Source organism: Perissodus microlepis, chromosome 7, assembly GCF_051167445.1.
Source record: "Perissodus microlepis isolate ML-2025 ecotype Zambia chromosome 7, ASM5116744v1, whole genome shotgun sequence".
Lineage (NCBI taxonomy): Eukaryota > Metazoa > Chordata > Actinopteri > Cichliformes > Cichlidae > Perissodus > Perissodus microlepis.
This window is the reverse complement of record NC_140467.1, coordinates 20,261,190-20,405,368: the sequence shown is the minus strand read 5'-3', so window position 1 is coordinate 20,405,368 and position 144,179 is coordinate 20,261,190. Positions and strand designations below refer to the sequence as shown.

The 144,179-nt window shown below is 40.1% G+C and overlaps 3 protein-coding genes across 3 annotated transcripts in view; 1 reads left to right on the top strand and 2 right to left on the bottom strand.

Annotated features, from left to right (window-relative positions):
* The window catches only part of snupn (snurportin 1), an 11,165-nt gene extending 8,053 nt beyond the window's left edge, over positions 1–3,112 (bottom strand). Inside the window, exons 1-4 of the mRNA XM_084934034.1 lie at positions 3,006–3,112; positions 1,340–1,504; positions 422–605; positions 1–33 (exon numbers count right to left, since the gene is read on the bottom strand). The exon at positions 1–33 is cut by the window's left edge and continues 72 nt beyond it. Coding sequence (XP_084790160.1) covers positions 1–33; positions 422–605; positions 1,340–1,497 — 375 coding nt within the window. The 5' untranslated portion in view covers positions 1,498–1,504; positions 3,006–3,112. The remainder of the gene's footprint in view (positions 34–421; positions 606–1,339; positions 1,505–3,005) is intronic.
* Positions 3,113–3,868: 756 nt separating this feature from the next.
* snx33 (sorting nexin 33) lies at positions 3,869–29,160 on the top strand. Its single transcript, XM_084934032.1, has 2 exons — positions 3,869–6,212; positions 26,169–29,160. The coding sequence occupies exons 1-2, from the start codon at positions 4,793–4,795 to the stop codon at positions 26,420–26,422; spliced, it is 1,674 nt and encodes a 557-aa protein (XP_084790158.1). The 5' UTR covers positions 3,869–4,792; the 3' UTR covers positions 26,423–29,160.
* Positions 29,161–52,477: 23,317 nt separating this feature from the next.
* Positions 52,478–126,957, bottom strand: cspg4 (chondroitin sulfate proteoglycan 4). Its single transcript, XM_084934031.1, has 11 exons — positions 126,796–126,957; positions 82,310–82,473; positions 76,503–80,039; positions 74,947–75,135; positions 74,472–74,747; positions 70,089–70,265; positions 62,810–63,008; positions 62,188–62,319; positions 60,748–60,908; positions 58,191–58,368; positions 52,478–57,183 (listed from the first exon to the last, which is right to left on the bottom strand). The coding sequence occupies exons 1-11, from the start codon at positions 126,869–126,871 to the stop codon at positions 55,358–55,360; spliced, it is 6,915 nt and encodes a 2,304-aa protein (XP_084790157.1). The 5' UTR covers positions 126,872–126,957; the 3' UTR covers positions 52,478–55,357.
* Positions 126,958–144,179: the final 17,222 nt, after the last annotated feature.

The window sequence follows — 144,179 nt, the reverse complement described above, 5'->3', positions numbered from 1 at the left end:
TGGTATATCCACTAGCCACTCTGATAGCATGAGCTGAGGAGGAAAAGGGACATGTCACCTTCATCAAAACTTTATTTAAGCCTACAAGAATGACAATGACAATGAACACAACAGTGTGAGTTATTACAGAGTTTCATGTTTGGTGACCAGGAGCCCCACTTTATAACAGACTGTCATGCCACATTTTAGCTAGCTTTAGTATTCAGAAGTTAGTACACCAAAAAAGACACTTTTCTTTCAGACTCGGAAATAAAAACTTTCCCACACAAACAAACTCTTTGTTCCATGCTTTGTTTGTTGGGATCTGGCTGCTCTATTCTCCAGACCGGAGTTGTAACTTTAGGACTCAAGCGCCCTCTGCTGGAAAAGACAGGAATACAACAAAACTTCACACAGCAATGTCCATGCATCAAACACTGACCTGGTTTGCATAATGTTTTGGCAGCTTCCTCCTCTCGATCTCCATCTCCTCCTCTTCTGTGTTGCCATCTTGTGCTCGTTCTCCCTCCTCCTGTTTCTCCATATCTTCCTCCCCATCACTGTCTGCCCCCGTCCAATCCCCATCAGCCAGACGCCGTGCATGGTTGACATAGTTTAACCTTTTACTAAAATAAGAAATGGAAAACGAGTCACTGAGATGCTTTTGCATGGCGCAGTGTAAACATATAGTGTTATACACCTGTTTTAGCTTATCTCCACTGGTTGCCAGTGAGGATTTGAATGGAGTTCAAGAAAAGCCGTTCATGGTTTGGCTCTTTCCTACATCTCTGACTTCTTACGAACCGATTCAGCTCCCAGGTCCCTCTGGTGAGCTGATCAGATGCTTCGAAGTGTCCCACACTTCACATTTACCAAAACAAGCTTTATGAATAAATCTGAGTTGAGTTGGGGCTGTGATGGTATGGGGGATATTTGTTGACACGCTCCTTCCCCCTTAGTGCCAACTGATGCATGTAAAACGCCACAGCTTGCCCGAGTGTTCTTGATGAATATGTTCATCCCTTTATGGCCACAGTTTACTCATTTTCTGATGACACAGTGCAAGGTAACACATCATGTCATAAAGAATCATCTCAAACTGGTTTCTTGAGCATGACGAGTTCACTGTACTCAAATGACCTTCACAGTGGTGAAGAGGATTTGTCTCCTGGACAAAGCCAACACATCTGGAGCAACTGTGTGACACAATCATGTTAGTGTAGAGCAAAATCTCTGAGGACTGTTTGCAGTACCGTGTTGAATCTGTGCCATGAGGAATTAAAGAGGGTCCAGGAAATATGTACCTAATAAACTGTCAGGTAAGACTATGTAGATGTTAAATAATGAGCTGGATGATTACCTTTTTTGCCAATCAAGAAAACGCTGCCGTCGCTCACTCTGCTCCAGCACACTGTACTTGCTTTTGTACTGGGCCAGCCGAGGGTGGGGGCAGGCTGTACTGTTGGGCTCCTTGGACACAGCAAAGCTGGCCGAGAGGGCTTGGGTCAGGTCATCCATGAGGGCACTGAAAATCAACACCCCAGTACTTATTTTATATTACAAGGAAGAGTGGTTAATAGGTCTGAGAATTAAGACTACAGGCAACCCAGTGGCTTATCTGTTTCTGTGTGCTAGAGCTCTTGTACAGGTTAGCTTGTAAGATTAACAATATGTACTTCAACGTAGTCATTATATTCTAATGCTCAGTGTTTGTTGAGATGCACCAGTGTTTATGTGCTTTAAATTTACTGCAGATATCTTCTGACAGTTTGGTTGCGCATTTAAATTTAAGCCATATTGAATGATTCAGGCCTATCAGCATGTGTTCAAAGATAGTGTGATAAAGAGCGGAAAGAGTTTCGATGTCTCGATTTCCCTTGAAATAGGGACACATCTACCTATCTCTGAATGTTCATTTAAATTACAATGTTGGATTGTAGCAACTTATTAAAACTATATGAAATAATATGACTAGTGTCCCACTTTCGATTTATGGTCACGGTTGTTTTGCCTTTTGGCACATTATTTGGCCTCAACATAAAAGTAAAGTTAAAGTAAATTAAAACATTTTTCTACAGCACCTTTCAAGGCAAATATCAAAAAGTGCTTCATAACAAAATGCCAAAAATATAACAAGATAAAGTTACCCATAAGCAAGTTTGTAAAGACGAATTTGTAGCTGCTTTTTAAAAATATTACCAGACCACAGATCTCAGTCCAACTCCCCACCACACAGTGGCAGATTTAGTTGACTTCACACATAACACTATATTTTTAACGTATTTATAATTAAACTTTGAAGATTTCGTTTCCAAATTAAACTCTTATTTTTCCAAAGCCCATGAGTAATCGTTTTACATATTCACGATGTTAATAATGACGTGACTACTTATGAATACTTCTTCATAATCTGTACATCCTTAATAATTCATCAGCTAATTTCTACAAATTAAGTATGTCATGGCCGATTATTTGACCTTCATAAACCAGCTTTAGTAGCATCTAGTCCAATTTGCCCCCCACGATCACCGAGAGCTTAGGATCATCCTTTTATGTACTCTAAATCAAATATAGTCTATAGAAAGTGCGGGTACAAGTGTGTAAATGATTGCTTGTACATCATTTACACACTTAACTAGGACAAACATGTGCTGATTGACGGGATTTTTTTTATTTTATTTTAAGCGTAATATTGCACAGGTAATACCAATATAATCAAGCACCAAACGCCCTGGTCTAGTGGGGTATCTGTCTAGATTGTACTTCGCGGGAAAAGGCCAGAAAAGCCTCCTATTACGGACTACTACAACTGGACAGTCACATAGCTTAGCTGCTAGCATTGCATCGCGCTAAACCTGCTAGCACGCTGTGGTTGCTAACTATGCAAGCAGTTAGGAACTTTGACCCTAGCGCGTTTTGCAACAAAAACGTGCTTTCGTACAAACTATACACAAATACTGGACTCAAACGCTATGCAGTAAACTTTATGAGATGTTAGTTTTCACAAAGCTAGCGTAAACAGATACCTTGGACATTCAGGGAGGATGCTGCCGAAACGTCACGCTGTCATCATTTTTGCCGGGTGGCGTTTTTCAGTTGGCCGACAAAAAAGCCCAATCTAACCCGGAGTTTGTTTTTTCACACGATAGAAATGATATCGGTCACTTATGTGGAACTATTACAAAAAACAAAACACTCTCAAAGTTATCCTAGCAAATTTGACGGTGCTAAACGTGTTAAATAAATAAAGTAGGGTAAAAACAACAACGTTTAAATGTAGGGGAGTTAAAAAGTATAAAGGAGGCCACATAAACATGTACTGTATATAAATTCAGTTTAAACGCAGCACTTAAATGAGACTATTACGGCTACATTGTTGCTCGGTTGGATAGTCTAACACCTTATGTCTAAGAATTTGTTGAAGCTTTGAAATATATATCATATCAGCGTTATTGTGGTAGCCAATAGGAAGTAAGTTTCCTAAATTATAAAGACTATATTTAATAGTAGTAAGCATCACTGCAATAACAATAATACACTAAATCGTAATTATCGCCAACATTAAGCTTAACTATAGTGTAAAGTATAATTTATTATTCTTTTTTATACTTTTTAAAATTTAAGTTGGCTTTCTGAGTTAATAGTTTTTTCATTATTTTCAGAAACCTGGTATTTATTTTCATTATTCAAGACAAAATATACAAGAATAAACAAAACAAAAAACCCCAAAACGAACAAACAAACTAAACTCGAAAATACAAAACTATAATATGCCTGGTAACCCACGACATAAATTGTGCTTGGATGTTGTAATCTTCAGTGTATGTAATGCTCCTTCCCTCCTGGAGGGGGCGGCATTGAGCCTGTTCCGCCTCTTCCAAACAATATAAAGGAGCTGATGAAAAAAAAGGCGAAGTTGCCTTCAATTGTCTGACCGCACGTCATGGAAAGAGTTACTTTGTTGCCGCTCGCAAAGGAATAAACTCCAAGAAATAGCAGCGGCTCGTGGCGTGTGCTAATACTTCGTGGGCGCGGATTGTTTTTGGCCGTTTTCTGCTTTGTTGCTTTTGCTGAATCCAAAAAGGATCGACTGAAGATGCGCAGGAACCTGTTTACAAGGAACACGCAGCAAGTTTCAGTGTGAGAGAATGCGGCGTTTAAAAATGCACAGGGATACCATTACTCATCCATCTGTTTTTCCTTCACACCGGGCCACTTTGTCCTGGAAGTAGTCCCATCACGGATGGTTTTAAAGCTCGGTAATGAGACACAATTGTACAATAAGTTAAAAGCGAGGCTTTTAAAACGACCGTCGGCGCTTTTGGAGGAGCTCTTCGGTGAAAACACTTTTGGTTTTGAACCTGTAGTGTCTGTGATGAGAAAGGAGGCACGGGGTCTTTCTGTATTGAGAGGCCTATTGTGTTACAGATCTTTTGTAGGTTAAAGTTCTTGTTAGACCTGCTAGTATAATGCAATAATAGATCAACAGCCTCAATGGGCTGAGTATACTAATTGTTACCCTAGGCCTGTTTCAGACTTTTTATTTTTGGCAGATAGAAGTAATAGTTTTATGTAACTTTTGACAAGCTCTGTGTTTATTTAGTGTCAGATCATTAAATTTACATAGGTCATATTGTGCTGTGGCACACACGCTGGAACAGCTGCGATGCCATTTGATATGAGTTTAAATATTACAGTGAGCTAGTGTCAAATGTTTCCAATGTGGCATGCACCGAGACAGCAGTATCGATATAATCTAAGCACTATGTGCATGTAGAATTCTCTGGTTTCGCAGCCACGGGAGTAATCAAAGATGTCAGTGAAAGCCAAAGCCCTCTATACTTTTTTAAGCGAAAACAATGGGGAGATTAGCATCCAGGAGAATGAGGAACTGGTTATCTTTGACGAGAACTCAGTGGACGGCTGGTTTCAGGGGGAGAACAGCCGAGGAGAGAGGGGTATCTTCCCTGCATCTTATGTGGAAATTATACGCAGTCGCTCCAACTCTAATGTGACCGACTGCTCCATAAGCCCAGCGGGCTCTTTAGGAAAGGACTTCTCTACTCCAAACACCTCGCTCCATTATCCACAGAATGATTATGATGATGACGATTATGACGACTGGGATGACTGGGATGACAGGTCCACTGTTGTGGATGATGCTGATCACACCAGGAATCCTGGAGCCAATGGACATGCCCCTGAGAACCCAATGACCAACAATCCCAATGTGCACTATCGACCCAAGCCGGCATCCAGACAAGATAGCATCACCAGTTCTAGGAAGGGCAGTATGGTGGGCAGGAACTTGAACAGATTTTCCAGCTTTGTCCGCTCAGGGGTAGAGGCATTTGTGTTGGGTGATGTCCCCATGATGGCAAAGATAGCTGAGACTTACTCCATTGACATGGGTCCACTGGGGCCCCGGTGGAAGGAGAATCCAAAGCCTTTCTCCTGCTCCATTGAGGATCCCACCAAACAGACAAAGTTCAAGGGCATCAAGACCTACATTTCGTACCGGGTGACACCAAGTCACACAGGGCGTCCCGTCTACAGACGTTACAAACACTTTGACTGGCTGTACAACCGCCTGCTTCACAAGTTCACTGTGATCTCTGTGCCTCACCTGCCCGAGAAGCAGGCCACGGGGCGATTCGAGGAAGACTTCATTGAGAAGCGCAAGAGGCGACTGATACTGTGGATGAACCACATGACCAGTCACCCAGTCCTTTCCCAATATGAAGGCTTTGAGCACTTTCTCATGTGTGCTGATGACAAGCAGTGGAAATTGGGCAAGAGAAGGGCGGAGAAGGACGAGATGGTGGGCGCGCATTTCATGCTAACCCTTCAAATCCCCAAAGAGCACCAGGACCTTCAGGACGTCGAGGAACGGGTCGACAACTTCAAGGCCTTTGCCAGGAAGATGGACGACAGCGTGATGCAGCTGACACACGTCGCCTCGGAGCTGGTGCGCAAACACCTGGGTGGATTCAGGAAAGAGTTCCAGCGTCTTGGAAATGCCTTCCAGTCTATCAGCCACGCATTCACGTTGGACCCTCCCTATAGGTCAGATGGACTCAACAATGCCATCTCCCATACTGGCCGCACCTATGAGAACATTGGAGAGATGTTTGCAGAGCAACCTAAGTATGACCTCTTCCACATGCTGGATAAGTTGTCGCTCTATCAAGGCCTGCTCGCCAACTTCCCCGACATCATTCATCTACAGAAAGGTGAGCCTGAGAAATTTTAACGTGTCAGAGAATTTTCTGATGAATCTGTGCACGAAAAAAAAGCAAAACAAATGCCACAGGAGTCAAAAATCGTAACGATAATTGCATCCATATGCTGGATGCAATTATTAATACGGTTGTTCAAACAAACAAAGCCACACACTGGGCCACATAATCAGCTTTTCTGACATGTCATTTACAATTTGAATTCATCAGAAAGCTGTGCTGAAGGGTAAAGGATTAATTGGTTCAAGATGTCATTTTGTTAACCTAAATTTTGTGACTTATCCATCAGTAATCAGAGAGCCAGCATCAGCTGCAACAAGAAAGCGTTTCATTTTGCTAACTGTTAGGAATAATAAACAAAGTGTCTGCTAATAGGAACATGGTGAGCTGATAGCTCACAATCATGTTTTGTTGCTCAAGCCGTGCAGTTTATTTTGTTATGGATGGCAGACGACGGCAGGCCTTCCATAGCTCCCCTCCCCTCATGACAGACACAGACACGCAGATACACAATACCTGAGCCCAAGATTAAATCATAGTGTTAGCCTGTTATATTTTTCACTTTTTTGACGGATGCAATAATAAGAATCGTTTTAGTAATTTTATGTGGAAAAATGCCAGATATTCTTCAGTTTGAGTTTCTTAATTGAGATGATTTACTGCTTTTTTTTTTTTTTTTTTTTTTTTTTTCATCAGTGAAAAAATAAAAACAACAGATTAGTGTAATACTTTAATGGTACAACAGTCAGCCATGTTTACTTGGTTGTCATTGACAAGAAGTGGTCTTTGTAGTCACTATAAGAGGCATGTTATCTGGTAGCTTGTCAAGCTAGTATTACAGTATTTTGGTTCGTTCTCCAGGTTTTAACTAACAAATTAGTGCTGACACACACACACACACACACACACACACACACACACACACACACACACACACACACACACACACACACACACACACACACACACACACTTTTTTATCTCTTAGTTAGGACATTGAATTGATATAACGCTTTCCCTAGCCTACCCTAACCCTAACCATCAAAAATGAATGCCTAACCCTCAACCTTCGTTGTAATTTACCAGTCTTCAGGAATAGTTCTCCAGACTTCTTGAAGCATATTCAAAACAGTTCTTTGCATGTTGCCTACCTTTTGCTCTCAAACTACTTCAGTATGGCTGAGGTGTGTTTAGTGTGTTTGGGATTGTTGACATGCTGAAAAATGAATTAATTGCTAATTAGATGCTTTTAAATGGCGACTCAAACTCTAATGGTCCTTTGGTGTGTTTGCATTTCCTTTGGTTTTGACAAGATACCTAACACCACTGGCTAAAACACGGCTACAAACCATTACAGAGCCTCTGCCGTGTTTTACAGATGGCTCTCTGTTATGTCTCTCTCTTTAATCAGAGATTTCAAATCTGGTTTCATCCCTCCATAAAACCTGTTCCCACGGACTTTCAGTTCAGTTCTAATTTGGCATACCTTTGCTTTTTCTCTGTGTTCCTTCCAATGGTTGGTGCACATACTATTTTTTCACAGTACTGTATGCACTAGTATATAGTTTTTAGTATATTATTGCTTCTGTTGAAAATGTGAAATACACATTACCCTTTGCACAAGTTTTCAAAAACGATGCAGTTGGATATTAGCATAGAAGTGTGCAACGAGTACATTTATTGACCTGAAATCATGAAACGCACCATTGTTTTGTAACTGTGCTGCTCCTTATTTGCATATGAAATCTTCTGTTTGTGATGCCTAATTTTCTTAATGCTACATGGAGTTCTGCTAAACTTGGAGCTTGTAAAGTTTTACGCCCAAGCAGAGCACAGATAAATCAGCATTCTGTGTCAGCTCTCAAATAAACAACACATCAACCGATTGGAGTTTGTTCAGGAGGAAGGAAGGGGCTGCTGCCAGTGAGGAAGGAGGAACGCTGTTGGTAAATGTTATTATCTCCCTTCAAACAGCTGGTGCGTATTATCGCAGAGGTCATTCGTGTTACAATACAGCTAGTTACACGAAAGTACTCCACCCAGGAACAAAAGAGAAAATGTGAGCCATCTGAATGAAATTAAAGGGCCAGTCCACCAAGACCCCCCCAAAAAACAAACAAACAAACAAACAAAAAAACCACGGGGAATCTTTCAACCTCAGAGTATCAGGTCATGCAGATGGTTTCAGTGTTATGTATCGAGATTGGTCGGCCTCTGATATTGAAATGTATAATCCATTCACCTCCACTATATGACATTATAGTAAACAGAATAAATAGAAGATAACCGTGTTTACCCCAAAGAATCAAAGTTGTTAGGCCTGGCGTTCATTTGCTCTTTTGATACTATAAGTTCATGTGGAATACCTGAATGGGGGTGATTGACCATTTCAGGTAAGATGTTTTTGTTTAGCACTCAATATTAAGCCTGGATTATTTAAACCACACTGTTTCCAACAGATTCAGATTTTATTTGTGTTTGTGGTATCCGTGCATACCCATGTGTGTTCATCTACGTATGTACAGCTCCTGCAGGGTGAAGGCTTGCCTAAGTTTTTAAATAATACCTTTTGAAAAGGCAAATAATATCACAAAACGCTACATGACAATAATGAAACAATATAATGCTGCTTCTTTAGTGAGACTCTTGCGGAACAAATGCCAGTGTTACCATCCTGTTCTACAGCTGTAGATGCAGTAGTAAGTAGTACAGTAGTTCCTCTACTCTTTTGCAGGATCATTGAGCTCGTGTAGCAGCACATGTGCCAGTTCCCTAATGGGTAAAGTTCCTCTCCAGCTTTCAGCACACCTTCGACTACCAGACATCTGAGTATGCACACTCAGGGGATAGGATCCTCTCTGTAGAAGAAGCTAATTTATAACATGACCACTACAACAGAAACCTGGCAACCAGCTTGCCTGTAGGCTGAGGCTAGCTGGTCAGCAGCGACTAACCTTTCAAAATAAAAGCGAGGAGCCTGTCGACTCGCAAATGGATTGTGGGTAGGTGTTGCTGACAAACAAAATTATATGTTAAAATTATTTGCCTTGTATCCTTGGGCTGCTGCTGCTGATATAACTGGGCTGCCCACCCCAGTAAAGTCTGCGTGTGAGGAAACACTGATGTAATAAAAGCATGATGTTGGAATCTACATAAAAAGTTTGATTTGGCAGCAGTGTCTACAAATAGTTCTCACCCCTAGCCAGGAGGTGATAAATACTGTAGGAAACTGTATTTTGTTCAGGCAGAGACCCTTTCCCCTCTGCTGAGTCTTCCCTGTCGGTCCACATAACTCCTCTTGATATGACTTGTGTTCTGCTGAACCAGATACAGCTGTGGCAACAGTCGGAACACAGAGATCTGAGGTCGACCTTTTCCGGTACACTCCTCCTTCATCCCTTATGGCTTTTTCTTTATTCCCTGCCTGCCTTCGCTGAGGTCTACAGGAGCTGATTTTTAACTGTGATCCATGTCAGGATGTGAACTCCAGGAATTTTAACTGGTGGTGGGCAAGCGAGCCACGCAGGTTGTGTGAGGTTTTGGGCAGTGTCAGGAAAATCTGAGGGTGTGCTCCATTTGTGTTTTCATCCAAATTGAACAGACATTCACTTTTGGTTTCTGCCTTGAAATCAGTCTGCAGCCAAAGCTGCTGCACATGCTTCAACTATGTTTCACTATTCTCTTCACATCTTTTTCCCCTTGTCCCACATCTGCCCATATCAGAACTCTTTGACTGGGAAGTTTCCTTGGCTTAGATACAAGAGAAGGTAAATCTATCCTGGTTTCAAATGCTTGATCTCCTAACGGTGCATACCGCTGTGCTTTGAACATCTGCCAAAACAAATCCCTTAGTTAGACCTTGATCTCATTTGAATACAATTGAAAGTCTTGATGTGAAGAGTAAATAACATTGCATTGTTGGACAATAATTACCTTCTGAGGGGTTTGTGTGAGGCGGATCTAAGCACTCCCAGCTACAGTTGGGATGCCTTTTACAATCACTTGTTTGTTAGTCATCCTGGCCTCTGAAATTCACTTCGCTCCTTCACTTTGAATGATTGGAGTCATTGCGCTCCCTCAGCGTTCATCAGGTCTTAAATATTACATGTGTGGATTTTTTTTTTTTTTTTTTTTTTTTTTGTCCAGTGTCTGTGAGAATTTGGGTAGAGATCATGTTCTGTAGATTCTGTACCTGGCGACAATCACCGCACTGATCTTACACAAAAGCCAGCTCTTCAGGGGTTGAATACGTATAAAAAGAAAACACAATAGAGTGAAACCAACGCGCTCCACAGCGAGGGTATCGGACCAGATGATCTGGTCACATGTTGTGTAAGATGAGATCAGGGGTGTTGGCTCTGCATGAAATCGGGATCTGCATCACCCGAGAATGACATGTAGAGCAAATTAAGGCCACGATCACTGTTCAGTTGTAAAACTGAGCTGTTCAGTTTGTATTTTTAGTTTAGTTTTTTTTTTTTTTTTTTTTTAAGGAGTGGACTTTTTGTCTTTTTGCTACTTTAGCAGCTGCTTGTAGTTGGATAAAACCTGGTGTGATCCACACCACATCATTATGCAGTTTGAGAATGAACTAGCTACCCTGGGACACCTTTAGCAGGCCAGACTTTTAATATGGACAAGAGGTTAATTGTCCTCCATATGGCAACGCATAACAAAACCACATGCAGGCTCTTGCATGCGCATTTTTGAATGAAAAGATATTTTGCTTTCCAGCTCCGGGGAAGTCTGTGTGCCAAATGCCCTGTTGATTTGAGCAGATAACACACAGCCATCTAACTTTTAGTTCTAGTACTTATAAGACAACCACACAGCTCCTTGGTTAATTTCCAAAGACTTGAAGAGGAACGCGTATGGTGTTAATATGATCTGACAAATCTGTCGAGGATTAACATTCCATATGTTGGTGAAAGCCCAAAACCAAAGGCAGCGTTTTCTGCAGGTGCACAAACAGCAGTCTGTGCAATTAGCCTTGCATTTCGTTAGCATAGAGTGGACAAGTTGTGGCAGTTGTAATTTGGCCGATTATAGTTCCCTTTTCTGACTGTAGTGACTCTGGAGAGCAAAGGTGTTTTGCTGCTGTTGGCTCACTCATAAATCTTGACAAAGGCTAGCGCCTTGGCTTCACACACAGCTTATCCACATGCTTCTGCATTCCTGTCTGTGCTGGCCCAGTGCAATGTTGTTTCACACTAAAGGAGATCACAGATGTCTCAGAGTCCTCAGTTTTTACCAGTGCCGCCTCCTTTCTTCTCCCAGGGAAGCACAAATTCTGCAGCCTTAGTCTAAAAAAAGGCACGAGTTACAAGTAAAATTAGCTTATATGGAAAAAATTGGCACAGTGTTTAACAGCACACAGCGTGACCGCTAACCACGAGCGTAATGGCAATAAAGTTTGAGACCTCTCTGTCAAAAAGTGATAATTATGCTTTAAAGATATTCCATAATTCAGAATATCAAAGAGGGTGTGCTAGCGAGGCTGGCTTCGCAAGTTTAAACTTGGCGTGTTAGTGTGTAGCTACAAAGGCTGAGTCTTCTGCTTCGGCACATTGATCAGCATAAGTTTACTGCAAATGTGCCATAATCAAGTTTCAACTTGGCAGGCAGACACTGGTGTTAGAGTTATAAATTTTGAGTAAATGTTACTTACGACTGATCTAGAAATTGCACCAGTCGAATATCCCAGTAAGACTGGCCAGTTTCCCAGCGTGCACTCTACCAAGACACTGAAAAGCTCACCTAGATGCAACCATTTTATTGGCATCTGTACTTTTCCTGCTGTGGCACATGGAAAACGACACAACTGGTCACACTGTCAAGCATGGGTAAGAGCCGATTGAATTGTAGAGCTATAACATATGTGCAGTGTTTTCTGTTTTAATTAATTATTTTTTTTTAAAGTCTGGTAAACTATTGATGGTGCTGGGCAAGTTGCACGGGAACTGTAACAATACTTTCCCCCCCCTCCTTAGTCGTAAGTTATAATATTTGCTAATTGCTCTGTTTATGACCAGTTCCACTTCACTGGAGTAATAATTTACCCCACAAGCGGAGTCAACTTTTAGTCAAACTTCCACCCTTTAGACCTGACAGGCAGAAAAACTTCCTCATATCTACTTCACTTAATTTTAGTTAAGTGAATTTAGTTCCCGTTGCTTAGCCAGAGTGCGCAAATTGGTGGTAGCCTCACTATTAGATCCTGTGTTGTTTATAACTTACTGCTGCTCTGCCATATCAGAGAGAGATAAATGATTTTTAAATGTTTTATTATTGCAACAGCTTAAACTTGAAAATAGGATGACAGTGTTCTTTATAGGGTTTCAACCTGGAAACAAGGGGTGGCCCACTGTTATGTTGGCTAGTGTGAAATTGGCTTACTGTTCCTATTTACTATTTTTGATAAAGTAAGAACAAGACGAAGGTTTTTGTTTAATACTGGGGCTTTTCCATAGCATATTGTCAAGGATAACTGGTATACATTTTACTGTGATGTCACTGTATAGCTTTTTTTTTTTTTATTAAAAAAATACAAAAAATTATGCCAGCCCAGAAATGTTTGACATTGAGAGCTGTGTGTCATCCTCCAATGATGATTTAGTAAAACTGGAACTACTTCAACAATCTCCAGCACATCGCAATGCTTTCCAAAATATGCAAGAAAACTGTCCCTGCTAAAGGTGGAAATACCAAACATGTTTAACCACTTGAGTCATAAACATATTGTAGAGTACAATGAGGCTTTGATGGAAGAGTTGCTAGCAGTTAAGATGTATGACCCAAAAGCACACAAGTAACTCAACCGACATTGGCTGAAAGACTAGCTAGAGTACTAGCTACAGCACTAGCTAGTACTGTTGCTAGCAGCTAATGATATATGACCCAAAAGCACACAAATAACAACCAAGCTTGGCTGAAAGACTAGCTAGAGTACTAGCTAGTTGCTCTCCAAATGGAAGAGCAAATGGTGTATTGTGTGTAATACTGTGTAATATTGGATGTCAGAAATATCATTATCACACATTTCTGTGATATTTTTTTTTAGGCTTCTACCCGGTGCTGTTTTTACCTGTTCATCTGATATCACCTATGTCCGTAAATCTAATTAGGCTGAGTCATTGTTTGCACTGCTTTATCTGAAGCAGGCTAAACATGATTCGGTGCTCCCAGTCCCACTGGCAAATATAACCAATACTTTCTCTTCATGCTGGAAGTGCCCAATGACTCTCTGTGTCTCCTTCCTCTCCCTTTCTTTTTGCAGAGTTACCCATTTATGAATTTATCAAGCACTGCTATTCTGTTTGTACCACTGCCAGTAGTACAAACAGTGATTACATTACAGAGGAGAGAGCACGCTACAACTCGAGTGGAACATGCAACTGTACAAAAATCTAAATTATACTATATCTTTTTCCAAATTGCAACTTTTTTCCAAAAACTCCTGAAAATTAGAGCTACTTGGTAGCAACGATCCTTTAATCAAAGCCTTGAGTGCTCACTACTCTAAGCGAGCACTTAAGGCACTTTTTAATAAAAGTCATTCTCCCAGTCACACACACATTCATTGGGTGCTTCATTCTTTGACTTTGTGAACTTCCTAACTATTATGGACACATTCCACTATGATGGATGTCTCAGAGGCATTTTAGGGTTCAGTATCTTGCCCAAGGTCACTTTGACATGGAGACCTTAGGAGCTGGGGATTGAAATGCGGATTAGATGGCCTGCTCTGCCTCTGCCTGCCTGTCCTGGCTGCTTGGGTGGCTCACCTTGCCCTCTAAGAGCTCTGGTCTGTCTGTGTCTCTATCGCGGTATGTAAAATTAATCTGAAATAATAAATGTGATGTTTTTGGGTCTCTATGTGTTCGCAACAAACTCTTACTCAGTGTAGGTTGCATTCTGCTTTCTTGCCTAAAACTAAAAGCCATTGCCATCTGTATTTGTTCATAGTTTGGCTGTTCTTGGAATAAGATACACCAGTTAGCTGGGAGAATGGTGTTTTTGCCCCGTCTATAAAGCTGCATTACAATATCTACATCCAATCCAGCTAAAGTACAGCTGACGTGCCACTAACTAACATGTAATCCTCTTTTTCTTCTTTATCTTTCTGTCTTTTATACAAGTTTTTAGTTCAAAGGTGTCATTCTTCATATAAATCTCTTAATTTTCTTCTCCGCTAATAGAGATCGGAAATTCCGTCAGCCCAAGTTAACTCGTCTAGATCTAGGTATTGGTTTGCCAATGTATTTTATTAGCCTACTGTTACTGTTTCAGTATACTCCACTTGGGAGGAAAAACAAAATGAAAAATGATTGACAAATGTAATAGCTTTATACTGTTTTACCTGATATCCTTCTACTTATGTGCACTAATTATGGATGACAGTAGGCTTCATTCTTTGATGATTTGGTCATTCTCTTACAGGCTGTCAAGTGGGAGATAAACTCCCTTTGTCTATTTCTCTGTTGTGACTCGTTGTGTTTGCAGAGACACACCTAGGCCAACGCACATCTATGGCGCTAACACGTCTTGAGTGCACCGTCTTGCTGTGCGTTACATTTCACAACAGACAACTTTGGGAAATGCTCTGACCTCATTCTCCAAATATCAGCCAAAGTTCATGTGTGAAATCTACTACTGCATGTATGACAACAAAAGTATACAATCTGTGGCTTATTATATTGATTTCTTTTTCACATTCTGCAACTGATTACAACTTCGGGTGCTGGGGTGGCTGCAGCTCAGGAGGTAGAGCAGGTTGGTGGTTCAGGCTACATCCACACTAATGCGTTTTTGTTTGAAAACACGTCGTTTTCTCTCCGTTTTGGCCTCCCATCCACACTGAGATGGCGTTTTTCCCAAGGGAAAACGCAGTGTTTTGAAAACACTCTCGAAAATGCATACATTTCAAAACAGAGCTTTCCCGTCGCAGTGTGGACACTCGAAAACGATGACGCATTTTAGTCATGTGATGCAGTCATGTGACCAATTAAAGATAGCGGGGGGGCATTATACAGCAGTTGTTTTGTTTGCTCTCAATTTTGACAGCCCTATTAAAGATTAATATCAGTTTGTACATGCTCCAGATAGCTTTTCTTCAAATTATTTAATTCTCACTTGCTTTTGCAACTTTGTACTTTTGTGTTGCTCGCAGCAACAACTCCACCTCATTGTTAGTCCATTTAAAAAACTTGGTGCTTTTCTTTGACCTTTTGCCGCCACGTTTCAATGAGTAAAGTAAATAAACAGCAGACAGAAATGAGACAGGCCGAATCTCCTTGCGCTTCACGCATGCGCAGTAGTGGAACGTAAACGTTTTCGGCCGATTCAATGTGGACGCACAACTCTGTGAAAACGACTGAAAACGCTAGTGTGGACACAGAGGGTTTTCAGACTAAAATGCCGTTTTCAAATCTATCCAGGCTAGTGTAGACGTAGTCACAGTCACTGGCTCTCTGATACATCATACATCTATCGGAGTGTGAACATGCGTGAATGTTTGCCATAAATAGGGCTGCCACGATTAGTTGACTAGTCACGATTACGTCGACTATCAAAATCTTTTGAAGCTTTGTAAGATCCCAAAACACGCAGGAATAAGTAGTAGGATTTAAGAGTGTAATAATGGACTGAAACAGAAGATGGCAGCACTGCATGTACAAGGATGCCAGCTGCCGTTAAACCTCGAAGAAGAAGGAGGAGCAGCAGTGTCCGGTATCGTAGCTGTGTCCAAATTCAGGAACCGCATCCTCCTGTGCCCGCATTTGAAGACTCCCACAAATGCGGCCCACAAATGCATCCTTCATTTCCCCAGATTTGAAGGATGGGTCGGGTGTATACTTCGTGGTCCAACCTATCCCAGAATTCATAGCGCGGCCCTGCTCTGTTTCCAACAATGGCGGCAGCTAGTTAGTTTTAATATTACTCTTATTATTCTTTCTGGGTCACAAAATAAACGTTTAACATATTTTCAGGCGAGAATGTAGCTGTGTAAACCTCAAATATCTGCTTGATAGCTAGCCGGGGTTCAAGGCTCACTAGAGCCGTGAGAACACCGGACTCCCGGCAAATCGTTTTCAAACCCTCCGCCGTCTTTCGCTACTCAGGTTAAACATGATTTATAAGTCACTTACATAACTTAAAAATGTTATTGTTTGGCTTTTTTCAGTATTTTATTTGTTCCTGAGTAAATCGGCTTGGCTGAGATTAAAGTTATAGTTTTTACACAGCTGAATAAACGTCAAGCAGACAACTGGATTATCAGAAGTGTGAGATGCTCGAGAATTTACTCCAGTGTCCTGTTATATTTTAGATAGCAAGGAGCAGACGGCTGAGTTTATTAAACTCCACCGAAACAATCTGCAAATTTCATTAAAATTTAATAATATATCATCTTTATTTTTAGTTAGCACATACCTTAAACACTTAAAGCTGTAAGCTAATGATAGTTATATAAGAGCAGATGCATGCTGGTGCAGTAAGCTGTACGTTTTACGTCCAATGGATGCATGATCTGATTAGTCGACTAATCGCAAAAATAATCGGTGACTAGTCGACTATCAAAATAATCGTTTGTGGCAGCCCTAGCCGGAAACACAGAAAACGTAAGCATAGAAAAAAGTGCTTGTATGACTGGGTGAATGAGGAATGGTGTAAAGCGCAGACAGATTGTCAGTCTGAATGAGTCTGTATCAATGTCGAGCAAAACCTGAGGGGGCTTGACTCAACTTGACCAGTATGCTGGTTATAACTCTATAGAGCTGGGGGGTTGATGAGCAGAAATGTGATAATTAAGTATGAATTTATGTTTAAGAGCAACGGATATGTGATTTTTGACCATTTATCACAGTTAATTGCTCAATTATAAGAAACAGATGGCAGATTGCAGACTGACTCCATCTGATCTCATTTTGCAGGAGAATAAATAAATAACTGAAGTAAGATAACTTTGTCTTATTGGATAAAAGGACTGAACAGCTGTTGACAGCTTTTAACTTTGAGCACATAATTTGCTTTTGAGGTGATAAAATGCAGTATATGATTTATATGATATTACAATACTCAACATGTCACCAAATGTGAAATTAACAAAAAGTATTGCAATATCATTGTATCGTGGGCTGTCTGATGATTCTCACCCAATAACTACCATAATCTGCTAGTTGATATTTTACTTAGTGTGACCTAAAACTATCAACTGAGCCCCTGAAGTCATCAAGAAAGTGTTCACTAAGGTCCCAAAGATGCCAAAGTTTGAGGGCCATTTGAAGCCTGAGGAGCTGACCCCTACTATCCTTTAAAAATAATTTAGTTTTAAGACATTTCCAAAGTTAACAATGGACTGTGGTGGTTTCCAGGTTTTTGTTTTGTTACTATGTCTAAGCTTTAATTGGTGCTGACTAAGGTAGGCAGTCCACAAAGCAGGGATGAATTTATTTTGACCACGGGAACAACATTAAAGTCATACTGGCCAGACATTCTTCATCAGAACTGCATGTCTTACTTTTTCTTTCTTTCTTTCTTGTAAATTTCAGCTGCCTCTGCCATTGCAACACTTCCAATTAGACAAAAGTAAACACTCCATTTATTCCACAGAAGAAGAGCTGACACTATTATATATGAATTTGATGTCACAACCAGAAACACAACAGAATGCCTTAAAACCCTGAGGGATTTCAAGGCAACCCGACTCTTGTCTCACAAATCTTAGTAATAAATAGTTATACAAAGGAGCCGTGATGTCACAGTTAATGCTAACTGCTCATTAGTTTTGCTTGATATGCGATGACAGCACTGATGCTGTTGTTGTCTGAACTTTTGTGAGGTAGTTTGAACAGCTAAGTTGTAACAAGGCCAGACATTTTGCTCCAGTTGGCAACTGGAAATGCCAAATATTTTCATCCTCGTCCAGTCCAACTTTTGATTTCATGTTGACATACAGATGTCGGAAACCCGACTTGAAAAGAATTGAAATAAATCCCTTTGAAGGGGAGCGTTGTGACTTAACACCCCACCCCCACCCAGCGAGAAGCATAAGTGTACATATCTATCTTAATAAACGAGTACATCATGCTAGCATAAATGTTTGGCACGAGGGTGAATTTATAACTCTGTCTGTGTAAATATGAAATATATAGTCGTTTAAGATTAGAGTCTCTCTAAACATTAAAAAGAAGAACAGCTGTTGAACACATCAGGGCATGGCTTCAATTAAGAGATTCAGTTTGTGCTTTGGAGCTGTTGGAAGTCTTTTGTTGTAGTTCTGCGAGTGTAAGTGTTGTTGTCATGGTTGAAAACTTATTATCCAGGGTGCAGAGGAATTTTGGACTATTACTCATTCTGTTTTATTTTAAAATTGTTCCTCATCCTCAAAGTACTGAAAAATTTGAGACGTTTGCTTTTTGTGTCTGTGTCCATGCATTGCATTGACTTTAAAGATAACATTTCTGAGATGGATAAAAGTTGGTTGTGAGCGCATTCCAGCTCAGGTCATTAACTCCAGCTCCGTTTTATCTGTGTATCTGATTGGCTGCTGTAAACACTATTACATTTCCTGCTAACTCAGCAGAGGTTTTTTCTTCATGTTTGTCTATCCTCGAGGCTTTTAAGGCCAACTTTAAACGCCGGCAGATATCGCAGAGTCCTTTTGACCTCGTCAGACATTCTTGAAGAAATGTCTCTTCTCTTTTTCTTCTCTATTTTCAGCTTTTCTGCACATGATGTTCCCTTCCCTTCCTTTCCTGTTTTTTTTCCCTCCCCCTCTGTTCCTGTACTCTCCTCCATTAAGACTAAATGTCAGTGTTTATCTTTGTCTTCAGATTTCTGTGCTTTATTACCTTGTTTGAATAAAAATCATAAGTGCTTCTACAGGCATGTTCTGGACTGAATCAGCTTAAAGGCTTTTAATAGCAACAGACTTGGAGCTGAATAGATAATAGTTGTTTTTTGTGATGTAATTGAAATATAGAGTTATGGTAAAACACGTGAGCATAAGTATTAGTAGTAATTTGAGTCTCTATCCAGTTTTCTGTAATGCATCCATGATGAAACAAAATACAGCCCTGATAACAAAGTATTAAGGGGGAAAAGGAAATGGCACAGTATACAGGAAGTGGCCCTAGCATATTGAAGACTTGCTAGCGCACTAGGTTTTAGGTTGCTGAGCAGTTAACCAACTAGACACTTTCAGGTGTAACTATAGATGGTATAAAACATGGACATAGCTTCCTGGTTAGAAAAAAAAGCTAATGTGAAAGTGCCTTTTGACCTCCAGATGGCGATGTGGTGACAAAAAGGCTTCCACATATATAGAAGTCTATGGGAAAATAGCTTTCTGTTTTGAACTTCGTAAACACTTAATGGGTTAAGTTTTATTTTATAAACTTTGGTCATATATTTCAAAATGGAGGATTACCTGTGGTATGCTGATTGGTGAAGGCATTTGTTAGCCAATGAATATGTGATTTCACAGTACAGCATTATATTGCGTTTTTGTTGTTTTTTTTAAAACAAGATGGCGACTGTAAAAATGCTAATCTCTCAAGGCTGCACTATCAATGGGCTAACGACTAACTAACAAACAATGCTAACAAAGAGAGCAACTGTATTGATAGAGATGGTGGAGGCTAGCATAGCTCGCAGCAACTAGTAGAACACATAAACATTAAAGAAACTAAAACATAGTACACAGTACTACTGGTATATTTTCTTTTTTTCCAGGCAGTATGAAGACGGACATGTGTAGCTTCCAGTTCTGAAAAGTGAGATCAGTGAGGGAACGTCTTAACGTCTGCATTCTAGTTAATGGCCACCAGAGGGCTGATCTTTGCGCTTGTAAAGAGACTTCTGGTGTCCTCGGCTCCTGATGACTTTATTGATTTATTGAGTATATTTTTAAAAAAGTCCAAGAGTCACTTGTCACATGTGGTTTCAAAACCCATGGGTGGTAACCACAACGCAACTTTACAAATGAAAGGTGGCATGATTATATAAAAGAAAGGCCCCATCCTTCTATTCTAACATCTGTGGCCGTTCCTCGTCACAAGCATGTGATGACACCGTTTGTGTAATTACACAAGTTCCACAGTGCACTTTGTTTTTTCTTTTTTTGCCGTTTACATTCTCAAAGCTGAGAGGCCAACAAAGAACAAATATGTCATGAGTTCACTGCGGTGCTTGACACAGACGTCAGCCCTTTCTCTCTCTCTCACACACACACACACACACACACACACACACACACACACACAGCCCATTACTAATGGTCAGTGTTTTGTGGCGACAAGCCTCACTTGTCCTCAGTTTAGAAATATTTCTGTTTACCTCTGTCCAGTATGAATAACACAGACTAATCTTATTCAGGCACGTTAGTCCTTCCGGTGTTTGAAATCTTTGAAACAGTATTTCCAGATTTGTTTGTTTTACTGTTCACCGAAGATTCATTTTGATTACGCAGACTCAGAATGGCTTTCTTGTTGGTATTTAAACTTTTAAGGCTTATAGACAACTACTCTAGTACCACATACAGTGTTATACAAGTCCGTCAGTTCAGCGACTGCAGCACATTTTTATGGATTTTAAAATGTCATGTCGTCACCTGCAAGATATTTTTCCTTTTGCTTTTCAGAGAGAGAGAGAGTAATTTGCCAATTCTGAGTCCTAAAGGGAAAGTGGGGGTATTGTGTGTTTTGTGGTTTTCATTGCAGTAGTGATGTCATTACATACTGGAGACATTTCACATATTAGCCCAGTACAGTTTAACTAACACACACGCACACGCACACATGCACACAGCTCTAGAGAACTGCAAAGAATTTCTTTAAAAAGGCGAGGTCAAATTAAACCTTACTTTTAATAGTTCTTGAGGAAGTGTTGATTTTGTAATAACAGGGTCATTTTTGTTCAGCTCACTGCCACTCAACTTAGTGCTGGTAGGGTGGGGGAAAAAAAGCTAATTATTGTTTTAGAAAAGTGTTCACAACTCCATCAACTGTAAAAGCTGGCTATTCCACTGGTTTTCACACCCCACCTCTTATTCCTCTCCAGTGACTGCATAGTTACTTGGTGACTATTCAAGTGTTTGAAAATCATGGTCATCCAACATGGGTTAGGGCTGTTCGATATAACGATATAACTCTTGACGGCAATATTTTTTCATCGTTTTGATGGTCACTGTAGTGGCTATATTAATTTCTTAAAGTTCTCTCTTTCTCTTATATTTAATATAACCACACTACGGACGGACAAGCGCCTGTTTTTATGCATTGTGGTTAGCAACAACGACGGTAAAACCATCGCGTGTCTGCTTGTTTATGTTCCACATAAACCTTTCACAATAAAGCTCAAGATCCTGTTGAGACTTTTCAAAATAAACGGAATCACGTGAAAGAGCAGATTGTTTACGGATGAGAAGTAAAAAAGAGCCGCCAGGTGCTAAAAAAATAAACCTTAGACTCAAATGTTAGAACAGGCTTTTCCCCGCAGCACGCCGTGTAATAAATACTCACAAAGACAACGGCGGCCGTTACAACTTATGTCTAAAAATGTATAGTTTCATACATCGGTTAAAACACTCGACTCCAGCTACATGACGCGCAGCTGGAAACACTTCACGCAAGTCGAGATTCACAGAATTTACAGAAAATGTTACATTTTTGTGATTTATATCGTTATCGGGACGATAGAATTCTTATATTGGGATGTGAGATTTTGGTCATATCGCACAGCCCTAACATGGGTCACACGTTAGTGCACTGCTTAGTATTGGCGACAGGCCAAGTGTCACCTCTGTGTCACTCTGGATTCCTCTCACAGTCCAAAGACATGCATGTCAGGTTACCCAGGTATAGGTTTGAATATAAATGTGAATGGCTGCTTATCTCTATGTGTTATCCCTGTGATATAGCAACGTGTCCAGGGTGCACCCTGCCTTTTGCTCTGTGACATAGGGATGGGCCCCTTTCATCACTATTGTACAGTCAAATGTTAATAATATAAAGCTTTCTATACTATTCCAAGAGTCACATACCTTTTATATAAAGCTTTTCTACTCAACTCGAGCACTCAAAGCGCTTTATACAACAAGCCTCATTCACCCATTCATGCACACGTTCACACAAACACTTTTTCCTGGTCAAAGTTCTTTCTGTCTGATATTTACATGCATTGACACTCTGGTGAATGCGTCGGGAGCAACTTGGGATTCAGTATGTAGTTCAAGAATAGTTTGGTATGGAGACTGGAGCAGCTAGTGATCAAAACACCAGCCTTTCAATTGCTACATGACTTGAGGTACTGAGCTACACCATAAAGATAACGAATTCTCAGGTCTAGTGTCGGTCCTGTGAAGTGTGTTTGTGGCAGTAGTGAGAATGACTTCATTCCTAACTAGGGATACACCAACTCAGCTATTTCCACTTCCAATCCAACACCATTACCCTGGCTGTGGGTAAGTATCTCCCAGTACTGAGGTTGTTGCTGTGGTGTGGCTAAGTAAACACAGAGCAGCATAGAACTGAACTGAATGAATCAGCTTATTGTCACCGATTGCATCGCTTATTGTGTCCGATCCAACATTTTGGGTCAGTATTGGAACGATATCTGATCCATTATCAGACTGATGCATCCCTACTTGTATTTTATCCCAAACCAGAATCTCTTCCCAAATCAAAACAAGTTGTTTTGATGCGTAAACCTAACCCTAACCAAAGAGGGTGTAAGTAGCTGGTTTCTCATGATTTCTTTAAAATGTGTTTAATGCGTCTGTTAGAATTTTATAAAAGCCATTCACATAGTATTTAGAGATCACAGTTACGATTCATGTGCAACAATTTACATAGTATAGTTCTACATTTCTCGCTACCCAGACAAGCTGATTCATTCTATATATGACCAACACGTAGTGCAGCTGTGCAGCAAACCAATAAACTTTGTCTTTAGATTTATACACACTATCCATATCTAAAGAGGCTCCACTTCAGTTTAAAGATGACTACACTTCAGGATTTAACAGTAGGGCTGATTTAAATCTAATGTGACCGGAATCCAGATGACACAGAGTTAAAATTAGACACACTTGCCTAAAAAGTGCTGCGTTATAATGTCTGGATCATAAAGAAATCTGCAGTCTCTGGAGAAAAATACCAATGACAGTGCTTAATAAGGACACAGTAATAGTGAAGTATACAATCAAAACATGCTGTAAACACGGACTTTCCGCTCTCAGTGAAGACGTGCGTTTCCCGAATTTGCCCTGCAGTGACCCCAGGCTAAGCGAGAGGCTGTGGGAATGAGGAATGTAGCAATGTCTATTATCTCAACTGTCTTCACTCATTTCCTCTTCATTTTAAACCTCAAATGTATAATTGCATTTATCAAAAACTGTGCGACCTGACCGCACAGGCATTCACGCTATAAAATATGTTTCAAGACAATAGAAGTAGCGTGATGGCAGCAGCAGTGGATCACAGCAGGAGGTTGCATAATCCTTTTTACTTGTGGCGATTCAGTCAAAGCTGCTGGAAGTGCTGCTACAATATGGACGACAAGCATTTAATTGCTTACATGAACGCAAACAAACCAACCATCTTCAGCTAGTTATTCTATTCACCCAACTCCTTTTGCTAAGGAAGAATGATTTTATGCTGCTGAATTTAAGTTTTCTTGTTGTCAGCTGCCTCTCGTTTTTGTTTCCACCTCCTTTCTTTCAGTCACTCTGTATCCAAAGCCTTCTCCAACCCCTTGTGGAGCTCTAATATCTCTCCAACACACGCCCATTAATCTGTCACATGTGAAACACTGTGGTAGCTGGTCTGGTTAGGCAAGATAAACAAATCTAGCAACTTTCCAGACCACTGATTGTGTATCAGTGAGCATATGTAAAACAGGGAAACAGTACGACACTTGGAAACTAATTCAGTTTTACTTCTAGCCTGATGCACTTCTTTTTTATTTTGTTCGTGGATTTCGTGGCTTTAAATATTCTTGTGTTTAGCTGTAAGCAAGATCCTCTTTGTGGCGAGATTGTGCATCAGCTGTGCCAAGAATTTCAAGAGAGGAATTGTTTTTTGTTGCTTTGGAAAGCTAAGCAGCAGAATTTTAGTATATAGCTTTGCATGAAGTCAGAGAGGACGTTTAGCTGCATGGAAGAGCACGTCAAGCTGTTGTGGGATTCTTTATGATTTCAGTCTCACTCACACACACGCGCACACACACACAGAGCTATGAGTGCCTTTCCTTTATGTCCCGCAGACATGCTTTCTTGTGCTGCACATTTTCCTCTCATGTGGAAAACAGAATACATAAATGTAGGTCAGAGCTACAGACTGCAGTCCACATGCCTCTTCTGCTGGAACCGGCTCCAGCTGCTATTCATGCTTTCCCACACTTCTGCCAGGAGTTTCGAATGAAATGCCGTGTAGCATGACCTCAGATTTACAGTTAATGGATGAGTGTCAGGCAAGTACTTACAAAGCAGAACACCTAGCTTGTCCAGACTAGTCCTGCTTCCTGATTTTGAGCTCAGGCTTTTTGAGGCTGACGGTCTGATGGGAAATGCAGCAATGGCGACGTGCCATCCGACTGCCATGTTCGGCAATTGGAAAGTTACTTCATAGCAGTCTGGGTGAATGTGGTCCCGACTAGCAGTAGGCACACTGAAAGTAGACGTTTGGTATGCAGTGAAACAAGAAGTGATTGTGTGGTTTCCTCGGTGCGCTACCCTGTAAAGTGTATAGCTTACAGTAGTTAATGTCTGGGGAGAAGGTTCCAATGTTTATCTTGAGATATTAAAATCAGCATAGCAATATAGCATGTTGTACTATAATGGCGAGTAATAAAAGTCTGTGACTGTTTCTGTGCTGTATTTATCTTTTATTACAGCATATGGGGTTTTTTTTGGTTTAAAAAAAAAGACCACAGACAATTTAATTGGGAGGTGAAAGGGGTTGGCATTTAAGGGTTAGATTTAGCAAATTAGACAAAAACATGGTGTTTAGCATGCAGTAGTGTTCTTTTATTTGCTTGGTTTATCATTTTAGATTTCTGCATCCACCCAAAAACAATAGAGGTACTGGGAAATATGTTGCTTGTTTTAAGTCACTCTGTATAATTCTACTAGCACTTTCACGTTTCACCCAGAGCTATAAAGTGATTCCTAAGAAACTATTGAGCTGTTTTCTGCAGACTCTCCAGAGCAACCAGAGCTTAATTGTCTTACTATAATGATTTTAGTGTATATGTGTGTATATATGTCTGCATGTTGTGCACCAAAAACGGTAATTCTTCACCCTCAATATACATAAAGCAATCATTTTGAGTAGAACGCAACTAAAATAAAAAACAAAACAAAACCCAAACGGTTTATTTTATCCAACTCCTCTGCTTATCCAACTCAGGGTATCATTTTACATTGTACTTGTGCAACAAAATTACAAATTTACATGTAACTAATTCAGTTAAAGTCAGTATTATTTTTTTTTTTTTTGAGACATCGTCACACATACAGCAATTATTAATATCTGTGTGTGTTTGTGTGGTGGGTTTTTTTCCATTTAAAATAAGATTTATTATAAATCCCCATTTTGATTGATCAGCCATATTGATCATCGCTCTAAATTGAATGTCAAGTTCAGCGTAATGAAAGCTTGTTATGTGGCGGTCACCAAAATTTCTCTCTTTAATGGAGTTTTGTTGGAGACACTATTAAATACAGAGTAAAACATTTGAAAAAGTGTTGCAAGCCTGGCAAAAAAAATGCCCACAGGGCATCATCTTTGAGGTTTTTGTGTCATTCGCTGAATAAAATAAAATAAAATTCGTCTGAATAAAAAATGCAGTTCTCAGAAGCTCGGAGAGTAAAATCAAAACAAACGTGCATTGGCCCACACACCACAGAGTTAATGAGAACCTATTGGCATTTTTTTTTTCTTGACACAGGTGCCTTTGCCAAGGTGAAGGAGAGCCAGCGGATGAGTGACGAAGGGAAAATGGACCAGGACGAGGCTGACGGCATTAGGAAACGCTGCCGGACTGTGGGCTTTGCCCTCCAAGCGGAAATGAGCCACTTCCATCAGCGACGAGAGGTGGACTTCAAAGACATGATGCAGGCCTACCTCAGGGAGCAGATAGCCTTTTACCAGCGTGTTGTCCAGCAACTGGAGCGCACCCTGCGCATGTACGACTGTCTGTAAAGACACCGGACTGCTGCTGCTGGGTCAGGATGTCAAGAGAGAAAAGGGAATGCACACACACAGAGGGGAAAAAGGAAAGGGAGATTCAAGTCTTGACTCTTTCATCAATGGTTCAGTTTAAATAAACAAAACAAAACATTTGCAGATGAATGAAGCGTGGGTTTACTGGAAAGACATGCAAAGCCAGTCACTCTTTCACTTTGATAGATTCAAAGTTTATATTTTATTATTATTATTTTGTGTGTGTGTGTTTTTTCTTTTTAAGACCTACTGTATCTTTTATTTCTGAAATACACAGCACACAGCATATTGTTTATTTGACATAATTTAAGGTGTTGGTTACATTAAAGTAAGAGTATAGGTTTCATATTCATAGTGGATCTATAGTAGAAACGGGTTCTGTTTTTAAAGTCGTCCCTTTTCTCTTGAGTGTTGTGTAGCGTGGCCTCCACCGGTGATTGATTGAAGTCACATCCAGTGTAAAATGTTTCAACTTTTAACTGAACTTTCAACAACTTTCATTAAACTATCCAGAATGTCCTCATCAGTACTTCCTGGCCAAAGAAGTGCACTGTACGCTCAAGAGGAATTAGCCCTGTCGATTGCTCGCGTGGCTCAGGCGTTTCATACTTCACGTTAGTTACTTTAAAGAAAAAGACAAATGGCTGTCTAAACTTTGCACCATGTGAATAATGTACTGATAACGTGTAATTTTGTGAGTCCTTTTTTTGTTTTCTCCGTGACGTTTGTGCCTTTAAGGGGGACCGTTGTCTGTCGTCTGCAGTGTGGCTTGTGTTTTACGGGGCGAATTGTTGGAATGAGCTCAGTTACGAGACAAGTTTGCACATGTTCCTTTTTTTTAATTATACTGTTAGGTCATCCTGGGTGTGTATGTGTTGTGTGGGTTAAGGAATGTAACGCTGTGCAGATCAATTCCCTTGTCCTTGATGGACAAAACAATGTTTCTTTATATGTAGCAGCAGGTGTATCTGTAAGTTTCATATGAAAAGTGTTCAGGTAGTTTAAGTGGAGCAACTTGTAATCATATAGTTAAAACGAGACCACATTCCTCCCATTGTATTACCAGAGTTTTGTGTTCATATTAAGCATTTTACAACACTGAATGCTCACAAAATAATACTTAGTCTCTTTCCTAAAGCCATAGCAAAGAAATGCATTAATTCACTTCCTTGGCATTAGTTGGATGAGGAGATTATTAGAACACTGGGCCTTACTGCACTCCCTCAGTTAAGAAATATGCAGTTTTAGCTTCTAAGCAAACTTCCAGCTGATTGGCTGTCCCTAATAAACAAGATTTTACCAGCAGGTGGGCGGGGCTTCTACACTCATAGACAATTAGTAGTGTGATACTTTTTTGGTGTCAATCTGATAGAAGAAAATACAGGGCCAATATATTTCCGATACCAAATACCTTTAACCTATAAAGGCATGAATTTGCAAATTTTGAATACATTTTAATTACCACTACCACTACTCTGATTACTGTGATTGTAACTACTTTCCACAGTAATTACTTGATACAACAAAACACATCCCTCATCCTTTCATGTATTTTGAAACTTTTTTTTGAGACCTGAAATGTTAATGTTCCTGTCTCTAAAGCACTTTTGGGTCAACATCTGTTGTTTAAATGTGCTTTAGGCTATAAATAAAATAATCGGGAACCTGGTAGCCTGGTTCTGTCCCATTGATGATTAAAATGAATGTCTACATTCCCATAAATTAAAACTGTTGAAAAACTGATGTGGAAACACTCTAGTTTCTGATTTTATTAGTTGTTTTGTTGTTACCTCTTGAACAGGTAGCCCATCAAATTGCCTCCTGTAAAACCAACTTGTCCTTAACCCTTGTTTTTGTACTTATTAAGCCAGATGCAATGTGCTGAATATAGATTATTGCAGTGCTGGCAGATTTTCTTTTCTTTAGTCATAGCTAGGCTAGCTGTTTTCCTTCTTTTCCAGTCTTTGTGCTAAGCTAAACCAGGTGCCAGCTGGAGCTTCTCACGTAACTGACTTGACCAGAGAGTGGAACTGATCCTCTCATTCGACTTACAAATCAAATACGTGTTTCTTATTTTCCCAACGTAAAACCGTTACTTTAACAGCAAGTGGCTGTGAGGGCTAGAGGTCCACTTACTCATCTGGTTTAACAAGAGAACATTTTCATGGCAACTTGCGGTTTAGACGAGACTATCTTTAGCATTACCTCGAGGGAATGTTTTCTGACTCTGCTTTGGGATTGAACAGGGGTTGATCTAGTGGTGGTGTGTTTGGGTGACAAGTGGAATGAATTCATTTTTCGTGAAAATCTGCTGCAAATTTCAGTCTTTTAGAATCTTATTATGAGTGTCCTGTAACAAAAACAAAAAAACATGCTGACTCGGCATGCAGGTTTCCCGGCAAACGAATGCTCTGGTGTGTGTGTGTGTGTGTGACTCAGATACCGGTACTTTTCAGTCCACAACTGCAGCCTTCGACTGCCTGTTGTTGTCTAATTTTGAACAAATTTTTGCGTTTCATACGTAAATTGTATTTTCTTTTCTTTATTTTTTTTTTTTTTTAATTTCTGTCAGAATCTACACTCATGACAGACCAAAGATGCGTTAGATTTTTCTACTGGGGCACTCGGTTTTGTTGTGAAATGATAAATGCTCTCTGGTTTTCTTATTCAGTCTGTTTCAAATATTTGGAAAGACCAAAAAAAAAAAAAAAAACAAAGCAAAAGAGAAACATTCCACAAAGAAATGATCATGGACACCAAAAGGTTGGTGCAGGATTTGGGGAATACAAAGACATGCAAGGCAAAAAAAAGAAGACCTCTTTATGTTCCAAAGCTGCACGATAAGTTAAATGAAAGACATTTCGCACAGATGACTGTTTCTTAATACGGATGTTTGACTTTGTGAGTTGTAGGAGCTCTGTGCTTTAGCTTCTTCCTCTGAAATACAAGATGGTGATTTTTCAGTAAGGAATGTGTCACTTGATTAAGGGGAAGAGAACGTATAAATCTTAATAAAAAGTCATGATGATAATTGCTGTCTTGTTTTTGTCGTCCATTCAGAAGTCACGCCCTGCACTAACATTATTCCGCACGTATTTCATCTCCACTATTTAGCTGTTGCGTTTCTATTTATTCACAATGACCTCCTTTTTAAAGAAGCTGATAACTAAAGCCTGCATTGCTTGTCCTGTCTTCCTCCTCTCAGCCCCCAACCGGATGGCCGCCCCTCCCTGAGCCTGGTTCTGCTGGAGGTTTCTTCCTGTTAAAAGGGTGTTTTTCTTTCCCACTGTTGCCAAGTGCTTGCTCATAGGGTGTGTTTTGATTGTTCGGATTTTTTCCATATTTTTATAGGCTCTTTTTTTTTTATTGTGTCCACTCTGTGCGTCAGGACATTGGTGATAACAGGATGTGATAACACATGCAAACAGTTTTCTCCCAAAAGTAACCAAAACAAGCACTGCCGGGAGCTGTTATCCCAATTTTCCAGTTTGCGTAAACATACGTAGACAGTGAGATGATAACAAAATAAATAAGACTCAAAGAAATGTATGAACATGCTGGCTAACCATGTGAAAAACTGGGGTTAGGGAATCTTTTGATTCAACAGCTGCTGAAGGTCTACTTACGGTGGGGATCCCCTTAACCTTTTGCATTTACACACATTCTGATGAACGTTTTATGGAAAGTTTTCTTTAAAGAATGAGGCTGTCCCGTGGAGTTGATTCTCTGAGACATAGTAAATGCCAAACTATCGCCTAAAGAAGTATTACAATATGTCCAAGTGAACCCAAGCTTTTCTCTTTAATGTGTTCCAGATGTTTCGGAAGCGAGCATTTCATTTGGACAGCTCAAATCAACATGTTGGGTTGTTAAAGTGAAGGAGTTGTTGGCATTAATCTTAACAATTGTAAGCTCCCTCTTCTGTTTTAACCCCAACAGCAGGTGTCTTAATGACACTACTTTGTTAACCTTTAAGTTCCTCCGTGATGACGTCCTGCAGAGTGATGCTAACAGATTGCAGATACACCTCTGGCTGTCAAAAGCAGAAAAAAAAATCCAGATGTTAAACCCAGCGCATGGCTTGGAGGCTAGTGTTTCAGGCTTGTGGGATGATGTCACCGTCATGATACGTACCAGGAATAGACATCACCCAGGTTCACTGAGAAACCTAAGACTGACAGAAGGATGAAAACCTAAGCGCGAGGCATTAATCACTGCTCTATAATTCAAGTCGTGAAAGTAAAAGCATCTTCAGAACAGTTAAGTGCGTCTTCCACACTCCTGATGGTTACCGCAACGCATTAGCGAAGCAAAAAGGCCTCAATGGCAGTAAAATGACACCGTGGAAAAAGTTCCAAACCCTATTGCCAGAGTAGCGCTAACAGTGCACTTCTCCAACGTGACTCAGTTTATGTGAGTTAGGAAGTGGGGTGAAGGGGAGAGGAGGGGGTGAAAACAAATTCAACTTTGCTTTCTTTGAGGTTTTTTCCGTCAGACGCAGCTGAAGCCTGGATGAAGCCTGGATGAGCTAACCACCTCTTTCCGAGGAGAAGGAAACAGTCGAAGTAGATCCAGCTTTTTTTTTTTATCATAAAAATTTTAAAATGGTTGCAAACATAGCAGTGTTTCATTTTTCACATACCTGTTTCTACAGGTACATGCTTTTGGAATCATCAAGTCACCTTTACATTACGGCTCATACGTTGTTGTTTTTTTTCTTCTTTCTCTTAAAAATCCCAAAGCAGCTCGCTTGGCTCATCATTGGGAAAAGATTGGACCTCTTTAAGGTCCAGAGTGGTGCTGCAGGGGCACATGGTAAAAACGTTATGGCTTAAAGTGCCAGCAGATGTCTATTAAAAAAAGGAAAAAAGAAAAAAAAAAAGGGGGGGGGATGCTGAGTGAAGGAAAGGTTTCAGCGTGCAGAGTCTGGGGAAGAAAACTTCTCCTCCAGCCCCACAGACAGCATACCTCAGAGGACACTGCATGCCCAGAGTTCTCATTTGTTTCCCTTAATGAAAAAATCAGTCAGAGCTGCAGAGCACAGAAGCTAATGTGTTTTATGTCCCAGCAACAGCACAACCAAACGTATATCACACGTTTAATAAAAAATAATAAAAAATCTGAGGTCTCACAGTGAGCCGGGAGCGAGCTTCCCTGGAGCTTGCAATCGTGTGCGCAGCGCATTTCAAAGGGATACACTGAGGATGCTGCTGCTTTTGTGAATGAGCTGTTTGGCTTCTGCAGCCACTGCGATGACATGGACTTGACCTCTATGGTGCACAAGGATTGCAGCGTTCTCCTCCTCCTCGAGCATCTGAAGGAAACAAAGGCAACAGATGGTCGAATCAAAACACATGGTGGGTCTGGTAATCCCTCTTCCGGCTCCTCCCGCTTGCTGCTGGGGCCAACGTCACAACTGGGCCAAGAAAAAAACAGAAGAAGCCAACTTTAAAGGCAGATTTGTGGCTCCATGTATTTTCGTTTTGGGAGGCAAATCCTGGATTACAGATTTAACTTTATAGCCAGATAAGTTTGCTCACATTCAATTCTGGAATTCAAATATAGAGACTTTTTTTCTGCTCAGACTGATTGATGTTAATGCAAAAATCTTTTTTTAAAAATTAAATATTGACAGTTAAATTGATACCTTGGGATCTCTTTAGGGTTGTCCCAAACCCCTACACTAGGACCCAGCAGCTTAGCACTGCTGAGGATTTCAGTGTGTTTAACACAGCCACCTAAAATGCGGAATCACATCTTTAACAAGGTGGTTCGAAACGGCTCCAGAAACTATATTTGTAAACTGACACATGCGTGTGGGAGCCACGCTTCTCAGCAAATGATGACTTATGTATCGCGAGACTAAACAGTGTACAGATGTAGTCAGCAAAACTCGCCGTTTAAAGTCCTCCAGTGTTTGACGCGTCAGCTAATAGTTTCATTAAGAGATGACGGTGAGATGTGTGCAGAGGCAGGTGTGGGTTGAGGCTGATGAAAAAATGGCCACTGTAGTGTTTCTGAAACATATGGGAATTATTTTTGAAGTACTTGTCTTCTGGGGAATTCTGAGGATGAGTCATGATAAAAGAAAAGGAAAACAAAAAAGGACCTTAAAGGGTCACTCCACTGATTTTACACAATCATTTCTGCTACTGTGGAACATAAGAGGGAACTTTATTTGTTCATTAGTGAGCATAAAAGTATCAATTCATCAATTAATGTAACAAAATGTTAATTACCTGCACTTACATATACTCACCGGACACTTTATTAGGTATACCTGTTCAACTGCACATTAACGCTAATATCTAATCAGCCAATCATATGGCAGCAACTGCATTTAAGCATGTAGACAGGGTGGAGATGACCTGCTGAACTGTTCAAAGACAGCATCAAATTGGGGCAGAAAAGTGATCTGACTAATGTGGTTATTGCTGGTGCCAGACTGGCTGGTCTGACTGTTTCAGAAACTGCTGAGATGGAATTTTGAGACGGGATCTGCTGGGAGTTTCTCACACAATCCCATCTCTAGGGTCTGAAAAAGAAAAAAAATATCCAGTGAGTGACAGTTTTCTGGTTGAAAATGCCTTGTTGATGTCAGAGGTCAGAGGAGAATGCAGAGACTGCTTTAAACTAATAGGAAGGCGACAGTAACTCAAATACATATAATACATGAAAAAAACTACTTTGTATCAAACATTCAGGCCGCTGGTGGTGGTGGATGGTTACAGCCTACCTGAGAAGTGTTGCTGACCATGTCCGCCCCTCTATGACCACAGGGTACTTATCATCTGATGCCTGCTTCCAGCAGGACAACACACTGTGTCACAATATTAAAATCATCTCAAACTGGTTTCTTGAACACCAGAGGTGGAAAGAGTACTAAAATATTTTACTCAAGTAAAAGTACTATTACTTTACTGAAATTTTACTCAAGTACAAGTAAAATTACCTGTCTAAAAATTTACTCAAGTAAAAGTAAAAAGTAGCTCATTTAAAATGTACTCAGAGTAAAAGTTACATAGTTACTTTTATGTCAGCAGGAGGACAGCCGCTTCTGAGTAGTGCAAAAAAAGACAGTGGGATATAAATCTCAAAGTAGTTCTTTTTTAGTGAAAAGAAAAACTTTACAAATTAAAGTGCAGTGGCAGTTAAACTGCAAGTATATACATGAAAATGGATAATGGTCACCAAACCAATCAACCAAACTGTCAGGTATCACAGTGTTTTCAATACAAAACTGTCAAATAAGAGAACAAGTACTGAACTGAACGGCAGCTGCTTTAAAAATGTTTTTTAATTTTTTAAACTTGGCCCTGCCCTACTGTACCTCTAGATTAAAGTTCCTTTGTATCCATCCTAGAGTGTTACTCTCTGAACTTCCTGTTAATTTTGAGGAGCAGTTGATTTTCAAAGTTAGTAGAGTTCATCCTTGCTCACTTTGCAGTGAACAGTAGTCCAGCACAGCTAAAGAGACGCTCGAAGGCAGCTGAGGCAGGCAGGCCAGTGTTAAGTTTGAGAGAAAGTTTTTTGACGTCCCTAATAAGACATCAATGCATTACATAGCTACCGCTGGTAAATTATACCAATATACCTCGTGTTTTTTTGTTATTGGACAGTAACAGGCTAGTTAACGGGAGGTTGCAAGTGCTAATTAACAAGTAACAGAAGTCAGCTGTCTTTGACTAATCTAAGGTAAGTGAGTGCTCTGTTATTCTTTTGCCTGCAGTGTGAACATATGTGGGTTAAGTAAGAAAGTAGCCACTTCTGTCTTTAATTTAACTTTTTTTTTAAATAAATTATTATTATTAACAAACAGGAAAAACGTAGGTAAACACATTTTCTTTTGGCAACTTACCAACCCAGTAAAATACATGTAAGTTGCGTGGACAACAACGTGCCCGATTACAGCAAGTTGCTAGTACCAACCAACGTTATCTGTGTTCTTCACAGATGTCTTAACTTAATGTGATTAATTTGAGCACAGCCTTTTTGCTACCATAACGGTACGAGTTGTATTTAACTTACCTCTACATGCTTGCGCAGGTTTGATGTGGAATTTTAAAAAGCTGCTAACTCGGTCTCTCTGGGCAAACACAGCTTACACTGCATAATAAAGCTGTTGTCTTTCTTGCACTTGAAGCCGAAATGGTCCCTTAAATACGGCCAGGGGTTCACATCCGTTTCTTCGAGTTCAGGGTCAGCAGAATTCGACGGGGCTTCTTTTTTCACTGGATCCGTAACACCGATGTCAGACTCCATCTTTAACGTGACCTTAGCGCCAATTTGTTCTACTACCCATCATTCCCTGCAGTATTTCCGAAGCGCAATGTTTTTTTTGTTTTTTTTTAAATTTACTCAGTAACGGGTGTGATTGAAAACGTAGCGAACTACAATACTTTTTAAAAAATATACTTAAGTAAAAGTAAAATTACAGACTTGAAAAATGACTTTAAAAAGTACAAATACACAAAAAAACTACTCAATTACAGTAACGCAAGTAAATGTAATTCGTTACTTTCCACCTCTGTTGAACACCACAATGGACCTCCACTGGGCTCCACAGTCACCAGATCTCAAAGATTTGCATCATGGCAATCGGCAGCAACTGTGCAACACTATCAGGTTAATATGGACCAAAATCTCTGTGGAATTTCAGCATTTGGTTGAATCTATGCAATGAAAGCCTAAATAAAGGGTGTCCAACTTGGTACTGGCAAAGCGTACATAATAAAGTGTCTGCTGTTTTTAGTTCTTAGCATGGCTCTTTCTCAGGCTTAATCTTTACCTCTTTGTGCTAAATCTGTTTGCCTTTGGCTGCTGTTCTGTCTAGACCTTTGTCTTTTTATGTCTCTCTGTCTGCCCTCCTTCATCCCTCTGTCTTCTTGCCCTCCACTCAAATACTGATAAGGGGGTGGGGTGACCTAGACTTCAGCCTGACTGGTTACAGATGCATCACTGTGAGAAATCAAAGTGTTTTTCAGATGGTGAACGCGCTTTCTTCTACCTGCTAGGCCCTGCAGATTAGACGTGTAGCTTTGCCACCTATAACAGATGTCAAGTCTCCTCAAGCCAGTAGAAATCGAAGTCTCTGTTGCTGCACAGAACGTCGGCCTTGAAAACTCCAGTTTGCTCCCCCCCACCCCCGCCTCTCTCTCACACACACATTATAGATACCAACACTGAGATTAGAGGTCACGTCTCCATTGGCTTCCACATTTACTCTCCTGGTCCTTTTTTTAGTACTTCTTACTAAAACAGCGTAGACTAAAGGCTGGTTGAGAAAGGACATTCCAGTGGGCTGGACTCAAAAAGCTTCTACATTCTTCTGGAAAGTCCCATTAAAATCTTTTGCCTTGGTTTATTTTTTTCTTCTTTTTTTTCTATGTGTGTTTTTGGTAAGCCATCTGACCAGTCAACACAGCCTTACCCTCGGTGTGACAGCGGTAATGTCCCAAAAGACAGGGTTTATCATCCAAACCCAGTATCTTTTCTTACTGACAGACACTTTAATATCTGACTTATTTGTTAGTCCACTCAGCAGTGATACACATGAACAATATGCTGGCAAAAAAATGGAAAACCAGAAATCCAATGAGTCAGACTGACGTACAGCCTGGAGCAACTACACAAAGAAGAAGTGATTCTGCGTGCCAGCATCATATTTCATCTGTACTAATATCTGTAAATGTGTGCTAATGTGACATCAGAATGCAGTTTGTGACTGGGTTTTGGCTTCTGAAAGACACGTGTAGTAAATACTCATTGCCATGTACGTCTCAGTACTGTCACATTAAGCTTTATACACTGTGTAACATCTATTTGCTTTCATTTGTAGTTGGGAGAAAAAAATGTCATTGACTAATCTTGTTAATCGAAATGTTTAATTGAGCTGTTTGTGTGTGCTGCAGCTTTAAAATGATAAGAACCTTGTTCCTTTCCACAAGCCCAAATAAGTAACACTTGCTTTAATGGCGTCACATGGGAAAGACCTATTTCTCAAGACATGACAAAAGATCCAAAGATCATTAGATAGCAAGCGAGTCGGGCATGAGGTAGTTCAGGAAACCAGAGGGACTGCTCGGGAAACGACAACTCAGGCTTAGGTCAGACAAATACAGGGCACGTAAAATGTTCTGAGATCGGGCAAAAAGACGCTGTTGCATCCAGACTGCTCTCTCTCTAATTCAAACAAAATGTAGACACAGGACTGCTGTGTCATCACATGGAAACTGCAGTGATGGTAGTTCTAATTTGGGTACTTCTGTATCTGTTTAAACCTTAACTCGTTATTTTAAATCCAGCACCAGATATTTCCCTGAGCTCTAATTTAGAATTTGGCCTGTTATTCAAGTTCATGTGCAATGTGCTGCAGTTTCTTACTGCCAGAGAGCTAAACTGCTAAACTTCAAGCAACAGTAGTTTTTAATAGTGAAATAAAAACAACAGCAGTTTTTTAGGTATCTTTGACTTGTGACTGTTTTGTCTTGTTGACTCAGACTTGGCCGTGTGGTTTCCTAATGCACTCTTTGGTTTTAATGAGTGCTTTAAGTTGAGGTAGGTAGACTATTTATTTGGTCAGACTCAACTCCAGGGGCAGGCCTAAAGGGAGGGCCAGGGGTGGCACTGTCCCACATGAAATTTGATTGGCTCATGTTGCCCCTCCTTTTAGTGATGTTGTCATGACAGTGAGGAGATTAGACATGGGATCTTGTTCATGCCTCCCTTGATGTAGTGTTTATTAATGTTACACGTGGTAAAAGCCTTTGTTTAACTGTAGTTGGAAATGAAAGCATATGTGTGAGACACCCTTTCCTTTTTGGTTTTTACTTTATTTGTTATCTACTCCATCCATCCATTTTTTTCTCATGCTTATCCGACTCAACATTGAAAGAGTTGGAGCTTATACCAGCTGTCACATATAGCTAGGTTGCCAGCCTGTTGCAGGTTTAACACTCAAACACGCTCAAAAGAAAAAGACGTTCCATCAGAGAAGACTGAACAAAGCAACACAATATTGGTGCTCTTTATTTGGTGACTTTGTTGACTTGATTGCTTTCATGAAACTGCCTGGAGTTCTTTAACTTGAACAATGTGTTTGGACCTTTCCCACACTTTTCGATCTCTAGAGTGGGCTGCATTTACTGGAGCTATATGGAAGCACATTTGTGTTTGGAGGACAACATGCTGTTTTGAAATGTTTCTCGAAAGCTGGCAACAAAAAGATTTCATCTTGTGGAAATTTATCCTCATCACCTTCAACCTGAAGGCTTCTGAACAGCTGCAAGAGATTGCCCATCTAACAAGCTGTCAAAGCGATAAAAAGTTGCAGGATCCTGCATGAGTGCCAGACTGATTTTTAAAATAATATTCAATTCAAAAAGTGTGTTTAAAAAATGACTTCTTGTCAGCTTGAAAGGGGGTCATAGTTGCCTGATGAGGCCCCAGTGTAGTTGTTTGATCACATGCAACAGGGCAGTGCTTCTTATAGCAGTAATAGCATAGTGGTTTGGTGGTTAGCACTGTCACCTCACAGCAAGAAGGTCCTGGGTTGGAATCCAGGGTGTCATTCGGGTTCTCTTTAAATAATAATAATCCCATATAGAGCTACTCAAAACTATGTTTCTCACTGCCATTGTTTATATTGACAACACATATCATTAAGGGGAATGGCATATGGGGATTCCCAAATATCATAATATTTTATGACTTTGTTATGTACATTACACCAACAGCTGATAACCATTTAAATACATACAGTAACAATAACATATACTGTAGCCAGATAAATACAAAAACAACAAATGTGCAAAGAATTAAAACATTAAAATTGATCCCACTGACAGGCAACAAGCTATAAAGGATTTGGATATTTTAGGCACCATAGTTTGCACCTAATGAGCCTCAGAAAAACTGAAATCAGTGCTGCTCATTAAGAATAATTTTCTATCCACTTATTCTTCTCTGCACTCTATAAGAATGATCTAAAGGAAAAATTGAGTTAACCAGCCGCCGCTTTCTTCTATCCGCAAAACCCCTCTGACTCAACGTCAGGTTAATGAGAATTATGTGTTTCCATCAAACAGGATGAAACACCCAGCCTACAGTTTAGCAATCTATAACTCTGTGTGGGCAGAAAAGCAAATAATCAACTCTTGTTTTCTGTACTTACACAAAACCAAACCTCTCTTGTCATACTGAAAAATGGCACAACTCACTGGGCTGTTACCACTCTTTGTTTTCAATTTCAAGGAGAGAAATTAAACGAAATGCCAAGTCACCTAATAATGGGGATGCCATTAAATCTGGGATTGTGTTCCTTTTCCTAGGAAACTTTTGAATGTGCCATTAAAGTCTCTCCCTGTCAACCTTTCTCCCTCTGGATTTCCAGTCAGCCGGTAGAAGTTCCCTCTGGAGACAGCAGTCATTTCCTCAGAACAGCCTGCATTCCTGAAACACTGCCCAATCCCTGTAAACAACATTCCTGTTATGGGAAACAAAAACCACAAAAAAACATTATCTCATTGTCTGAACTAAGACTTCAACCATCCTCTTTTATTCTACAGATTATCTTATACACTAATCAGTTGCACGTGCTTTCGCCAACATTCTCCTGAAGTTATCAGACAAGTTAGAGTGCAAAGACTGAAATGATGTGCACACCACGTTTAGCACAGATTCTCATAGAACTTCATTTTAAACATTAGATGACTAAACTGACAAAACTCCCACCATGGCAACAGAAATAAGTAGGCTAAAGGACACACTTAGTCTTTCCTGAAACTGTTGCAAGTTATCCTCAGTCTGAGCATTGGTGTTGCCGTTGATGAAAACTGAGTGCATTTTAGCGTAAAATGTTTTGAAAATCAGAAATTTCCTAATGATCTTGTTGCCTGTGATGCTTATCTAGCATTTCTATAAACTAATTTGAAAGTTAGCCGCAGCTTTCCAGAGAATTTGTGATTACACATTAATGTCTGCACCCACTGTATTTACAGGCGAGGGGAAACAAAGAGAGCGGCCTGGAAGAAAATGGAACGATTAGCTGGAATTCATGGCGAGACTGAGCCGACACACACACGCAAATAAGCAAACAGACTTCACACAGGAGACATGTTGAGTGTGTATGAATTGCCGAGTCTGTATTACTGCATGCCTGATGTTTGTGGCGTATAAAAGTAATTGCACTAACCTGACAGTGTCAAATTCATCAAAAAGCTTCTTTTTGCATATGAACACATTTGAAACCTGCAGAAACTACTCGGATAGGTCCTGAGAGGAATGTCTGTCTCTTCAGCTGCTGAGGGCTCCCAGAATAACTAGTCCCTACAGTTTCACACTAGAAATGAAATATATTTAGAATGGTTTTGATACTTTTGGACCATATGGAGTTAATACAGATCATAAATCCTGGTTTAAATGCTTTGACTGTTTGTCCCTGTCCACCTGTGGCTGAGCAGGTACTGTGCAGCAGTTCTTATTTTCCAAAAATGACACAAAGTGAGAGGGAGTGAGAGCGCACACATTTTGATGGAACATGCTGGAAATTATTAAACATAATTTTCTGACTCATTTTGGGCCATTTTATTGCCAGGACAAACAGTTTTATATTACAGACATCCCCTCTTCAAGATATTTGTGCAACAATGGTGTAAAACAAAAGAGAAAAATTATTAATTCGTAGATCATTACACAACTGTTAGAAAGCAATACAAATATCAGAAAATCTTCCAAACATTTTGAAACAAAGAATTGAAAAACACTTGAAACGTATTTCCTTATATGACTTGATACGGACTTAGGTTCAAATTGTCTGATGTCGTGTTTTATTTATTCTCATGTTGTAAGACGCTGCTGTCATTCTGTGTAAAACTTTCCAAAACAGTTCTTCTGTGCTGTAAAACAGAGGTACACATGCCCACAGGAACCCTGCATCTTGCCGTGTTCAATTCAATCCAGTTCTACTTATACTGCGCCAAATCAAAACAACAGTTTGCCTTAAGGTGGTCTATATTGTAATGTAATGAACCTAGAACACTACAGAGAAGGCCCTGACAATTAGATGACCCCCTATAATCAAGCACTTGGCTACAGCAGGAAGGAAAAATCCCCTTTAAACAGGAAGAAAGCTCAGGCAGAACCAGAATCAGGGAGGGGCGGCCATCTGCCACGACTAGTTGAGGTGATGGGGTTGTCACATAATGTTGGCCAGAGTGATGTATTATATTGTATTGTCCAAGATAAGATTTTGATCTGGAATGCGAGCTGTGGATCTCTGCTTTTACCTCTTCTTTTCATACTTTTAAGATATCCCACCACTGGCTTGCCCTATCTTCTTGCTTTGTTTTTTGGGATTGCACAGACTTTGTGCAATTTTATATTTAGGACCCCTATTTTAGCCCCTACACCTGGAAGTGGTGGTTGGACAGAAATGTGATACTTTCCCAAACACTCTGATTGGTTGGCATCATTTAAGTTCACATGTACTGGCTTAAAAAAAACTTTGTTGCCCTGGGGCAGTGCTGTGCTGTACAGGGTTAAAGTTTAAGGTTATGGCGTAACAATAGCCCTATTTCACAGTATTGACATTTGCTGTAGCAGGACAAGCCAAGGTGGGGCAAACGATTACGCAAGTCCACTTAGCAGCTTTCTCAGTGAATCATAATAATCTAACAGACTCTGCATTACAAAATGGGATAGTCATTTAAATGTTAGCGATTGATCCACAGCTACGCTTTTTCTTCTAAGCTAGACATGACTGCAGAAAAATATCAGACCAAGGAAGCTGCAGTTTTTGAATGCAGTTGATGAATTACACATTACTGTATTCAGTTTCATAGATATTGAAACTTCAAAGGTACAGTGTGTAAAATCTCACCACTACATGTCACTAGATTGTCGATTGCAGTAAACTGAATTCAGTTTTCTTACCTCTCTCAGTTCAAGTGCATAACCCTAGCTACGTTAGCTGCTGTAGGACAAACAAGTCTGGCCACTGTTCTTCTTTGAGTATATTTTTGTTATATGAGTATATTTGATTATTTTTTTGAGTATATCTTGAACGTGTCTGCAGGTAAGTGCTGCGGTTTTCGCCCCTGTTAGCTGCTGTTGGCCTCAATTTGGTGCTTTTAGCTAACATTAAAAAAACTTTCTTGGAAGTGGATTTAACATTGTTGTAATCAGAAACTATTTAGAAAGTGTGATTTTTAGGACACTTGAGCCTAACATTAGCTGGTGTAATTTTAACTTATAACCACCTGTTGTTGTTGTTTAACTGGCTCACTGTCAGCTGTCCAGAGACAGGTTTGCATGTGTAATCTAGTGACAATAAGTAATTACAATAATATCTGGAATAAATGAGCATGTTTATGCATGTTTTCTCCTGGAGAGACCTATTTGTGGAATACGGTGACCAGTGCTTTGTGTTTGTGTATCACTAACATTATTCTTGTGTTTTCGACTGTGCATCATTCACTGTAAATAAACTCACCAAACTGAACCTTCAGTGAGTCCACGTATCTGGTGGTTTCCATGACAGTGAATATTCTACCTTCTCTGTTTTTTGATTTTATCTTATAAATAAAAAAAAATAAAGGCATAGACCTCCATGAAAGTCAATGTCACTGCATGTAAATAAATATGAAAATGCAATCCCCTTCCAAAAGACAAACAAACAAGAAGACAGGATGCTACAATGTGGCTGTGCAAACACAACTGACTGCTGATAACTACTTCAAGGGAATGAGAGGCAGGTGTGCTTGCAGGTGAGGCTCAAGTGACTGCAGACGAGACCTTCATCGCATAGCAGGGATGGAGGCATGGACTCGTTTTTTAAATGATCTCATATAAGCCTAATGATAACAGGCATTATTAATGTAGCAACTTTATCTCTGTACAACTAATGGGCTAGTACCAACAGATCTGACTGCACTGAATCACAATGGTATGTGCTTGATCGTAACACTGAGTTCTGTAACTTTGAGTATTGTATGTATTTCAAATAGAGTGCAGGAAAGAAATCTAGAGGTTTAAGAACGGGCCAAAAGAAGAATTCAATTCAATTCAGTTTTATTTATAAAGCACCAAATCTCAACAACAGTCACCTCAAGGTGCTTTATAGAGTAAGGTAGACCTTACAATAATACAACCCCCCCACCCCCCCCAAATCATATGACCCCCCATGAGCAAGCACTTTGGCGACAGTGGGAAGGAAAAACTCCCTTTTAAAAGGAAGAAACCTCCAGCAGATTCAGGCTCAGGGAGGGGCGGCCATCTGCCGAGAATGATAATAACAATAAAAAAATCTATCCAGTTATCGATAATGAATCAAATCCTGCAGATATATTTTTGAGGCCCAAACCACTTAAGAATCTTGCCTTCACTTTCATTTTGAGTGTAAGATGAAAAACAAAACAAAACAAAGAACCACAGGCTTCTTTTAGACAGGCACTGGAATGATGATTTTAACAGTGACAGTCATCCATACACACACTTTAGCAAAGCTATCTCATACCAAACTTGCTCCTCGCTGGTCTCCCTCGGGACAGATAATCTGTTTGAGAAACAGAGCAAACGTCAACACTGAAAAACTAACACTAGGCTGTAGAAATGATACAGCCAAGCGTAACTAAAAGGTTTTATTGCAACAACACAGACGTCCACGCTTTGTGATTCACTGCTCTCTGATGTACAGTACTCATTGCTTGATGTTTCCACTTTAGTGTTATTGACCACACTGTTTTGGGAAGAGTGTTACTCAGTTGCTTGTTTTTAATGGTGAATATGTATTGTTGGAATGAAACACTGGAATGTTTTCATAGTCAACCCCTCCATCATTGAACACAAACTCTGAGAATGAAATACAACTGGGACTGGTTAACTGGTATGAAAAAGTTTTGGGCACGAGTTTTTTCCCACTGTTTTCTTAAATATTGCTGAGGGACAAGAAACACAATAGAGTGTTAGTATCTGATACTTAATCTCCACCAAAGAGGTTATTTGTCTGGTTGCCTGTTTGCTAGAAGCAACCCTCAAAAACATTATGGATGAACTGGCATGAACGTTGTTAATGAAGGCGGGACTTTATTTTTAAATGAGCTTTTGATCTGGATCCCAGAATCTTTTAAAGGCTCATTCGCGCTGTGAGATTTGACATTTTGCAACATAGCTTCACAAATATCCTCTAGATGATATTGAACAGTGTGTGAGGACTTGACTGCATCCTTTGGGGTGTGGTGTGTGGTGGTCCCTGTACAAGTGTAGGAAGAGCCTGGCTCACATTCTCAGAAGTAATCCAGACTTATTCTTCTCAGACAGAGGCTAAGTCCACACTAGCCCAAATAGATTTGAAAACGGCGTTTTCGTCTGAAAACGCTCCGCGTCCACACTAGCGTTTTTTAGTCGTTTTTTAGTCGTTTTCACAGAGTTGCACGTCCACATTGAAATGGCTGAAAACGCTTATGTTCCAGTACTGCGCATGCGTGAAACACAAGAAGATTCGACCTGCCGCTTATTTACTTTCCGGCTCTTTGAAAAGTTGCGGCAAAATGTTGAGGAAAAGCATAGAGATTTTTAAATAGACTAACAATGAGGTGGAGTTGTTGCTGCGAGTAACACGAAAGTACAAAGTTGCAAAAGCGAGTGAGAATTAAAGAATTTGAAGAAAAGCTGTGTGGAGCATGTACAAACTGATATTAATCTTTAATAGGGCTGTCAACATTGAGAGCAAACAAAACAACAACAACAACAACAACAAAAAAAAACAACTGCTGTATAATGTCCTCTGCTATCTTAATTTAATTGGTCACATGACTGCATCATATGACTAACATGCGTCATCGTTTGAGAAAGTCTGCGTTTTCGCTGTCCACACTGCGACGTGACAGCACCGTTTTCAAATGTATGCGTTTTCGAGAGCGTTTTGAAAACGCTGCGTTTTCCATGAGCGAAAATGCATTAGTGTGGACGGGAGGCCAAAATGGAGAGAAAATGCATTAGTGTGGACGTAGCCAGAATTTGTAGGGGCTGCCAAGTGCAGAGGGTGTTGGATTTAAGGGTCTTAGGATCTTACCCCTGCTTTTTGCAAATGCTGTGTTTTTGCTGGCTTCACTGAGTGATGACCTCCCGCTTGCACACTCTGCAAGTGTGAAACAGCTGGGATGAAAACTTAACTTAACCTGAAGTTTTCTCTGCTGGAAAACCCCACTATGGGTTAGGATTAGTAATGAGTTGTGCCCCAAGTGGAGGAGTTCACATAATTATAAATCCTTGAAATCCTCACCTTAGGACACAGCTCATTTTTACGTATGAGGAAAGAAGGGAGTGCGAGATTAACAGACAGATTGATGCATAGTTTTAAGTAATGTGGACAGTGTACTATTCTGTTGTTGTGAAGCAAGAGCAAAGCTGTCTGTCTACCCACCTCACCCCTACGGTCATGAGGTCTTAGTAGTGACTGAAAGAAAAATACAGCATGAAAAGCACAGACAGTGACTGCCTGGACAGTGACCGTTATTACTTCGTTCCTCTCCAGGGCCGGGTGACGAACCAACAAGAACACAACCAAAAGTGCCCCAGAGACCAGCTGTATGACATACTTTGCACTGCTTCCATCTGAAAACAGAGCTTACTGCAGGTAGATGGGCCATCCCCGGACAGCCAGCAGACTGCAAACACTCTGCATGAATTCTGCTTTAGATTTAGGTTAAGGAGCTCTGTCAGTTGGGAGGGGCTGAGAGTAGAGCTGTTACTTCTTCACATCAAAACAAGTAAGTTGAGGTGGCTTGGGCATCTGACTGCCTCCTGGATGTCTCCTAGGTGACATGTTTCGAGCATGTCCAACTGAGGAAGAGACCCTAGAACAGGTTGAGCATACGGTGGACAGATAATGTCTCCTGGTTGGTTTGGGACACCTTGGTGTCCCCCTAGAAGAGCAGGAAGAGGTGCCTCAGGGAAAGGAAGGTCTAGAGGTCTATGTTTAGAGCGCTGACCACATAACCCAGAGCAGGAATAGCGACAGAAAATGGAATAAAATGTTCACAAATAAATATCACATTCCCAAAACATGATCACAGACTTATCCTGATCCTTCTGGATTCACAGACTCAATACTCAATGGTAAACGGGGAAATTTCAGCCTCGGAGAAGATATGTTGCCTTGAACGGTTTATACTAGTGATCCCACTTTGAGTTCTTAAAAAGAATAAAAGTAAGAAAACAAACAAAAAGACCTCAGTAACTGTGACACTATCTAAGGACTTAACAGGACACTTAATAGTAGTTCGCCGTAGACCTCTAGTCCCTCAGTATCCGTTCAGTGTAACAGGCAGACTTTATAAAGTTTCTCAGTTACTCTTTAGAGGTGAAATTCAAAGTGGGAAAATACAAATCCCAGATAGCCTTATCAAAGAGTCTACAATAAGAGCGTGACCTACAACACAGGAGTGAATGAGCTGAGCCTGGTTATCTGGTAACCTCACGCTCTGTGCAAATGCTGGAGTTTAAGAATGGACCAAAGGGAAGACGATAAGAGGGGGAAAAAAGAGACAAAAAGGCTAAATCTACCCTGGCTGCTCAGCCATGGAGGCATGCCAAGTTTGTTTTCCTGTAATGTTTGCAGCCCGTGATTTTTGTTGTCTATGTCCTCCTCTGACTCAAGCATTCCTCAATGGTTTGAGACTAAACTGTGAACAGATAGTGCCAGAAATTAGCCACATCCCAGCAAATCTTCCTCACCAGCAATGAAAACACCCACTCACTTTGTAAACAAGTCACATTCCTGGTGTCTAAACTGTCAAGTGAGCTCACAGGAGATGTGTAAGTATGATTCAGGCCTGTGCAAAGTGCACATTGTTTTCCTGTGCCAAAACAAAAACAACGCCACGGTAGAAGCGAGGACAGTGCTGTTTTGTATGCATTCATATTAGAGTGTAGGACACTGCATAGCTGTCATTGACTTTTCTTGACATAGTCAAACAAGAAAAATGTTTGATCTTCTTTAAATCAAGTAAAGCTGCTGCACACGTACAACACCGCAAAGAAAATGCACTTTTTAAAAGCATTTATTCTTCAGTGGATGATGTAAGTGCACCGTTGGTCTCAGAAACCAGGATTGCCCCCTGCAATTGAAATCATTTCACCTTTTCTGTTGCAAGTCGAGGTGACCAGGGAATTTCACAAGCTTTCGTTTCTTCTTTTTGAGCCATTACTTTGAGGATTTTGCTACTGCTCACAATATGGCTTGAAGGTTGATGTTTGCTTCAACTGGTTTCACATCACCTTCACATCATCTGACAGAATGGCATTAAAAAAAAGTTATCTGTAAAAGTTTCTCACATTCAAATGGGAAAAAACATGAACTACTAGGCTGCACATTTAAAAGTTTGTTAAAGGTTTTTTTTTTTCCAAGGCACGCCTACAATACTATCATGATCACTTGAGCTGTTCTCAGACTTGTCAAAGCTGGAGCTAAAAAACAACATTTTACAGCTGTTTTCACAGGAGAACTCCCCTTGAAAACTTTTTATATTTTGCACTGGTTGCAAACATAAAGCTCATTGTTTGGCAAACAGATATTCAGTCCACACTCTCGACTGCTTTAGAATTTGATTAAAGAGCAAAGTTTTTCCACCCACTGGATGGTTCACATTGTTACGTGGTGGCCTGCGGAGCGACGGCGGTGATGAACAGCAGTGGAAGCAGACATTGCTGTTGAATTTCCAGAAGGGTTCTCGCTTAAAATAACTTCTCACTTGGGTCCTGCATACCACGTCTGGGCCTCCACCCTGCTCCTGCACCTTCAGGTCCACCTCAGGACCGCACTTCCTCGGGTTGAGTTACAGATTGGCGCGTTTCATTTCCAAAATCGACACAGTGTTTGCACAATATTTCTCTTCTACAAACCCACCTTTGACTCAGAAGCAGTTGTAGAACAACATCAGGGAAAGAATTTTTTTTTGTTCTCTGGTGAGGTAAACCCCCCCAAAATTGTTTTCCATTTTATTTTAATGAGTGTGTCTTAAAACTGATGCAATTTGTTTTTCTTGCTCCATGCAGTGACACAATAAACCCTGGAGGGAGAGCTCCACCCCGCCCCAACAATCACACAACCCAAATCAGATAACCTGAGTGACTGGGAGCCACCCCGATGATTCCCTGTTGGGGTTTTGGCCTCTGTTCGTGATTTCTGGGGTGGGACGAGGAGGTGAGGTGGACTGAAGATAAAAGGAGGCTTGGTTGCAGCTCTCTGTAGTCTATCCCACTCCACTGTGGGGTATTACACACACATGCGCACACTCTCACACACAAAACAAAACAGAGATTTCCATGACAATAGTGTTCCAGCCAAAGGGAGTAACAAAGCAGGACGACCACAGTGCCTTTCTCACAGGCCAGGGTACTTGCTCAGTCCTGGCTTGGAGGAATCATTTGTTTTTCTGGTCAGGCCATAAACCAGAGAAGCCATTTGAGTGACTTCAGAGGGAAGCTGCCCTGCTGGTGGGGCTGTGTAGTCAGCTGAGGAATGAACTGTATGGGATTAGAAAAGACTGGAGGTCAGTTGCTAAAAACATGTTTGCAATATAGAGTAGGTTGTCCTTCCTGTTATTAACTTATTAACTACATTATATCCAATAAGCTAACTGCTAACGTCTTGGAGCTAAAAAGATACTGAGCAACAAAAGGTAGAATTATTCTGTTTACATGGACAGTCAGGGATTATGAATTACAGCGGCTTTGCCAACACAACTGGACAATTCCAATGTGCTGTTCCCAGTTATTCCCAAATTCATTAATTTTGACAGTGAGTCCAAGGATTTCATCCCGATACCTTATAGCAGTCAGGGTACTGTTGCCTAGCCTGTGGAGGTCTGTGTGGCCCTGCATGGAAAAGCCTCCCCAAACCACCAAACTGGTCTTTATGAACAATGTTCCAGGCAACATAATGTTCTCCAGCTTCTCCTGACACATGCAAATCTGTCTCATGTGCTCAGCATGAACCTGCTCTCATCTATGAAAAGCACAGGGCAGCAGTGGTGAACTTGCCAGTTATGGTATTCTTTGGGAAATGCCAATGCCAGTGTTCATCCTTGCAAAAAGGAAGAGATGCCGGTCCTGCTGATGGGTTAAAGACCTTCTACAGCCCTGTCCAGCTCTATTGGCATAATTGCCTGTCTCCTGGAATCTCCTGTGCTGTGCTACTGTGCTGGGAGATACAGCAAACCTTCTGGCAATGGCATGTATTGATGTGTCATGCTGGAGGATTTGGACTACCCGTGTAACCTCAGTAGGGTTCAGGTGTTACCTCACGCTACCAGTTGTGACACCAATCCTTGGTAAATGCAAAACCAGTGAAAAAGAGACAGAAAAGATGAGCAGGGAAAATGTCATTCCTGTTTTGCTGCCCCTCTAGTTCACCCATTCTGAATTTTAACTAACCAGATCGATATCCCAGAAGTTAAAGTGATTTGATGCTTTACTGTGATTAAAAGTGTTTCTTTACTATTTTTGAACACAATATTAAATCTGTTACTATCTCCAAAATCTAACCTTTGCATGTTTTCTTGGGCAGGTCTCTCTTGAAATAAAGATTCTAACCTCAGTGATTTTTATTAAACCTGGATAAATAAACCACAATTAATAAAATAAATAATAAGTATATAATTAACAGACCAGGCTGTAGCTAAAACTGTAGGGAATTATCATCATAGCAGAATGAGTGCCAATTTCTAATTGATATCATCCGCACTGTTTATTGTCACACACTGGGCAGCACTAAGCAACATAAAACTATCATCTGTTATCTACCAGCTGTTTGTGTGTGAATGAAAGGCCTTTCTACTCTCAGGACCAACTGCTACAACAGGGTTGTGTTTCACTCCTCTGGCCCCGGCCCAGCATGTACCGGCCATACACGTGGCCCACGGGGACCACCTCAAAACCTCCTCTGACAGCTGTGGGCAAGTGCAGAGTTGCTGTTTGTGTGTTCAGACTGAATCTTAGGCGATACTTTTACAATACGGACACATGTATTGAGTATCATTTATTTTAGTGCCGCATGGATGCAGTTCATTCCTTCCATTTATCATTATCATTCCAGGAGAGATAAATAAGCAATAAATCAAAATATGACACTTTTGGTGTTTACAACTGCATCAGTACTGCAGGAACTCCCAAAGGAATTAGAATCTTTGCAATAACTCAGTGACTTTCAGTTCCATGTGCCAGGGTCTAAATTAGGTTCTAATGACCTTAAACAGTCCCTGCTTGGGGCCAGTATAAGTACAGAACTTGGAGTTTGGCGGGCAGCGCTGAACACTTCTGATTGGTCAGGTACACATCTTTGTGTTTTTCCACCGCTTACTGGATTCAAGGGGAGCAGCTGCCTGTGAAAATGGCGGGTAAAAACAGCACGGACTAATTTTGACTAACCTTTGCAGGTCTTTGGACTTTTGGAAGGGAGGAGGATATGCAGACAATCATAGTTCTGCAGAACCCCTGCTTACAATTTCAGAGCACTGTGGATGGAAACACAGTGCATTTGTTTAATTTCTGTATCTGCAACCCCGAAGGGAACATAAATGCTAATCTGACTGTTTAATCATGGCAACAGGGTATGAGCTGCAGAGTATTCATTAAGAAGAGGTCAAAACTCCAGCAGCACACCTGCCAACAGGGTTATAGCTAATCACATCCACATTTATACCATATCCTAGTTTAAATCCTGTCTGGGATTTATTCTGACGCTGATCAAAGCCACAAAGCTGAAATGTGTTGGTGGATGAAGCTGTTCTTTGTACTGTAATTGTACTGTACTGGAAGTTTGGCCTCTTCAAAGGCCGACGTGTGTCACAACTTTCAGCACTGGAGTGGGAGATGTCATGGGAAGGTGGGAACAACACGCCCTGAAAGGCATTCAGTATCAATACTGAATGCTGGTATTGGCATCGGATCTATACTGGTGCAAGAGGGTCGATACCTTACAGTACCTACCGATTAAGTTCAGTACTTAGCCCACTGAACCGTGTTAATTATTGTTATTCTTTTGGAAATAAAAAAATATCCCTCAAACATGAACTATGAAAAATGTCCGGACCTTTTTGTGTTGACTGACCCCAAATCAGCTTCTGCACATTTACATTCCAGGCCTCCAAAAAATTCATTAAAAACTGAAAGGTGTGTTTTGTTGTATTAACTAATTATTGTGGAAATTAGAATGATTTATTAGTCAGTGAAATGTGTTCAGAATTTTCAAATGAATGAGGATTCATCTCATAAATCATGACACGCTGCTCGCTCCTATATAAGCTGTCTTTATTTGTTAGAAGTATTGGCAGCACTGGCTCTGTATTCCTTGGTATCAGATTGATACCAGAATGAGCGTTACCACACAGCACTAGCATCCAGTTTAGGTAAGTTCTTTTGTTGTGTGCTCTTTGCTGTGTGTCGACAACTGCTGGAGTCTGTAGATATTGTAACCTGAATAAAATCCAAAGCAAACAAAGTGACTCAGAGCCTGCGTATAAGAGCTAAAGCCAATGTCAACACAGTCCAACTCAGTCTCTTATTGAAGGTTAACACACAACGTTATGCTGTTAAACTCAAAGAGGCTGGAAATAATGCTGACTTAACTAGTTGAAGCTTTCATTATAAATTCACTTTATCTACAAGTTTTTAATAAAAGACTGGTCAAGTTTTGGACAGAAAAGGAGAAGATCATTTCTCCTTTTCTTCTTAAAAGACAAACCAGCAATTTTGCCAAAAATTCAAGTGCATGTCTTTGCGTGCTTTTCAGATTTGGCAACTTTGACTGCAGGAAAAAGGGTGTGTGTGTGTGTGCGTGTGCGTGTGTTTGTTCTCCAACTCTGCATGCACAACAAAAATCTGATGTGTCACTTTTTCTAGCCCCGTGAAATCGCAGTTGAACTTCAAGCATTTCTTTTCTTTTTTTAATGGTATCTCAAGAATGGTAACGCCTTCCTCCCTCCTTCATGTGTTTTCATTCTTGTTGGGCTTTTGGGAGGGAGGAGGAGCCAGCTTGTTCCAAACCAAGCAATTGTTGGCTTACTTTCTTCAACCTGGTCAAAACTTTAAGAAACTGCTTTAAGAAACATCTTTAGGTTAAGATAAAGATTGCGAAGCAGGAAGAGGGGATCCTGTGGTTACAGAGAAACAGCCTCTGCTGAGATACAATCAGATCTGTGGGTGGTGTCCACTTAGCATCAGGAGAAGGAAATGATTTCTCCCACAAAGAGGGTTTGCGTGTTTTGGCAGCAGTGCTGAGATCTACAACACCGCAACCTTTTTGGTGCCAGAACTAAAATTCCTTCTCCAACAAGTTTGTTATCAACACTACAGGGCAGCACATACCCCAGTTTGAACTTAGGGGTTGGCTCGACACACACACACAAATCCAGATTCCTTTTCATCATTTCATTTTCAGTTTCTTCAAGTTTGTTTTCTAAACTTCTTTCGGTTTTGGGGAAGTTCTTTAGCAGTCCTCATTTTTTTCTGTATTCCTTTAAAAAAATACATTTATCTTGCCAGAGCGCGCGACTTGTCATGCGCGGCGCTACTCTGAGTTATGACCTAAGCACACACATGTGGAGGAACAGCTGTGCCAGGTAGCTTATGAAACCTGCGTGACGTGAGCTCGAATCCGAGCTGCAGCGGACCAATGAGAAGCCGGGAGAAGACAGCAGAGCACATGAAACGTAAGGAGCTCGGAGAAAGCATGAATGCAAAGGCCATTCACTGGAAAGAGTGACGGATGGAGACAGAGTGAGCTTTTGAATGTGAGCTCACAAATTCAGGAACACTTCAGCCCTCCACACTGGCCACCTGCACCCTAACGCCACCTGGTGGCCAAAAAGGGAAACATTTCAATTCAATTTTATTTATATGGGCCAAATCACAACAACATATAAGGGATCAGTCAAGGAACTTCTCTCTGGAGTAATCTCGTTAAAAATAAAGTCTCTTTGTAGAAATCACTTTGTTTATGCCTGTAAATATCAAAACAAGCACATGAGCAGCAACGCAGGATGATTTGATTTCACATTTATAAATGGCAAACTACTTAGTGGGAAAGTGCAGACTTCCTCTATTCCAGCATGCAGCAGAGTCTGGTTGGCCAAAATGAAATTTAAACGGCTCACTTCTGAAATGCAGAAACATCTGTCATAAACATTTATGTTTATAGTTTTGCTTTATGGTTCAGCTTAGAGCCCAGTGATCCAGTATTGTGTCCAAGAGTGTAATAAGCACTAACTTAATATTAACGTTAACTAAATATTAACTAAAGCATGTAAGAAGTGGGGTTACTGGTAACTGTATTTTGCAGTCTTGGCACTTATAAAAGTCAGACAGATTAACGAACACAGGTTTTGTTGCGCAAACATTTTATTTCCATTAGTACTGAGAACAAAGTCCGAGACATACTGAGGCTTTAAAGGACATTTCTACTGTTCCAGAAACAAGTTTTCTCCTAATAGTGCTATTTATTGTCGTAAATGCACCTGCAGTTTACAGATAAGTTTCATCTCTGACAAAATACACGTAGCCTGAATATGAATTGATGCGTGGGGAATGACAGAAATAATAAATAATGAATGAGGAGAGGAGGTGGTGATGAAACCTGCAGTAAGCAGGAAACAGAGAAGTGACGGGCACCTGCACAAACACACACACACACACACACACACACACACACACACACACACACACACACACACACACACACACACACACACACACACACACGCACGCACACGTCATATCTATATCATTTCAGTCTAGCTGAATGTAGTTACATGTACATACAGAATACCTTATGATGCAAAACATGATATACACTCTCCCCTTGCCACTTTATTGGTTATATCTGTGAAATCTATCCATCCCACTGCAACAGCTGTGCCTATTTTTTTTCAGTGTTTTTTGACCTCAAAGTATTATGAAAGCATGGGACAAATATCACCCCACAGTATGTGTGTGAGAGCTTTGTAAAAGTGTAAAAGAATCAAAGGCTGAAGTCTTTTACCGGACTGGAATAAATCTCACAGTGTAAATAAAGTGGTCCACGGGTTTAGATTTCAAAATGTTAATTGGGCCCAAAACTGTACTCTAAATCACAATATTTACACATAAAACAAGAAAAGATGCTGCAGGAGGGAAACTAACTTTTCATTTACTCAGTACGCTACAAAAATAGACGATCAATAGAAGAAGAATACTCCACTGTATATTCAGTATATGACTAGAAAAACAAAGCTGTCATTGGTAGACAGCATGAGGAAAAATGTACAGCAAATAATCAAACAGTTTTAAGAAAATAAGTTGTTTAAGTCTTTTTTTTCCTTTCCTTTTTTTAGTAGATCAAAAGTTGTATCCAGTATTTTTTATTGTGCACTTTCACTTCCCCTTGCTGTGTTTCATTTACCTTAAAAAAGATAAGCGTCACAGGTTAGAGTGACCAAAAAAATGCACATTAAAAAGAAGTTTCCAATTTACAATAGCACTCCTCTTAGTTTTAGCATACATATATATATATTTATAGATAAAAGTTGAAAATAACTTCTATGTATTCCACTTACATGTGGAATGCTTAAAAGTGAAACTAGCTTCCAAAGACCTCCTGTCAGTTACCTCTTTAATCAGCATAACCTAACAAGTGGATTGTTATATTTATTATTCACATCCCAGTACAGTCCCAATTATTATTATAGCCAATATTTTATTCATTTCATAATTGCAAACCCAGGAACTGGAAACATCTCATTCTGAGATGACCTCACGCCCGCCTGTCGGCCAATGCGGATGTCTTAAAGTCCAGCATCACTGAAATAACGTCCTGCCTGCGGTCTACAGACTGTGTAGTGTGTATTTATGCGGTCAGTGCTGTGCCAGTCCAGTAAATATTTACAAGTATTTTGGAAGCATTTAGAAACTATAACATATGGCAGATGGTGGCGTGACTCAGAGCTAAATCCAGTTCATTTTGTGCACGCTGTCACAACAAGGGTTTGATTATATATATATATATATATATATATATATATATATTTTTTTTTTAAAATAAGCGTCCTTTCTCTGTAAAATTAAAGTCAAATCAAATCACGATGAGATTAAAGTTCTGCATTTTAGGGAAACACGTGTATTCAGTCACTAGATGGAAAGCTTGGTACAGCCTTTTTATTTGTGTATTCAGTACAGCAAGTAGACCATTAGCTTAGCTTTTCCTAACTTAGCATAAAGACTAAAAATGAGATGAAACTCGAGACTTTAGCTTTAGTTCATGCTTTGATCATTGACATGCGATGTAGCAAAATGGTATCAGTCTTTTTATCTGTCTTTTTCAGTAAGAAAGTGAATGAAGGCGTGTTGGCCTTTAAACTAGATTTAGCCCTGAGATGCAAGGACCTTTAAACAATTAAAACAAAGAGGCAGTTTTCCATCTTCTTGAAAATATTACATTTCATTTCATATTCATCACCGAACACGTTTAGCTTTCCTGAACCAAGAAAATAAATCTGTCCAAATCTGGGAATTGAAAATTTCTAACCGGTCACTGAATAATGTCAGCTTACGATAAATATGGAATACACAGACAGAGCACAACCTAAATACTTCTTTGCAAACATATGGCATGTTTATGTCTTAACGTGCGACCTGTGACAAAGAGGAATGATAAAACTAAAATAAATAGACATGGCCTGAGCCTCTGTAGATAAGAAACTGCCTCTTTCTTTGCCAATAAGTATTCAGTGTTTCATTGCCTGAGAATCTGTCCAGAGTTATGCTGAGTTGAGTAAAGGGCTTAAACAAAATTAGCCTCGTATAAACTGCTGCTTTTAATACTGAGAGGAATGATTTGAGGAGACTTCCCAACACTCCCTCTGTGTCCGATCTCAGAGTGCTTCAGACCCAGTACTGGTTCTTTTTCAAGGCCGGGTTTGTTGTCCGACAGTGCTGCAACAGCTCAGGGTCTGCGTCTTTGGAGTCCATCTTGGACATTGGGATGTTATTGGCTGGGTCAGTTTTGCGAAAGGTCTCTGTGGTGGCCACCTCGCCGTTTTTGGGCTTGGATGCTGCCGTCTGGACATTGTGCTTACCCGTCTTGTTTTTGCGAATCAGATAGTAGGCCAAGACAGCCGCCAGTAGCAAGAGAATGAGGATTACCATGATAGGGATGATAATAGGCCAGATGTTACTGCGCTTGGCAGCTTGTGGTCTTCCATATGAGCCAGATCCAGAAGCTGTAGTGGCATCTCCGTGGGGCCAGAGAGGACTAACTGGAGTGACTTGAGGGATCCCAGGAAGATGATCAATGTCTTTGGAGGGAATCCTCAACAGAGTGACAGGGTAAATTCCAGAGGCATTGTAGGGGCCGGTTTGGAAGGAAAGCACACATTCTGCAGGAGGGACCCCGTGAGCTTTGAGCAGGAAGCGAGCCTCATCCTGAGTGGCACCACTAGGTGATCCAGAAGAGCCATTTAAGATTTCCATAGCTACACGACCCTCATCCAGGTCCTTTTGGCTGAACGACTTCACTGAGTCACCTGCGTTTGGGCCTCCAGACTTTACAAACCGAGCACCTCTCGGTTGCTGGATGACAGTGAACGTTGGGGTAACTTTGGTCTTGTTGGCGAGGGGAGTTGCATCTAGAAGCTTTTTATCCAGTTGGACAAGCGCACCCTGGGGTAAGAGAGGATCCCGAGCAATGTTGGCCAGAGGTTGCACAGTGATGTTGAGGACAGAGGAAATGTTAGCAGCCCGGCTGCGGGCTGTAAATGAAACACTGTCTCGGGGTGAAGTGGACTTGACAAAGCGGACACTGACTCGGCCTTCTTTAATCAGTTTCTGGGTAAAAGCAGATGTAGGCTGCCGGTCTACCATGACAGCGGCGTACTTGGGAGCACTTGTGATTTTATAAAGGATGTCCTCCTCAATAGGGCCACCAGTGCTGACCTTCAACATCTCTTCGGTCACTAAGGTCTCATCATTGCCCTGCTTCACCTTGATCTCAGGGGCTATGTCAAGAAGCAGGGTGTGGGCCAGTACGACGATGTGCAGCATGTATGCTTCGGTTTGGTGTTCTCCATCTGATACTACGAATTCCATGACGCTATCTACAAGGCTGTTGTCACTGTAGAAGCCCACCTCTCCACGATTGACCATCTCTTGTGTGAATTCAGAGATTGCCTCCATTGTGCCTGAGTCAACTAGTCGACCATTGCTAGGTGCTTTGGTCACCTTGAAGTGCACCTCATCTGGAGGACTGTCCTCATCATGAGTGTTAAGTTGTCTCTGGGTCAAGAGGGTCATGGAGCCTTGAAGAACCTCAAAGAGTGTTTCTGTAGTGACTAGTTCAGGGGGGTCTGAGCCCCTCCGTTTGATTGAGATGTTAAAGACTTCCTCCAGGACCACAGACTTAGCAGGTGAGGCCAAACTATGGCCCTCAGACTTAAGACGGGCTCTGAAAGCAAAGCTGTCAGACGAGTCTGCCAGATCATCATGGACATACTCCACCTTTCCTTGAATGACATCTTCTTGCATGAAGGACGGGGTATTACGGGGCAGGTCCTGACCATCCAGCATGATACGACCACGACCGGGGAAACGCTTAATTTCAAAAATGACATCCACTTCGCCTCGGTTTTCTTCTGGTAGGCTAGCCAGAAGGTTGGAAGCATCAAGAATTGAATCATCGATGGTTTTTCTGTGGCCCTGCACAATATCCAGACCTAAGCAGAAAAAACACAAAGGAAGAGAAATGTTAAATTGAATCCAGTTGTTTTTTCCCCCAAAGATACCTACTATTTATTTTTGTCTGTCTCCTGTTGATATTTAATTATGCAGGAGATTGAATCTGGAATACATTTGGAGAGACAGATGGAGTAGGGGCTTGTTGTTTTGGCAGCAACAGAAGTAGGGCTGACAGGTCCCTTTGTGACTTCAGACTCTTAATAGTAAATTACTGTAAAGAATAAGGAAGAGAATCTAAAATGAAGAACAAGCTGCAACTCTCCAGCACATTCACCAGAAATAGAACTTTTTTTCTTCCCTACTCAGTAACAAACGCGTGGTTGCTGGGTGAATTACAGTATTTTTCCAAAACGTCTGAGCACAGTTTTGATTTGAATTTTTTAACCAAAAACAAACAACATATCCTAGAAATAGCATCTCTTTTTTGAAATGTATCACTAAACATTTATATGTAAAGTGTGAGAATGACAAGTTGCATTCAAATCATCACTGATCCACATTATTTGAATCTTTGTGCTCTCTCCAAAGATATCAGCAATTACAGCATTGCACTGTATTCACCAACATATTCAGAGACTCTTACAACACTTTGCAAAATGCCAGCTCCAGGATACAATAAAAAAGACAAAAACTATTTTAAAGTGCTGCAGGAACGCTCTGCACTCAAACACACAAAGAAACCCTTTTTACTTTTACAGCATACAACAATGTGTGGTAAGGATAAACTCAGCTAACTAACAGAAAAATACTTGAAATGTCTGTTTGAATAATGACTTCCCTGGAGTCTTCTAATGGTGCTTCACAGACGCAGACTCTCATCTCTGCTTCCTAACATCTGTGCACATGTATTCATAATATGTATGCTTTTGGTAAGTACCAGAGTGATCATTTAGGCAGGCTCTCATTTATCAGTGTGGCCTGTGAAAAAAAACATGCAATTTACTTAATTGAAAGTGTTGCATATGTCCCTCATTTCATCATTTACCTTTGTTCCTCCACAGCTGTGAGGAGATGTTGCTGTGAGCAGCATAATAAGACACGGTTATGGGCAGGATGTGATGGACGTCTGATGCTGACTGGGACGAGAGCTCGATGGAGTCCTTCACTGCCCAGAATGGTTCCTCGGGTAGCTGGTGCTCATAGTAGACCATTCCTGACTCCAGCTGTGCATCAGAGGAAGCGAAAACAGAAGGTGGTAAGTTGTTTCAAATAAAATCATTTCTTAATTTGGCGATCACTTCAAAGCAAGTTTTATTTTAGCAGATATTTTATTTATTTATTTCATTCCAACTAACTTTTGTAGAATCTGATAGAAATATCGAGGATTCATTATCTGACATGTGGCTCACTGCAGTCAGTCACTTGTTTGCTTGACTAACTTTATAGGCAAAGACTGGTATTTTAGCTCGGTAAGATATTTTTATTTGGAGCAGTGGTTTGGCTCAGCTCAGCTGGATTGCCTGAAGTCACTGTTGCTTCTTCTCTCTCTCTCCCTCAAACAAACACAGAAAGGTGCACATATGAATTTCTGCATGCAGGAAAAAAGCAAACACACGCTGCCGAATAAGTCAAATCATCAAATGCTTTTGGCTTGACGACGTGTTAGATTTTCTGTCACAGTCCAAAAGGAGCAGTTTTCGGGGAAAGAATTTGTTCTCATGCTCGTCCAAGCATGGTCAGATGTCAAGAATGGAAATGAACACAGCTGCACGTGTGGCGCTGCTAAACTATCGACGCTGTGTGCCTCATAATCCTAAACCAAAGCCATTAAAAGCTAAAACTAGCATCAGTAAAGTTTCAATATTCTTTATTTTTTGTAATCTGAATATTTGGTTATATAATAACAATAATGCTAGACAAATAAACATATACGTGGTTATGGAACAGCGGAGCTCTTTGGAATCAAGAACCCCACCCTGATGAAGGGTGTTGCCAAATTGGTTTTAGCCACAAAAAGCCAAAGAGATTTTATTATACTCAGAAATCCTTACTTTCTGCCCTTTCCATCTCTGCCCATTGCATGTACACTTAACAGTCATAAAGGTACAGGCAGAGCAAAGCTGCACACACCCACTCTTCAAACAATATTAAAAGGATTAAAATGATATCAAAGAAACAAAAACTCCTAATACCAGTGAGACATCACTAGCAATGATGCCCCCTGGTGGGAAAGAAATGTTCATGCTTCACATGTTGTCAGTTTGAAAGAAAAATACATTCAGATTCAACAAACTGCAGTTACACACATGAACATGGAACAAACAAAAAAGGGAGTTTAGACAGCATTAGACAGTAAAGCACATCATTCATGACTTTCAGGGCTAATAACTTTTGAGTTGCTTTCCTTATGAAAATACAGTTATTGCTATCATCATAAATATGCTTCATATTTAAGTAGTAGATTACAATTAATTTTACAAAAAATACATATACATTTACAAATCATTCCCTATCTGGATCTGTGAAGATGCTGATAGGGAACATAGGATGAGAGAAAGGAATGTGGATTGCAAAGTTATCTTCATATTCATTCATAAATATCTAAAAAGAGCATTATTAAATGCTACGTCCAGTTGAACAGAATCAACTTTTTGGAAGAGCGTTATTAAATTCTCCCCAAAACAGTCCAAATAAACCTTTGGAGATAAAGTTAGATCGGGAATCCTGAGGTGGAGAAGAGGGATAGTAGATTTACTGGACAAAGGATGTTGAACAGACAGGAGGAAAAAAAGGATACCATTCATGGATGGAGTGAAGGAGGACAGAGGGCTGGTGTGGCAGAAGAGGTGTTCTCAAATCTTGTTTGAACATTTGCTAAAACTGGACAGCATTGTTGCTTGGTTAACAGCAACCGACACCACTAATTTGTTCCTTGGAGCCAAAGTACAAACTGAAACGTTTAGTGCCAGTAATCAGAGGGCTGTACAAGAGGCTGGTTTTCAGGAAGCAAAAACAACACCGAAAATCAGCACTATTGATTGTCTGAGAACATTTAATACAGCAAGAAGACATTTTCTATCATGTCAAAAAGGTATGGGCGTATGCAGAGGAAATAAAACTGTACATAAAACAGCACAAGTTGATCCTGTGCTGTCAGCTTGTGCTGATAGGATTAGCTGTCTTACACGCATGGAAGCAGTTTTATGTCTTATATCTCCCATGTGCGCTTGATGGTCTGTGCAACAGATGAGTGACGTGCCTTTTACAGCTGTCACTTCTTAGACACGCGGACCTGCTATTAATAGTGATGTTAAATCTCAAAGTAAAGAGGATTTACTCTGGAAAAAAGAACAGAAATACATATTTTCACTGAACCCCGAAACTCTAGAAGTAATTATTAAAAGAAGCTAACATTAAAGGATCTAACGTACATTTTTGTTTCAATTTCATTTCATGGTTTATTACGTCGATCTATATCTCCCTGCTAACATAAAATCATTTACAACTTCTGATAAACAGAAAGGAAAACGTGTTAAATGTCTCCTAAAGGAAACATATGCCAGAAATGCATATTTCGCAGCTCCCGCAGAAAAAGCAATCACCTGTGATTGTGAGAATTGACTAATTTCCTCGTACTGGTTCCTGTCATTGGCCAGGATGAGTCTTCCCAAACGAGGCGGGCGGAAAAGCGAGTAGCTTATCTCATTTCCATCCCCACTGGTTACAGCCCCCACATTGGCGCTTGTGATGGGCTGCCTTGTTCCTGTGAAAAGACAAACACACACACACATAGACAGGCGGTCCTCTGATGAGTGCTGATGACTCTACTGAATGTGGCCTCTTTGCAGTCTAGTTTAGCTTGTGAAATTACAGCCCCAAACTTTAGAGGTTACTTTAACTCATGCACAGGGCAGATGAGCTTCCTGATGCGGAGAGCATGAAATGTGTCAGATGGAGCCACGTTTTAAATACACTATCGTCTGATTGTTTCATCTGCTCAGAAGCACAAACAAAGGAGAAAGGTGCCATATTTCTGGATTTTAATGTTCACAAATCATCATGACTACTCCTGTAGCCTCTCTGCTCTGTGTATGTGTGCAGCTCAGTCTGCTGTTGGTTAAAAACAGACCTTATAGAAGGGGTGTCAAACATGAGGCCCGGGGGCCAGAATCGGCTCAGCAAAGACTCCCATAAGGCCCACTGGACGAATGTGGAAAATGTGAAAGAGTATACATTTTGGACTCTTAACTGTATTGTCAGATGTTTTTAGAGCCAAGCGATTCATACTACACCAAAGTAATTAAGTAACAAAAAAACAATGCCATGACAGAAACGTTCCTGTTTTTTCCAGTCTGCTATTATGAAGCGCCTTGAGGTGACTTTTGTTGTGATTTGGCACTATATAAATAAAATTGAATTGAATTGAATTAAATTGAATCGACAACTTTATTTCTTACGATTTGAGCACAAATAACCTACTACAGCAGCATTTTTTTGTCATGTATAAAAACTGTAAACTGTATTGTTGAAACTGCAATGTCTCACGGATTAAATGCACTGATGAACTTCTTTATACTGACAGAAAGGGGTGTTTCACTGGCTTGATCCACTTAAGATCAATCATATGTGGCCCATGATGTAAAATGAATTTAACACAGACAGGAAGGCAAAGGAAATGGAAATAGCATGGACCCAGCAAGCTGTTACTGGCTGAGGGATACACACCCACCCACACGCTTCCTAAAGAGTGTAAGCCCAGAAGCATCCCAAACAGTAAAACATGAAAAAAGTAAGAGATTACACCTCAGAAGTTCATAATTGAAAAATGTTGTTTTTTAGGAACATCCTGCGTATTACACCTTAAATAAGTTTTGCACACACTTTTATTCTGTGTGTTATAAGCCTGACTAACAACCAGTTCTTAAAATAAATGTTGTCGTCGTAATAACTATACTGTGTGCGTGACTGCGCATTCATCATCATGGTTATCTTTCTATCATTGTCATCTTCAGAAGGGTTTTTTTTTTTTTTTGGCATCTTACCTGGAAATACCATGAGGTTCGCCTGCGTTACCATGGTGATGGTGTGCGGCCTGGCTGTGACGACAAATTTGTAGAGAGGAGACGTGTGCTCGCCGTCTGTCACTGTGAAACTGAAGCTGCCAGAATCCTCACCTGGAGCAGAACAGATTGCACAGTTTTAACGGGTCACTTGTTAAGTTCGAGCTTTGAATCTGCTTTTGTTTGTTTGTGCCCCTTTTTTTGTCTCACTGAAACTTTATTGTCTTTACACTTGAAAAGGCGGAACATTGTTTAAAGCTTGCTACACCTTTATTGCCTTGTTAGAACGTAAAAAAACACCACGTATTTGTCACAGTAAGGTACAAATAAATATTACATGTACTACTTATTTAATTATTTTTTTTACAACCTAGCCGCAGTATATCTCTAGGGTTTAATTGGCCTATTGATCAATACCAGTGACATTCTGATTACATTACAAGTTTATTGAGATTTCTGCTTGGAGAAACATAAAGACCTGTGTTTAAGCTCGTCGTGTTAGCAACACTCTGAGGTAGACGCAGATAAAGGTCACAGAGTAATCAGCGTGTCAGCGGAGATACAGCGTGATCGAGCACTTAACCTCTAATTCTAATGATCTCACCCTCGTGGACGAAGACGACCTCGCCTTTGTTTACGTGAGCCTGCGTAAAATTTAGGATCTCATCATCAGGCACCTCTTTCAGTGCAACCCTCCCATTGATCGGCATTTCAACGTTGTAAACCAGTTCCTCTGCGGGAGTGTCAGCGTCCTCAGTGCTCAGCATGCTGGAGGTGATATCAGCTTCCTCACCAGCAAAAACCTGTGAAATACCAAAGACAACAGGAGAGAGAAACACAGTTAAAGATACTTTAGGGGTCGGGGAAAAACATCAATACAGTATCATGATATTTTGTGCAGTATTTTATTTAATATATGAAAATACATACATAAATAACAAATAAAAATAAGAGACAGACAGACAGACAGACAGACAGAGAGATAGATAGATAGATAGATAGATAGATAGATAGATAGATAGATAGATAGATAGATCGATGGTAAGTACAAAAAGAAAACCCAGCCTATCCGTGAAACATAAAGCAGCCAGCTCCAAAGTAAGAATTTAAAAGGTTAATTATTTCTCCATGGCAGTCTACACACGCCTGTTATCAGAAGATGGAACACAGCAGTGCAGACTGAATGACTCTCCCTAGGTGGAGGGCCCTTAATGGACTTCTAATGGTCGGATGGCTGAAAAGAGCATTAATTGAAAGAAATGGGCCAGATCTCTAGAAAGACATTCTTAAATAGCTGGAATCAGTTGGGAGAGTGTGCTTAGGGTACCTTGCAGTGAGAAGTAAATATCGATCTAGAAAGCCACTCACCCTTCAATACCACACTCCCTCTTTTTACAGACCCGGGATAAAGACCAGAAAGCCTCTGGGCAGAGGAAAAGAGGACACTTCAGTGGTAGATGTTAATGTGGTAAGTGTCAGTCAGTGGGAGACAGAAAGCGACAGATCCTAACAAAGCACAGACTCAGTGACCAGAAACTGGTAATCGAACTGGGGAGGACACAATTATTGCCCTCTGAGGACAAAACAGAACATGTGATCACTGTTTAATACGTGAGGTCAAACCAGATATGCATTTCCTCCTAAAACGAAAATCATTCAGTAACGCAAGGATCACTTACTTTAACTGATTCAATTCTGTAATTACAAATTTCAGTGAGCTAAACAGCGTCTCTTAATAAAAAAAAATTATCCGTAGTAGAAGGAGACTGGACACATCTGACTGGACCTGGTTTTTCAAATCTGTCTGTCAGTGTCAGATAAAGTCTCGGTATGAATTTCTGGGTGGAAGTGCAGATTAAGACACACTGACAAGAACACAGCCAAATCCTGGAGAGTGTTTTGGTAAAAAATAAAATAAAAAAAATAAGACAAACTATCTCGATGGGATTCTTTTCTAATGAGGATACCACCAAAGGAGAAAAAAAAGAAATAGTTGCTCAGCTTCTGTGACCGATTTCTCTGTACAGATTAATGGTGGCTGTTTATCAGAAACCCTGTTGCTAATGGACAATGTCTAAAGAGAAAACTGATGCCGCTCTTTCTGCTATTATCACAGCCACGGTGCTAAAGTCTTTTAGTAAAGTGTCTACACTGCTTTCACATCTTCTGTTTTTTCATGAGGATTCAAAAACACACCACCAAATATTTTAAGTAAGGCATGGCACGCAAACAGTTTCAGGTCTTAAAGTGGGATTTAGTTTTACTCTAATAGCAGCTGAAACTCCTAAATTAATAGTTAAGTTTATGCTGTAGGAAATTCACACATTTAAAACCAATACTGCTTTATGGTAGGAAACACTCTTAATGAAATATAAAGGATTATTTGCAACAAGATGAAGGGCCTGTGAGAGTGTAACTGGGTGCAGTGGTGCTTTAAGCATGCTCACGCTGAATGTGGCAGACTACAGATGTTTAGCAGGTCTTCTGGTATAATACTTACTGTGCATGCTTACTAGGTTTGGTCCCAGGGTTTATGTGTTTCTCAATGGAGGGTCCTTTATGGGCTCATTTTAGTTTGGGTAACTGTTTGGATTTGATTCGTTACAGAGTTTGAAAATGTTGATTCCTTTTTTGATTTAACATACTAATAGTGAGCTGGATTACTATGAATAGTCCTGAGTTTTCATTTATGTCTTTACTTCATCTACATGGTTTTTGTAAATAGTTTCTGTTTTATGATGTTTTGGGTCATGATTTTATTGTTATTCTAACATGAAATAGATTTATTTGTATTTGTACTGTTCAGGTTGGTGTCTCGGTTTCAAAGAGTTACTGATACAAGTTTACAATTTACTCTTGTGGTACATTTTAGCATATAGGAAAGCTATATGCTAACAATGCTATACAGCTGTATTTAAAACTAGGTTCTTTACTGCTGTTGTTTGTATTGACAACATGTAAGCCTATGGGGAATAATATATAAGGATTCTTTTATTATGACTTTGTTACAATAACAGGTCATAACCATTTAAATACAGAACAATTTCAGTACCTGTACAATCTCCCAAAGTGTTTTTCTTTTCTTCTGGAAAACAAAATTAAATTAATATTCACTTAATATTCGTTACAAAACATTCTAATGAATTCTGCTAAATAAAGAAATGAATTCCATATATGCATTACATAATTATGTCAAGTATATGGGTCTTGTCTCTTTGTTTAATATGTGTATTTTGGCAACTTCCTGTTTTTATTTTGAATTTTTTTTTTTTATTATGTTCTGGGTTAGTTTTGCTTCCTGTCCTCCCATTTGCTGGACTTTACATTAAAGGCTTCTGTTACTGATGTCATGCTAGCTCATATGTTCACTGGACAAATTAAAATAATATGACTGTCAATAGAATTTAAGCAATCACAGGCAGAAAATCATCTTTAGTAAGATGTGTACAAAATAATTTGCCAATCGAATCTATTTTTCTCCATATTCTCCAGAAATGTGGCGCTGCTGCAAATATCAGGGAATAGATGTTGAGGGAAAACCTTAAGACTCATCAAGCAATCAACATCCCCAGGGCCGCATTGTCTTCCATTTCCCTATTATAGACACTTTCAGAGAAAGTTTAATCTTCAGTTCTGAAGCTTTTGTCTTTTTAAGTGCTTTATGTCACTTCTGGTTTTTCACATACCTCCAGAGTTCTGCAATATAACAAATGTTTTATGAAGTCTATAATTTAGTTGCCTTTCAGTCCACTGCTTATAACATCCCACTCAATTTGACACTCCATCAAAGCCCTTTCAAAGCCCAGACTGCATCAAGAGTTCAAAGCTGTGATCCATCATTATACACTTACTGCTTTTTCTGTTGCTAGATTTTGTCTTTGTTGCTCTCAAACGATAACGCTTAAAAAATGGTGATGAGCTCAAAGAAAAGTAGGCTTTGAGTCAAAGATAAATCAAGAGTCCCATTCATAACAAAAGCCCTATGTCTATATGTCTAATCTCAGTGTCGAGCGGCAGAAAAGACCAATATTTGTCCCTTGCATAATAAAAAACGCATTTAGAATATGCAGAAGTCTATTATTAACAAAGGAGACATAAGCAAGAAATAAAAGAAGACTTATGTTTGCAACAGATAAAAAGGAAATAAGACTGGGGTCATTTCATGTGAAAGTTACCCGTGTGTTGCGTATTTCTGCGTTGAAACATGTGCGTGTACAGTCAAACAGAATTAGCACCGACAGGTTCATCTGTAGTTCAAAAGAAGTTTCGACACCTCGGTTAAAGAGAACCCAAATTTATTTGAATGGTAAATGTTTTTGAAAGTCTAAGTTACACATAGTTATTGCTTCAAAGGCATCTATATGAGTATATGTCTACTCCTTGGAGAGCAGAGTTGGTTGTTTTGAAGCAAATATGTGGCAAAATTTGGAATAATGCCCAAACTGTCAGCTTGAATTTCATGAATTTTGAGCCAAAAAAATCTACTAAACATGTATCTCACACTGTGGCACCACTGGCACTGCTGGCTGAAGTCCCTGCAGAGACTGAGATTGTGACTGGACCTGGTGATTTTTTTTTTTGGTCTTTTCACCATAGAGGTTCTGGACTAAGAAAAAGGTCGGACAATAAGCTTACATGTGTCCAGTTCCTTGATGAGCAAAAACATGTGTCGCTAGGTAGGTGCTAGGTAGAACCGACAGCTCTATCACATCAGCCTACAACAACAAACAGGAAAGCGTTTTATCCTCGCTGTTGCAGAAACCTGCAGAGATCTTGTGATACGGGGCTTTAGAGGAGCTCGTTCTCCTTGGGGCAGTTTTCTTCTCGCGGCCTGCAAAAAAGCACAGTCTGATAGTTTGTCTGGGGGCACACCGATGGTGGGGGAGTGCAGACTAACCCAAACATTCCCAGCCAAATCTGGACTCTATCAGAGAGGTTTGCAAGTGGATTGCCTTAAGGCAGAACACCCACTTTTCCTCTTTGCACCATGGATGAGACAGCTGCTCAGTGCATGCCCACCCCTCTATTTTAGCCCTATTCTCGCAGAAGCCTTCGGTGTACAGTATGCAGACATGAGTCAGCTGAAAATAGCACCACCCACCTGGACAATTTCTCAGCTTTGAGCAGCACTGCAGACAAATTTGGTGTCCCATCGTTCAAGCTGAGGGGACAAGCTACTGGCAATTATCTGTGGGAATAATCATGTTAATGCTGAAAACTGTTTGCTCGACAGCAGCCTAACACATCCTCAAGAAAAGCTCTCAAGTCATCTAAAGCCCAGGATTTATTCACCTTTACAAAGAGATTGCTGTTAAATGCCAGCTCTTATAGGAACTAGGTTTAACTAAGGTTTTCCAGAGGCTGACATGAGAAGCTTTCCTGTTGGTCTCCAGCAGGATTTAGTACACAAACAGTTTTTTCCCTGTTTCCCATTCAAATGTTTTCTTGTGTTGTCCAAGATCCATCAGATACTAATTAAATGCTGAAATGTGTACTGTACCTTTTTCACAAAAAGATATATGTTTGCTAATGGCAAACAGAATTTACACTGTTAGAAGGCTGAGCGATGCTATTACAGAGCAATTCCCGGTCCTTTACACTAGATGGCCACATTAGCCCATTCTCAACCACAGCCAATCTAGGACAGGTAATCTGAAAATGGTCTCGCAAACTGATAGTTTATATAACAATCAATGCATTTAGCACCTAGGAGGATGGGCCGCAAATTCAATCTGATTGGAGATAATGGCTGGCATTTCATTTTGAGGGAGTAATGAAGTAGCTGCCATAGGCAAATGACTTTGTTTGCCAGTGACTCAACATCATCCTCTAAACGTCTGAGACTCTGAGGGGCGCCAGATGTTTGCAGCTGCATCCAAAACTGCCTAGGCATCATGTTTAAGTACAAATCCACCAGTGTGATCGTAATTCTATACTCGGGAGCTAAAGTTGACAGCGGGAATAATGCTATTTAATTTCGATTTCTCCTCCCCTCGTCCAGCCCATTCCTCTCAGAGATACAGGTTAACTACATGCCCTCGCTCCTACTTTGTGTCGTAATGAGAGATTAAACAAAAGTACTTAGCGAGGGTAATGAGGCTATCACTCAAAGTCAAAGTAATCTTGTAAAATGTGAGAGATGCAAAAGCAAAATAGATTGGCAGGTAGAGTGAGGCGCTTCTGCACAGAAACACAGCAAAGTCAGGCGGAAGCAGACGAAGACAGACAGGGTTTAAATTCTAATCAAGACCAGCTGTATCCTGCAACACCGGGCCAAATGTGATCAGACTGAGCAGAACCCGATCACGGTCGTGTTAGTCATCATGTCTACAGAGGTCACTACACACACACAGAACACACACACACACTTCCTGCTCTAAATCAATCCAAGTGCCACTGGGCCAGCCCCTTGCTCTGTGCGGGTTAGACATCCACATATTATTATGTTACATTCTGCAGCCGCAGCAGAGGAGTCGCAGGGATTGGATGCTGCCCTCACTCTGCCAGAAAGCCGCGGTCTCATCGACCATCTTGGTTTTCCAAAAATACGGGTTGCCAGGGAGACGAGGAGCCACAGGCAGAGCGGGGAGGGCTGAATGACACAGTTGGTTTCCAGTTCTGTGAGCTGATTACTGTCGACTTTTTCCGACTGCGTGACTACTCCTGCTGTAGAATCTACGTTATTCATCCCCCTAAACGTTTCTTTCATGACTGACGTAAATCAGTTTAAAAGCTTGCCACAAACTCATTATAAGCCTTCAGCAGAGTCATTCAAATATACACCTTTCTTCTTACAACATAAAGTTCTAAGAATTCAGTGCGGAGGTGTTTCGTTCTTTGACAGTCTGCCACTACCAACTTGTGAAACATTATCCAAATCGCCGGGGAGAAGCAAATATGCACGTCCATCAAACTTCTGTGTCGTTATGCTGTAATTTCACTTGGAACCCAAGCACAACTTACCCCTCAGAAAAGTGACAGTACAGGATCAAAATGGAAAATGTAGACACATACTCAGAAATGTATAGCTGAAATTCTGCCTGACGCTTTATAGTGGGCACACAGTGGTGAATCACTGCCCTTCTATTGTAACGTGACTTTGCACAACTTACATTCTGAATTTTCACTTTATTAAAAAAGCAAATACTCTTAGGGAGACGGTGCATGTCTGAAATCTGTATAGTTCAGACTCGATGTACAAATTCCATGCATTCATTTGCCTTACTGCGTGGAGAACATTTTATATGCAGGTCATACAAGATTCATGATTTTGGACTGTTACTGCGGCTGAAACTATAGTGTATGGATGTGAGAACTGTCAGCAAAGCCTACACATTTCATTCAGAGAAGATTAATCTATCAGCTTCTACAGATAGATAGATCTGTCTGTTATTTTGTTGGAAAATCAAACTAAATGAAGACTAAAGCACAAAGCACTATGGGGTAATTCTGCTAAATTGACCGCCTTTCAGCACGCCAGAATCTCATCAACCGTTAAAAAGCCATTAATCTGTCATTCTTTCATATTTTGCACGGCTTGAGCATCAGACCAGAGTTTGAAGCAGGTGGTAATGCCTGTAGCCTGTCAATCACGCATGCACGAGTCAAACTAGGTCCCTCTTCCTGCATACTGCAGCAGAGAGACCAAATACATACACTTTCATCTAATTACTTGCTCCAATAATGTTTGAAACACTGCAATAAACATGTGCTCTTTTCTCTTTCACAGGGAATGAAAGCTGGTGGTCAGCTTGAATTGTTATCGGGTAAAATGTACAACACTTTATAAGCATAAGGGAGTTTCAATATGTTAACTTTTCTGGCTTGATGAGCATGTGGGAGAATTGGTCACCTATCACACGTTCATAAGAGCAAAGTATTACCTCTGTTCCGGTGTTGCGCGTCAGTTTCGGGGGCTCGTCGTTGACAGGTATGACAGTAACCGAGATGGTGAAAGGGAGGCTCCTGCGGTCAATGTCATAAGCAGAGAGCGAGAGTGTAAAATTGTCCTCGGTGCTCTCTGTGCTGTCGTGCATGTAGTAGACTTCTCCACGTCTCATCTGCAAGAGACCAAAAGGATGCCAGTTGTTATATAGATCTCATCATGAATCATGAGTGGCAGAACACATAATAAAAGGTTAGATGAACTTCAAAGGTGGGATTCAATTTTACAGTGTGACTGTGTCTCTTAGCATCTGTACACAGTGGAAACCAGGGAGCCGTAACTTCTCTATAAACCTGGATAAATCTTTTAGGAGGAATTCAAGATCATGACCTGCGCACAGCATTATTCAAAAGTCTTGAGCCATTCCTCAAAGTGATCTTGAACAATAGTTTTCTCAAGGTCTTTCAAAGACCTTAGCTACTGGCTCCAAACTTTGAACCAAAAATGTATCACTCCATAAAATCTATTGCCACTCATTGTCAGACCAGTACTTATAGCTGCGCATTGTTTTTTTTGTTTGTTAAGCCACTTAACACCGATCATTTAATTATAACAAAATGCAGCTAACTCAAGGTGACAGGTCAACATATGACAGACAACAAAGAACCATTCTTAAGGAAGAGACACAGAGAAAAGGACAAGGAATGCAAAATTAGACAAGTACTGGACTAAAAATCAGTGGCAACAGATGTGATGGAGTGATGAATTCAAATTTTTGGTTTCAATTGTTGGTATTGCTACAGCAATTATCTCAGTTGTTTTCCTGACTGAAGTTTGGTCCATTTACAGCATCCTGCCATGCGATTGCATTTGTCCCTAACCATCAGGAACCCTCATGTTAACTTTTATTGAATGGAAAAAAGTTTCATCCTCCAGCTTCAATGTGTTTGCATTATGCTAACCATAGCTGTGTAGCTAGCCACCATGTGGCACATCATTATATCAGCTAGCCCAAATTCAGTAACCCTACAAACGTCACTGCTGTTTCGTTTTCTGTCTTCATTTATGTCAGAAGTGATAGCAGAGCTGTACGTTTAAATTTTTCAGAAATCCCTCAATAAGAACATGCTATATTATTTAATCTTAATTTTTGGGGGGAGACTTCCCGCAAACCAGAAAATGTCTGATTGGCAACAACTTCATTCTTCATCATGACAGTGATCCCAAACACACTGGCAATGCAACAAAAGCATACCTGAAGAGAAAAACAGCAGTGTGGGATCATCTTTTTCAGAGAACAAAATTCAGAAACATCCAAAGAAGAGCTTTGAATGTCCTTCAAGAAATCTGGAGAACTATTCCTGACGACTGGTTAAAGAAATTATAAGAAAGCTTGCTTGAGGGAGTTCAGATTGTGAATAATGGTAGTCATATCAAATACTGACTTTCAAGCTTACTGAAAACACTGTTTTTGCTTTGTATACTGCATTTCCATTTGTGTTTGCGCATTTCAACAAAATCGCTGCAGCTATTTCCCATTTTCGTAGAAGCATAAAACAAAATGAGGGTCGGCTCAAGACTTTTGCACAGGGCTGTAGTTTGAAACGTGGATGGATTCAACGTGTTCGTCATGTATGAAGCACAATATGCTTATTCTTCACAGCAAGTGAGACAGCAAAACTACTGCCACAATACTGTATTATTACAGTCAAGTGTAACGAAATCAAAGCACTGATAAGGGTAGTCCACCAAATTGAGCTTGGAACAATTTGCAACTGCACTTTGTTACAATGCTCTTTGTAACTTTTAAAAGCAGTCTACAAATAGGCTCTTTTGCTTTCTTGCCTGGAGTTACTGTAGATGAGAAGATAAATACTATTCTCTGGTCTGGGTCATAAATCAATTGGTTAAATATGCCAAATTTGCCAGGAGACAGTTTCCCCAGCTCAGCATAAAGATCGGTCTTTTGCATTGATTAAATAAACAACTTACCGTATGTAAGCGGGCTGGTAAGTGGAGTTTTTGATAGACTTTTTTCTAATGTGAAGCCAGACCCACTGTCTTCTAGATGTAACCTAATATTCATTGGACACATCTTAGCAAAGAAAGTGTTTCAAAGTATAGTTTCAAACATTTTCTTTAAAAGGATTATATTTTAAAAGGATGAGAAGAATATATTGTTTATAGCGCACACTGTATTATTTATGTTTTTCTCCAACCAGATAATATGATACCAGTTTTCAAAGTCGAGAAAAGGCTATAATCAGGATTTAAATGTCTGTCTGATAGCAGCTCAGGAGCAAGTGAGATGACACCTTGAGAGAAACCAGATGCAGAAAAGAGTCAGTCATCCATTGTTAAGGGAACTACATAGAAAACAGCGGCTGTGGCTGGGCCGAACAAAGAGCTTTACCTTTCTGCGTTATTGTTTAAAATCTTTACCGAATGGCTCGAATAATTTAACTTAAACATCCGCTTTCGCTGATACTTTTTGACACATTTAGAGATTCAGAACACTTCTCTGCAAAGAGAACAATTAGATCTTTGTCTAGACAAAAGCCAGAAAGCCACACAGATGAAGGGACCTGCTTCAGAGAGCAGCAATTGGCGAATGGATTCCATATGACGGGCATCCTTTTGGAATAACAACCTTCATCATCATTACTGATCAGGGAAAGTCGGAGAGAAAATCAGTCTGCTTGCTGGAACAATAAACAGTTGCTGGTAATTGGACACTTGGCCAACTCAGCAAGGCTGATGTGTATGGTTGTGTTTATTACTAGCTGCAGACTTTATGTTAGTCTAATTTTAGACCGATGAAAAGTCTCTTGGTCTGGTTGGCTATTGAGCTATGGAGTATAAACGGCAAAGGCATGCTTGCAGTGTTCAGAAAACATGCACTGTGTGAAAATATAAAGAAGACAATGCAGACTTTAATAGGTTACTGCAGACCTAATGGAGACCTGATGGAAAGCTGAAACTGATTAAAACAAAGACATAATGGAACAAAGTGTTTCATGTTACTGGATGTTCATATGACAGATTCTGTGCTTATGTCCCATCTGGACCACATGGCACATAAAGTTAATTGAAATTATTGTGGCAGGCGTTCCTGTGAATCTGTATGAGTCACAATTTTTTCTCAAAGTAGACTCTTCTGTGTAACCGTAGGCTTACATAACCTCAGTGCCCAAACTGATGTCTTCATTGCAGCACTACTACTAATAAGTCCAGTGTGCATTCCCAAGTGACATCTGGGGACTTTCCTACTTGAGCTTCAAATAATATTGAACTTAGCAGAAAAAAACACAGCTTTCCCGTGTGGCACCTTCGGGATGGGAAAAATTAAGCCAGTGTACAAAGTCCCCAAAAGAATGCAGTTTGTCTAATGGCCACTTGAGGCTGGCTCCAAAAGCTAGTGGGAGAGCATGTGTGCACTCACATATTATTATAGGAATTTAGCAAGCCAGTTTATTTTGGCTGCAGGCGCTCCAAAGGCATCGTCAGTTTTTCCACAATGCTTCAGCAAAGTAGAGCAGAGCAGTGGGTTAGATGTAGGAGCTATAAGATATATGTCTAACTAGCTCCACTCAACTATGCGGTCCATTCAGAATGCATGAGGTTTTTCCACCGGTAACTACTCATGCATTTTTCATATTTTCCTAAAGCTGGGGTGTCTGAACCACATGGAGTGAGACGAGCTAGCTGTGCTGCAGAAGCTCCCAGATTTTCTCTCCTCTCTCCATCTGGTGTAGCTACACAAATCCAAACAGCACCGAGTAGTAGCTGAGAAAAGTTCCAAAGTGACGCATTGTTGTGGTAATCCTTTTGAACAACTGCCCTTTCCTACTAGTGTGAGAAAGATGTTACACTGCCCATTGATGGCTTTTTTTTTCTTGTGAGAATATTTTTGGACCCAGTGTGACAAAAATATATGAATCTTTGTCCAAATGAAATTCAGGTTCCTTGTATGGACACAAGACACAAAGAAATCTGTTTAATCCTTACAATGTTATACTGAAAATCAAATGTTTTGGGCCACTTGGCAACACATGTGTTGCACATAAGCTAACCATTTGGTGCAAGCAGCCATTTGGTAAATAAAAAGTTTGCACTGCTTCTTCCTGCCAATTTGCAGGGCAACAACAAATGTCAGATTTTTAATAGAACTTCAAAACCCACTTTCCGAGTAGCTACAATAATGATTCTTCTTCCTACACGTGCTCGTTCCTCATGATGCTGGCAGGTTAGACATTTCTGGCAGGTAGTCACAGTTAATGGAAGTGTATCATTGGTGTACGCATGTACTGCAAATAATGAACGTCAAAAATGACATGCATAGAGCAGAAGAGCTCATTAACTATGTCCTTTGTCTGCTTACCTCTTCTAATGAAAAGTAAGAAAGCTCCTGTCCACTCAAGGAGCGGATATCCCCGTGTTGTGGTGGTTCATCCACAGAAATGTCAATGGTTGATGAGTTGTAGAAGGGGTCCAAGATGTTAATAATGTCTGCATTAATTACTCTGCTGAGGCCCTCCTTCACAGTAAAGTTGAGGGCTTGGACAGGGATTATCCGGGGCACGATGTTCACAAACATGTGCAGGTTCTCCACTGTGTTAAAACCATTACTGACATCCAGTGTGAAGACATCATGCCCCTGAAAGAGATAAATGTAGGAAATAATTTATTGATGTTCAGAGAAAAACCTTGTACCTTAAAACTATCAGAAGCTGTGGTCGCCTTTCGTCTAGTTTTAGTTTCATTGTGAATATGAAAGGGAACGGGATTAAGAAGAAGTAATTGACTAATTACAACTGAATACGTTTAGTGAAAGAAAGGAAAAAACAAAGCAAAACCTGGGTGGGTGCAGACACGTAGAGAATGTGTCCTTCATCAATATCTTCCTGAGTGAAAGAGTGGATGTAGTCGAGGACAGGTGAGGCCTCAGCATCTGGACTGGTTGTCAGCTTGACCACATGACCGTGCTGAGGCGGTTCTTTGATTGTGAAGATCATTTCACTGGGCAAAATGTCAGCTTGCTCCACCTAAAAAGCCAAAGGTATATCCTGTTAATTTAATATTCAAGATTTTTATGTATCCCAAGTGTTTGGTAGCTTGACAAAGATGCAGACTGTACATAGCAAGCATTGGAAGAACCCTGTACATTTGTAGCATTGCATGAGTAAGAAAAAATGTTTAAATCTTTTGCTGTTTCTAACTCTTTTGAAGTATGGTTTAGATATACTTTGTTCTGGGCAAAATTTAAAGAATATTGCACAACCTCAAGAGTTAGCAAAACCAAGAAATTAGCTACTTGGCTAAAATTCTGGAAAATCTAGATTGGAAGTGGCAGCACTGAAAAACTGCAGCTAGATTTTGTTGTTCCCCTGTTTGAACATCCACAATTGCGTACACAAATATACAGTACAGTTGTTCTCTATAGCATTAAAACAGTTTAGTTGTATTTTTAGTTCACAATATATAATTAATAGCCCTGCTATAGTGTCTAATATAGACTTAAGACACATTGTTAGACAGCATTGTGAACAGAAACTTCAATAGACATTTTTGACATTTGGCAACAGTTAGAGCCGTGCTGCAGATTTACGCGCAGGCAGATTTATGGTCATCTCGCTTTGAGAAGTTTTAATCTCGAGCCTGCGCGGAGCCTTGGAGTCTTTAGGAGCCATGCTCACATACGGCAATATTTCAAAAGATCATACCGCTTTTCATTTCATTGTACAGACACACACATTGGAAAAACTCCCAGAAATAAAGTCAATATTTTACCTCTTGTAAAGGCCATTCTGTCAAGGCTTTGTTCAATACATATTTCAGTACTGTGTATACTGTGCAGTCAGCACTGTATATTTAATATGCATCACATACTGGAAAACCAGTGTATGTTCACATTTTTTTATTTATTATTTAGACCTTAGTCAAGGTCTTACATATATCTTGCAATGAATGGATCAGCATTTTAAAGTGCATTAATTGCTTCCATGATGAACTGCATGCAGGCTCATCTTATAAATTACAGTGGGATTCAGGAAGCTCCTCGGGGGATACTTAGTGCTCTGTTTTCTGCACTTAATAGAGTGCAATTTAGTACATAAACCAAATTAAAAGCAGCGACTGTAAAGTCATATTTAGCCCTGCTTTCATGTGGTTATAATATAGATTAAAAGCAGGGTATGCTTGGTGACTCATGGGAAAGATCTTTTTCACAAAGAGAAAATATGTTTCTAAAGACGATATTTCTGTCATATGAAGATCATATCTACTACATAGTCTTTCTTATTAAATAAAAGCAAAGACGTGCTGCACAACTTGAATGTCAGCAAAGCAAACTGTTGACTGTAGCTCTCTTAATACAAAAAAGTATTGTAATTACAGAATCAGTAAACAGTACCTTGAGATGATCATTGCTGATTACGGTGTGCTCTCCTTCATAAGAAATGATGACGGCATTGACGACCACCTCAGGCTCAGACAAGTAACCTTGCTTAAATATTTTAATCCTGAACCTGCCCTCTTCGGAATGTCCATTTGCCTGCACAGTGAAGCTGAAGGAGTCCTTGGACCTCAGACTCTCATAATTGTGCTCATATGAGACTACACCCTTTTTCAGGTCTTCCTCTGTGAAAACTGATGCCTCAATCCCACTCACAATAATTCTGCCATCCTTGGGTGGGGATGTAATCTGAAACGTAATCTCACTGTCATGTCTGATGTCCATGTTGGATTCTGCACTCAGCAGGGTGGTATTAAGGGTTTTGGTGCTTCCGTGATCGATGACGATGATTGTGTTGTTCACCACTCGCAGGTAGGGTTCACCTGCCTGGATCTCAAGCACCGCAGTGGTCTTGTGGAAGCCATCTGACACCTGGAGTGAAAAGCGCTCCCGATCTGCTCCGTGGTGAATGAATAAGACTTTCTTATCTTTCAGGTCGGCTTGTGTAAAGCGGAAAAGGGGTTGCGATGGCTGTGATGTTGAGACAATATTGCCCGAAAGGATTCCCTCACGAGCGTAGACGATTTGACTGTCATTGAAACCCGAGTCATTGTCCTTGAACTGAATGACATCTGTTGTTAGCAGGCGCTGACCGTTACGGACCACATTGAAGACTTTATCCACTGTCCTCACAGGAGCATGCTCATTTTTGGGATGGATTGATATTCTGAAAACATTGCTCATAGTTCTCTCTTCATTTTCTTCATTTGCCAAAAAATGGAACTCATCACTGCTTGTCTTGGAGCCATCGTGCTTGTAAACGAGCCTTCCAAACTCAATATCTTCATTACTAAAAACTCTTATTGCACCCTCAAATCTAGCAACTCCAGGTGGGGAATCCCTTATTAGCCGCCCATGCTTTGGCTCTTGAGTCACCCGATACAGGAAATTAACAGAACTTGAAGACTCCAGCCAAAGGTAGTTTTTGTTAAGAGCATGCTCACTGCCCTCCAACACAACCAACTTCTTATTAGTCAAAACGGGGGCATCTGCGTTGGCAATGATATTGATCGGAAAGGTGTACAGAGGAGAGTGCTGATCCTCAGCAAAGACTTTGAACTGGAACTGATCTGTAGTATCCACAGCTCTTCTCACTTGGGCCCTGTAGCTAACGGCATTGTCTAAAATGTCTTTTTGGGTGAACATGTCACCCTCACCCAGCTCTCTGTCTGACAACAGGAGGCTACCCAGTGTTGGGGGTGTAATGAGGATGTATTTAATTGTCCTGGGGTCTGGGGTTTTGTCAATGAATTCAGCTTGAAGGTCTGTGATTGTTTGCTCTTCACCAGCCTCCATTTCCAGTGGTACCAGCTGAGAAACCTTCACTTGAGCAGGGGCAATCATGACTGCAAAAGTATTGTTCCAGAGGGAGAACCGCCCCAGATGAGCGCTGAATTGGATCTGCTCCAACACAGTATTTTCCTGGTCACTTGAGTCTGTGCTGACATACCTAAGGCGCTTCTGATCTAAATCAGACTGATGAAAAGTTGTGACTTGTTTGTACACTCCGTCATTTGTCAGAATCTGCAGTTCTCCAAACACTAGAGGTTGTGTGATGTTATACACAATATCGCCATTACGAGGATGAGCGAGAGCAGCCAGCTTGTGATTGTCTATGGATGCATTGCTTCCTTGTGACAAAAGAAGGCCAGAGTTAGTGACCATAGTTAAATCCGGTTGTATCACGGACAACCTAAAAGTAGTGAAAAGGCTTGATGATCCTTCAAAAGGCACATTTAAGGTCATCATACCAGTACTACCGCCTCCGTGTACAAAATAAATATTTCCATCTTCCAGGTCCTTACAAGCGAACTCTGAGATGCTTACTCCTGGTTTCTCTCTTTTTTCCAAGTAACCAAAATCCTTGGGAGGCTCTGAAGTAACAGTTATAATTAAGTCATCACAATTCAAGTCGAAATCCAACAACCTCATGATGCTGGTATTCAAATGAGTGCGGCCATTTTCAGCGATGGAGATTTCCTTTATATCAAGTTGTGGTGTATCCTTAAATGGAAGAATTTCAATTGGGAGGACATAATTGTGAGGAGTTTTTAAACATTCTGGAAGGTAGAAATCACTTTGAGCAACCACCTCTAAATAGATTTGATCTGCAAGCCTTTCATTTCCATCATGCATATACTTGATTCTCTTATTGACAATATCAAGAAGAGTAAACTTTTGAATGTGTTGTCTGTTAATGTTTATATCGACTAAGCCATATGAGGGAAGACTCTCGAGAGTAAAGGTAATCTGCGACTGTTGCATGTTTGCAGCACTGAGGTCAAATGTAGGGTTTAAGTTGTTGATATCAAGAAAAACCTCTCCACCTTCTGGCACTTGTAATGGGGTGACATCTAGAAGCTTGGTCACATTTCTAAATAACTCTGTTGTGTTTTCTGTTGGGTAGCAGTGCTGTTGTTGATTAAAGTCAATATAAACATGTGGGGTACTGATTGTAGGGGAGGTTGAGGTTAATTCCCCGTCATAATTTGAGTAGTCATAGTCCTCTCCTTCACATTTAACATGAATATCTTTGGTCACCAGAGCATCCTGCAGGTTTCTGTCTTTCTGATTCACTTTAATTTCTCCCAAGCATCCAATGAAGGATTCGTCTGTCAAATCTTCCTGATAGATGCGACCTAATGGCCCATTGTCATGGAAGAATTCCTTCATTTTTGCCTGGATGCCCCCTAAATACAGGCTTCCGACCAAATCCAGTTTTTGTGATGGGTCAAGGGAAAGGGAGGAAGACTGGCTGTCTACATTAAGAACAAAAGAATCCTGACTGATCTCGATCTTAACTCTGTGCCACTGATCGTCATCCAGCCGCACTTGCATATTCTTCAGGGCCTCCATACCACTACCGAGGTCCAGTAAACCTTTGAGATAGCCTTTCACAACACCAACAGCAATGAAGTCCGAATCTTGGCCAGGATGGAAAACAAGTAAGGCATCTTCAATGGTGGTTTTCATTAGAAATTCCAAGGCCCTTCGAGAACCACTACCTCCACTCCAGGTGGAGAAGGATATAAAAGAATCAGGGGTGCTGAAACTGGTGGTCTCGCCATCTCCAGCCTCAAACTCATTGCTGCAGGCTTCCTTTGTGTCTTGGCATCGTTTAAATGTTGAAGTGAGAATATCAAATTGATGGGATTGAAATTTGACTTCAGTCATACAGCCACGAAAAGGAGTAATGGCATTGCTAAGGTACGAAGTATGCAGGTCTTCAGTTCCTCCAAGCCAAATGCCCTGGTCAATATTGAGCTGCCCCCCGTCATCGCTCACAGGAACATATGTTGAAAAGACATCATTAATTGTCATGGTAAGCCTGCCTTCTTTCAGTGTCAGTGAGACTTTGTGGTCCAGAAGATTGTTCAGGTATGCTCCTTCAGATGAGGACAGCGTGACCTCACCAGCCCCCATGTTCATCCGAGCCTACGTGAAAACAAACATCATTTATTTCATTTGAAAAATTAAATTGCATTGCATCTTTTGTATATTGTGGAACACTGGGTATTTCTGTGTGTGCATTTAATTGGAGCTGCTATTATATGAATTTATCTCTGCACTCTTATCTGGACATGATACTTAACATTAATGACTTACTTCAGTATGGTTTAACTAAAAAAGGTTATAAAAAAACCCCTATATACTGTGCAAAGGTTTTCAGTCACCCCTCGTTTGCGGTCTTGAGCAATCATTTTGTAGACTTTCTTTTTTGACATTGGCTGCTTTTTTTGGGTCATTTTCAGTCCAGTCCTTGTACCTGACCATTTTCAAAAGAATGCTTTTTTATTATTTGTTTGTTGAACTACTTAACACTAATCTATGACTCATTAAAGCATTAAAAAAGCATCTAACTTAAGGAATGAGCCAGTACTGTGGCTACACAAAATACAAAGAATCCAGCAAAGATCCTACACAGGACTTCAGAAATGCATCTAGTCCATCTACTGTTTGCTGAGGCATCATCAGAAATGGTCTTACTGCAATGTTGGGTGTCCTTAAGGAAAGGAAATGAGGAGAAAAGGTTGAGCTATGCCAAATCACACAAGAAATGGTTTGAAAATCAGTGGGAACAGTTCTTATGGAGGGATGAATCCAAATTTGTAAATTTTGGTTTAAATCATCAGCACGGAGAGAGTCATGGCTTGGGGGCTGCATTTCAGTCAGCGGTGTTCGGGATCTTGTCAAAATTGATGAAATTAAGTAAGAAGAAAAGTACAGTCAGATTTGACAGTTTACACCATGCAGTGCCATCTTAAAGCTGTCTGTTTGGCAATGGCTTCGTTTTTCACCATGACTATGATACTGCCAATTCACTAAAAGAATACCAGAACGGAAAAACACACAATGTGACACCGTCAGTCATGTATTGGCCTCCCCAAAGCCCAGACCTCAACGTTCTTTAAGCAGTGTGGGATCATCTTGTCAGAGAATAGAATAAAAAGCAGTTTTTTTCCTTATATACTGTATTTTCATGTACGTTTGTATTTCCTGGGTTCAATAAGACACTCCACCAATTTCCCATTTGCCAAGAAATATAAAGAAATGAGTGGTTGCCTCAAACGTTTTGTCATAAATGAACTGTGGTCATTATCATTGCCAGATCCTGTCAGTTACAATTGATTGCAGGTTAATTATTTGGCTAATCAAAGACAAATTAATTTTTTTTTTTACAATATAGAACATTCAAGCAGTGTATGACTAAACCCAAGCAAATGACTAAGAAGTCATAATTAATAAGTAATTAACTCATTAGTTTCACTAATAAAATCAGATATCAGAATGTTCTTTAAAAAAAATGTTGAACTACATGATTCTTCAACATCCCTCACAGAAAAGGCAATTTCATTTTTGTGGAGCCTCGACTCTATTTGTTCAATGTATCTGATATCCCTGAAAAACATCGACTAGTAATATTTCCTTTTATTACAAATAACCTTTGATTTCTCCTCACTGAAAATGCAGCAATATTGTCCCTTCTGGGAAAAGTCTGTATGTCTCGGTCGCACCGCAACTGATGAGAGTTTTACTGCTTTAATTTATTATTTATTTATTATAGACATAAACAGTTTTCATTTAAGTGAGAGAACTAGAGAAGACAAAACCCCCCAAAAGAATCTAATCAATCCACCTGTTTTAGAGGGACTCACGATGAAGTAATAGCTTATTGAATTGAAACAGAGTTCACGACTACTTTAAAGGTCACGTAGTTCATAACCCATTCATAACACATTCTGTTTCTTCTAGTAATTTCACTCGTGATCTCTTTGGGATTTTAATGTGTGAGAAATTAAGCAAATTACCCTGATGAAATGACTATTTTGAGGTCATTTCTCCATGTAAATCACTTTAGCTGCTTATTATTTCACTATAACAAAACATTCTGAAACAGGACTCTCTGTACTATGCATAGGTGACTTTGACAATAACATATTTTGCACTGTAGCTGAAGTTGAAGTGTGGAACTACACTTCTCTACAAATACAATAAGTTATGCTGATTTCAAGGTGTTTTTGTTCTTTCTGAGTCCTTAGACTTGATTTTCCCATAGAGCTGCAAATAGAAATGCAGTTGTCTGTTTTAGCCTCTTCTTTTGAACAACTGCTCTGTTTTTGAATTGGTTATCCAATAGGTGCCAACACTGCTTTGTTTAAAAAGAGTTTTAAGGGCTCAGATTATTGCCATTTCTAAATCCGCACCTGTATTTTCCCATTTTGGAGCTCAAGGAACAGGTAGTCCTCGTTCCCAGCAGCCAGGAGTAGCAGCCCACTTCGTCGACTTGTCTTGAACTTTAGTGACAACTGGAAGGTGGAGACATCTTGGAAGGCGTTTAAATGGCAGAAGCTGTCCCCAAAGTAGGATTCTGTGAAGAGTGAATGCAGGTTATAGCATCTGAAAGTATAATATATGGATCATGTTATCCTAGACATCAAAGACATTTCTGTTTTTATACCCCGGATACATACACAGACGCGTATTTTCTTTCACTTTGCACCATATGTCTTGTTTGTCATTTCTCTAGGAAAAGGCACCAAAACTTTTGTAGCTAAACATAAAATAGCCTCATTTGCATTGTCTGCACTGTGGAAGCATAACATGGCCTACTACAGTGGCCCACACAAAAAGACACCTGCACAGGATGACACATTATTAACTCATCCTACAGCTGTTGACTGGCAACTCCCTGAATTCTGATGTGGAAGTTTGGCGAAACCAATTAGAGGAGCATTTTTTAATACAGTCTCATGTTACAGTGCAACTTTCTCAGGCACTGATTTCTATATTATCAGGTGTCCTCCAGCTGCTCCTGGCTGAAGAGGAGCTCCTGTGGCCTCAAAGGGATTCTCTCACTGAGACATCAGTCATTACCCCTGCGGAGATTTTTCCGGGCACATAGAGTCATGGGGAGCAGGATTTCCCAGGCTTGAGCTGTCTCATTTTCAATGATATGCTAATTCAGCCACCTGCCCCGGACTGTGCTCTCTCGAGCCCTTGACAAAATGTAAACCAGGGAGGAAGTCAATTATTTTCCAGTGCACATGCTCTGAAATTAAACTGGACCACCTCCAACAACCCGTTTCCTCAGCCATGGGTTTTCCATGGCTTTAGCCAAGAGATATAGAATTAGTCGCCCACTTGCCATCACAAGGGTGATAGTCCAAGACACAGAAGCTCACAGTGAAGAAAGCAATGTTCTGATCGGCCAGTGCTAATGCTTTGGAATATTTGGAATAGTCCAGCAGAGAGATAGAGACAGTGTTGTGTCAAAGTTCATAAATTCCTGGGAGATCATGAGGGACAAAATGTTCCCTCAAAATCAGCAGCAGCAACAACTAACCTAGCAGGCTTCATGCGATAGGGCATTAAGGAGAGGAGAAGAAAATATGGCAGGCTCGAGAATTCACATTCATAACTATAAATGGAAAAAAGTACTTTCTCAGGGCTGAAACAAATGAGTGTGTGTGTGTGTGTCTGTAAAGGACAGCCTATGTCTGGGTTGCGTCTACATTAATGTCATGCTGCCAACTTCAAAACACTGAAGGCTAACTTTGTCCTTTTGTCTCTCATCCTGTAAGTGAGCCTTTCCATTGCGGATCTGCAACAAACATTGAAAATGTAAACAAAGACAATCATTTTGATGTCAGCAAGAACGAAAGCAAAGCTTTTATCGTCACGCCCACGGTTCTGCGTTTTAACTAAGAGGCATTTAGTTTTGGGTCCAGGGCTGCTCTGTCATGAACAAAGTCAGTGATGAATGGTCTAAGCACAAGGCCAAGCACACAGAGAGACTTTTTGCAGTCACAGAAACGCCAAGGATATCACAAGTGGATTTGACATTATCACATGTTAAACTTTGTAATACATACTGTGTGAATAATAACAAAGAAAAGTGAAAGAAATCACAATGACAATGAAACCAGCCCTGACAACTCAACAAGGAAATGTTACAGAACATGGAAATGTCATTTGTACAAGAGAGTTGGACGAAATTGTTGTAGTTACACATCATTCATTTGCAAAATGTCACTTTTTGGAGTCTATTGTCGTTAGCTGTTACTGACTGTGCCAGAGGCTATTATAGTACAGTTCAGAGAGTTTTTGGTAAAGCTAAGGTATTCTAAATGAAATACTAGCGCTAATTGCATAGGACCCTCTAGGCTGAAACTGAAAAATGGGGGAACAGAATCTTTTCTTACAGGCAATTGCATTAACAAAGAAAATCGCAATGAGCTCCATGGTTCTTAAACCCGAGCTTTTGTTGGATTGTTCACTGAGCATGGGGATAAAAAGCTGAAGGAGAGAGCGATGCCAAGACAATTCTGCCTGGGGATTTTCTGGTTCAAATTCAGCTTGCTGCTGTTGCCTTCAGGAAAAAGGAGCACATTTTCTAATGATACACACAAAAGCTTTACTCTCTGCAGTGTACCTGGACCTGGAATTCATTAGTTCTCCATCTAAGCTGTGTAAAGCTCTGTGTAGAATAGGCTTCATGTAGGAAAAGCACATTTTCAACATGCTATCTGTATAAACGTCTCGCTCTGTGGCACTTCTTTTGTCTCTGCACCCTTGGTGAAACCTGTTCAGTGTTAACAGTTCCTAATATGTTTGCAAAGAGATACCTCCAGGATGACAGAAAATGAATTGTGCATCACACAAACCTCCTGTCTTCTCTTTTCCTGCAGTATAAGACTAAGCCACAGTCTCCATCTTCCAGGCACTCAGTGCTGTATGTAGATGGGAACTAGCTGAGGGGATTTTGCTGACAAGGCATCATCATACAGAAAGGAACATCATTGCTCCCAAAGGATGTAAGCTGGAGCTGTGGCTCTTCTGCCACACTTGGTGTCAGTCTGTGTGTTGAAGTTTAACCACCCAAGAGCACAGTCTCTGATAAGCTTCAACTACCACACCTCCCCCTTAACACCACTTTAACACAAACCATTCTGTGTCAAGCAGAATCCTGGTCTCAGGCCAATGCAGATGGCTATAATTTGATGACTGACTGCTCTTGTATTTATAATGCTCGGAGGAAACTGAGTCTTCCTCCCTTTTAAGAATCGCTGGATGAATTACCCTTTTGTCTTCCTCTCCCTTTCCTCCTCCTCTTCTCTATCCTCTTTTGGTCCCAGTCTAGTGACACATGTCCGGAAAAGCTATAGGGAAGAGAGACACGCTGACCACAAGTGCCGGAGACAGTGAGATGACTTTGTGTCCTGTGACATGTCCGTACTGATCAGTCAGAATCGCTTTAGTCCTACTTTAAATGAGTGTGAAGATGTGGCAGATACACATGAACTAAGGATTCAGGGTGCTAAATGACTCATTACAGTCACTCAAGGAAATCTTTAAACTATATGCAGAAAATTGTGAAAACCGATATCCTTGAAGTTTGTATTAACTGCATAAACAGAATAATGCTATTTTATTTATTGTACTTATTCTGTTTGTTTGAAATATTTAGCAGAAGAAAGGACCTTGTGTGTGGTTCTCTTCTCAAATTTTGTCATGGTAACACTGCTTGGAATCCAAACAAACCACCTACTTGCGTAACCCATGGTTAAGCTATGGTTAGATTGACTATAAATAGAGGTTATGTTTGCCATTTCTTTCCTTTGCTGGGTTTTGCCTACTGCAACAGGGCATGATGGCTCAAGGATATGAAGAATAGAGTGTTGCTAACCACAGACAGAGCCTGAGAGCTTATAAGTCCAATATTGTTTTTGCCACATGGCAATTCAGTCATTACCACGAAACAATTATAATCCTTTGCAAGGGTCAATAGCACTTAGCCCTGTGGTAAACATTTGTTTTCTAATTGTGTCTGCAGACAGCTCAATGTACTGTTAGGAAGAGAACAGGAGAAGTTGCACATTACAACTAATCAGCTGAGTGAACAGCCTTGATAATTTATTGTTATTTATCAAACCAAAATGCCAAGTATCAGCTGTGAGTATTTCAAATTTAAATGGATTTCTTTACTATCCTTTACTACAGTTACAGAGCCTGTGTTTCATATGCCCACCATCCACCCCAGCCACCTCCCTCCAATTCTTTGCTTTGACAGATGCTAAATAAAATATGCTGCTGAGCATAATCAAAGCAGCATTATATAATTAACATAATATTCTTAATATACCATAAGTTTGATATAGGGTGTGCTGTAAGTCATAACTATATGTCAGAACCAACTTGTTGGGAGCATCAAACTCCAGCTGTTGGCCCCACCCAGCCAGGAGGTTCAAATCAAGAATCTTCCTGTTATAAGACAAGAGTGCTAACCACTGGATGACATTGTCATCCCTCAATAAACATTCAGATTCACTATATTAATACAGTTTTCAAAAAAAAAAAAAAAATTCCAACAGAAGAAAAATGTTCTTAAAATGTCTCCAAAAGTTGATTCTGTTCATCTGGACGTAACGTTTTCAGTGGGAGAAACGTTTCGCCACTCATCCAAGTGACTTCTTCAGTCTCAGCTGACTGCAGGTTTCCCCAATCTTATAAACAGTACATTTGCATAATGACTGAAACCAGCCCACTGAAGGAACAAAACGCTACGTCCAGATGAACAGAATCAACTTTTGGAGATTTACTTACCTGGATGATTGAGGATGCATCAAGACGTTCTTAAAATGTGCTCAGGAAGTGAGCATTTTGGCAAAAACATTTAGAGACTCTGAATACAGCACTCTCCATAAGACAATAGTCCTAGCTCCAGTGCTTTTAAACAGCAGAGAGCTGAGCCACAACTCTACATACTTTGACAGTGCTGCTTTATGAGGACCCCTTCCAGACTTTTCAGAAGTCACCAGGGACACACTTTTACAGGCTTTAAGGAGCCATTTCTCAGACCCAGCTATGCTAGCGTGAAAGCAGGCTGCATAATTCTAGCCCCCTCCCTCCCTTTCAAATCCCTATCCACTTCTGCATCCCTCTGAGACACTCCAATCACAGCCAGATTGAAGAGTTACAATACTTAAAAAAAGGCTTGTGGAGGCCACAGCTGGAAGCCTCCTCCCTGGCAATAACCTACAACTTTTCAGGCTGTCTCTCTATAAAACGCACGCTTACAAAACAGACAAGGGGTAGCGGCAGCAACGGAAAATTATGACCTTTCTCTGTGAAAAGAGAATGGAAGTGCAATGTAATTTTAGCTTAGGTAAATGGACTTGTGACAAAGAGTGGAGTGGAGGATGTGAAAGAGTCATGCTGTCTGGATTTGTGCTCTGCTCTGAAAAGCTTGGTCTCCATGCAGAATGAAAGGAAAAGCACTCCCTTTGGAATGACATAAAAGTAGTAGTGTCTTTAATTAGTGTAACTGAAGACTAATGACTTTCCAATAAATAAATAAATAAATAAATAAATAAAAACACATAAAACTGACAGAGATATTTCTATCTGTCTTTTTATACCCATTTGTTTAGTTTAAGAAGGAAAAAAAGAAGGATAAATCAGGGGTTATAGGGGAGTACCCTACCACTGCGTAACATCCAATCCCATGACTGGAACGCCAAAGAACAGTCTTGTTGTATACTCCAGAAAGTTGCCACGAACGCCTTTTTACAGCATGTACACTCTCTTGCACAGCTTCCAGGGAAAATATCCCCTCAAAAGTTGGGCTTCATTACCCTTAAATGCTAACTGAACTCTTTCAGGCCACAGCAGACAAAGATATATTATGGTAGTTTAAAAGCACACAATGGGACATTCTCAAATTTTCAAGCTATGCTTTTCCTGAATTTCAATTTGCCAACCACTAAGGTGTTTGATTAATTTGCAGGCTCTTGGCTCCTAAAACTCGGCTAAAAGACTTGTCCTTCCTAATGACTTCAGTTGATGATCTCACTCACCGAACAGCATTGTAAGACAAACATAGCCATGAACAGATGCATTGTAGTGATTTGGGGCTCTGCTATAGTTTATGACTGACTAATACAAAGCGTGCCACTGTCAGCCCAGCTGAGCTACGGAAACCATGGTCAAGGTCCCGCACAGTGAGTCCTGTTAAAATAATCTCTCCGTGACATCAGAGGAGTGGACCGCCTCATAGGATTTCAACCTGCAATTCCCCTAACAATAAATGGACCTCACTACGCCTGAGCACACACACTTTCTTTTGTCATGTTTTGAAAGAGATATTCTAACTTGTGATTATTTATACATGTAGCTATGCCTTTCTCTGTTTTCCCTCAGCTCCTGAAATTGTTTATGGAGCTGAAGGACATTTAATGAAGTCTCACATGTGAGAAGTGACTGCAACAGTGTGTCAAGGGAGCAGACAGGAAGGAAGAAATTGCATACAAACTATCAAATCTAAGACTTTTTTTAACAGTGATATCTTTCGCATCGTTCGGTACAGAAAGTGTACTGTCCTTCTGTGCTTTCACATCTGAAATCTAATTGGAGGCCAACTGAGGATTTTCATTAACCTACAGTGCTTGATTGAAAAGAAGCTTAAAGGTGAAAAAAATAAACTGAAAGCGCAGCATGTAATGGATGGGTAGCTAGAATGGTTGGGCCTTTTTTTTCCCACAGCATTGATGGACCAAAGAGTAATAGCAGCAGGAAATTAGCACACGGTTAAGTACAGCCTCTTAAGTTTCTAACATTTACAATGTCAACACAAAATGGGAGCGCAAAGACGTTCTGTGTCCTGTTGTTGTGTCGTGATTAGCACGGATAATTAAACTAAATTATTTTAATGTCGGTTATTTTAAGCCCCTGTTTCAAAGTGAGATACCACATCATACCCAGGTTAAAGTCTGGATTTAATTAATAGACATCATAAACCCCTAATTTTCCCATGACAGAATTTTTTTCCCCCCATATCATTATGATTTATCTGATACAGCCTATATCAGTATGCTGATATGAATCCACATCAAAGTCCATCTCTGGAGGAAACTTTTTCAGTTTTCAGTTACATTTTCCTCAGGTTTAGTCAACAAATAGCTTAGCAGGTTTTGAAAAAAGATCACGGTTAATATTAAATGGAACTTTTTAGCAACTTTTCATCCACCTCTTGGGGAACTTCTCTTGGCAGAAGCCCTGAAGTGGGGCTTATGCTCGGTTTTGGACATAAACAACTGCAGGCTCCATGGACCAGTAGCCTTTCCTGTTATATTTCTTTTAAGTCCACTGGAAGACCAGCTGAAGGGTGCATGGGTAGTTGGCACATGGTAGTGCAGTCTCTGTGCAGATGAATCCAAAATTACCCAGTATGTGGCTGTCTGCTTGGAGCCTCCTGCTCATCATCTGGTGATGAAATTTGCATCACTGCACACTTGTTTTTTACTTTTTATTTTTAATCTCTCTTTGGTTATCCTCAGAAACCAAAAAATCTACTGGAAGTACATGTATCAGCTTATTTGTACTGTGTTTACTTTAATGAGGCACAAGAGGTGTTTAGAAAGTATATATATATTTTTTAATATTTTTTATATACCGCTTTCTTTATTCTTTATCACACTTGCTATATATGTGTCTAAAAACAGTTAAAGCTAAGATTTAAATCTTAAACACACCTATTTGTTTTTTTGTTTTTTTGAGAGAAAGCTAATCTGCCTCTAAGTATGGTGGAGCTGGAGCCAGAGGTTAGTTAGCGTAGCTTAGCATAAAAGCATGAAGCTGGAAAAAGTCATTAGTTTTGATAACAGTAAATGCCAACATATCTCTACCTCAGTGCTCCACAAACAAATTTTAGTTTGCATATAAATGCTACAAGTTGAAGGGCATATGGCTGATATATGTAGCAGCATAGCAGGCTAAGCTAAACAGCTCCTGCTCTCAGTTCATTTAGCTTACACAGAATTCAAATAGGCTCTTGCCCCCAATTTTTCACTTATATCAACTGAGTAGAGAGCATCTTGGTCAAAGGAGACATTTTGGCATTCTTTTCAGTTTGCAGGCTTTGTTAGATAAGTAGTCACAAGGGGCCTGTGTTTCTGTGTTGCACCTCAACTCTCCCCCTACAGTTAATATTTCACTTAATATCTCCAAACTATGCTCTTGAGGTTTGTGTCTTCTGTTATGCTTTGGGTTTTAATGTTTTCACAATACATATGGCTGGTATGCTGTTGCACACTACTGAGAGTGCCTGAGGCATTTTTGGAACTGCCACAATTTAAGTATGAATGAGAAGAGAAGACTTGACAGCACCACCGTTTGGTCGTGTAATTTCCACAGCCACACTTTTTTGGGGGTATTGAAAGTACATGTTTGCGTGTTTGCTCTCATCCTAATTCTTTTATCGTTAACAGTCATTTCTGACAGTATCAATAGCTCCATTCAGCTTTCGCACTGAGTACCCTCATGACTGCAGTTATGAGTACGATTGCACGCATCAGTCACTCCTCCGCTAATTATCAGCATGACATTGGCTTTTCAGTGCCTTGGAACGTACTTTGCTGAGTAGCAGTTCACTGTCATAAATCATTCCACTTATGTGTCAGCACAGGGAATGAGATTTAGCACCTTAAACCAAGAAACCTTGCTCAGCTGGGGTCCAGTGCCTGGGAACACTTGATAGAAATGGCTTTATGTTCCAGACAGATCAGTTAAATTATTTTTATGTCTTTCTCTCATTTGGGTCTCACTGATTCAAAACAGAAAATGACTTGTCAATTTTATGTGGTCCTAGCTGCAACTTCACCCCATGCTATATAGCAGACTAGGTATGTCATTTTACATTGGGAGCCACATACTTTGATCTTAAGTGGGCCGGACCTAGGATGGGAAAAAGTGGAATTTCAAAAGAATGGCTAGTGTACATTACAGAAGACGTCTTGGCTTGTTTTTGCCCAGGTTGTCCTGTAATTATAAAACATAAAGTTTTTGTTAATTAAAAAAAAAAAGTTCTACAGGAACTTTTCTGTCATTTAATTATTTAATTATTATTTAATTATAATAGTGTGGTTATAAATAGCCATGAGGAAGTCTTTATGGAAGGAAAAAATACAGTTGAAAGTGCAAAAATGTACAAACTCCTTCACATTTTCCCAAAGGCATACAATGGGCTGGATTTGAGTCTTTGTGAGGCCAATTCTGGCCCCCGGGCCTTATGGTTGACACCCCTGTAACAGACAATAAAAAATTGGATTTATTTAGTTGTAAGGTGGATAGTATTCAAACTCTGGGTACCTTTTAACTTTATGTCAGTTACTCAAAACGCCACATTTTTCTCTCCTCACAATAGTTAAATGTTGAAAGGAGCCTTTGTCACATCAGTTTCAACCTTCACAGCTACACACTCTTTCCATGACCAAATCTAAAGGTGAGGCTTATCTGTAAATGAGGCCTCTAGTCTCCAAAGAGGGGGAACTTGTGATACAGAGGTTTCAGTGTAGGGGCCTCTCAAAACCCATATCCGGCTTTAAACCAGGTCTGCAGAGTCAGTGTGTGTTTGAGATCAGAGTGTCACATTAGCTCCATAATGAGAACCAGCTGAAGGCACACACCACCAGACTGACCCTTTCCAGCTCAGACTGCCCCCACCTTCATTTCCCTACCACCCTCGCAGCCGTACCCCAGATAAATGCTTTATCCAGATGCTTTCTCTGAAACCCTTCCATCAACTGGCGTTACTCTAAACCGTCTTAGTACACACACCCAAAAACAGAAGCACACGGTGCAAACATAAACACCCATACTCACCCTTGCACCTATTAGTGGCTATGAGCACACACGCTTTCCCTCCCTTGGCCACGGGTTAAGGATCTCACAAGCTAACAGCCATTCCTCCTGTGCCCGCTGGCTGAGTCAGCCCTCCGTCTCCCGCCATTCAGATAAATGTTTTCCACCAGGCTATCGTTGAAGAGGCCCACCCTGCTCCACCCAGCTCCTTTTCTCCAACTCTCTTTTGGGAAAATGTTACTAGCACTCCCTACCCCCCCAACCCCAAACCTCTCTTTAGCATCCCTCTGTGCAGATCTCACTCTTCCTCAGCCCCACAGCCTTCAGTCCAAAGTAAACAGCATTTAACATGGAAAGCCCGGAAACGCTGCGCAACAACTTAAACAGCAGTCTAATGTTCCAGCTCCAACAAATACATCTATTTCATTTTTCCACAGTTCTGCAGGGTTCGGTTTTATTATTGAAGCACTGGCTTGAAGATGGATAATACTGGTTCTTAGTGGAAAATTTTAGTAGCAGGCATAATAGATGAGGAAGAACGCACAGGGGATTTGGACTTTATACTCAACTACATACTACAGTACTGCTCAGCTGGTAAATTTGATTTGTAGAAAAAAAAAAGAATACATTTTAGGATTTTATTTAATCCTAAGATTTCAAGCAAATACAAATATGGCTGAAACCAAAATATCCAAAATAGACCAGTGTGAAAAATATATTTATTTAACCCTTTATTAGGGCTCCAGTAATGCTGAGCATAATTAGATGCACACACCTAGAGGGTCTCTCTCTCTCTCTCTCACACACACTTGCCCAAATCTGTCTTTGCGCACAAACCAGCAACCTTCTGATCACCTTCTTTTTCTCAGTGAGAACACTGACATCTGTCCAGTCACAGCACGCCTGCCTACACAAAACAGGGAAGGCTACGCATTAAAGGCAAACACTGGTTTTGCTGAATCTTAACATTCATGCCACATCAGTGGTAATGGTTTAAACATGTGGTGACAAAACTGACCCGGGGGAGGGGAAACAGAACCCGTGAGCTTGCCAAGTCAATCAATGACGGCAGCCACTCCGCGCACCGCAGTTAGCCTGAGGGGACGTCGTGGCAACATGCATCCTCTTACACAAGCCACTGTTTACTGTACATAACTCACACCCTTTGGCAGTTGTGTCGTGCGTGGATGTAGCAACAGTACAAGTCCAACACTATAATCTGTGATGACTATAACAACCCTTCATATTGCCCTTCTCTCATAGAGCTATCTGCCTTTCAAAGCAAAATCTTTAAGACCACTTTTAGTTGAAATATCTGCCAGCCATTTTTCTTCACCTCCAAATATTGTTATTCACATATAGGCTTGCAACATTTGACACTACAGTAAAGGATAAAAGCAGGGTGGCCACTGTGTCTTACCCATAATCCAAACGTGTTATTTGAGCAACAAACCACTACCATCTACTGTGTAACCAACATGCTATTCCTAAAAAGTTTTTATATTTAGACAATACAGAGGGCTGTCACAGAAACCAAAGAGTCTAAGAGAGAAAGACAAGTAGGCCAGTCAAACGATGATGAGAGATCATGTTCAGGCAGGTGAAACAACCTAAGTTTGAAACAGAAAGACTGGCTTAAGAAAGACAAAAAGATACTAATGTTTAATGGAGTTTTTGATGCCATTCAAGATCCAAGATATTTTGCAGTTGCAAACAAAGTGACAAATTAAGTTTTCCTTTTAGAAATTTGAATGAAAAACCCATGCTACTTTTTTTTTGTTATCAGTTGAATCTGTTTGGTTTCTTGTGTGAAAGGACTAACTTGTGACAAGGGTCATGAGTCAGAATTGACGCCACAGTGCCACGAGTTTGTAAGCAGCATAGCTCACGGCACCTCAGGGATGCCTTGCAGACAGAAAGCAGAAAAAAACAAAACAAAAAAACTTTAGAAAGACAAACACTTTCAGAGGAAGAATATGATGAAAAAGAAACTGAGTGAATGTTGTATCTGGAAAACAAAATAAAAAGTCTTCAGAAATCCAAAGAGTGAGCACAGAAAGAGCTACATCAGAGAGCTTTTTCTGTTTGCTGTTTCTTCAAGTTGGCATGGAACTTCAGCAGATTGACAGAGGTTCTTATTACCTACAATTTGCATTTAGATGATAACAAGAGCAGGGAGTTTGAATTGAGTGTTGTTCCAACAACTACTTCTCAGCTCCAACAGATGTAATTACAAGTAATGCACCTCATTGCATGTGTCTGATTACAATGCTATTTCTTCATTTTATCTGAGGGAAGTTGCTCATAAGCATCCTTTGTGCATCATCCCCCACCTCCCAACCGTGCACGGCTGATTAAGCTAAATGCTTTTCACTCTGTTAGAAACTACCATATGTATTGCAGATGACTGAGGAGAAATCAAACTTCCTCCCATACTGTACCACCTACCTCTTGCATGACAGCAGATCACAGCAGTTACTGTTGGAGGTTGACTGCTTTTTAACTTCAGAACTGATCTATGGTAGTGTGTGTCCTGAAAGTGAAACTCTTTTACAGCAGTCAAAGATATGTCTGAATTGCCAGAACCCAGGATACAAAGTCTTACAGACTGTGACAGCTGAATGTAACCACAGGTAAGCTCAGAAGTGATCTTAAAAGAGACAAAAAAGCCTTTGTTGGTGCATGAGAAGTGAACATTTGAACCTTTTTTTATGGAATCATCCTGTGAAAACACTTATTAGAAAACTATTAAACATTAAGATGGCATTTATAAAGCATTTCTCCTCCCTAGTATGTAATTAATAGAATGGATATAAAGTGTTGCTTAATAAACTTATAGACAAACAAATTATTTAGGCTATGTCAATGGTTCATCATATCTTTAATAACTAAAGTGTGAGATGACACTTTGTTGAAAGTGTGTCTTGGTGAATTTAGCCCAGTTGAGCTGTGTTGAGCTAACCAGCTAATTAGCCTTGCAGCCCTGTTGTCCATTGTTGTGTTAGCACAGCGGCATCTATTTTCCCAATTTCTATAGGTGAAGTTGACTTTACATTATTGTCTTTAAACCTTTAGTTAATGTAGCATATTTCTGCCTTAATAAATTGAATGTGAATTTTAAATATGAATTGCAACTTTGTTTATTTGATGATTAAACAAAAGATCAAAAAATCATGACTGCTGCACTACACATAAGTACTGTATCAATGTGTGGATTTACTAATCTATTAGAGTGGTATTTTGAGAGTTGATTTTATATTCCTTATGGCCATTTAATATAGGTAACTATTTATTTCATGCAGTAGTACAACTGGGGTTTTGATATTCCATGCAAATACCATTTGCTTTGGGATTGTCCTCGACAAAGGAAATAGAAAACCATACCTGAACTTGATCGATTTCTTACCCCGAGGAGCTGCTCTGATTTTTCATTATGCTGGAGAAGGAGACCATCCATTACTTTGTTACGCTTGAATTCACCTGTTTGAACATGACTGGACAACTTCACTTCTTTGTTTGATTTAGGAGCACTTTGGAACTGAACCATACAGGACACTGACTTGCCTGGCCAAAGCTAACTGTCTACATATCAGAGGAAACTTGATGAATAAACTAATGATATTCCAAACTCTTTACAGCACTTTGCATTTAATCAGAACTATTAATCTCTGACTCTCCTCCACAGTGTATATGTGCCCTGTCTTCCTCCCCTCATCCCCAACCGGTCGTGGCAGATGGTTGTCCCTCCCTGGGTCTGCTGGAGGTTTCTTCTTCTTCTAAAAGGGAGTTTTTTTCTTCCCACTGTGGCCAAGTGCTTGCTCACAGAGGGTCATCTGAGTGGGGAGTTTGCTCCCATATTATTGTAGGGTCTTTAAGTTGCAATGTAAAATACTGTGTATATAAAACAACAGTTGTTGTCATTTGGCACTGTACAAATAAAACTAAGCTGAATTCAGTTGAGATCCAAGAGATATTTTCCCACACAGTTTATTACACCTACACTTGTGAAGGTCTGTGAAATATTCCCCATTGGTTTGCGATATTCTTATTCATGTTTACTTTAAATGAAGATGCTTCAATATATTTATGTCACGTTACCCTGGAGCTCCTCAGTGCCTCTCTCTTTTAAACACTATTCAGATTTGTGTATAAAAAGAACTGAAAAAAGAAGCAGTTCATGGTAATAAAATGGGTCAAAATATACAGTTGATGAAAGTTTTAAAAATCATATATTTAGTTTAATGAGGCACTCTTTTTTAGAGGTAAGAGTTCAATAAATAAAAGGATTTCATGTTTGTTTATTGTGCAGGGGAAGAGAGTTTGGTTGATATGAAAAGGTAAAGTTCATTCGTCTTTAAAGGTATAAAACTGGGCAGACACTGTGTGATTTTTTCAGTCGCGTTATTCAGCTCCTGCTCAAACTGTACGATTGAATCGCAGGGGTGAGAAGTTCTTAGGTCACGATGCAGGGTCTCACACTATACAGCCCGATGCTCTGATGTGACCTGAGTGCTCACACTGTGCGTCCCCAACATGAAGCTTATAACACAAAATCTGTCTCTCGCTCTCTCTCTCTGTCTTTCACTCACACAGACACGCACACCACCACCAACAACTTTGCTAAATTGCTAATGAAAAACATTGACCAGGCAGCTGCGATTGAGCAGCAATGTCCATCCAACTCTTTTCACGGTTGTTGTGGTCGTGATAATTTTGTGAGGCCACATTGAAAAGGCTCAGATGAGCTTGCCAAAGTTCTCCAAGTTGTACCTCCATGGCTTGTGTCCAGATCACACGCTGCACTGCCGTGCTGCTCCGTCTTTCTACTTCCATTTCTGTTTGCGCGTGCGCAGTGTGAGAGGCTGCGTTGACACCCTCACGACGGCCGACAGGATTTCAAACAGGTTTGATTTTCTTAGGACCAAACGATTGATGATCGGGAGCCGGTCGTGAGGTGTATACCTCATGTACAGGGAGTGCAGAATTATTAGGCAAATGAGTATTTTGTCCACATCATCCTCTTCATGCATGTTGTCTTACTCCAAGCTGTATAGGCTCGAAAGCCTACTACCAATTAAGCATATTAGGTGATGTGCATCTCTGTAATGAGAAGGGGTGTGGTCTAATGACATCAACACCCTATATCAGGTGTGCATAATTATTAGGCAACGTCCTTTCCTTTGGCAAAATGGGTCAAAAGAAGGACTTGACAGGCTCAGAAAAGTCAAAAATAGTGAGATATCTTGCAGAGGGATGCAGCAGTCTCAAAATTGCAAAGCTTCTGAAGCGTGATCATCGAACAATCAAGCGTTTCATTCAAAATAGTCAACAGGGTCGCAAGAAGCGTGTGGAAAAACCAAGGCGCAAAATAACTGCCCATGAACTGAGAAAAGTCAAGCGTGCAGCTGCCAACATGCCACTTGCCACCAGTTTGGCCATATTTCAGAGCTGCAACATCACTGGAGTGCCCAAAAGCACAAGGTGTGCAATACTCAGAGACATGGCCAAGGTAAGAAAGGCTGAAAGACGACCACCACTGAACAAGACACACAAGCTGAAACGTCAAGACTGGGCCAAGAAATATCTCAAGACTGATTTTTCTAAGGTTTTATGGACTGATGAAATGAGAGTGAGTCTTGATGGGCCAGATGGATGGGCCCGTGGCTGGATTGGTAAAGGGCAGAGAGCTCCAGTCCGACTCAGACGCCAGCAAGGTGGAGGTGGAGTACCGGTTTGGGCTGGTATCATCAAAGATGAGCTTGTGGGGCCTTTTCGGGTTGAGGATGGAGTCAAGCTCAACTCCCAGTCCTACTGCCAGTTTCTGGAAGACACCTTCTTCAAGCAGTGGTACAGGAAGAAGTCTGCATCCTTCAGGAAAAACATGATTTTCATGCAGGACAATGCTCCATCACACGCGTCCAAGTACTCCACAGCGTGGCTGGCAAGAAAGGGTATAAAAGAAGAAAAACTAATGACATGGCCTCCTTGTTCACCTGATCTGAACCCCATTGAGAACCTGTGGTCCATCATCAAATGTGAGATTTACAAGGAGGGAAAACAGTACACCTCTCTGAACAGTGTCTGGGAGGCTGTGGTTGCTGCTGCACGCAATGTTGATGGTGAACAGATCAAAACACTGACAGAATCCATGGATGGCAGGCTTTTGAGTGTCCTTGCAAAGAAAGGTGGCTATATTGGTTGCTGATTTGTTTTTGTTTTGTTTTTGAATGTCAGAAATGTATATTTGTGAATGTGGAGATGTTATATTGGTTTCACTGGTAAAAATAAATAATTGAAATGGGTATATATTTGTTTTTTGTTAAGTTGCCTAATAATTATGCACAGTAATAGTCACCTGCACACACAGATATCCCCCTAAAATAGCTAAAACTAAAAACAAACTAAAAACTACTTCCAAAAACATTCAGCTTTGATATTAATGAGTTTTTTGGGTTCATTGAGAACATGGTTGTAGTTCAATAATAAAATTATTCCTCAAAAATACAACTTGCCTAATAATTCTGCACTCCCTGTATACTACATGATACACGACACAAGATTAAGGCGAAACTCGGCCCGATCCCCAAAACGGTCGCACGACTGAAAAATCGGCTCAAAATGGGCCAATAATCGCACAGTGTATGCCCAGCTTAAGGAAAAGGTTTTGAACCTTAAGAAACCTAGTGTTTTATTTTGAAAATCTTTATTGCTATCCAGTGCATTTATTTTCACATTGGTTTCTTTTATTTTAAATTATTTCATAAGAGAGCGTAACTGTCTAACATTTCATTTGATTTATTTTTCTTTCCTCAAACAAATACCTGTTGAGGGACAATTTTTGTGGTCCTCATTAATGTAATCAGAAAGTATTGGTATACATAGTAATAATAATAGTAGTACAATGCATGTATCTATATTGTATATTGAATATTGGTATGCATCTGCAATTATGGGACATAACATTTTTAGTTGAAAGTTAAAAAAACATAATCATTTATACAACCAGCAATTTAAACCAGTTCACATGTGGATTTGGGGTAAATGTTAATGAATTTCCAAGCGATCAATTGATGATTATTCTCATTATCAATCACTCTTGAAATTATTTTCTTGATACATTGTTTGGTCAATACGAAAAAAACAGAAAATTATGATGAATGACGATTATCTTCTCACACGGCCCAATCATTAATCAATTATTAAAATAAATTGCTTTATGTTTTGATGAATGACAAATCAATTAACCAGATTGCTGAAGGTCTTGAATTCCACACCCTGAAAAACTGAAGAAGAAGAATTGATGATTCTTTTAGCACAAAACAATAAGGTACGTGCTTTCGGCTGCTGGAGAGATTTCCGGTTATTATTTCTCGCTGTAGAAACAAGAAGACTTTAATCTACAGGTTTTGGCAAGAGCTTAATTATTTTGTTAGCTGTTCCAGTGCTTGTGCAATGATCCATTAGCAACTCTGAAAGCCTCATGAAAACTACTGTTGAATGCAACAAATACTATAGCTGTATTTGAAACAAGTAGGTTAATCAATACCCATTTAACTCTTGACTGTAGCCAGAACATAAATTGGGGCAAATAAAAGTAACAATGCACAGTGATGAGTTACAGATCTATTTGTTTTCATGTAAGCTGCTTTTAATACTAGAAACTTTTGGCTAGTGATTGTTTTTGTGTTTTCTGTACTTTGAATACACAGTAAAGTATAAAAGCATCCCTAAAAAGAGTCCTTAAAATTGACCAATTACACAGTCTATGTATCAGACTACATGTTCCTTAGACTTGTGTGGAAATGTATCTGCTAATCTAAATCTGGTTCATCTTCTGAGCCTTTCATCCATCATCACGTTGGCAAATCTTTAATCTTGGCAGAGCATAATTACGCGTACTGATGAAAGTGCCACACACGGGTGAGTAATTTGATGGCATAAGACATGCCTGGCCACAGATGGCTTGCACAGATTCCGTGCATAGTACCCACATCACTGCATATAGCTTTACATACAATCCTGACAACTCCTCATCCATATTTAGATTTATGAGCACATTTGTTCCTCCCGTTGAGGCACAAGATGGCTTTTTTCACAGGATATTGACAAGGCTGTCAGACTTTGATGAATGCAAGGGTTGGAGGAGCGCATTGTTTGAAATAAGTGTCAACGGGAGCGAGTGAGAGCGAGATCATCAGCGGGGCTGTGCGAGCGAGCGCAGGCAAAGGAGAAAATGAGGATTGTGTTTTTTATTCACCGCTGGAGGCGAAAGCTCCACTGAGACAGAGTCACTGTCTTGACTGAAGACCAAAGTGAAGCCCAGGACTAAAATCAATGCTCGCCTTCACAAAACCCCGCAGCTGTAAACAGAAAAGAACTTGAGAGGGGCAACCATTGTAAACTCTGACGTGGAAGATAAAACAAAACAAAACATAAATGAAAAAAACCAAAAAACCAAAGCTCTTAAAAATCGTTCGGGATAGCTGGCGATGCTAAGTATTGATTGTATGAAAGGTTTTACTTGTTGTTTTTGTAATTTAAATCTGAGTATATACTTCAACTATAGTCCAGCTTCACAGACAGTGGAGATTTTAATGGCGTTGATGGCATGTTGTGGTTAGCACCACAGTAAGACGGTACTGGGTCAAGCCTATCGATTGGTTTGAGAGCCATTGTGTGAAGTTTTCCTGTTCTCCCCATGGGCTCCCAACTGGGGTTTCCTCCGACAGTACATGCGAAAGACATGGATGTTAGTTTAATTGGTGAGGTGGCATTGCCCGTGAGTATGAATAGTTGTCTGCCTCGCTCTTTTAGCCCTGCAATAGACTGCCAACCTGTGTAGGCTGTCACTCACCTTGTGTTTACACACCACTCTCCATTTAATTATGTGTTATTATTAATGTCTGACTCTCTTCCACAGCATGTCTTTTTTCCTGTCTTCCTCCCCTCACTGCAGATGGTTGCTCCTCCCTGAGCCTGGTTCTGTCTGAGGTTTCTTCCTGTTAAAAGGGAGTTTTTTCTTCCCACTATAGCCAATGTGTGGGCCTACAGGGAGTTGTCTAAATGTTGGGGTTTCTCTGTATTATTGTAGGGTTGTTATCTTGCAATATTGAGGCGACTTTTGTAATTTGGTGCTATATAAATTAAATGCAATTGAATCTAGGGTTGGTGCAGTTAGTGGGGATAAGTTAATTGGTATATTGGTAAATCGAAATTGCCCATAGGTGTGAATGGTTGTCTGTGTCTATGTGTTAGCCCTGCAGCAGACTGGCGACCTGTCCAGGGTGTACTCCACCTCTCGCCCTAAGACTGTTGGGATAATGTGGTGGCAGATTTCTTTTCTCATGTAGTAATCACATATTTAATCATATCACATTAGTTATAGTAATATCACTTTCTCACTTTACTATAGTAAGAGCACTCCTGTCACTAGTTTACATGCATGTGGAATGTTAACACAGTGAGGCCATTGTAATGGGAGACGTTAAACAGATAGTGGGACTCCTTCTGCTTATCAGGGATGTAAATCCTTAGGTGACAGCCAAGCAGAAAACAAGGTCATAATTCTCTCTATGAGGGAGGAGGTATAGCCCCCCCGTGAGAGGGGCCAACATGTAAGAGTTTGTGGAATGTTCTTTGTCTGTGTCTCTGTATATAAGATGTAAGGGCGGTGGCCACAATTTAGAGATGGTCCTAGGGTTTCACTGGGATGCTCTCTCCACATTGCAATGTGTTTATTAAACCCACTTCAAATCAAGCTCACTGGGTGTGTTGCAGGTTATTGTTAAATTTTCCACAACAATAGGCTCCAGCAGCACCCCCCCCTGCAACCCTGACAAGGATAAGCAGAAGAGAATGGATGGATGCGTGTACCCTACCTCTCACTCCAGACTCCAGACCCTCCATGATCCTAAATTTGGATACATTTAAGAAAATGGTGGATGAACATTAAAAAAACAAAAACCCTGGAAAAACTCTTAAAGACCCCAAACTGTGGGTAAAATTTTAAAAAGTGACGAAAAAACTTTTTTTAAAAAGTAAAAAAAAAAACTAAAAAAAAAATACTGTTTAGCATTCAGTATGCTAATAAGAAATGTGCTTTCTTTAAACTGTTTAAAGATTTAAGTTCTCACAAACTTTATTGGCATTGTGTAAGCACAATGGAATTGAAATGAGTTTCATTATAAGTCTGCTCACTCCTCCTCCCTATGCTTGAGTGAAGGTATGCTATGATTATAGCTCCTTGTCGAGCAAGCGCTCTGTCCTTCACTCTTTTTCATCACATCTTTCCCATTTTAGGGTTTATGAACATGTGCACAACATGCTGTCATCTGGCACACACAGTGTTCCTAAACACATGTACTTCATGTTTATGGTTTTGTAGTTCAGATATGTCATCCTGCATATATACTGGATCACCTTTATTCTTGCAAAGCAGACTTTCACTTTCTTATTCTTTCTTATTTTCTACTTTATAATTCAAGCTATGTAAACGCTGAAGTTATTATGTAGCCATAAATGGTAACAAGCAGTGCTTTCTACTTTAGATAGAATCAGTAAGCTGATTTCATCTAGTTTCTGTAGTTTCATAGCAAAACTCTCATGTGGCCACAATTAAAGCTTTTCTACACAAACAGAGTGCTATTTTATTAAGACAACAACAGAATTCATTGAGACGCACTCAGCAGATCTGGATGATCTGTCACGATGGAAACTAAAGCTTCATCACTAACCAGTAAATGTTGCTTAAAGCCAGTATGCAATTTTTTCTGTAATAGTTTTAATGTTTTACTGAACTCACACATCAGAGTTAGATGGAAAACTCAGAAAAATTGATGTAGTAAGTTAAAACACAGGCAGCACTATTCAGAGGGTCCTGTAGTTTACCCGCTGCTTGGAAATATCTCTGTTTTTTTTTAATCATGTTAGTTATTGTTTTAACCAGTTTCTGAACAGCTCTGAGGAGGATCATGTTGTAGTCTTACAGCCCAAGGGGTGGGGCCAGTATACAACATAAAAATCATTAACTGTAGTACTACAGCATTGATCCAGTGCTTTATCATACTTAGTGTGCACATTGGTAATGACTTCTTCAAGTTAATGCCTCTAAATTCCTGGCGTTCCAGCTCTGGGTAGGAGTCTTCCATTTCAATGATGTGTCTAATAGGTGCTGGGCTGCCTCAGTGACTGCTACTTTAGGCTAATACAATAGGAGCAAACAGTCTTGGCAGGTATAATGGGCTTCATTTAATAATGAGCGTCTCCAACACCAAAGAGCAGGCCCGTTAAATCGGCGTTGCCTGTGCGCTGCCTCTTGTTTACATAGAAACACACAACTCAACCTTTCCTCTTGTGTGAAGCCTCTGTGCGGTATAGTGCTGACACCTGCATTCAGCCAAGTTTTGGTGAAGCACAGTACAGAGCAGTCTGCAATATCCTGTCAGCTGTTGATAAGGATGGGCAATTCATCAAGCTTATTAACCAGGGAGGGCGCATAACACAGTAAAGTGCTTGATGTTTCCGTCTTTAAAGCAAAACAAGAGTGCCAGCTCTTTTGCCTCACTTTCTTGGCTGTAAATGGCATTTGGGGCTTATTTTGTGCCAGCTCTGGTATTCATGGATCCAACAACAAAGTCACTTGTATAAAAGATAATCACTGGTTGGTAATAGACCATGCTGTCTCAGATATGTAGTAGAACCAGGTTTACATATTTGAACAAGCTTTCAGCATAGTCCACAATAACACAACAGACAGACTAAGAAACAAGGAAACATCTTGGTTCTCTAAGATGGTGCTGTGTTGAACACGTGCGTTTCTGGGACTGCGTTTAGCCTGACCAAAAATGTATGGAAACATTTATTTAAAGGTGCAGGGTGTAATATCTCACTGCTAGATGCCAGTAGATTGCAGTCAACTGAATACTGTTTTTTAAATCCCTCCCAATTCAAGTGCGTAATCCTAGCTATGGTGGCCCCTGAAGGACAAACATGACTTTTTTCAGTCAGTTAGCGCTGCTGTTTTTTCCACTGCTAGCTGCTGTTAGCCAGTGTTAGTGAAACTTTCTTTGAAGTGGCCCTAACATAGCTGCACTCTGACACTTAGTGAATAAACTCTCATACAACATCAGAATATAATCAGCGTATTCATCAGTGGGACACTGTGACTCTTACGATGCTTGAGCCTAACATGAGGCAGGATTAATATTAGCTTTTAACCGGCTATTTTTATTGTTTAGCAGCTGTTGGTTGCAGAGATGGAAGGCTCGTATGTCTATTCTGCCTACAATAAGTAATTGTAACAATATCTGGAATAATTAAGCATGTCTGTGCACGTTTCTGTGTGTTACAGCTCTGCCTTTAGTTCAGGTGATGAGGAAGAGGATGACATTTTATTAAGATGCCATTCATGTTGTCTCTTTCTTGAAGGTGCAGACGCAAACTGAAATTTACCTCCACGACACACGAAAGCCTATGCGTGCTCTTCTCCTCTGCCTTTGGTGTAATATGTGGTCAATCTCTTGCCATGTACATAGAAGGCGATTAGGTTTGAACGGTAAATTTGTTTCTTTGCTGTGCATATAACAATACAATACAAACAAACAAACAAACAAACAAACAAACAAACAAACAAACAAACAAACAAACAAACAAACAAAATACTGACTCTACCTTTAAGTGTAAATGGTACAGTCAGTTTACACTGTAACATCACCAAACAAGACAAAATGTGCTTAAAAGCTAACTGCACAATGTTTCATGGAGACAGCATTTTCTAGTTGAAAGCACCCTTGGTGTTTTCACTCAGCTGATGAATCTTTTTGATTTTGACAAACAACCAAAACAACCAGTGTGGCAGTAAACACATTCGATTAATGTATAAATTATTCCTGGTTTGAGACCAGGAGAGGACAAAAGCCGCTGGAGGACTGTGTGACGGAGGGCTTCTGATGCAACAGTCTGCCAAAACCAGTACGCTGATCCATCTGCAGAAGCATTTTTGTCACATTATTTTGATTTAGTATTTGTATACACACACTTACAATTGGCCTAATTTACCCCCAAACAATACACATATTTCATATTAACTAACTCTGATCCGTCTCTGCTGACATATGAGTTTCTGAGCTCATTCGAAATCACAATATGCCATTAAATCTCTCTTCCTGGGATACACAGAGGAAAATATCTATGGAGGGATTACAGTCCTAATCAAGCCAAACTTTCAAACTGTCAGAAAGCACAGAGTAAGCCTCTTTTTAAAACTTTTTTTTGTACTGACAAGGCTTTAGGTAGACTTTTTCTCATAGCCTTGCTCTTCTTCTGACCTCCTGCAGAAGTCCCTGTTGGACACCTGTATTTGGGATGTTCATTGTGATTCATTAATTGTTACCTGAGTTTCAACAATATAATGAAAAGAAACTTTTTGAACTTTTTCCAAAAAAAGTATATTAACATGCACAGTGGTCTGTCTGGATCATTTGGGAAGGGGGAGAGTTTGTGGTGATTAATATTATTAATTCTGCTTTCGGCTCGGGGAAACTAAAACTGACATTTCTGTTAAACAAAGAGGGAAGCATAATAAGTCAGGAGGCCTCCTACAGCACAAAATCCAAACTCTAAACAATCTACAGATGTGCTTACCAGTGCTAAGTAAACAAACTCTGAGAATGCCAATATATGTGAGAAGTGATGCACCACATGGGCTGAGGATGCACACATCTCATACCTCACAGGGAGATTAAATTCCATGTCAGTGGATATGATAATCATAAATCTGAGGATTAGCTTTTTGAGTATTTCACAGATCTGGATGATCTGTCAAGCTGGCAACCAGTTTTCTGTGGCAGCTCTCGCAAAGCTTCTGTTTCACACATCAGACAAACAAGTGATAAAATCACAAAGTTACTTTATCATGAAAAAAACATCTGCCACAACAAATCTAACCTCTGATGAATGGAGGAATTTGATGTTTTCTGAAATTTTATCCTGCTTTTTTTGTTGTTTTTTTAAAGTAAAATGAAATATGTGACTCATATCTGTCAAACACAGCTTGAAGACACAGAAATGTCTCACGAAGACTGAAAACCTGACACAGACACAAGTTCTCGTGACGTGATATGTAGATTTACTCTAAAGCCAACAAATTGCTTTATATTTTTATCTGTTTTTTTAAATTATTAAAATAGTTTTATATCACCTGTGATACTCTTTTGTACTTAATGTGCACTTTCAAGGAAATCACATGTAAAACCGTTAATTTGCCACCCAAACTAAACAAGCAAACCCAGCTGAAAGCCATCTGAGTGTAATTAAAATTTCTACAGATTTAAATACATTCTCGAGTGCGCATGCTAACAGCCCTTTTGGGAGCTTCTTGGACTAATCGGAGAGAGTGAGAAGTGTGTTCCTTTTACTAATGGGTGAGCACATGATTTCACAGCTCCCAATGCGATTATGCTCTTATTAGGGTCAGACATTCATAAAGGCTCATTAGCAGCTTTTTCCCATCATGCGTGTGGGTGATATCATCTCTATCTCTTTTTGGTGTGTGCAATATTTTTGCTTTGATTTCAGTGACTCAATCCCTTTGAACGCATTTGTAAGCCACTTTGTTCTCACACCCAATCTTAATGCAGACTTAAGACAAAAAGACGAAGAGTCACTCAGCTGGTTTGATCTCGCGAATGGCCTGATGGTTTGGCGTTTAGGTGAATTAAACAGACAATTTTAGACAGAGAAAAGAATAAACAAAAAAACCACAGATCAATTAACATGCTTGCTCCACTCGGTGGCCACTTTGTTAGGTACTGCTAAGAAAGTGACCTGTGGTAAATCCATGTTGCAAATCTCCTATTAAACCACATCCCAAAGGTGCTCTATTGGATTTGGGCTCTGGTGACTTGGGAGGCCATGTTAGTACACAGAACTCAATGTAATGTTCAAGAGACCAGTTTGAGGTTATCTGAGCTTTGGCAACATTATTCTAGTCTTGTGTTTTGATGAGTCAGTGTGAACTGTAGCCTCAGTTTCCTGTTTTCTACTAATAGGAGTGGCACTTGGTGTGGTCTTCTGCAGCTATAGCTCATCTGCTTCAAAGTTCGATGTTTTGTGCATTCAGAGATGCTCTTCTGCATAGCATGGTTAACGAGTGTTCGTACATAGATTATAAATATTTCCTCCTACAAGCTCAACGCCATCTGGGCAGGCTCTTTTGACCTGAACCATATACAGTGGTCCCTCGTTTATTGTGGGAGTTACGTTCTAAAAATGACATGCGATACGTGAAATCCGCGAAGTAGCCAACTTTATTTTTTTTTACAATTATTATAGGTGTTTTAAGGCTGTAAAAGCTACACACTTTATACACTTTTCTCAGACAGGCATGAAAACTTTTCTCTCTTGTTTAAACACTCTCAAAGTTCAAACCTTCATAGAAAAATAAGTCCAGTATTACAGAATGAAACCAAAGTTCTCACCCTGTTTTCAGGTCCCAAACATGGGAATAGAGCAGCTGCCAGAGAATTCAACATTATTGAGTCAATGGTACGGAAGCAGAGGGAGCAAGAAGAATGAGTTGAGTGAAGTTTGACTTATCTGACTGTTTTGTTTCGCTTACTGCGCCTTATGGTCTGGAAAATACTGTAACTTCTACCTTCCTTTAGCATGTCCAGAAGTTTAACTTTTTGCGTGACGATTAGCATCTTCCTCTGCCTTTTGGGTGCTACCGCAGGTGCCTTTGAAGGTGCAAAACGTTTCATCAACACTGTTGTGTTTGTTGGGGAGAAAACTTACAAACATACAGTACAGCACTTCAGAGTCACACTGCTTGGGATCGAAGATTTATGTAAATTTGACAAGCTGAACGCATTCTGTACTGGACAGGAGACACGGCACGAGCTTGATTGACAATGGTCTACAGCCAATCAGGACGCAGAACACAATACGCTGTAAAAAAACAAAACAAAAAAAGCATGCAAAATTGAACAAAAAAAAATTTGCGAAACAGTGAGGCCGCGGAAGGTGAACCGCGTTATAGCGAAGGACCACTGTATTTTCACCCAGAAAACCGCTTTGTGGGACCATTCTCTATAAACATTAGGATGGTTTTGTGGGAAAATCTCAGTAGATCAGCAGTTTCTGAGACAACAACCACATCACGTTCAAATTCACTTACATCTCCTTTCTTCCCCATTCTGATGCTCAGTTTGAACTTCAGCAGTCTTGACCATGTCTACATGCCTAAAAGCACAGAGTTGCTGCCATGTTATTGGCTGATTAGATATTTGCGTTAATAAGTAGTTGCACATGTATATCTATAATGAAGCGGCTGGTGAATGTAGTTATTTATGGCAACAGCAACACGTCCCCACGTTTTCAAACAGGATTACTGCAGGCAGTGCTCTCCTGCTTTTGCTCTTTTTAAATAGAAAAAAACTGCTAAGTATAAGGAGCCAAAGATTTGCAGAAAACTGGAAGCCCACCTGCTAAGATGGTTTACATTCAAGATAATTGAATAATGTGCATCTGCTCAGCAATGGCAGCATAATTAATGGTTAACAAGGCACTGCTGCAAATACTTGGCTGTGTATGTGGCTCCTTCTCAGACAAGTGGGGCTCTGTCTTTTAGACATGTTACGTGCAGCCGGGTCAGTAGTTTTGTAAAAGCTGCATGACATTTTGTTTCCTTTCTTTGAGTCACTTGCAGGGTGTGGTGCTGGATTTTACCATTACTTTTATACGGTTTTTTTTAGTTCCCCATAAAGGTAATGTGTTCTTTTTTGTAACCTTTTATAACCAGCCTTGGTATATGGCAACCATGTTTGTTTTTATTCTAGTAGTACAAGGATGGGTAAACTCTTATGCTATGATTTATGAGAAGTTTAAAATAAATGAGTCATCCGTTTGTCTCATGCTACAGATAGACACACACATGAAGAAAAACATAAACACACAAACACACGAGGACCCCCATTTCCTCTTCTCACAGAGTCCCTCCAATGAACCACAGACACACCTAGTTCAATCCTCACAAGCAAAATCAGACACACACACATGCACACACATACACAGCTCTTGATACAGAGAAAGGACCACCTGATGTGAAGTGAAAAGCATATGCATGTGCTGATGGCATGAAGGTTATAGAGGAGGTTTTATGACTGCAGGGATGTCAGTTTGAATCTCCAAATCAACTCCTGGTTGAGTAATGCTGTTTCCTCCCACTAAACAGGTTCAATCAGGTGCCCTTGAGCAATACTTGTAAGCTGCAGTTACCAGCAGTGGCTCCCTGGTGCGAATATGCCTAATGACGTGAATATCAGGCACAGTGTTGCTAAAATGTTGAAAAATTCACCCGTCATCCTCCACGCACCTGCCATGCAGAGAATCCAGCAGCAGCCGCGCAAAAGCAAACTGTTGCGAAGATGCATCCTATAAATCCAGGCGGATTTATGTAATTATCAAATTAGCAGTTGAGGGTGAAGTGACACTAAATGACCGTGCAGCCTTCACGTGGGGCTGCGGGTGGGCAGAAGCAAGGTGATCTTTGGAGAGTTTGAAAAACTGTTTAGAAATGAACAACCTTTCGCCTGCACAGCCAACAGGGTTTTCTGTGGCTGATGACATGGAATGTGTTTGATACGTTTTTACTGCATTCGCCCTTTAAGTCTGCCAGGCTTTGAGGTGGTTTTGGAGCGAGCAGAAGGAGGCTCTTTTTTTAAACATTTATAAGTTGCAGGGCGACTCGGTTGCAAAAAAGGGAGGAGCTGTCCAACCCGGGCTGTGGAGGGAACTGCCTCCTCCTCCAAAAAAAAGGGAAAACCAAACAAATGGCACAGAAAGTTATTTTTCAGATGGCTACTGTAAAAGGATCCTTTGTGTCCTCAAAAATCTGTTCCAACCGACACTTGACTAAATGCAGCGAGGGAAAGGACAAATGGAAAGAAAGACTCAAAGAGAAAGTACGCAGTGTACCCGATGGGAGGAGGGGATTCTGTTTTTCGGGGGGTGAAAGAGCTCGTTCTGGAGGCTTCTGAGCCGCTGTTTCACCAGAAGGCCTTGGCGTAGCATCAGGGTGTTGGTCTTATTTCCAATAACGTCACTCTCTGTGTGACAGCAGCTTCATAAGATCTTAATAATGTGTTTTATTTTTAACTGCTTCAGATATCTGATGTGGCAACAGTCATCCTCGGCAGGAAGCTCTAGTTCAGCCGGAGCATACACACACACAGAAATACAGAGGGTAGTTTTATCTTGACAAAGAACTTGCCAACATCAAGATCAATCACTCCAGCCATTTATGACAAAAATATACTAATCTTAAAATTAAGTCTTTAAGACTTTGGTGTTCTGAGCACCTAATAACATGCTTCACTCTTAGAGCTCTCAAGCTTCCCTCTCAACTGTGCCGAACAGATGCAGACTGACTGAATTACACATGAAAATGAATACTGCTGACGCTGTAACGCAGTTCACTCACAGGTCTCCCATTTCTTCTTTCCATTATTGTCAAATCTAGACTTATCAGTGTCTCCTATGTTACCACCCTGGATACAATAATGGGTTCGAGGCATGCATGTAACACAACATATGTTGTTGAGAAGTTGTTCAGAATGCATGGCGCTGTCCCCATAGATCAAATGTAAATGAGTTCTGAAGTTGGTTATGAATATATTTACAGTTGTGTATAAGAATTTAAATGAGGTTGAAGAATTGAATTCCACAGGCTAAGAGAAGCGGCGCGTGCATTTCTGTCTGCTAATGAATGCCGCTCCGTAGTGCACTGATTCTCAATAATCCCGCCAAAGGCATCCACTACCATCCAGCTGGCATTCAGATGCTGTACAGATGTGCTCGATTCAACCAGAATAAGACCCATGGAAATAAACACATCCAGAACATTGAACTGCAAAGTACAAAACGGGAGAATGATGCTTTTTCATGAACATGCTTAACCGCTGAGCTTCCAAGCCAGCGGTGTGGATGTGAAGCAACACTGTGACGACACAATAGCTCATTTGTTATTGAGCGGGGCTTATTCACTCATTTAATGTTTTTTGCCCATGTGTTTTGACATATATATCATCCATCCTTTCTGTTATTGCTGCACAAATTTATATATTTGATTGCATATATTTTGTGATTTTTTTTAGTCCTGATTTCTCCATTTTAAAAAGCAGAAAGCTAGCATATCGGAGTGAGGAAGGGTGAAGCAAAGCGGTACAGGACTTGCCTTAAAATGTCAAACTATAGTGTCCTCCTCACACAACATGTGTTCCATGTCTTCATATTGATTCCCCAAAATCATACCACATGCCCATATGAGACGATACTCATGAGGTTCTATGGTTTAACATTATTTATCTCTTTTTCACTCAACAAAGCATATTACCACTTTTTCCCTCCCTTGACAATATACTTGTTGTAACTCAAGACTCACAGGAAAGACGTTTATTATATCGGTAACACTGGACACCTGCTCATAGTTAAAGCCTCATTCATAAATCCAATACAGTGGCCTCATGTGGTATAGCTCCCCTTTTTCCCCCCACACAAACTGACTATTTTGGGGCCACTAAGTTTGTTTCCAAATGACCTCACTCCCGAGTGATGTGATTCAGGAGTCAGCAGTAAGTTCAAATGCGGACCACCATCAATAGTTTATGACTAGCATTTGAAAGAGGCCCGAGGAGGTCTTTTCTGGTCAAGGAAAAAAAACAAAACACCATTGTCTGTAAATGGATCATGCACTCCATAGTTACATTAAACATAACTGACAGCATAGCCCTTAAACCACATGACTTTGGAAAAAAAGAACTTATTGTCAGGGGGTCGAATGGAATATATGACACCATGTTCTTCATAACTCACAACATGGAGGTAACTGAAAAAAACAACAAACAACAAATAATATATGGGCAGTCATGCATCTGTTCTAGAACTTTACCCATGAAGGGTTTAAAATGTCACTTACGTAACTTTCCCTGAAGAGTGGTGCTGCTCTAAAGAGTAGCACCTTTATGCTAACACCCCACTACCGCCACCGATTTTCTCATTAACACTGCAGCAATCAATGTTGCGCTTGATAAACATAGTACAGGGAAAAACCTAGTAGTTATATTAAGGGAAAGACACAGAAAATAAGCCACGAATTTCACCGAATTTCAGCCATTAGAGTCTGAAATAACTTATCTTGACCAAAAATCCATAATAACCTTTCAGCATGTTGTAAATCAAATGGTCTGAGAGGGAACCCGACTTATGCACCTCCTCTGGGCTCTGTTTTCTGCCTTTAAATTAAATCAAGGCCATGATGTGAGACTTTAGCCATTTGCAGCTCTTTCCAGGCCAGATTAGGTGAGTAGTAGTAATGGCAGCAGTATAAAGAGAAAAAAAAAATCATAAGAAGTTGGGAGTAAAATGCAGTACGTCAGTGCGCTAAGCCAGAAACTTGAAAACAGAAAGTGTAAGTGGGTTTCAAGCCTTTGTAAAGCCATGATTCTGCATTATAAACTGTTCATAAAGAATGGATGTAATACTGATCTGTGAATTTACAATCTAAAGCCTTAAATTTAGCCTTATGGTCACCACCACTGAGTACCCCCTATATTAAGATCAGAGGGTAGTGCGAAAGGTGTTAAAAAAAGGTTACACAACACAAAGGTAATAAAAGAGAAATACATTCACCAACATTGGTGGAGACTTTTTGGAAGGGATCTAACAATAATCTGTAGTAGTCATCACATAATTGCAGTATAAATACACTAATATCCCAAACATGACCTAAAGTCTATTTCCAATTGAAAGGAAAGGAACAAAGGAAAGGAACAAAGGAAAGGAAAGCCTAGTCTTAGAGGGAGAGAGGTTGTCTGTCTCCCGAATCCAAATTGGGAGCTGAAGGTTCGGCCTCCCATTTTATTTTTAAATAGGAATCACAATTAAGGTAGTGAAGATGTAGCTATAGACTGTAAATTTGGATATATTAACATGGGAGTAACTGACTTACATTTGGACCATTTGAGGCACTGCTGTTTTTGAAACTTAAGTGTTGGCTTCATTTTTTAGCTCCAACTTTCCTACTTGTTCACAGCATTTCCATAGTAGGGCTGTCATCTATGATTTTGGCATTTCTTTTTCACCTCTATTACATTTCTTCCGATCGCAGCCGTGTGCTGTGCACGGCAGAAACTCAGAGTTTGCTGATGCTTTAATGCAGCTTTTTTGCATTTGATTTCTAATGGCAGGTCCTGCAAAGGTAAAGCAAGGTTTGCTACATTAGCTCCAAAGTTTTGCACACGCAGCACATACAGAGACTCAGGAATGCTGATCTACATGCACAAAGACAGATGTCAGGTAATAAGTGAACATTCCCTGGCAGTAATTCAGTATTCCAAACTTCAAGAGACAGTACTGAATCATGTTGTTTTTAAATCTGGACTGGATTTCACCTTCCAGCACAGAGCTGAGCTATGGATGTAATGTTGAAAACAGCCTCTTCTCCAGGAGCAGAGTGCTCCCGGTATGAAGAGTTGGTTGCTTGGGAGAGGCTTTTTTGCAGAGTTAGTCAATTTTGAGAAGCTGGAGGTTTCCCATTTGAGGTGAAGGGAAAGGTTAGAGCAATGCCAACATGTGTTTAACATGCACAATCTCTAATATGGTATGGGCTCAAAGCAGCAGTGATAGCCTTAAGTGGGCCTCTGGTTATAGCATGCAGCCACTAATAAGGATGTTCATTAGTACGCCTAATCAATGAGTCAGAATTTGAGTCTATACTTGAGTCTATACTTGAGTAGGTGCAATTTCAGTAATTATTACCTCGGTTTTTCTATCATGAGATGTTTCACTCACCAGTGCTGCTATCTCTGCTATTTACCATGTAAAACACTAAGAGCCTTCAACATGAAGCCATAGCTTTCCACATAACTGACTGTGTACCTTTACATCTGAAAAGAGATCCACATTGCCTTTGGCAAGACAGTGGGTTGAGTTTATTCCACTTTGAGCTGCCAGGAAAATATTTTTCCTCACAAGTGGCTTGCACGTTGGACGACAGTATGAGTTTGCTGCAGCAACAGCTGCTGAGCAAGTTAGTGTTGAGACCTCCACCAAAATAGACAATATGACAAATTACTGAAAGGAAATCCTTACTCCTGCAGAAAGATAAAAAGTTTTCTTTTTTTTGTTTTCTTGTTTTTTTCTAACTGTGATTGATTGTATCAAGCTCCATTTTTGTCCAGTCAGTTTTTGGAGATTGTCCCCTGTCAACAAACTGATTTACTGTCTGGGCTGATAATGTCTGGCTGCAAAGTGGAAAACATAAATTTTGTTTAGAGAAAGTTTATTGTGGCTGTGATACTGCTTTTCAGAATCACGGGGGGATATTCTTATTTTGGCCTACACTTTCCAGGGATCAGATATTTCAGTTTTAAACTCTTAAACTCTCCTTCACTGTCTGCTAAAGTATGGCAGTGCTTGTGTGTATGTGTGTGTGTGAAACCCAAGACACACCCTTCCTAATCATGCTTCCCCATCCATAATGTCTCACTTGGCTCATACTACAACTGTAACTCCCCTTCACCTACTTATCTCATTTGAGACAGAACTCAGACTAATTACTCAGTAAATGATGATTGCTTTTTCACCTACTGATGTAGAAAGCTGATGTAACTGGTTGTATATTACAGATATATAGACATCCACAGATGGAAACCAGTGACCCAAATTGTTAGTTCAACATTTAAAAGATCTAATCCTTTTCAAAGTTAGTAGGAACTACAGTCTTAAACTACACTCCAAAGCTTCCCTCCAGCCTGCTTCGACTAAATGGCCATCTGTTTATATAACACAGTTTGTTTACTTGACCATTTTGCCTTTCCATATATGTACAAGATTAGTTTTTAAGTTTACTGGAAGGGCAAAGGGCAAAGAAGTACTGTGAGTTCGGTAATTTAAAAAAAACCAAAAACATTTGTGTGCATTAAAAAGCAGGAAGACAGAAAAACAAGTTCAGTTTTCCCCCCATTAGGCTGGCCTTGAGCTAATTGCTATCCAGCAGTTATTGGTTCCCTTATGTGTAGCAAATGTTCTCTCTTTCACTGCAAATTCACTATACAGCCTCTGGGGAGTATTCAGCAAGGATTGGACCACATTTCTAGGAGATTTTCATACTTAAAATGGGTTATATATATATATCATTGGTTAGCTTTATGAAATCAAGTGGAAACATTCTTTTACCTGCATAATTTAAACCTTACACTTAACCTTCCCCATCAGAAGACCATAAAAAGAAAGCAGCAATTGTGAGAACACAAGAATTCAGTTCTCTTCAGTCATATTTATATAGCACCACTTCTCAGGTCACTTTGCATTGTAGCTTAAAGACTGTACAGAAAGAAACCCAGCAATTTACTACGAGTAAACACGTGGTGACAATCAAGCTACCCAAATCTAAACCAAACTCAATAACATTTCAGATATCTGAAGTATCTCCTCTGTGGTAAAGTACAATGAAGAGTTGCTCTGAAGAGAAGCTTAGGAATGTGTTTTTGGCTGTTAGAGGACAGGATGCTCTGGGGTCACACATGGTCAGCTTCCCTTTTTCTGTATCTTCACATTCCCATGGGGACTATCCAATGGCCCTGGCCGGACTCAATATAGTACATCAGACTGCATAACTAGCCACAAAAAACAGGTTGTTCTTGGATCACAGTAATCCTTCCTTATCAACTGCATTTTTGGTTTGGCTGATTACTTGTTGACTTCAATGCACCCGGCTGCTGCTGTCAGTTGCTTAGAGTCCCGATTTGTTTTTCTCATTTTCTTTTCTTCTAATGAGAAGTTAAAGGGCAATATATATTTACTTCTTCTAATTGTTTTTAATAAAGCTTATTGTTGTTTTTGAGCTTGGTCTCCCTCCCCTTTGATGACACGTTAATAATGCGTTGAAATGGGAATACATGCTTAGTGATGATAGAGAATTATTGGGTAATGTAATGCCATGGTTCAAAATGATATGTGTTTTATGAGTGTGTTGGTCGCGTTCATGTAGAAAACGCTGCAAAGGCTTTAAGCCACTAAGTGAAGATGCTTCCAAAACAAATACAGCGAACAAACAACCTCTAAAGAGCTTTATAGACATGGGAAAGCCAATATTGTTACCATCAGATCAAGCCCAGCTAAGAACAGAATATTTTCCCATCATCAAGAGGTGTCTTGGCAAATGTGAGATGAGCCTTTGTGTTCTTTTTGGTCAGCAGTGGATGCCTCAACTCTTGCATGGATGCCATTTTTGCCCAGTCTATGTATTATTGTTGATTCATGAACTCTGACCTTAACTGAGACAAGTGAGGCCTGCAGTTCTTTAGATGTTGTTCGGGGTTCTACTGTGAACTCCTGGTTGAGTTGTTGATGCGCTCTTGGAGGAATTTTGGTTTTCTTCATTTGATAATGACTCTCACTGTATAACTGTGAAGGTTCTCAGTCATCCAGGTCATTGTAGTCTAAGAAACTTGGAAAGAAAAGAGTCTGGACTTCTTTAAGTTGCTTGAAGACGTTTCACCTCTCATCCGAGAAGCTTCTTCAGTTCTAAGGTCAAATGGTGGAGAGAACCAGAGGACTTAAATCTGGAGTCCCAAATCCTTAAAAATGGCTTTGTAACCCTTTCCAGCTGGATATATGTCGATGACTTTGCTTCTCTGTTGTTTCTTTAGATTGTGGCATGATGTGTTGCTTTTAGAAGTCTTTTAGCCTGCTTCACTTTGTCGGACAGGTTGTATTTAAGCGATTTCTCGATGCAGCAGGTCTGTCGGTCATCGGGCCTGGGCATGGCTAGTGAATACGGTTAATCACAGTTAATTCATGATTCATGAAAAACTGAATTTTCCTCAATATCCTGAATCATGTAAGTGTGACAAATTTGCAAATAAATAAGAAATCAGGAAGGGAGCAAATACTTTTTTACAGCAGGTTTTGAGGATCTGTTTTGCCATCACCGTGTGAAAGATTCAACACATAACTGCACAAGGAGCTTGTGTAACTTGGCAAAGCAGTGACGTGTGTTTCAGCTCCTCTGTGTAGCTGTTCTCTGCTTCATGCTACTGCAGACAGTCAGTCAAACTAAACTTCATGGGACACATCATTTCCTCTGGTTATTTTAAGCCTTCGTAACCAATGCAATGACGACATTTGCTCTGGCCCCTCAACACTGGGATCTGTGTGAGCCACAATGCATAAAGAAAACACACATAAACACTTTCTCTCACACGCACACATACACACAGCCAAAATCCCCACACTGGATCCCCTTTTCCTCCCTTCCTCCCTTGTCTCTTTCGTCAGCCTAGTGTGAAGCAACATGCTCTTGCTTGGCGCTACTGTCTAGCTATATTTAACTAGGCCATGCTATTCCAGAATGCCAGATCCCAGGGCTGGTGCTATCCCCACCCCCCTTGATTCTGTATGAACCCAGCTTGTAATGAGGCCACCTGGCTTCAAATTACTCAGGTCCCTCTGTGGTGTTGATCAAGATGTTCAACAGGATGAGAGCTGGCGCTGGTCTGCATGCTGTGAAAAGTGTCTGTCCTAACCGCAGCCCCCCGCTGCTGTGTTTTTGGAATAATAGAGCAGGAGACTAGCTATTTGGATAAAAAGGGGGATTTCATTGCTGAAAATCATGCATGTGGAAAAAAACACATCTGTGTTAATTTTTTTGGAGAATTTCCCACGTCACATCTAAGGAGTTTGCAGGAAAAACTCTAAACTCTGTCAGTCACCAAATGCACCAAGCAGAACTATGCTGTTTGTCCCTGGAGGTTCTTGCGCTGCAGCACCTCGTCTTGCCGTCCTGGAGCAAAGGCTTATAACAACTAGGAGTGGATGACTAATTAGAAGCACAAAAAACTATTAGTCTGGAGTCTGATGTCTCATGATTAACCACTGCAGCCTTGTGCTTGTGAGTCATACACCCTCTGGGCTGGAAGGAGTCCCCACAGTTGAAGTGGATTTCTCTATATTTAAAACAGTGAGTCATATTCATCTGCACACGACCACTGATTCACTTAAAAATAGCAAGCTCATTTCTCTAAGGAACAGTGTGAACAAAACAATTAAACTTGAGAAATGTGCAGTTCGACATATAATATATTGCCATCTTTTTTCATTTGCTGTACAGCATTTGATGTATTTTGTTTGGCTGACTGTATACAAAACTTCGTTTTCAGGAAGTTGGAGGGCTGCCAGGAGATTAATAATGGCTCCTGATAACAACCCAGTCTGTACATCTGTTTCAAGCAAAAAGCAACAAGCAACCCTGAGAATACTTCAAAACTTGGCTAATTGACATTCTTCCACCACAGATGTTTTGTCTATATTCGGTATGTGAAATCAGTGGGACAGTCTGATTAAAGCCTCCAGCTTTGCCTCGCTCCTAACTGACCAAGCCAGCTCCAGATGTTGCAGTGGAAACCTCAGGCTTTTCCCAACATGTCCTCATATGAATCAGCTCAACACTGGAAACATTTTTCCCATGATTCATGCTGCTTTTCCAGCGCCTGTGCTTGCCTTTTGTTACCCTACTGGCAACATTTGTCTGGTTCCAGGACATGTGAGTAACAGGCAGTGCAGTGTTCAACAAAGAAGGCACTGTTCCCCAATAAAAACACAGACATAATTTACGTCATATGATCATTAAAAAGAAAAAAACATCTGATGAGATGATCAACAAGACAAACAAAGAAGAAAGATTTTGAAAACTGATTTAGAGGGAATAAGTGATTCCACAAAAGGTCTTTGGAATGAGAAAAAATTTAGTTAATCCCTTTCCCCTCCTCCTTTTCATGTATTTTCAATTGATAAAGGAAACAATGGCAGCCAGAGCAGAATGGATTCTTCTTTATTCAAATGATAAAACAGACTGTCCTCAAAAAACCCCCCCAAAAAAACAAGAAAACCCCATAGAGGCAGCTCACATCGAGGCATCTGGTCATGCATAATTCCTGCTTATTGAAAACTTGGCCGTTCTGTGATGATGAGAATTTTCTCTAGAGTTCTCGTTTTGGGCACTAAACTCCCCGACAGCTCTTATCAAAAATAAACACAGTTCATTTGGTGCAGCCAGTTAAGAATGCAAGTCCATCATTCTCAGGGTCATAACACACTTTGAATGTAAATGTCCCACACAGATTCTGGCCCCATTGCGGTCCTACAGGTATCATAATGTGCATAAAATTATCACATTATTACAGTTTTGTTTTGTGGGCTTTTTTGGGGGGGATGATGGGGGGTGGGGGGGCAGTACTTTACTGTACAAGGTTGCCTGCTCCTATGCCAAAAATGTATTTTAGGGTGTGTCTAACACGCTGGTTCCTTAACAACGCTCATAAAAAAGTTTCAGTTCCTTTGACAGACTGAACCTTAAGTTTTGTTTTTTACATTCATAGCACCAAAACTGGTGTACACACAAAAAGTATCTTCAGTGGCAAGAAGAAAAACAAGTATTTCAGCAGGTGGTTTGGACTCTAAAGAGTCCTGGTCTTAATATTTTTGAATTAGCCTGAGGAGACAGAAGGCACTCTGACAGCTTAAATTCACAAGGGCCCGGAACAATCTACCTGCCGCCACCTTAAAAAGCTGTGTGTAACTATTTTTAGGAGTTTGGCCACAAACTTGGGCATTTTCATATAAATACTTGCCTTGAAAATCTCATCCATTTCAAACAGAAATGAAAATTTACACTGTCAACATGCATCGAATTTGCAGGTGTTTCTCAGTTTCAGTGTGTTTCAAATCTGGACCTTACTGTATGCGTGGCTAGATTCCCACACAGATATACAACCTCTAGTAATTTAAGCAAATGACAAAGCATGGCAACAGGATGTAAATACAACACATTATGTTGCAACGAGTGTAATTAAATATTCCATCAATAACCTTGGACAGATTTAAAAGGAAAATATATGTTTTAGCATGTGATGTTTGATAATTATTGCAATTCTTTTACCCTTTGCCTACACCTCCACCACCAATATCTCTCTCAAGCCATTTAAAATAATATTTTTTCTCAGTCATGTCTGCCGGTGGTATTCATTCACTACTTTGGTTTTTTTTTTGCCATGGTTTTAGAGAAAAATTATTGGTCACATTTTTTGTACAGTGTGGTGTTTTGATAAATGTCAGCTATTTTCCTCCCTTGCCGGCGCAGCTATAACCCCGTGCTGTTGCTGCTGTAGGTAAGAATTGCCGAAAATTGTATGGCGACGAGGTAATTGTAACAATCTGAAATTCCAAATTGTCACCTACAGACCTGAAATCTGGTTATAGAATCTCCATTACTCAACCGTACCACCAACTTATCTGATTGCCTTGAAAGGGGTTAAAACAGCACAGGAAGCCCTGCTGGAATAGCTTCTGAACGTCTAACTAGGGACAAAATCCGGGCCTGTGTTTATGCACAGAAACTCTTTTGTGCACACACCCCAAGCTAAATGACTTCTGTGTGTGGGCTATCTGCCTGCTCTGAGCAGATCATAACCCTAAAAAATAATCTGAGCCGCCTTCCAATGACAGCCAGCAATCTCAAAGAGAACAATGTTGGAAAGATCATCTGCCAGAGGAGTACAGAGTCTTCAAGGCAAGGGACATGCATTTGTATGTTTTGTTTTTCAGGGTTCTTGCATCACACTGAGAATAAAGTGAGCTATGATATGTACTTTATCACATGTGCTTTTGAAGACACTGAATGCCTCAATGTCACAATTTCTCTCGTACTTCGGCATTGACATCTACAGCTGCATAAAAGACAGCTTGATAAACTTGATATCTTCATCCTATGTTATGATTACTTTGTTACTCAGATTTAGTTATGTATGGCTCTTTTTTTTTTTTTTTATCAATGTAGTGATCTTTCCTGTCAAGACCTATGACAGGAACAGAAGGATTTGCATTACACAAGCCAAGCTCAAACTAGGACTATCAAAAATGCAACTCCAGATGCTCTCATGGCCCCATTATCAATTATATTTTTATTATCATATGGTATTTTAGAAGCATATGCACTAGACGCTGACCGTCTGGGGCTCCAAGATGGTTGTTTCAAGGTCATCCAAATTCTTGGGATCCCGCTAGCTAATGCAAATGATGGAAACTATGAAAACACCTTGTAAATTGGCTGGGGCTGTGCTGCTGAGGTGAAAAAAAGGATAAGGTGGTCAGCAAGCCCAACTGTTCTAAGGCCTTTTGTATTTTACATTTCTTGCTTGTAGCTGACTTGCTTATCTGACCACAGCAGCACGTTGTGAATGAGCACCAGTGTCTTGCTCAAGGACAAGCTGACAGAAGTTATTGCTTTTACAGCAATCAAACCTCTAAAAAACTCTATTATTGGCCCGCCACTGTAATCACTGAACAGACATGCTGCTCATTCTGTAGCTGCAGGTCAAATATAAAATTCTACCTGTAGTAACAAGATGAAGCTATAGAAAGGAAAGGAGCAGGGTAAGGCAGGTTGCCTATACAGCTAATTTTGGATTCTCGCAATGATGTTTGCCTCAGGCCAGAATCCTAAAAAAAAAAAAAAAAAAACAGTTAATAAACCACGACTCACTGAAACTTTCTCTCTGAAAGTGGCAGGATGAAACATCAGGCTGGCAGAAGTGAGGAAGGTTATATCATACGAGAAACATTATCAATATTGATAGTCGTCCATGCTTCGAGATGAAATAAGGGTCTTATTTCCATGACGCATTAAAGAAGGAGCTTGGCAGTGAGCAGAATGTTGTACAAGGGCCACTCATATACTGCACTTAAGTTTTTGATGACATGCACTTCGTCTGCAGTGCATAAGCAATCAGAATTGAGTTTTTTTTTTGTTTTCTTTAAGGCAAATGTTAAGATAAAAAAAAAACATAACAAAAACCCGCTTTCTCCTCAATGATGGGATTTGTATTATTGTGTTTTGAAGCAGATTATATCTCATATTTTCTTGGAAAATAAAACATGGCTGTGTCTGAACTGTCCACCAATTCGCTATGTAAGTGCATAAGCCTTCTATATCTTGACTGTGAATTTCCCCTATAGTGCACTACAAAGCAGTGAAGTGACGCTATGAAAGGTAGTGTACAGAAGAAGGAGCGCTACATCCATCGAGACATCATGTGTTGCAGCCTGTTTATCTGTTATGAAACAAACAAAAAAAAACAAAAAAAAAAAAAACAGAGACACCAGATATGGAGCTAATTTGATTTTCTTACTCTTTGAGAGTGCCTGGCAAGCATAATGCTCCTCAGATGTTTCAACCGTGCAGTGGCTCATCTCCTTCTATGCCAGAGCAACATGACTTTCAAATTACAGATTTTAGCTGGTCAATTTAAACTGTAAATGTGTTAGTGGAAAGTAGCTTGCTTATGAAATGAAAAGCATAATGATGATTCACAAAAGATTTGTAGCACAGTTGCAGTTTCTCTCATCCTTTTGTAAGTGGATACATTTACGGTAAAGTATGCAGAAATTAATAGGTGTGCATAGATTAATATGCTAGTAATGTGTATAGATTGTGCTGTTATCCGTTACAGTGTTTACTTATTCTAACTGTGTCCACTATGTAGCAAACACTATATAGTGGATGGGTGTGTCTGATGTTGGTCCACTAGGATCAACATGAAACTGATAAGTCATGTTGTGATGCCGTTGCCCTGCACTGTGGTGGAAAAGAGGAAAAAAAAGTCTTTCTTTATACAAAGCTCTTTTTTGGAACAAATGGTAAGCATTTCTAAAGTTTTCTTTATGAAGTTATGCAAAACAACAACTATATTACCAACTTTGCTTTTAGCCAAATTTAGGTTACTTATGTTGGTTTGCTTGTGATAGCTTTTCATCGCATTAGCTAACTTCTTGGCTAATGCTAACTCTAAGCTTAGAGAACATGATTGGTCAGTTGCAATGTTGAACCCAGCATTGTTATGGCAGTGTACTAACAACACTAACATGGATATAAGACGCTCAGTTTTAATACAAAAGCATTTCACTGTGAGCTACAAGCACCTGGTCCTCCCTTGAGAGAGAAAAGGCAGATGAGGAGCCGCACGTTCTTCCCTCCTTTTATAAACACAGATTTTTTTGTTTACATTTACTCCAAAAGCTACATTTCTATCCTATCTTAGCTTTACGTTGTGTTTAGACTAAAAGTTGAGGGAAGGGTCACGAAGCATGTCTGCGGGACCAGTACAACCTGGAATAAAGGCTAATCTCATCAATTTCCCAGCACAAATATTGGACTTATTAATCTTCTGTGCAGACACTTGTAGTCACACCATTTTCCCTGCCAACTCTCAAGGAACATGTGGAGGCCTTGTATACGGACACTTCACAAAGCCGAGGCAAATTCCATATTTATTTTTTTTTCTTGTTACCATAGTAACATTATACCCATGGGGAGATATCTGGCTCATATGCAGTCTTGGGATGCAAATCCCTTCGTTAAGCTTTGCAATTGAAAATGCAAACACATTCAGCAGAAAGACATCTCTGAAACACTTACAAATGTGCATAAAATATTTGATATTGTTTGTAGTAGATGTTCTCTTAATGTGTTATCTGAGCAATTTAGGAAAAGCTTCCTCAATTAGGTATATGGGAATTCAAACAGTGCTTTTGCGATGATAGATGGTATGTATTTCATAACATATTCATTGGCAGCATTTTGCACAGCAGCATTTGTTCTGCCAGTAGGGGCTTGTCTGTTCATATCTGTATTTTAGAAATGCCTACATCTCATAAATGGATTTTCAGAAAGCAAAACAAGACAACAAACAAGATACCTACTTTAGAAAGATTTGCAAGAAAAAAGGAAATCAGTAAATAAGTAAATAACAGCCAACAGTGGGAGTGGCAGTAGATGTGACTTCCTTAGGAACATCAAACTTTGTGCACTTATCAACAGACAGAAAAATGAGGAAAGACTCTATTACCAGGACAACCAAACAACGTGTATGCACTAGGGAGCTATTTATGATTTGGAAATAACTACCCATCCAATTTTTCCAAACTTTGTTAAAGGGCAGCTTTAAAGTCTGCTGAACAGATACAGAGCTGCAGGGTGTTTTAAAGACTCAGAACAGGAACACGTCAAGTCCAATTTCAGACATGATAAAGCGAGTTTCTCTTGATATGAAAAAAGTGCTCTCATAACGAATGAATACAGAATACTACAGATTTTCTGGCTGTGTGTCCAAAAAATATCGCTTTTGTTGCAGGAATTTGTATTAGAACTGCAGACATTACTTGCCACTGGCCTTACAGATAAGGTCAGAGTTCATGATTCAGAAACAAGAAGGTGACTGGGCAAAAATGGCATATGTGGGAGTGTTTCTAGGCAAAAAAAACAAAACACTGCTGACCAAAGACAACACAATTTCCCACATTTTCCAAAATACATCTGGTTTTAAACTAACACACCATTTAATAGAAAAAAAGATAATAGTAACAGTCAAATATAGTGGTGGTAATGTGATTGCCTGGGGCTGCTCTGCTGCTTCAGGATCTGGATGACTTGCTGTAATTGACGGAACCATGAATTCTGCTTTCTATTCACAAATCCTGAAGTAAAGAATATCTGGCCATCAGTTTGTTCCATGAAGCTCAAGCGCACTCTCATTTGGGTTATTCAGCAGGACAATGATCCGAAACACACCAGCAAGTTAGTAGCTTGCAATACAAAATGGTTTTGGAGTGGCCTAGTCAAAGTCTGGACTTAAATCCAATCAAGATGTTTTGGCATGACCTTAAACAGGTAGTTCAGGTAGTGGCTGAATTAAAAGTATTCTGCAAAGAAGATTGGGACAGAATTCCTCCAGAGTTATGTGAAAGACTTTTTTTCTGCCTTAATAAATAAAATCATCTTTTAAAAACTGCATTTTTGCATTAATTCACATGTCACGTGTGTACTATGAAAAAATTTGGGGTGATTTTTGGTAAGTGTGACATTAAATAAAAAAAAAATCAGAAACAGAGCAAATACTTTTTCACAGCAATTTAAGTGGATGAAAAACAGCAGCATAAGACTCAATTGGAAAATGGGATATTGCACCACAGAAGAAAGCTCATATAAAATGTTATGATAGTGGACGTCTCACTGTGCTGCTTGCTTCTGCTGTTGTGGCAGAAGTGATTATATTTCTCTGGACTTGGAGAACTGCAATAAAAGTGACTACAAGTCTACCACTTCAGTATGGGCATCCCCAGTAGAAAGGTGCAAACGACTTCAAAAATACCAAAGCATCTGGACACTGTGCATGCGTGCATGTCCCGTGACATCTGAAGACTTAAACACTGGGAAGAAATGAAACCCTCTGTAAGCCTTCTAGGATGCCCATGGAAGAATCCCCCAACAGCTTGTGGCAGGCATTTTGTAGAGCAGAGGGGGCCAAAATCTAATCAGTGACTTGGTACATCTGGTCAACATTAGCATTTAGTTCTCTAGGGTCAGTGGGTGAGTGCTGTTCACACTGAGGCACAGAGGATTGTGCCAGCAGAAAATTAGATGAGGAGAAATCGTTCCCCGGTGCAGTTTTTGTGTTATATTCTGCCACATTTTCAATCAAAGGAACATTTCATCTTAAATATGTGGAGAACTGCAAAGCTACTGTAACTATAACACCAACAAGTGAATGTGTACTTTATATCTAAATAAAGACATAAATTACAGTTATGCAAAAGGCTTCTATAAATCGCTAGCAAATAATATTTTTCTGTACTCAGACAGCACTGTTTGCTCAGTGTAAAGCTAATTCTTCAGCAGAGGGGTCACTGTCACGCCCGTCAGCGGGGTTTATCTAGAAATGAGCAAACAGAATGGCAGATGACTCTTTTCATGCTTGCCGTGAACAGATCACAGTGCCGAAGAACTGAGTCCAGCTCCCCGGCCGAGCTTTGACTATGTGCCACTAAAACAAAGCAATACTCCTATATGCAGATCAAGGGACACTTTTTCACTTTAGCTGCCAATGGAGACATTTGTCCAGACTTAATTGGAGTGGAATTTTCAGCGAGGGTTTGAAAATCTGACAGCAGGGGGAAAACAATGGGCCCAACAGCTGCTAAAGTCCAAGGCTGAACATGCCAACTTGCCATGTGTACAACTTTGTGGCAATGTGAGTTATTTAAGCTGTTTGAAGACAGGAGGGTTTCATTTCCCATTAAGACACACAGCACTCTGCATCTCACACAAACTGCACTTGCATCCAGCAGGACTAAACTAGCTCATCATAGTGAGAAAGTATATCTGTACCTCTTTACTCTAAGGGATCATTGTATAATCCTTTGGCCATCAAGCGGCTGCTTCCTGTAAACGCACACACACTGCCTCTCTCACTCGTTTACTAGCACCTCTCTCTCTCTCTCTCTCACTGCTACTTTCATCTCTCTTCTCTCTTGCTGGATAAGGAGCGGCTCTGCCTGCCACTGTGCACTTCCCCTCTGAAAGAGCCATTCATTGCTGCCGGCAGCAGGACTTCAGCTAAGAGGGCTTCAACTTCTCTACCTCCTGCCTTTTGGCAACACGCTTTCAATGCAAACATTCCCAAGGTAAATGTGCTCACTCATTCAGCTCACCACAGACTTGAAAGCAAAAAAAAGAAAAAAAAAAGAAGAAAAATGCGATAGAGGAGAAGCCGACAGATGTTGCCCCAGCCTTTGGACAAGTCGTCAGACCATTGCTCATCTTTTCCTCAGTGTATTGAGTTTCATCGAAGAATATAAAAGGTTTTACAACAGTGAGTGACATGTGTCCCGTGAGAATGAATAAACAGCAGTAAAAGGAAGACAACTGAAGATCTGATGTGGAGTTACTTAGAAAGTTTGTAGCCCAGTGCAGCATCTGTAAAGGACAACGTTGATACTGGGTTTGTTTTGAGGGATTAACTTGTCAGCCAACCATGGTTGGATTTATGCAGAGGGGAAGCCTCAGACAGAGATGGTGATCTGATCTTTTCCTGTGGATCTCTGACAAATGGGAGCAGAAGGGGAGAGCCAGGACACTAAAAGAGGGATTTGCAGTGGCACTTACCTCCATGACCAGGGCTGGGGAGGCAGAGCAGTACACTCAGGAAGGCACCAACAAAAACCAGATGCAGGGCTCTCATATTTTCGTTGCTGAAGAGTTAAGTCCTCCACTGTTGTGTTAAAGACACTCCATTCAGAAGAGACTGAATGAGTTTCCAGTTTTGGGACCTGCTACAAGATACTTCTCTATGTGAAGGGGCAGGGCTGGGGAGGGGCCGCTAGAGGGACGCCTTCGTTCCAACCCCAGCCCCTACCCTTCTCCAGCACACTTGCACGTGCACACGATACACACACACACACAGATCTTCAAAGAATGGAAAATCATAACCAGACTCTCTTTGCTGACCCGACACTTACATATTTTTACAAGTACAATACCCGTTTATACATATATTTGTCTCTCATACGCACGCACACACACACACACACACACACACACACACACACACACACACACACACACACACACACACACACACACAACAAATTTACACGCATCAATTTACATGGCTTTTGTAACACCACACAAATCAAAACTCGTGTCAAAAGACACGACAAGCTCACTATCTCAGTGGATTTTTCCCTTTTGTCTCAGTCTGTAATTGGAGTGCCCTTTAGAGACCAGCAGCTCCTGTTTGCAAGGATAAACCCTTTACTTTTAATTAAAGACAACTCAGGTTGCCATTGGTGCTTTATCTTTCGAGCCTTTCCCTTGATCAATGTCTGGCTCTTCATGTTTTTGTTCAACAAACCTGCTCCTGAAGCTAATTAAGCTCACACTTGAGTATGGAGTAGAGGTTGGTTGCTCTGGATTTGCATTCTCTCTTGTTTCCCTATTGATAGGGCAGGGACAATAGAAAAGTTTTACTGCGCAAATAAAGCACTCGGGGAAAGACTTTATTTGTGGTGAGTGCTGTCGCTGATTGTTCTCCACTTGGCTTATACTTTCATTTCTGGTAATGAACATGCATACACTCATCACAAGGATTAGTATTTTCTGGCTGGATGCTAAGATTAAACCTCAAATTCACTCGCAAAGCTTGAACGTTCAATTTCATCTGTCTCACAGTCAGCAGATTGGCAACTTATTCGTCACTCTTGCTGACAGCTGAAATGGGAATACAATTAGAATATTCTGAACACTTCCTCTCAGGTGTGGAATGACTTTACAATAGCTATTTGCCGTTCACTGCAGCCCATGCAGATTAATTAGACTTTTGCTTTTCAGCTGAACAAACAATGCCTCTGAAATTACCTTCGAATTAACTGGCATGTGAAATATTACAGATAATTTCAAATGACTTATGACAGTCAGGAGAGCTTTTTGCATTAACTGTGGATTGATTGGACTGCATTTTTGTTAGTCTCAGACTTGGTGAACGGACAACCTGAAATGTTTAAAATCAGTACTTTTTGTCTCTCAGTTGTATTTCATACATCTGAGGAGAAAATAACAAGCTTCCTTTCAACCACATGGTCTTGTATGTGTAAAACTTCTCATCCCATAATGTGGATAGTGCATAATCTTAGCTACGGTGGTCGCTGTAGGACAAACATGTTTTAGTTAGCCAAAAGAGACCTATTCCTGTGTTTCTGCTATTGTTTAGACCGGTTCTGGAGCTGCCCCAGAATTGTCTCCTATCTGTAGGAGTCTACTGTTTACCTCAGCTGTCAGTGCCGGGTTGGTGCTCTCTCTGTCTGACGCTTACTGAATAAACTCTCTCTGTCTTTGAAGTGGATGTAACTCTGACCCTTACTGAATAAACTCACATATGATGTGAGAATGTAATCAAACTGTTTATCAGTTTATCAGAAAATATTATTTTTAGGATGATTCAGCCTCATATTAGCTGGCAGAGTGTAGGCTCATAACATGTCACTGTTGTTGCTTAGGGTCACATGTCTAATCTGCTGACAATAAGTAACTACAACAATATCGGGAATAAATAACATGTTTATGCACATTTTCATGTGTTAGATCCCTGGCTTCAGTTCAGGAGATGAGGCCTGAGGTTATCAGAAAGAGGATGACATTTTCGCTTCTTTGGTGTAGAGTACCCCTTCTCTGGCAATATGCTAGTATGTGGCCAGTCTCTAACCACATACCAGCCACTGTATTCAAATATGATGCTGGGAACATGACGGCTTCCACAAAGCGCAAACCTGCTCCTGTGTATTTTCAATGTAATAATTCTAAGTTTGAATGCATTGTACACATAAGCACTTTTTATTTAAATAGCATAAAAGCCCAATTCTCCAAAACACTATTGTGTTGAATAAAACAAAGGAGTAGATCCATTTAACGTGAAGAAGACCTCATTTCTCCACATTTCAAAAAAGAGCATGAGCCACTGTGACCATTGGAAGACCTGTAAAAACATATCATACTTGCAACACAACACCATTTATTGCTGGCAACCTTTTCTGTCATCAAAGCCTCACTGACTATTTCAACATGACACAAGCTACAATTAAAACGCTCCCTCTGAGCCTTAGCCAACCGTTTGCACCAATGACATGCTCTCGCCTCCCTGGGGATGCATAACTCTCCCTGGAGGGATGTCACCCACTGATATGAGTGGGCTCCTGCAGTATGTGAAAGCAAAGGCAGGCTTATGTAACCCACAACACCAGGAACCCCTTTACCATAAGCATGACAGATGATGTAAGTAGATATGTGTGAACTTGTCTATATTAAAGTAAGTTGATACTATTTATGAGACTTTTTTTGGTAATAATGAATATGGTCGTACAGTGATTAAAGGTGTCCTGTGGAGGCTTTTAAACAAACAGGTTTTTGTTTACATTCAAATATGCTCACAAAGTACATTATACGTATCCTCGAGGTCTACAAGCATGTTGAATGTATTTCCAACCTCGTAAAACATCTGCTTTTTGTTTACATCGCTATGTGTAATTCTTTATGCCTATTTTTAAAGCTGTGCTGTCTGCAATTTCTGTCTCTTTACATTATGCTGATATTCTGCATGTGTGCATTTATTGTGGTGCAGCACAAGACAAAAGCAAATAAAGATTCACTCAAACATTACACTGCAAAAAACACCACTAGTGAAAAAAAACATGACATACCATTAAATCTGTTGTTTTTTTTTTTTGCCACCATAGTCCAGCAGGACTACCTTGAAGCACAGTGTCTGTGATAGGGATGGGGTTATTGCTGCGGACTTGTTAGGAATCATTTGCCTGTGAACATTTCAAGGAGCAACATTAGCATTCATTTAGAGTAATGTTTCTGTCCAGAAGGTGAAGATAAGGTTCCCCATTCACATGGATAACATGGGTCAGTTCATTCCACTGGCTGGTCCATAGCTCAAGAGGTAGTTGATCCTCCTTGCAAAGTACTTTTTGAGACATAACTAAACAACTGCATTTTATTTACAATTGCCTTTTAACCCTGTAAGACCCAACCCATCAAAAAAATAGCCCGAAAATTCTGATTTTTTGGAACTGAGATGTTTATTGACCCTTATAACAAAATTCACAATTTTTTTTTGCATTATCATTTTGTGTATGATATATTTTTGTGATATATTTATTATATATTTTTGTATCACATTTGATACATTAGGTGTTTTTGGCAACTGTTTGTTAACAACAATGTTAATTTTAGACAAAAAAAGAATTTTGTTCCTAACATTTTGAAATTATGGCAAGTATTGATCATGTTGATGAGATAGAGGTCTCAGAAACTCATGTGTCAAATATGATACAAAGGGCATTATAGAATTAATTACAGTTCTGTCATTAAAACAAGGGAGAATAGGATGGGTTGTAATTCAGCATTCTGGTAAATAAATGTTTAAATGTACGTGAGACAGTTTAATTTTTTATTTGTTTAGTCACAGCCCTGGTGATGTTTTTCATAGCAAGTAAGGAATGTAAAAACAAAAATAAAATAATCTAATAATTAATCTACTTGTGATATCTACAAGTACATATACACTTTACTGCCAAAAGTATTCGCTCATCTGCCTTCACACTCATATGAACTTGAGCGACATCCCATTCTTCATCCATTAGGTCCTAACCTTTGCACCTATAGCAGCTTCATCTCTTCTGGGAAGGTTTTCCACAAGGTTCAGGAGTGTTTATGAGAATTTTTGACTATTCAAGAAATGCATTTGTGAGGTCAGACACTGATATGTGACGAGAAAGCCTGACTCACAGTCCCCACTCCAATTGATCCCAAAGTTGTCTTATCGAGTTGAGGTTGGAAATCTGTACAGACCAGTCAAGTCCTTCTACACCAAATTTTCTCATTAAAACTTTGTGCGATGGTGCACAGTCATATTCTAACCAGAACGGGCCATTCCCAAACAAAGTTGGGAGCAAATTGTCCTAAATGTCTTAGTATGCTGAAGCATTTAGATTTCTTTCCACTGTAACTAAGGGACTGAGCCCAACTCCTGAACATGCAGAAATTTTTTAAGAAATTCTGAGAGCCATTTTTTTTAACCTCCTAGGATCTGGCGTTCACATATGTGGACATCACATTTTGGGTTATCTACAAGGGCCTGATATCCACTTACGAGGACATTATACTGCCACTGTGCTATTGAAATTTTAAACAAATATCCTCATATGTGAATCTCATTTTTCTCAGGAACAAAAATTTGGTAAAAAAAATAAAAGAAATCTGGTAATTCTTTGTTTTTACATTCATCAGGTGCCAGTCAGCCCAAATATCAAAGAGAAATTAAAAATGCATGCCATGGAAGACTTCAGGTCTTAGGAGGTTAAAGAAAGTAGAGATTATTTGCTAACCGGGGAAACAGTGAAAATGTTTTGTTTTCACACTGTCCTCTCCAATCTTTAAGTCACAGTGGCCACTGATTTCACTTATTGCCATGTAGCAGTAACGCACCAATATGAGTGCACCTAGTGATATGCCAGGTAAGTAGCAGGTTAGTAAAAATTGCCACTGAAGCAATCTTTTCTTCCCAGCATTTGAATTTCTGCTTAAGCTAAATTAGGGGATTTAGCAGACCTTTCAACGTTGTCTTATTGTACCATCCTTTTACATCTGCAAAGACACATGAAACACAGATTGGAAATACTGAACTAAAATGATTCTTATTTGACTTTGACAGGTTTATGTTAGTCTGATGAAAATTTGATATCGAAACATTTTTAATGTAAAACATATTTTTTATAAATGAACACTGTAGATTGTCTCCCTATCACTTGTATTTGTGTTAGTAGCATTATCACTGTGGGAAGGACAAATGATTAATGTATATCGTAATATGTATCTACCTCAAAGGATATCTACCTATGTATCTAGAAGTGTTTATACTTTTCTGCTACAGTATAACACACATTGCTTTTTCCTGTTATATCTCACTAACTTGCCTGAGGTTAGAGTCAGTTCAGGTGACAACAACAAGTTTTATCAGATGTCATTTGTCTTTCTTGATGCAGTCTTTTCATAGAGCAGAAACTGGACACATATTGCAGAAATATCACCTCTCAATTCATGCTGGAAAGAGAGAGCAAGCTCGACTTTCAACACATAGTCTCAAATATCACCTTCGTGCATTGCTCCAGCCGTCTGGCCAGACCTCCCCGCGCTCTCAAAACTCCAGACTTGATTAAACCACAAAAACTACGTCAATGTTATGTGAAGCCTTTTTTCCAATGTCAAGATAGAGACTTGAGCTTAATGCCAGATAATCGCAGTGGTCTGTTATGATCACCATGATTTAATGCTTTTAAGACACACTGTAATAATCAAGCACCCCCTGAACAAAGACAGCAGTGAGGACCCTACAGACAAGAAAATAGAAGAGAACTGCATATCCTTAACTTTTTCCAAGAGCTATCACTTCTCCATGCCTTTTTAGCTAATACGAACCCACTCACTTTTGGTTTTCTTAGCGAGTATAATAGCTCACTTTTTATTCATTAGTTCAATTAATTGACTAATGTTCACTTTTCTGCACATTAATCTTTGTTCTTTGATTCTTTAAGTGCCATTCAAAGTGGAACTACATGGAAATATAAAGCAAAATGAAGCTTCATAACATTAATCTTTTACTACCCAGTCATTTTTTTTCATGGTAATTTCAGTTTAAATTGAACTTAAAGTGCCTGTCTAACATCAATGATCACTATAAGGTGTGCAAGTCTTTTACAGAATACTAGGTTACTTGAAACATGTAGTACAACATGTAATTATATTTTAGAAATTACAAAGATTAGCTGCTAGAATTGAGTGATTAGTAATCTCTGCATCAGAATGTATTTTTTTAAATGACTTTCTAACACTATTCATGACTCAGTGCTTGGATAAGATTTTGTAAATTTTAACTGTTTCTGTTGAGGAGTGAGCGCCAGAGCCCAAAGTGGAATTTCTCATATACCGTGTTATGATTAGATTAGCATTTGAGTGTTTGTATATAAATGTTTATACTGCCAATTTAATAAATATGTCCTGCACGAGAGATGTTAATAAGCTTTCACTGTCTAGATATATACTGGTGGGACATCAGTTGAGATGTATTTATTTTAAACTATGTCAAGCTATGTCTCCCAAAAGCCTTAAAGGTAAAGGTGTTACAGTGTGAATAACACCCTTAACACTGTCAGAAAGGTGTTGATTGGGCTCATATTTTGAAGTTGAGGCCTGGTGTTTATTTGCTATATTTTTCAGATAATGATAAAAGCATGGAGAAATGACTTTTTAGGCTTTTATTTTGCATTGCTGGATTAACAGATGCTAGCTGTCAGAAACACTTTCCTCCCACAATAAACCCATTACTCTCCCTTTTTAGACAATCCATCAGTAGTGTCAATTTAATTTGCTCTTCTCACCAAGCCAGTATATGACAGCACTGGAAAATTTGGAATACACATGTGTCCCATATGTGTAACGTGTCCCAATTTATTGATGATGCTAATCCTTTTGACAATATTTGTGTCATGCCCTTTATTTTTGTAAATATTATTCTCAGGTTATGGTGACAAGCAGTCATTTTTTACAAAAAGAAAAAGATGAATAAAAACAGGAATTTGTATTACCCCCATATATTACAGCAGCACATCTTTTTTACCCTATTGTTTTATCTCCTGTCTGTTATCCAGTCTGGTGTGACCAGCTGGCCTGGTGAAAACAAGGTAAAAGGACATGTGTCACCAAATTCAGTGAGTGTAGTTATCAGCTGTACCTTACGATTTTTATCCAGGAAACATATTCAATTATCATGTGATGATTTAAAATTGATATTTAATTTAATATGAATTTTGTCTGTCCCTAAATATTAGCCTGGGTCACAGGCTATAGCTAGGCTATAGCTAGTCACAGTAATGCTAATAACAGCCACAATAATGTCCTACCACAAAGGATTTTTCTAAAGAAAAGATGATCTTATATACTGGGAGTATAAGACACTTGTATCATACATATACAATAGTCAACAAAGCATTTGCCATGCTTGTAGCTGAGGACAAGCAAAAACTACTCCAGTCAAAAAGTAAAAAGTGATTGACTAGCTGTTTAATACTTGTTTCTATGGTGACATAAATAAGTGACATGGGAAACATTTCTCTGGGAGATAATTTTTCACATTCTTTTAGAATCTGGGCTCGGTAATTTTTACAGAGGTTTTATATACACAAAAAGGTACACAATAAAAGATAATCAAAATCAAAAGAATCGCCCAGCTTCTTTAAGGTGATGATGTTGATGAGTTAAGCTTGCTAGTCAAATCACTCGACATCCTTTACGATTATCTAACTTAATAATAAGTGGCCTGGCATAAACTTTGTTTCAGGCTCCCTAACCTCTATTCGTATCTAGTTTCCTCAGCACAGGGCTCCTCGGCTAAGCCCTCCCTACATCCAGTTTGTTTATCTATTCCCTGCCTGTGGTACAATGTTAGCAGATGGATGGCAATCCTCAGGTTTTAGATGATGCTTCTGAATAATATATTAATAAACTGACCTTAGAGGGAAATGAGGGATAAATAACTAAGCAGAAGTAAAACATTAGTTGCCTGGCCTCACCATCAACATGTTTATCAACCAGGTTAAATTAGCTATATATTCAAAGAGAAACTAAGCATATTTGATAGGATTTAACACTCTGATAAACACACTTGGTTTGCTACAAACCTCCCCCAGTCTTATTTCTGGGCACGTGTTTAATACTGTAAAGCATGAAACCACAGCTGATCATGTAAAACTGGATTTTCTCTCCATCAAAGCCGTGTGACAGAGTGGGACAGAAATCTTTCTAACAATCAAGTGTGCGCCAGAGTCAGCACGTAGTCAGAACTAAAATCTGAATTTCATGCACTGTTTCACTTGATAAAGAGGAAGGCTGTTTAGCTGCTCATATATGCACTCGCTAAATGGTAGGAAGGATGGAAGGGTGGCAAACATTGTTTCTGTAACATTGAGTCCCCCTGCTGTGAGTGAAGGGCCTCAGAATATCGCAGAGCTTTAAAGCAGAAAATGTGCAGCATGAAGTAGACAACGCATATGAAGCTGCCAGTTTTCTTTAGAGAGAAAGTCAGGTAGTGATTGAAATGGAAAAGAAGAAAAGAGTCCAGGCTTATGAGACTGTGAGGCTTTTATATTTGAAGTAATAGAAAACATTCTTTGATTTCTCACCTGAAATCAATAAATAATGTGTTGTGGCATTTTTCTGAAAAAGGGAAAGTGCTGTGAGCTCTGCATGAAACACTTGTTTCTACAAAAGTAGAATTTGCAATATGCAAATTGCTTAAAAAAAACTTCATGGGGATTTTGCCATAACCAGGGTGGACTCTCACCGAAGAGGAAATTCACATTAAAAGGAATTCTAAAAGCCCCAAAGTCAATGTTAGTATGACCAGCCAACAAAGTCTGCCTTTGTCAATATTAAACGGAGCTTAATAATAAAACATGCTGTAGCTAATAAGAAGAAAAATGCATATATAAATTATACTATTAGGCCACCACAATTGAATTATTCTATGAACTTACCTCACAAAGTTAATTACATACATATGCTGTTGTCACACTAGGCTGCCGACTAATGTGAGCTCTCATTTCCTTAAGCCATGCTTGTACACTTCGAGCCTCCTTTGATTCAGACACTTCACTTCCTGCCCTTAGGTGTTTCCCGCCATTGTGATCTTTGCGCCTTTCCTAATGTGCATCACCTGTATTTAACCATGTTACCAACTTTGTGTACTTGGTCTGTGTCTTCCCCTCTCTGTCTGTGCCAGATGGGCTGGAGTGTCTTAAGCACTGAGGCAGCCTTTGTTGTTGTTGTTTTTTTCTTAGTCTCCTAGTGTTTTTTTTTTCTTTTTACTCTGCCTGTTTTCCCTGGTTCCTCCCTCTGCTCACTCCCTGGCAGACTTGTTTTCCTCCCTCTGATTGATTACCCATATACAAACCCTTTTTTCCAAGTAAAGTCTGGCTTTTTGTGCTTTTCCTCCCGAGTCTGCGTTGCTCTCTTGAGTCCTGTTTCCATTGTTACTAGCTGTTAGAAGTATTGGCGATGCCAAGATGTTATTGCACCCTTTCAAGAAATATCGGTAAAAACTCAAATTTACGCTTGTGTTTTTTTAATTTGAAATAAATAGACAAAATGTTGTTTCAGTTCAAATCAGTTTAGCTCAATACAATTCATTTACATAGTGTAAATCTCAATAACAGTTGCCTCAAGGTGCTTTATACTGTAAGGTAAACAGAGAAAACCTTAACAATCTGAGTACCCTCTATAAGCGAGCAAACATAGGAAAAGCTGGAAGGAAAAACCCCCTTTTACCAAGAAGAAACCTCCAGGCCCTAGCAGCCTCGGCGTATTGCAGGGTAACTAAGGGAGGGTTCAGGGTCACCTGATCCAGCCCTAACTATAAGCTCCATCAAAAAAGAAAGGCTTAAGCCTAATAAAAGTTTGTTTTTATCATTTCTCTTTCCCGTATCCAAACTGGGAATTGGTTCCACAGAAGAGGGGTCTTAAGGCTGAATGCTCTGCCGCCCATTTTATTTTCATATAATCTAGGAAGTCTGAGAGTCTCCAGTCTGAGAGTGCTCTGTTGTACTTTAAGATAAAATACCTTAAAGTACGATGTTGTATGCTAAGATTTAAGATCTTAAAGATAAGATGTATCCTGTATCAGGTGGTCTTTATCCTTCAAGCTCGGGCCTGAGAACATGTGGGTCCTGGGCAGTATCTTTGTTGTTCCTAGGACTGCGCTCTTCTGGACAGAGATCTTGGATGTTGTTACTGGGATCTGATTGAGCCACTCGCCTAGCCTAGGGGTCATTGCACCTAGTGCTCAGATTATCACTGGGACCAGTGTTGCCTTTTCCTTGAGTTCTTCTCTCAGCCAGTGGTCTTTCTTGAGCTACTCGTGTTCCTTCTTGCTGATGCTGCTATCACTCACAATAGCTACATCTATCACTATGGCCATCGGCCTCTCCTTGTCCACCACTACTATATTCTGGTTGGTTAGCCATCACCAGTTTGTCCGTCTGTATCTGGAAGTCCCACAGGATCTTAGCTCAGTTATTCTTGTCCTATTTTGACCTTAGGACTTCCAGGCCATACTCGGAACAGATGTTCCTGAATACTATGCCGGCCACTTGGTTATGGCGTTCCATGTATGCCCTGCCTGCTAGCATCTTGCACCTTGCTGTTACAGTGGCTTGCAAAAGTATTTGGCCCCCTTGAATTTCCCACATTTTGTCACATTACAGCCACAAACATGAATCAATTTTATTGGAATTCCATGTGAAAGACCAATACAAAGTGGTGTACACGTGAGAAGTGGAACGAAAATCATACATGATTCCAAACATTTTTTACAAATAAATAACTGCAAAGTGAGGTGTGCGTAATTATTCAGCCCCCTTTAGTCTGAGTGCAGTCAGTTGCCCATAGACATTGCCTGATGAGTGCTAATGACTAAATAGAGTGCACCTGTGTGTAATCTAATGTCAGTACAAATACAGCTGCTCTGTGACGGCCTCAGAGGTTGTCTAAGAGAATATTGGGAGCAACAACACCATGAAGTCCAAAGAACACACCAGACAGGTCAGGGATAAAGTTATTGAGAAATTTAAAGCAGGCTTAGGCTACAAAAAGATTTCCCAAGCCTTGAACATCCCACGGAGCACTGTTCAAGGAATCATTCAGAAATGGAAGGAGTATGGCACAACTGTAAACCTACCAAGACAAGGACGTCCACCTAAACTCACAGGCCGAACAAGGAGAGCGCTGATCAGAAATGCAGCCAAGAGGCCCATGGTGACTCTGGACGAGCTGCAGAGATCTACAGCTCAGGTGGGGGAATCTGTCCATAGGACAGTCGTGCACTGCACAAAGTTGGCCTTTATGGAAGAGTGGCAAGAAGAAAGCCATTGTTAACAGAAAACCATAAGACGTCCCGTGTGCAGTTTGCCATAAGCCATGTGGGGGACACAGCAAACATGTGGAAGAAGGTGCTCTGGTCAGATGAGACCAAAATGGAACTTTTTGGCCGGAATGCAAAACGCTATGTGTGGTGGAAAACACTGCACATCACTCTGAACACACCATCCCCACTGTCAAATATGGTGGTGGCAGCATCATGCTCTGGAGGTGCTTCTCTTCAGCAGGGACAGGGAAGCTGGTCAGAGTTGATGGGAAGATGGATGGAGCCAAATACAGGGCAATCTTGGAAGAAAACCTCTTGGAGTCTGCAAAAGACTTGAGACTGGGGCGGAGGTTCACCTTCCAGCAGGACAATGACCCTAAACATAAAGCCAGGGCAACAATGGAATGGTTTAAAACAAAACATATCCATGTGTTAGAATGGCCCAGTCAAAGTCCAGATCTAAATCCAATCGAGAATCTGTGGTAAGATCTGAAAACTGCTGTTCACAAACGCTGTCCATCTAATCTGACTGAGCTGGAGCTGTTTGGAAAGAAGAATGTGCAAAAATTTCAGTCTCTAGATGTGCAAAGCTGGTAGAGACATACCCTAAAAGACTGGCAGCTGTAATTGCAGCAAAAGATGGTTCTACAAAGTGTTGACTCAGGGGGCTGAATAATTACACACACCCCACTTTTCAGTTATTTATTTGTAAAAATGTTTGGAATCATTTTTAATGATTTTCGTTCCACTTCTCAGGTGTACAACACTTTGTATTGGTCTTTCACATGGAATTCCAATAAAATTGATTCATGTTTGTGGCTGTAATGTGACAAAATGTGGAAAAGTTCAAGGGGGCCGAATACTTTTGCAAGCCACTGTATGTGCTGAATTGTCTCAGGGGCATCCTTACACAGCCTGCACCTGGGGTCTTGCTTGGTGTCATAGACCCCAGCCTCTATGGATCTTGTGCTCAGAGCTTGTTCCTGTGCTGCCATGATCAGTGCCTCTGTGCTTTCTTTTAGTCCAGCTTGGTAGGATTTCTAGATATCAGCCACTTCCTCTATCTGCCGGTGGCACATACCATGCAGGGGCCTGTCCTTCCACAATGGTTCCTCCTCTTCTTTCTTGGGTTTCTGCTGCCTGAGGTATTCACTAAGCACGTGGTCAGTTGTGGCCATCTTCCTGATGTACTCGTGGATGTTTGTTGTCTCATTCTGGACAGCGTTTCTGACACTCACCAGTCCTCTGCCTCCTTCTTTAGCCCACTTCACATCAGTGTGTCCTGGCTCCTCAACACCTGATTCCTGTTAATTCGGCCGACGTCCAAGCTGGTATGGCTTTGACATTACCACTATAGTATCCAGTGTGTGTGTGTGTGTGTGTGTGTGTAGACCAAAGTCTTGCAAGTCTCCTCTCTGGTATATTGTATTTAAGCAAAACATACCATATGTCTCTTAATTTACACCCACTAACGAGGAGATAATATTCACTTCAGAGTTGAACTTTATTAGTATCTGAATTGAAAACGTACAGAATATTTATATCCAAGAATGTGTTGCGATTGTGCAATCTCAGTGTCAGGCAGTGGGTGTTCAGACACTTGTCTTTCCAGAGGTCACTGCACAGCTTTGCCATACCATTGAATAATCAGCCTTCACATGCTTTAAGAAAAAAAATATAGATCCTACTGACAAACGTGTTGTTTACAGAAATACAAATTATTTATGGAAGTGTCACACAGATGGCTGGCACATTAAAGGAAAAAACACAACACACAGTATCTTAGTAAAGTTCCATCAGAGTTCAAACAGGGTGCTCCCATGAGAATAGGAAGGCTTCATACTATAGGCTTATAGGAATAAAGTGATCACTCATAACAACTTTGCACTGACTTGCTTTAAGGGACCAGATGGACCAAAAACATACCGACATGCTAAAGCAAGGAGGTCAAAGGTTTCAGGTTTTTCCCTGTCATTTCTCACATTCCTGCATGTTTCAGTGCTTTTATTTAAAAAAAAATGAAAAAAAAAATTAGGCAGCAGAAGCAGAAGCCTGAGCTTGATGGTGCACACTGGAGATTACTTTATTGCCTTCTAATCTGTAATGCTGACTGAGGATGCCATGTGGAGAAGGGGTATTATTTATTTTTAAAACTTTTAAAGAATCCTGCTGAGAGCCTAAAAAATGTTTGAATGCCTTCTGTGTTTGCGTCGAGCTTGTTCAGACACAAAAGATACACTCAAAGCTTACCACAGTGCGACAAGGCGATTATTAAAAAAAAGATCCATTTTGGTGTGCTCAGTGATTTTTGTGCATCCTCTGTTCTTACACTCCTTTTGGCAGAGACCAAAGCACATCCGCGTCTTTGCTTTGTGAAACGGAATGATGCATTTTACCGTATGGAGTCAAAGGAAGAAAAGTTTCATCCTACAGTCTGCATGTTCAAGCTACACAAACAGCACAGCACAGAAATCTGCTGGACAACATTTGAGATTATTCTGTGTATGTACGTGTATCTGTATATGTGTGTGTCTGTGCTGAGTGCCTCTACACACAGCTCTGAGGTAGAGTACTGAGATACAAGTATTGCACTACCAGGGAGTTAAGAAGAGCTCTGAGGTCAAGAGAGCACTTCGCAGTGCCCTCTGGTGGAGGATCAGATGAGCTTTGATGGCCACCCATCAGGCCTCTACTCCTGCACATACTTAATCGTGTAATTACAATCACGGTAATGAACAGATTCTTGTGAGGGGCATACGTTTTTTTTATTAGTTAGTTATGTGACTCACCGGGATATCTTCCAAGGGAAAATTCTCACATTCACAGAGTGGGAACTTTTAGTCTTTTTCAGTGACTTCAAGCACTTGATGAATTAGTCAGCCATGTAAACAAAAACTGTAGATGAAGTGGTCAGAAATGCAGGGTCAATCTCTGGGTGCCTGGGAAAAAGACAGTGTGTGATGTTTGAACAATGAAATCACGCATGTGAATAGGATGTCCGCGGTTAGTTGTGATCAAAGGTTATCATTAAATGGGAGCTGAATAAATGAGCGTGTGCATAAAACTGCATGCAGCCATGCCCAGTGCAATGTTTTTAAGTGATGTTGATTTCTTATCGTTTCTAAAGGACAACTGATTATATCCTTCGAATCCCATTTTTATTAATAAGAATGATAAAAAAATGAATCTCATCACAGCTCATAATTTCAGTGACATTTAACAGCGAGTGTTAATTTCATACCTGTAATCAATCTGAAGAAGATTTCCTGTTGTTTTTCTTATTTTATGAGCTGTGTAAAACCATGCGGCGGTTGATTCTGCATTTCAATGATACAACACTGCAGAATGATGTGAGGAGGTTCTGGTGAGCTCCATGGTGAGTGCTGCATGAATCGATTCTAAATCACTGTTATGAATTAACAAGATGGTCTCCTGTCGGGTGGTGCAGGATCTTGATAACTTGAATAATGCTGAAGTCGTTTGAAAGGAGGTTTTGTTCATATCCCCCCTCAAAAGAAACAAAACTGTCCCATAGACACTATTAGGACATGTCTATGTGTGTAGGCTTCGTGCAAAATTGACACCCACTCTTGTGTCCCACCAGTGTTGCAGCTCAGCTCTATGAATGCAGCAGCACTGGGCCTATTTTTTAGGTGTTTATGTGAGTTACGGTGTTTTTCCCCAACAGACCTTGGCTGTCTTTCTCTCTCTCTCTCGATCGGTGCATCTCTGTCTCTTTTGTTTCTCTCCCTTTGTCTCTTCATTTCACTCACTCTGCTTTTCTCTTCCTTTCTTTTTACTCAGTGCACAGGGGCCATTGTAAAACACTGGCCTGAGTCCCAAGCCCTCAGGAGGCTCAGGGGCTCAGGGTTGACTGATCGCTGGATTTCACCACAGGCTCCCAGAACGGGGATTGTTGAAGAAGCTTTTCCTTCCCACTGAGACCCCTGTGGATTAAGGATTCCTGGCTTCTGTTGCAATAATAAGGCCTCACACACTGCCAAAAGAAAAGACTGCAGCAAAGCTCTGCACTGCTTTAACCGAACATTCTGTACATTGTCACATTTTGCACCTTTATAATTTGTTCTTTTTATTTTGCGATCTGCTCACGTTGAAAGAGTGCAATTAAATCTGTGTTTCCAATTGAATAATCTAATTCCTGACATATTTTCTCCATGAATATGTACTTAAAGATTGGAAAGGTTGTTGCATAGGCTCCTGCCCACATACAGACACCAGTTCAAAAAAACACATCAGTGTCTACATACATTACTGTACATATATAGATGCCAGCAGCAGCTTTGTAGCAACTAAGATGCACTGAAAAAAGATGCATATGTTTCCCTTGTTGCTCTTTGCTTGCACTTTATTACTCACTCAGCACTCTCTGCTGTGAGTGCCAATAGGTCGAATCAGAATGTCAGAGTGAGTCAAGCGCAATAAAGCTGAAACAAATCACAGAGCCTATAAAGATACTAAGAGGGAAAATGGAAAAGGAAAAGTTTATAAAAACAACAACTATAATGTCTTTTTAATCATCTAAACAGCAGTGTCTGCAGTTTCAATAAATACATTAAATGCTTTCAAACACAGATAAAATGATATGAACATATTTGGTGTTGTTTTTTTTTAATATTAGAATTTCTGTAAAAATGACAATAATATGTGAAAATGTTTAAATATCATGTATAATGCATAGATATATAGAATACACATTGTTGTTAGTGTTTGATATTTAATCTTATTATTGATAAGTCATAAATTTTTGCAGCCCAACATCACAGCCATATTCACACTAGCAGGAAAAATGTAAATGTTACGGCATAAAACATCCAAGCTAGGTTTGAAAAAGTAATAAAAGGCTGATATTTGCATTCTTAATATTTTTATGACTGAAAAGGAGAAAACAGGTGATCTCAGTTAAACCGGAACAGCTTTAAGCAGTTTCACTGACAGCTGAGCTAGCACTAGCAGAGACACAAATCACTGTTGGTAGCTGTACAATTTAACATCTATACCATGTGGCATTTTCAGGTAAGCTGAGTGGCATGTTAGATATTTAGCTCGCAAACTGACATTAGCGGCGCTTGTTCCTGGGTGGATGTTCGTTTGCTAGCTGATTCAGGAGATCAAGAGGAGCAGTAGGCACATTTCCCGCTTGTGGAAGGGGAAGTATGTTTGCGTTCTGCATTTTCATCTTGGTGTAGAAGGCAAACCGTCTGTAAACAGTGTTAAGCATTTTTTAAAAATAATTTACCAACAAGCAAGTCCCACATCAAATGTAATTCATCTGTTTTAAAGGATTTATACAATATGCTGATGGACTGTGGCTGTGTTAAAACATAAAAGAATGAACTGAGACTGGAGAAGTCTCAGTTGGATAAGTGATGCAATATCTTTCCCACTGAAAATGCTACATCCTGCATCCAGATGAACAAAATCAACTTTCTGGGATGCCAAAAGTGTAGCTCTGTGTTGGCTAAACAACACATTTATTCAACAACAGTAGCCATGAAAACAAAATACGCCTTGGGAGTATGGTTAGCCAAAAGATGACCTTGAGCTCTCATGTACTATATGTTAAGTAAAATATTGGGGGCTGATGAAGAATTAGTATTAGAATTAGTATAAAAGTTGTTATATACAAATGAAAATAAGACTGGATTACTTTAAGGCATCTTTCTTTTGTTGCCATTTAAAATAGCATTTTGAATGCAAATGTTGATGACATGTTTTTATGTGGAACAAACAGTTGATAGACCGGAAAAGAAAATGAAAGGAAGACAATGTGAGACTGTTTTCAAATTGTATAGACCTGGCAAGTCTTCAGATTTCACAAATACAAACAAATTTCCTAAGTAATGAAAACTGGGGACTTGGTATCCATCTATCTCTATCTAGCGATACACTGCACCAATAAATATCCATTAATTTGAGCTCTTTCTATTTTTTTTTAACTAATTGAGTCTATAGGAGAAACTGAGAAACAAAGACACAAGGGACAGGGTGGAACAAC

Coding starts and splice junctions, on each gene's coding strand:
- cspg4 (XM_084934031.1), bottom strand. CDS start 126,871: ATGAGAGCCCTGCATCTGGTTTTTGTTGGTGCCTTCCTGAGTGTACTG. Junction 82,474..126,795: donor CCCCAGCCCTGGTCATGGAG/GTAAGTGCCACT, acceptor CACTCTTCACAG/AATCCTACTTTGGGGACAGC. Junction 75,136..76,502: donor TCAGCAATGATCATCTCAAG/GTACTGTTTACT, acceptor TTGGCTTTTTAG/GTGGAGCAAGCTGACATTTT.
- snx33 (XM_084934032.1), top strand. CDS start 4,793: ATGTCAGTGAAAGCCAAAGCCCTCTATACTTTTTTAAGCGAAAACAAT. Junction 6,213..26,168: donor CATCATTCATCTACAGAAAG/GTGAGCCTGAGA, acceptor TTCTTGACACAG/GTGCCTTTGCCAAGGTGAAG.